This window comes from Halichoeres trimaculatus, unplaced genomic scaffold, assembly GCF_033239565.1.
Source record: "Halichoeres trimaculatus isolate MK-OKI-2021-1 unplaced genomic scaffold, fHalTri1.1 fHalTri1_scaffold_2, whole genome shotgun sequence".
Classification (NCBI taxonomy): Eukaryota; Metazoa; Chordata; class Actinopteri; order Labriformes; family Labridae; genus Halichoeres; species Halichoeres trimaculatus.
In genome coordinates, this window is record NW_027437180.1 from 15,227,617 (window position 1) to 15,342,250 (window position 114,634).

The 114,634-nt window shown below is 41.1% G+C and overlaps 1 protein-coding gene, 2 non-coding genes and 1 pseudogene across 4 annotated transcripts; 3 read left to right on the forward strand and 1 right to left on the reverse strand.

The window, feature by feature from the left end:
• Positions 1-10,652: 10,652 nt before the first annotated feature.
• On the reverse strand, positions 10,653-73,800 carry LOC141785797 (uncharacterized; annotated as a pseudogene).
• Positions 73,801-88,738: 14,938 nt separating this feature from the next.
• Positions 88,739-96,759, forward strand: pcdh18a (protocadherin 18a). 2 transcript variants are annotated; one of them, XM_074665202.1, is made up of 4 exons: positions 88,739-91,728; positions 92,399-92,487; positions 93,157-93,329; positions 95,107-96,759. In XM_074665202.1, exons 1-4 carry the CDS (start codon positions 89,239-89,241, stop codon positions 95,949-95,951), a joined length of 3,597 nt encoding a protein of 1,198 aa, XP_074521303.1. In that variant the 5' UTR covers positions 88,739-89,238; the 3' UTR covers positions 95,952-96,759. The 2 variants fall into 2 exon arrangements, with proteins under 2 accessions (XP_074521303.1, XP_074521309.1); XM_074665208.1 differs by having other exon boundaries at positions 88,740-91,728; positions 92,432-92,487.
• Positions 96,760-102,030: 5,271 nt separating this feature from the next.
• trnai-aau (transfer RNA isoleucine (anticodon AAU)) lies at positions 102,031-102,104 on the forward strand. The gene has a single exon. It is a non-coding gene; the product is annotated as a tRNA-Ile (tRNA).
• A 7,567-nt stretch (positions 102,105-109,671) lies between these two features.
• On the forward strand, positions 109,672-109,745 carry trnai-aau (transfer RNA isoleucine (anticodon AAU)). Its single transcript has one exon. It is a non-coding gene; the product is annotated as a tRNA-Ile (tRNA).
• The last annotated feature ends 4,889 nt before the right edge of the window (positions 109,746-114,634 follow it).

The following is a 114,634-nucleotide window of genomic DNA, read 5'->3' on the forward strand; positions in this document are numbered from 1 at the left end:
CCCCAGCAGACTCTTGGAGAACTGCAGTTTTTAACACTTCTGCTTGGGCTTCATTTCTCACCACTGGACATTGTCTGACTCTTGGTAGTGTCCTAATACCAATTCTTGACTGACTCATTGACTTACAGTAGTAGCAGAAATGGTATGACTTTTTTGAATACATTTTGGCCAAAATGCATCATGATGTCGCTGACCTAAACTAAGCAGGTCAACAGAAGATATGATGTAATAAAAATTGAACCCTCCTTATTGAAAGACAATGGCCAGTTCAAAACTAGATGCTCAAATTAGATAATGTCCACACCCTTAAGATGAGATGATTCATTTGAAATAAGAATAACCAAACCCAGCTCCTGCACTAGGGTCATTTTTTTATTGCAGTTAACATGGGCCTTGTAATATCTGCTGGTTGGATCTGGCGAGGGATAACCAAGTGGGCTTCATTTCTTGACTTCAAAAATCCCCTTAAATAAACCACACATCACTTTTGTGCAGTAAAATTTTCAGAAGTGAACAGTGCTCTTAAGTCATTTATAAAAATAAATCATTTGTTTCATCTTGAAGGGAAGCATTTATTCATGTATCTAAGACATGATATACTCTGAAGAAATCTTCAGAACTCATCTCGTCTGTTAAATGACTCCCTAATGTCACTCGATGTTAAATCTTCAATTTAATCTACAATAGTAGCATTGGCGTAATAATTACCTCCGTCAAGGAGGTTATGTTTTTGGGAGAGTCTGTCTGTCTGTCTGTCAGTCTATGAACGTAACTCAGAAACCAGATCACCGTCTGGATCCAGGATGTTTTTAAGGATTCTTTATCATTGTGAGATAGAGCTGTTTTCACCATATGTGTATATAACTCCATGATAAATAGTAGGATTGCTTTGCTAAACAATACAAGACACGGTCACCATAATTTCTGACAGATGTAAAAGTAGGACCCAGATCCTGGCAATATTCTGGATACTAAGATCTGGAATATGAAATATGTACTGGGTCATCATAGTTTTCAACACTGTCAGGTAACAACTTGTCGCACAAACCTGCATCTAACACCAAATTGTAGCAGACAGTCTGCTGAAAGGGAGTATAACATTAAAGTAGGACTAAAATGTTGCGTGACGATCACAATATGCTTGGTGGAGGTCTGCGCTCTCTGAGTGCTTTTCCAGTTTTTTGTATGTTTTCTTCTCTTCTGCAGCTTTATCATAGGGAACACACTGATTTTAGTACACAGCTCTGCGAAAGATTTTTTTAATTTATTTTATTTTTATTTATTAAGTCTTTTTTGTATATGAATAAATGGAACAAATTTTGTTGTTAGTAGTCTAATTAGATTAAATAAAAAAGCTTAATAAGATAAATATTTTTGCAGAAGGTGCACTGAGGCAGTGTTCCGAGAGACTGGTTTTGACTTCTCTTTGCTTTTCTTTGCTTGGAAAATATAGCCTTATTATCCATTAATGATGTAAACAGCTCACCGGTTGATGTTTTGTATATTAACATTATTCACTTGAATTTGAGCCACCCTGCCCTGCTTTACTTACCTGGATTTACCTAATAGCTGTCTGCACCCACAGGGCACACGCTGCAGGCAAGATTTCCTGAGGCATCTCATTCAGATTGCATGATCACTAACTTTCTGAAACACAGCTTGCTTTATACATTTAAATGAATGTGAAAACGTGCATGTACTTCTCAAAAGCCAGAGATGGATTTTGTCACTGAAGCGCTGGGGGTTAAAGCAGGGCGACAGCAGATGAAAAGCATGAGATGTAAGAAAGATGTTGGACTGCTGAGACGCAGAGAGGATTGGACAGAGATGGATGAAGCGGGCGAAAGAGATGTGCATTTCTATCTGTCTTCACTTGATATGTCTATGTGTATCTATATCACTTTGTCTATCTTTATCTGGACTCACACACTGCCCCTGACTTCTTCTTTACTTACTCTCGCTGATGAAATTTAGGGATGGAGTGAGACAGGCAGGCTTTACTGCTGCGACCCTCTCCTCCAGTGCGATGTACCCTGTCAGCATCACTTACCACTCGGCCTCTGCCAAACCACCCACACTCAGGAGTCAAAGATGGACACGGAGAGCCCATGCAATTCACACACACACAGGCGCGCGTGCACACACAGAGAGCTACTTCTTTAAAGGGCACATATGCAATGAATTGTTCCAGGAACACCTGCTGCACAGAAATGAGCTTTTCTCGCCTGGCCAAGTTTAGTAAAAGTTAAAAAAAAGGAGCAGAGGAATAAAAAGGATAGAGGAGAAAGGAGGTAAGAGGGTGCAGGCAGAGAATGCTTTTGTGCTGTCAGCAGAAACATTGTTTTATGGATGCAGTGTTTACAGTGGTGTTGCCATATTGTGTGAGTGTGTGTCCGTACGCTTGTGTGTGTCTGTTTGTTTTCTCTTTTGGATGTATCTGGCCTTACCTGTCCACTGGGATGAATTAAGCCTGTCAAAGTTTTGCGTGTGTGTATGTGTGTGAGATGTTCTGAGATGTATTATGCCTGTCTATGGACACGTTGACTGTTTGTTTTAAGCTTGCCTGCAGGGCTTATGCATTCTTCATGAGAGTACTGTGCTTTATGTGTCAAACCCATTTGTTTGCCCAAATGCTCAGTGAAAGCACAAACACTCGGCGGACCTTTTGTTTGCTTGGTGTTCACCCACATGCGAGCTTGTTACAGACTCAGACACACACACACACACACACACACACACACACACACATACACACACACACAAACAATATGGCAAACACAACAACATTTGATCACTCACACAAATTTAACACCCCACCTGACTCTCCAGCAAAGTCAAACTTTCAGCTCCAAGTGCTCATATGCATGTATGCAGCTCTCAAGGAAAAAGGAAAAATCAGAAACGAGCGGCTTTTCTCATTAATGAATCCCTTTGTTGTTTTCTCCTATGGCTCTCTGATCTGCCAGCACATGAGTTTGAAAGCGATGAAGTTAAACTCCAACTTGCAAACCAACATCTAGAGTTCCAACTTGGAAAAACAAAAATCACAGTTTCTTCAGAGGGCTTTGTAGGCTGTGAAAGAAGCACCATTATTGAGACTTTTTGAATAAATAAACACCAAACAAGCGACAGGGTTTGGCTTTTTGAATCAAATCGAGCATGTGACAGAAAATGAATGTGTAGACTCTGACTCCTACATTTCCTTGTAAAAATATTTAACTCGTCTCCATAAAATGATGCTTTTACAAAAAGATTTAGTGGTATCAGCTGAGGATAACTCCAGTTTGTAGATTCTGTATGCATAGACTCAGCAACATTTCCCTCCCCTGCATTCATCAAAAAAAGAAACTGACATTGGGATCTGTCCTGTGCATGATAGATGTCTGACTTTTCCTTTGATTTAAGAGTGCAGGTCATCATTCTTTCATCTATACGTCCTAACAGCTACATGACTAGACTTGAGGATGCTGAAGTCAGGCATCAGGACCTTGGATAAAGTGTTTGCATGCCACATTAGGACTGAATCCAAATGTCCATCCTCCTGGACTTTGATCATACGCCCCGTGATGTGCTGTTACATCAGGGGGGTTGCACCCTGCGGGCTGAAAATGTGCAGGGAGACTGGACTTCAGATCTTCTCATTTCCATGGGTTTTAAGTTCTTGTTGATCTTGTCCTGTTGGACACAGTAATTTGATTACTTTTTGGTCCTGAGGATTGCAATTTCAATCTCAGGAATAAAATTACAGTTTCTAAACCAAGAAAGGTCTTTAACTTTTACACTTTTGGGGCTGCTTGTTTGTTTTCTCACTTGGGGGTATCATTAGCTTTATTCCTGTGTGTGTTCACTGGACATACCACACAGAAATATACTTGTTGGTTTCAGTATAACAAGCTCACAAATTACTTTACTTAATAGGGGATTTGTAAAGAAGTGTGATGGCTTTTTGAAATATATATTTATAGACTTATTTGACTGTGTTTTTCAGCTGACAAACTACACATTTTCTGTAACTCATTTTAAATCTTTTGCATTCCTGTTCTGGTTCATTCTTACATGAGTAGTTGATATAAATAGTTTACAGTAAACATTACTAAGAGTTAATTATTACACTGTATATTTAAATGGGGATCCTAACATTAGGGTCAAGTCTTTTTATACCTAGATCAGAATCAGAATCAGAATTGTCTTTATTCGCCAAGTATCTCAAGAATCCAAGGAATTTGACTCCGGTCAACCACAGTCCCTTTGTATAATTATTAAAAGTACACACCAAATATTACAAAAAAAAAAGAAAAAAAAACAAACAATAAGCTTAAGTAGAAAGAATACTACTACTACTACTACTACTACTACTACTACTACTACTACTACTAATACTAATAATAATAATAATAATAATAATAATAATAATAAAGCTTTGTACAAAAAAGAATAAAAATATTAACATATAGGTAAAAAAAAAAAAAGAATCACAATATTGCACTGGAAGGATGTCAAAGAACTGGGCAATTTGCTAAAGAAAAAAAAATGAAACATGATTGTGCAAGAGAAGCAGACAGGCTGTAGTTATGCATGAGGTATATGAAGTATTGTTTTATGACAGGGTTAACTGTTCATCAGCGACAGCCTGGAGAAAGAAACTGTTTCTGATGATGACAACCATTATTCTCATAAATGATGGGCTTTAGGCTCTTTGAGGACTTTCGGGTTGGATACGGTAGCTGACATGTTTAACAGGCTCTTTATTCCAAGTACATACTGTATGTGCGGGGCTAAGGATTGAGCTTTTTGAGGTTAGTGAAGTAAGAAGTAAACATAACCTGATGCATATGATCATGATCAGGGTACAAGTGTGCAAATAAACACGCAATAAGGTCTCTGGGCTATTTAGCAGACACAATTTTATTCCTCAACTGCATCTGAGTTTTCTTTTTTCTTCCTTCCTTTTTTTTTTAAGCTGTGCACTGACAATTTAATCCCGTTCACGTTGGAAGGGTTTGAGTGGCAACTGAGATCTCAGAGGTAGACCTCTCAAAACCCCAGAATACAAAACCACAACTCCATGCATCGTGTAATAACAGTTGGTGTATGACCCATTTTTATATTTTATTTTGGTTAACTGATCCCTCAATCCTGACTCACTGAAACTGAAAATGTTGTTACACTTTCACTGCAGAACATCGGTTTCTGAAAAACATTCAAGTCTTACTCCTTTGGGAGGAACGTCACCTCTTCATTATGCGAAAAGTAAACGGTGTTTGGGAAACTGACTCACACACACTGGGAGGCAGCAGAAGGTGAATCTTTACACCCTGGTTCAGAAGTAAAAGGAAAAATAGAAAATCAGCACAGCCACCCTGTTTCTTAATGATAGTTTGATAAAGGGGGACACTGATAGACAACATATGTACAGTTTAAAGCTAAAGATGGGAACAAAATGGAGAATCAAAGAGAAATCAAAGGAACGATGGCTGTTGAGAACTTTTAAAATGTTGCTGGACAATGTGTGTAGGTGGACATCAAACACCCACATAAACAAATAAAAACTGCTCAGTGTTCTTTGTACATTTGGGATTTATGCCTCCACTTAAAACCATGTTCATGTCACGCTGGTTTGGTTGCTAATGACACTGTTCCAAGCTTCAAATGTTTTCACTGAGCCTTTGATAAAAGGATTTGGAAGTCTGCAGCGATGTCATGGGGGTGGCTGGGGCTTGGGCATGTGTGTCTGTACGAGGCAGCTCTTTCCGGGGCGAAACATTTTGTTATTCGTTTAGCATACATTCCCTTTTCATGTCCACTTCAGCCTTTGTATCCCAATGCTCGCTTCCCATGACGCCCCGTTGCTGTGACATGGCTTGCAGTGTGTGGAGGCTCAGAGCAACATGGACCTGGGATTGATTTCCAAAGCATCAAACAGTAGGCCTCTACATCCAAAAGGTCTTTCATCTGACTACTGAACACAAAGGCCAGAGCGGGGGAACGTTTCATTTTCTGATTATGTACCTTTCTGTTGGTCTGGTTGATGTGTGGGCAAACAACTTGTGCTCAGATATGTGTAACAAAGAAAGCTGCTATTGCTCTCCAATATCCTGCACTGCCTTTCAGGAGATAGCTTCTCATTTTTAACCCCATGAACAGTTTGGTCTTCAATATCTCTGTGTGCCTTGGAGTGCAACCCCTCCTGTTCTACATACTGTGCCTCCAAACCCCTTCTTACTTGCCCCAGGTCCCCCCACATGCTGCAGGTACAAAGCAAGACCAATGCCTGAGGACCTACTAAACCCAACCATCTGTCACCCACACACTGGCACCATGTGTGTCTTCACAGAGGGTTGTGTGTGTTCGAAGTTCAGATCTGGGCATCCTCCCTGTGGCCACTCAGCTGCTTGTCTAATCATCAGTGTGAGTGTGTGTGAGTGTGTGTGAGTGTGTGTCTTTGTTTCTTTCTCCCTCTTTGTGTGGGTATCAGATCTGTGTGTTCCTACTTGCGCATCTGCGTGACGTTGCCCCTGGAAGAGCAATGAGTCGTCCCCAGGAAAGCCTTTGGGAGCGGGTACGGGGAGGCTTGAGGGAATGTGTGTGCAAAGCTGTCAGATGGATTTGTGTCCATCACAGCTGCGATTGGCCCCAGGGCCGTGACAGAAGATCAGAACAGAGAGTTTCTACAAAGGAGCTGCAGATTCAGAGCTACAGAGCCTGACTAACCCACTTCTTAAGTAGAGCAGTGACAGAAATGTGGGAGGGCTGGGTTTTGGGAATAGTGTGGGACTTTGAAGACCTTCAGGTCCTGACACATTACAGCCTCCTCTTATGTTTGGGATTATTTTAGCTTTACCCTACAGTCTGCACATACCATAAGCTACAAAAAAGTATTTCCAATGGCTATGTCGTAAAACATCTTTTTTATACTCTAGGCTCGTGCATGTCAACTTAAATATTTCAAACATGTTCTTTTTATAAATTTGAGGATTATGGGTAACAACTTGAAAAAAGAAACATATCTTAAGTCATTAAAACATTTTTTTAGAGCATCAGTGAACTATGATTTGAAAAGAAAGAACACAATTTGTCCCCTAGTCAAGTTCATAACATATAATCACATCCCTAGGCTTACCTGACACATCATACAAAAACAGTCAACACCCTGCGTTATAGAAGCCAATGCTTTAAAAACTGGCTGTTTCAAAGAGCATCAATGGAAAATTAACCTATTGGGAAAGGTGCACACACATCAGGGATGTCCCGTTGGTGTTAACACCAGCCCACAGTGCTAAAGCCAGTACCTAATGGTAAAATGTTTGCCCAGCCAACCAGCCTGACCTGAACACCACAGCGACTCTGGAATATTTGGAGGAAAAAGAAAATCCTGATCCATGAACATAGAGTGCCACGGGCTGATCAAATCTACTGCACACCACTAGTCTGAAGAATCAAGGACATGATTCAATAAAGCATCCCATGTCTTTTTTGCTCTAAATGTGTACAAATAAGACAAAAAAGGAATTGTCTAATTCATTAAGATTAAAATGCTCCATAAACCTGGCTGCACAGCATGTTGCAGCACAGTTCACCAGTATTGTTCGCATATATTTAAACTAACCATTACGCATTCATATGGAGCAAAACAGGCCCTAATGAACACATCTGTGCACAAAGTGAGTTGGTATTGCAAAAATGCAGCAAATTACACAAAGCTGCAGAATTTATCACAGTTTTGTTCTTGATGACAGAACAGTTTTTCTGTCTTCCCCATCATAAGATGGAGCAGAAAGCTCTTTGGGTTATTATCAGCCAAAATTCCATGTTTATCTACTCTTGAATGTATAAATCAAGATACCTCACGGAAGACTTGAAATCTTCTGTATTTTTAAAACTTATTTCAGTTGATTCTATTCAAATTATTTAAGTTACCAGATTTCATTTTTAGGGTTTGAAGACAAAAAGTTATTTCTTCTTTAAAGGCGGCTGTGAGGAGTTTCTAAGTGGTCACGAAAAAGTCTCCTTTCTAGATTAATGCCTGATCATAATCCACCATTAAAGATGACATCATCTGCGCGTACAGAGGTCATTTTGAAATGCTACTTCGAAGCTTCCCAACCGTGTCGAGCAGGATTGGATTGATATATGGTGATGTCAAAGTCTCTATGACAACACCACGCCAGCTGACGAAGTTTAGAAGTGAGAAAAGAGATCTATGTTATTCTCTGCTTGGAAAAAAATTCCTAGACTGATTTTGTTATGATATTGGACACAGGAGTCTAACTGTCAGACAGAAAAAGGACAGAGGAGCAGAAAAAAGAAACAGGAATGGGAGAGTGATGGTGCACAGGATAAAGGTTAAAAGGGCTAAGTTGTTTGTGATAATGTCAAAGTTATGTTGTAGCACCAGGCTACCAGTAGCTAGTAGCATTTAGCAGGCTACTGCGGTACAGTACAAACTTATGTTTGCTTGTTGTCAAATTTCAAACAACAGCACTATGTAACCATTCTGATAAATGCCTTACCTCATCGCATTGTATCCAGTAAAAAATTGTCTTAAACAAAGAAAATTTGTTCAAAAAAATCCCCCAAACAAACAAAAAAACACAGGCCTTGTTAAAATTCACGCCTTCATGACAGTGTGTGTGAGACTCCGGGCCATAAGGTGGCGAGGCAGTCCAATTAAAACAGACCCTCCTCATAGCATCTTTAATGATATAGAAAAAATGTATTTTATTGACGAGCACCAGTAGATGTAAGATGTAAGAGCTGCTCCTGCTGTGAGGAAGAGCATTTCCATGCACCAGTGGTCCCATTAAAATGTGTTTAAATTGCTTCACTTAAGCCTCAAATAGTGCACTGAAGTTATTTACTGTTGATGATAAATGACTCAAAACCTCAGGGACAATGTGCTTTGACTGACCTCCATCCCAACTCTGCTCATTTTTTTATTTGTGATAATAGTGGAATACAACATTTGCAGGAAGACTTTAAGGGGACGGGTCACATATAAAAGGAAGCGTTGCTATAAAGGGACTATAGAGTTCAAAGCAATCTCTTGCCTCCTGAGATTCTTTGTGCTTTTGTAGTGTGTGTGTTTGTGTGTGTGTGTGTGTATGTGTGCATGTGTGCACATTTTTTTCTAAGTTAAAAAAATGCTATCTCCCTGAAATTCTTTCTCCCAGTTTCCCTGTTCTACTTTGACTGATCATTGAATTTAGCTCCCCTGTATTTGTTCGTGTTTGTCATTAAAATGAAAGGCATTAATGATGAAATGAACTTAGTATGATGTGAAAGAGAAAACAGAGCAGTGTGCTTGTAAACACTTGACACTATACTCCCACAGAAATGTCTTGTACATAATAAGTACTGTAGCATCTTTCTGTGTGTGTGTGTGTGTGTGTGTGTGTGTGTGTGTGTGTGTGTGTGTGTGTGTGTGTGTGTGTGTGTGTGTGTGTGTGTGTGTGTGTGTGTGTGTGTTTCCGAATGACATGAAGATGAGAGAAGACAGACACAACAGTTGCATCATGATTGTAACATCTGAGCCATTTATGATTTATTTATGCATCTTGTTTGTTACCAGGGTAGAGATGTTTTTGCTAACAGAGAGGAATGTATTGCTGGGGGGAATGCTGGCTGGGTGCCTGTTTGGATCCAAATGCAAAAAGCAAAAAAAAAAAAAAAAAAAAATCAATTAAAACATCAATTTGTCCGTTAGTCCAGGCAGCTGGACACCAAAACAGACACACCAACCCACTGATGTTGGGTGTTTGCTGGTTTCAGTTTGGCCTCTGAATAAACTTGATCGTTCCTCTTGGTTGAGCCATGGTTCAGCCTGACACAAACACTGACAGATGGAGGTGGTTGGTTCTCTTCTAGTGTGTGACGTGGTCAACACACCGCATCACACACAGATTTTATCCAGCAATTACTGTCAAAACTAATAAAATAATAACAGAACAGTAATAATAGCATGGTGGGTGACAGGCTAAACATTTGTACTTTACAATCTGGGAGTTTAATTTCCGTAGCAATTTTTGTTGAACTCCTCTCCTTGTCACTTAGTATGGGTATGTTTTACAAGACATATTGGAGAAAAAAACACTTGTATTGTTGCCACAAATCAATACCTTGGTTCTGTGTTTCTGATGTTCATCTAATTATATGTTTGAAGTCCTGCATTTGTTGGACTTCCCCCTCCAGTCAGCATTCTTCCTGATTAGCTATTGTTTTGTTCCAAGTGCCAGTCTACAGAGGGCTTGGTCGGCTGGCCTTGGTGTTCGACCCACATAACAGCACAATACAGAGAACAGCAAGATGCTTGGAAAACAATCTTTTGTTGCAGTCAGTCCTTCATGCCTCTTTGAGTAACACTGATCAAAGAGTTGCAATATATCCACAGATGCAAACCTTATAAAGTTTATCTAAACCCCTTGGAGGCAAATGGAGTCTTACATTCAGATGGGATGAGTCTTAGGCTGCGTCTTAATGGGATACGCTGTGCACACTCTGTACTTACAAGACCCGTGCACAAAATCTTACAGGGTAGTGTTGTCTCAAATCGAGCACTCCTGCTTTGCGCTTACTGAAAATGACGTCTTAGGTTTCAGTTAAATCAAACCCCAAAGCAGAAACTGACGCAGGTATACAATGCAAAAACAAACAGTTTAATGATCAAAAGAGCAGGCAGTGAAGGCTGGGAGCTGGCTGGCCAGGAAAGTAATCCTCAAGGTGACGCGGGAAACACAGGCGAAGTTACTGTCGAAACAGTGAGGCACACAGGAGTATCTGAACACAAGAAAAAGAGAGGTAAGAGCAAACTCTTCCAGAGCATAGTAATACACTGCAAAATAAGCAACTTAATCATTCACAGAAGAAAAAAGTCTTGGAGACAGAACTGAAAAAGACAGAATTATCTGGTAGAGTAGATGAGTGAAGATCAGGCTTTTATAGACAAGATGATTATCTGAGTGGAGCCAGGTGCCTCGTCTGCTGCTGAGTAGAGGAGCCAGCCACACCCCCACCACTCACATACCTGCAGGAGAAAGAAAAAGAAAGAGGAGGGGGGAAGGAGAACAAACGCAAAATACTCTGCAACAAAAACAAAAATGAACAGAATCATCACATGATGATAGCATTTTGCAACAGCTCACAGGTGTCCTTCTGTTATTCATTCATTTAAACCGTCATCCATGCTAAGATCTGTTCCTGCCCCTTCTACTTTTTGACTGTTCAGGGTGTTCCAGCTGAGAAATCAGAGTGCACTGCTTTTTTCTGGGTTTGATACACTTATGCTCTCAAAATTATGTGTAAATAGGAGTACAAGATTTAAGATTCAGTATGTTTTTATTTTTTTCCAGTTTTCAATTTTTGTACCAAACTAACGTTCTTAAGCCAAATCAGGTATGTCATTTTTTCCCCCAAGAGAGCCATATTTGTGACCACACAAAAAAAAAAAAAAAAAAAGCAAACAAAAAACTTGAATGATCTGATATCTATTTCTGATATGTAAATAAAAACAAAAAACAGTCATCAATTGCTGTCAAACATACTTGTCCTAGCATTATAGACTTATAAATAACACCTCACATGTCCTTCAGCTGTCTCTTGATAGATGATAAGTGATGTGTTTTTTATGCTGTGTTACTTGTTGCATGAACATCAGTGAACTCTGATTCTTCTCAAGAAAAATGTTCTACATTAGAGAGAAATATGGGAAAATATGTCATTATTATTATTTTTATGTTCGGATCAGAATCTGGGTTTCATCAGCATTATTTTAAAGACTATCTCAACCTGAAAATAACATTTTCAGACCCAAATATTTCTTAACCTGCATTTTGAATAATTTTGGGCAACAATCTTCTTCTTTTTCTGCATCATTTCATAACTTTAATTTCATCTTGTGTCCCCTAATGTGTTTTTTTTAGGTAATCTCTTATTTTTACATCATGATAAATATATTAATTTAAACACATCAGCTACAAGTTGTTGAGTTTCTGCAGAATGTTCAGAACTTCATACAAGTAGATTATGCACAGTCCAAATGTGGTTTAGTGAGATGTTAGTAGATATGCATTGGTTTTGGTTGTGCAAAAGATAGAAAATGTAAATGTACACACAAATTAATTACAAAATAATTAATTTTAGTGTCATAATCAATACAGTGAACCGCCTCAAATACCAGAAAAGTCTGCAGTCCGACTGTTCCATTACTTGTTGACTGTGTTTGTTCACTCGCACTGGTTGCATGCTCGGTCTGACAAGCTGCATGACAGACAGACAGCTGGAGTCACAGACTGAGAAGTCCCTGCGCTCCCCTCTTTCTTCATTCATGTTAGGCTGTAAAACCTCAAACCTGTTGACTCCTGGTCTGGCTTCACTCCATGTATGTTTACTGTCATAGTCAAGCTGAATACAAACTGATTTTTACACAGTTTGTTTTAATTTGAAAGATATTGGGTGTCAAGACTCCCTGTCCTGCTCAATCTTCCCTACACTGATACGTATGTGTGACAGCTCCACATCCGGGGAAAATAGGATGGCTGGGTATTACCTACGACATGACAGACCAGGGTCACAGATGGACACACTGCTATCTGATCCATTGCTGTGATAGAGTGGAGATGGACTGCAGATGCATCTGGTGTATTTCTGAGCTAAGTATTTAATGTGCAGATACTAAAGAAGTATTTTATTTCCGTGTGAAACTCTCCAAGATGATCCATGTAAGAATAAACAAAAAGTCACTTCACCCTTTTTGCCAGTATGATAAGAAATGAAATAGCTAACACATCAATATTATGTGATAATATGCAAATGACTGAACACAAACTTTAGTCACACAGTGACTCTTCCGAGCTGTACCTTCAGTGCCTCCAGTACCAAACCAAACACTGTATACTCTATTAACTGTGCCCTTTTCTCCGGAACTCACTAACACAGTAACAGCCAAGCCCTCTCTGCTTTCAGCTTTTAATTGCATGACTCAGAGAAGCACAGAGTGGGAGAATATGCACTGTGTAGTTCATTATTTTTCAAGAGGCATTGAAACAGCATTGTTTAGAACAGAAGTTATTAGGCTATAAAGACAATACTGTAGTTATGAGCCCTCTTGAAATGGTTCGTTCCCTGAAAGAGAAGTGATTACAGGTGACATATCAACCCTTTGGAAGTAAATGGTTGTTTTCATTGCAATTAGGCAAAGCCTCTCCGTAGCCTATCTGTATTGATATTTGAACTTTTCCAACATGCTCAGAGGATGACAAATGCTGACTCAAGTTTGTGCACACTTTGCTCCCTAATTAAACCATTGAAACTCTGAAATTGACTTTTTTGAAGAGGAATCAAATTCCATTTGAAGTTACAGCAAAGTAAAAAAGGGTTATTTATTGCTTTGTGGTAAATTCTTGCAGGTTTTGCCTTTGTCTAATGACTGCTATACCTCATTAAAAGAGACGCTTAAGGGAAATGATTATCTATTGTTAATTATCTCTATCCACCTCCTTCTCACCTCCCCTCCTCCTCTGTTGAGTCTGTCATTACTCAGGAATCATTACTAGCAATTATTACTCAGTATTCATCAGGCACCATTAAAGCTTGTTTTAAGTGTTTTTTTCTTTTTTTTTCTTTTCCTGTGAAAAAATGTGAGTGCTGACAAACCACAAGCAGTTCACAGCCTCAACATGTCTTCATTTATCTGAACATTACATGGTTTCAGAGGTGGCTTTGTTGTAAGCATCTCTGGAGGAGATTACTCATCTGGCTGTTGAAACACGGTCTTAGTCATTTAGACATACAGTTGAAGCCAGTCGGGCTTCATCTGGCTTCTTTGTAACATGACAGCACATCTGCAGAACATCCCAGTTGTTACGCTGAAATTAGCCCCTGGAGTGAGAAAGGGAAACAATAGTCATATTTAAAGGCGCTTTGAGGATTCAACATTTGGTGTTGATTGCAGTGACACCCGTGGCCAGGATTGGTAGTGTTTTTCTGTTTCTCATGAGCACTATCACCCGTCGTGTTAAAGATGTGCAGGTCAGAGCTGACCTGTGATGTGCTTAAGCCACCATCAATAATTTGTATCGAGCGTGTATTAGATTCATCTTCACAGGGTGCAATAAAAAATTGAAACTTGCTTTACCTGAAGCAAGTGAAGAAATTGAAGCCAAGAAGGAGGATTGCACATCACTGCATCTGTAGAGAGGTAGATGTCTTTTCAGGCGCCTTCAGAAAACATAACTGGCAGTAATTTGGCACCTCGCCAATAGCATTCAAAGGTTACACTGACATTTATGGATAATGTAATGAAATGAACCGCTTCAGTATTTATTGAAATTAACATAAATTGCACCGGATTGTCTCTCTCCCCCTCTGAGCTGCTGGTCAGAGACAAAGCATCAGTCCACTCACACAAACTCAAGCAAACAGAGTCAGAAAGCATAAACAATAAATATTTTTGGTAACATATCCACAAGCGTAGCAATCTACAGACAGAAACATGACAAAAAATTAATAAGATCCCTGATTTTTGTCAAGTGATTTACCTGTTTTATTGATGTTTTTAGTAGTTTGATTTAACATTAAAATCCAGGCCTAAAAGAGTTTCTTTTATCCAAATAGCCAGAAAAAATAATGCACCCTGTGATCTGGACTGAACCAGGAAGGTTGTGATCCACTGCACCTCTTGTTTACACTGTTACACTGAGCTATGGCAGCCTGCTGCACCACACAAGAGCCCAGGCTCTGAAAAACAAACCCCATTAGCTTTCCTGCAGAAGTCTCCTTCTTATCTACCTTACCAACATGAACAAACACACATCTTGTCCTGCCTCTCAGCTTGTTGAACAAGCCACCAAACAAACATTCACCTGGGAAAAGTGCCGCGCAAACGTCCCCTTGCAGGTAAGATGGCTAATTAGCTGCTCAGTGGCAGCACATTGAACAACGTGTTAACGTAGCTCCTGATGCCACTTGGGTCCAGTTAGACGCTATGTGGTCCTCACTCTACGATGCTGCTAACAACACGCTGTCTGCCCATGACATGTAGTTACATCCCAGGTTTGTTTACTCTATCTCTCATTCCCTTCGGTACTACTCCAGCACTCTGGCAGCCTACCATCTGCCGTCAATCAAACAGACACACCCCTCCGGCCAGCTGAGATGAAAAAGTCTGTTTCTAAAATGTGAAGGGATGACAAGACATCACTTCAGGTAAGTCAGCTCAACCATCCCTGCCTCTCAAAAGGAATCCCTGCTTCAGTGAGATGATCCATGGTACAGTAATCTCTATCTCTACTATGATGGATAACTATTTTTATAGGGTTTAACTTTTATCCAGTGTTTTGAAGAACGTTGAGGAGAGTGTTGCTGGATAACTCCCTTCAGATGTTCAATTAGAGATGAGATTTGATGATCAAAAAGATCACTGTGTATGAAAAACCCACATGCCCTGTAGATGACGGCATCTTTTAGAGCATTTTTTCCAACTAAAATAAGTGCTGTTAGCACTGTTATACAGAGCAGGAACACCATGGAATTGTTCTAACCCCACGGCGTACCAGGACTTGTAATAAATTGCCAGACTTGTCCTCTTCAAATATCAATACACTGTGTCACATGATGTAAGGCTCAATGAAACATCAAATTTCAGCTTCTGTGAGGAACTTAAGGTTTAAGCTAGTTTTAGCACCCCCTGTGGGCAAAAGAGTCTTTACTAATGTTACTGTGTTAATAAAAAAGCAGTTTCAAAGGCACTCTGAGATCTTTATGGGTGATCTTGAAATTGTCTCACTTTTATATAAATGCTTGTCCATAACCAAAAGTTTACCATGAGATTGAAGGCACCAAGATTGGTCATTTCACTGTTATTGTCTCTAGTAACATGTTATCCAAATTAGTTCTATTACTGTCCTTTTTTGTGAGGGAGGATGGTTGACAGACACATAAGTAATTGGGGAATGTCCCAATCTGATACACAGATTGGTATTAGCGCACAGTATGGCCATTTTTGGAGGATCAGATAGCAATGGATTTCATTATGTGATCAGGACTGATCCAGTTTTCACGTGTTGTCAGTACTGTCTTGCTCTATGACTGCTGTAAATCAAACCACATTGCAAACATGTCTGCTATGTGGGACTACTTCTCTTAAGAAAGCAATGATAGTAAAACAGCGTCTGAAACATTTGTAAAGTGAGTGTTCCTCGAGGAGGTACCACCAGGGCTCACTTTAATACAAGTATGATACATCATTTACAACGGAATCACCCAGCGGAGCACAGGATTTAACAGAGAAAGGTATCAGATTGGCAAACATATCATGAAAATAATCGGATCAGATCGGAGGTGAAAAAATCTGTATCAGGACATCCCTATAAGCAATGATTGGCTCAAGTACAGTTTCATGGTAAGTCAATCAGTGCCAGAGTTCTGGTAAGTTGATGTGGCTGTTACAAACCTCAACTCATTGCAGACAGCCACACAAGAGAACAAGATGCAACCAATGGTAAGTCAAGAGAAGTTTGTTGGGTTAAAACTAGTGTTTTCAGGAAGAGAGTACAGGCACTACTAGAACTTCATTGACATGAGTGCATATGTGACCTGTAAAGAGGGTAATGATAAAGCAAGGGCTACTAGGGCTAGGTTAGTTTTGTAGAATAAACAAACTTGAGTTCACAAAACTGTGTGTGTTCACATTTCAAACAATCGCCTTTCATAACTTTTGATAAATGCATTACCCTGTTTCTGGAAGTTTTATTCTGCAAAGAAAAGAAGTGCTGAAAGGGAGATCTGTTATTCGTTTACTTCCTGAACAAACATATGTCTTAGCCAATGTCATGCCCTTACCACAGGTCATTACCGTGGGTAATGAGGCTCATAGAAAATTGTGTCTTTATCCCAGAAAACACTTCTGATTCCCACAAAATATGTCTCTGCAATTAACACCACAAGGATTATCCTAAAAAGGCTTTTAACTAACATCAAATCTCCTTGTGCTTCTTTTACAGTCAAATATATCACTCACTAAGAATCCTTTCCTCTAAAAGTGTCAGCTACTCTTTATGGCACGTACCCCACCACAGTGGTAAGATATAAAGGCTTACTTTCAAACATCAAATCTTCTTACAGTTTGCTTTTTTATGTCACATAAATTACAATCTGTTTCATAAACAGCTAAAACCTTTTTCACAGGAGCTTTAAAGAAAATCTCTACAATGTTTGTTTAATTGGAAAAATCTGAGTATAATAAATATGACAGAAATTTTGGCCTGACTCCAAAGGCCACAAACCAAAGCTGGTCTGGATGATGACACAGGTCTGAATAAATGTCCATGTTGTGTGATTCCCTCTCTGAATTAATCACCACAGTTATTGCTAACTCCTTTTTTTCTGCCTTTCTCAAACACAAGTGCTGTCCTTTTCTCTCGATGTCTGTCTCTGACAGGTGAGAGTCAACTTGTTTTCATCGTTCTCTAGTCGAGTCCTTAAGTGAAGGCCCAGTTACTTCTTTGCACCACACATCAGGGCTTCTGTGTGTTGTTTATACGGCCTAATGGAAAATAGGAGGGGAGCCTGGTGAGTCAGAGATGCAGAGGTTCTTTGATTGTGTGACACACTGGAGTGGTTTGTTTTTTTCAATAAAGAGACAGAAAATTCTGCATCTGATTTTAGAATTTCTGTACTAAATGTTTTTTATTTACTGATACTTTATTAACTGTTGAAAGGTTTTTTTTCCTGTTGTATCAGAATTATTTTGTCACAATCAAATCCATTTCCCTTTATGCAGCCTTACCCTTTATGCAGCCTTAACCTCAAAGAACTTACAAATCCACCTGGTGCTGAACAATAAATTGGTTCCAGCATCAGACATCAGGGGTCTGTCAGAGAGTGAAATGAGTGAAATGGGGTGGACAAGGAGTGCAGTTACTCTTGGAAAATGTGAATCTGCTATCATGTGTGTGCCGGCGGATATGAGTGTGACATCACATGAGCCTGGTGATAGATGAGCATAATCTCCACTGTTGAAACAGGAGCGCCCGAATCAGACAGAGATTAATAGGGCTGTTGACCGGCTGAAGTGGCTTGTTACTGTAGTCACCAGTTTCCGCCTACCCTTGACTTTACTTGCTGGGTGCACTCATATAAACTCTGCCCACAAACTCCCATTAGGGTGGTGGGCAGAGTTTGTGCTCTTTGGAAAACAGGCACAGAGCTGCCACTCTAAATCAAAAGCAAAAAATATTGACTATGAAAAACACAGGAGCTACTCTGCAGGAGACAATCCATCAAAGTTCACAAAGTTTCTTCTTTTTTTCTGTCTTTTATGTGTTTGCTTTGTCTTTATTTTATAGGAAAGCTAACTCGGTAAAGGCAAGACATGTATATCCGTGATTGATGATCCTGCTTATACCAAAGTACACAAGGAAACTTCAAATGAGACATGAATTCTAAAAGTTGTAGATTAAGCACGGCAGTCTATATAACACTACACTCAGTACTGCATCTCCTCCCCATCTCTCTGCCAAGTTTGAGGGGGTTGTTTTGCTGCTGCAGCCAATTATGTGTGAACTCAATTACTGCAGCACAACACACTTAAGATGATCACTTCCTCTCCTAAACATCACCAAAGACTTTCTTACCTGAGGGTTTAAACAAGTCTGTGAGTCTAATCAATTCAACAGGGAATAGGCCAATCAACCAGTAGAGCTTATCAGCCAGTGCTCGGCACATTTTCCAGTGGGAAAACTCCCTGATCAGTTTATCATCCGGTGCAGTTCTCCACTGGAGAACAGCAAGCTGCATAACAGAGCCACTTCTTTGTAGCACGCTCCCTGCAAAGTTGAAATTATTTGCATGGTGGTAGAGATGTGATTTATAACTTGATTCTACAAGAGGATTGGCTGGAGAATGTCACTCAGAGATTAATATTTTTTTTGCTGTGTTGTCTGGATTTCATCATATCAAGTTAATACTGTGAAATAATGCTGGTTCATGGCCAAAGGATTATGTTACACCCCCTGAGTGGCTACAATGGGGCTCCATGCATAAGGTGTCTTTATTTAAAGCCTCGACACCTGCAGACACAGGCGGACAGGGAACAAAAAGTCAGTTACATTGCATCGTTTACATTTTATATTGCTCAATTTTACCGTGCAAGCTTGACACCTGGACCACCTTAGTATTCTGACACTTCCTCATTATCAAGTATACCGACCAGATTCAATGCACAGTATTATACAGCAGCACCAAAACAATGTGGGGAATTCCTCATTTCTGTAACTCTATTTGGAAATAAGCCAGATTCTGATCTGGAAGCCAGTGTGGTTTGGCTGCCTTCTGCTATGTCAACTGTATTATGCTTCGTGACCGGATGGGTGTCCTGCAACTCAGTAGACAATGATGACGTATCCAGTGTAACAACTCAATGTCAGCAAAATACTTCTGTTGTCAAAAACATCACATATCAAATACACATCTTGCATGTGAGCAATAATGTGAAAGGGTGGTATCGTGTTTTTCACTGTACCACCCTTTCTGAAACACCTTGTATAAGCTGCTGTCTTTTAAATGCTCCTCGCACGGAAAAAAAAGTGCATTCCTCAAGTACCATCCCCCAACACGCAGCCAGAGTAAGTTGACAGACCCAGTCAAGACGTAGTGCAACAGGATCGTACTTCAGAAGTATCTGGCGTATTTCAGGTTTGAGAAAACAATGTTGACAATGTTCAACAATAAGAGCATTGAATGCTAATGCAAACCATCATCTGTTACCAAGTCACCAAATAGCAAATGTGTTATTTGTGATCAAACACAGCGTTTATGATGCATTTAACCCTATTCCATGTCCCACACAGTCAGTTTGCATTTGTTGGCTTTTTTTGTTTTGTTTGTTTGTTTTTCTCAAGTATAAGCCATAACTGAAAGCATAGATTGTGTTTAACAGACCCTATTTGGAAATGAAGTTTTCAAAGAAATACTCAAACAGTAATTTGATCTCATATTGACCAACCCCTTCCAAAATATCTTGCATGATATCAACAGCATAATTTTTGGCTACATTGCAAGTTATTCAGCGTGCTCCTTATTTTGATTCTAGATGAAGAAGTTATGGTTGGATCATCTACCAAAGTAGTATAATGTTTGTCATACAGGAGTAAGTTCCCAGTTTGGGATCAATCAAGTAATTATATTCCATTGTATTATATTCTATTGCATTCTATTGTATTCTATTGTATTCTGTTCCATTCTGTTCTATGACTGGTGATCCCAAAACCATGCATGGATTGTCTTCTGAGAAAACTGGACTGCAGATTTATCAATGATACAAAATTTACAGAAATGGTCTACACTAAATGACTCTATGAACCCCAGAATGCTGTGCTTGCCCAAGTTATCTCCAGTGATTTCTGAAAGTGTGCCACGGACATTAAACTCAGAAAATGGAAGTACTACTCCTTTTGTTTCCAGTATTTTCAGGTCCCTTGCTAGAGGATCTTATATTTAACATGTCCCTAAGAGGTCAATAGCCTATTAAATTGAAGTTCTTCCTCAGGAGAGTTAGTCGCACCAAGTGTTTCTTAATTACATGAATAGATAATTATTTACATTTTCATACTGGTTTAAGAGGTAAAATATCACTCTTACCTGTCGCTCGACGAAGTCTCATCGAGCACTGGCTGTTTGCTGCAACACTCCCGTTATGAATGAACCCTAAAGAAGAGATGAATGACGCCCCCCAAAACACTTTGTGAAGTAATTTTTTTAACACACATAAATGAACTCCCTATCACAGGCTGGAGTCTAAATGTTTGAATACACTCCAGAAATTTAACTCTTTTACGATTCTCTGCTTTACTTCCTAGATTTGCTGTGTACCAGCTTCAGAATCAAAACAGCCTTTATTCGATAAGTATCTTCAAGGATAAAAGGACTTTGACTCTGGTTTAAACTGCACTACATCAACTTTGCAGACATGACACAGTGCGTCCTACTGGTCACGTTGAAGGCTGAAAAGAAGGGTACTTTTCTGCAGTTTGTCTGTAAAAGTACATGTTCACTTCTGCATTTTCTGTTTGAAAGCTACATTTTGGCAGTCCAAGCATGATTTCTGTTTTGATCTGAGAGAAATGGCGCCTTCGGTCTTCAGCATCATGACGCATGTAGTGTACACGCTCAACATCGTAGGTACATCAGAATAACACCAGTGTCCCTGTGCAACGCTTCACTATAAATATTAGTGGTCTGCAGAACATGTTGAGCAAAACCCGGATGACTGAAAGGAGGACATGTTTGGGCAAAACGGGATGTATGGTCACCCTATACGAAACATGCCTCCAGGTTTGGGTAATGTGTGGTCGCATTGTCCTCATGAGTTTTCATTCATTATTTCTAATTAATTTCTGACATTTGAGTTAGTGATGTTAATTATGTTAACCTTTTTTTTTTTTACATTGATAAATGTCAGAAGGTAGGTTTGATACGTTTTGATGGAGATTTTTAGAGCCTGGAAGATTTGAAAGACATTTCAAATAATACAACATGTGTACAAGACTCTTTTTTCTGTTATTTAATCAATCAAACCTTGAAAGGTCCAACAAGAAATAAATTGGATTTTGTACTTTGGTATTGGCAAAGGCTTCAAACTTCTGAAAAAAGGCTCAGTGTGGAAAGTACTTTGATAGAAACTATGAACGAGAGTCTAAGTTTACTTAATCTTTCAGAGCGCAGCTGTCAGTGTGGCTCCAACAGCACCACAGATAAAGTCATGGCACCTTTTTTAGTTTGATCTGAATTACAAAACCACTTCATCTCTCACCAATGTTTCCTTGTTCAGGAATTTAATGTGCTCCATGGCACTTCTGTTTAAAAAAAGAAAGATGTTGAAACCTAAGGTCTTCTTGAATAAAGGCTCTGTGGCTTCTCTGGCACCTTGTCCACAGAATGAATGAATTTCTTTATTTTGTTTTGTTTAAGCACAGGTGCTGAAAAATGGTCTCCTGTGGGTTCAACTCTTCATAAGCATTTCCTTTTGGACTCAAAATAACACCCCCTAAATATGGTATTCAGCTAAAATTGTCTTTCTAAATTAAGTCAAAAAATCCCACTGAAGTGTCAGATTTGCTGCCTTATTTCGAGTAGTAACAGTCTTTTGGTTGGTAGGTGGCAGCGGACCCAGATGGTCACTGGGAAATGAAATTTCATTCTCGGTATGTGTCGTTGCAAAATTTGTCCTTGGTAGAAATGTGTGTCCCTTTTGCTTCTTTCTGCCACCTCCATGTCATTCTTCCCAGTCTTACTAGTGCCTACCTAAATGACATGTCCTTTATGCGTGTGAATCACAGGGTAAAATTTCAGCACTGCAGGAAATGATTACTCTTACAACAGAGAAATATCCTGCTGCACTCGTCTTCAGTACACTTCATATACACTCAGCTTTTAAATTTAAAAAAGGTTTATGGATTTGTTGTTTGTCAAAGGCAGCAGAAACTCAGGTACTTAAAAACTAAATTTCCAAAAGATCTCATTTATGAGGTGAGCCTCACAACATAAATTTGAGAAAAAGCGATTTCCCAAGGCAGTAACTAAGAAGCAAATGTAATTATAGACACTTCAATGAGGCTTTCTTACTTTGGGTAATAGAATCTAGAGGTGCTCAGACTGTGCTGTAATTGCAGATTTTTACGTTGCTGACAGAAATTTGTAATGTAAAGTAATAGTTTGTTTTACAGGTGAAAATTGGTTATTTAAGGTTATTTAACTGTGTATTGTTTTGAAGCATATATGCAAAGAATTTCATTTAAGTCTGTTTTTCATGCAGATGATAAAAGCAGCTGTGCAGTTGGATGTAAACAAGAAGTGTGAGAGACATCATAAAGAAGTAGTTTTAAACATCCACTCCCTCATTAAAGATGAAGAAGACCATGCAGCATACACAGACCCCTTGAGTGCAGATATACATTGCTGATCGATAACTGGTGGATGGACAACACAGTGGCTAACAATGTTAAGCAGCTGTCTCAAATCATTAAACTGCAAGAGCATGTCCAGCTATTATTATTTATTGTTTTTTATTGAACACTCTGATACATTGCAACATATCCTTGTGATACAGATTTTCCTGTGAAACGACATCAAAATTTTCACTTCTCAACCGATTTCAACATCAAAAATAAGTTCAGTGAGAATATGAAAATAACCTGCGTGGAGCTTTTGGTTTCTTTAGTCTCTTTTTTTATGTGGTATTTATTTTCCAAGTCTGTTTGACACCATTGATGTTGCAGCTCTAAGGGAAATATAAAGTTATTATTCCATAAGAGTGCTGTACATCTAAAACACAGATCTTTTGCATGTGACTTCACACATAGAGCAGGAACCATCTCAGCTTACTTCACAAAGTTATTAACGATTAAATTGCATAACTCACAGGTTTAAATTTTGTAAGTTTGCGGCCCAGAATAATTAACTTGTTCAAAACCATTTCTCTCTTTTTTTTTTGTAAATGAGCTTCCCTGAGTTATTTTTCATGAACAGAACTTCCTCCTACCCATTCATCCTCAGATCCTCTCATTAGCACTGCCCACTCTTAATCAAAATGAATCCTTTTAAAATGCATCAGAACCACAGCATAGGTGTTCAATCACAACACGGGTGTGATTATAGCTGGTTCTGCTGTGTCCTAATGGTGAGCAGATATTTAAAGTTGAATAATTTAAACCATTCTCGCAGTTTGAGATTTTTCACCAACTGTCTCGTCTGCATTTGGCAGCAGCAGCAGCAATGTTCATTTTAGCTCTAATAATGTGTTAAACTTATTATCTTTTTGATTGTTTGGTTTGGACTGACTTTGTAAAATATGCTGCTTTTCTGGCAGTAGACCTGTCCATGTTTGTGAGTGATCATAAGACGCAAACGCAGTCTCTTTTGTGTTGACACGCTCATGGCTAGTTTGGAAAAACCTATCAGACTTACAGAGCTGATTACCCCTGAGGAATGACTTTTTTTTTGTATAATTACTGTTGTTAGTCTTCGTGAAGCCAGCCAAAAAATGTTCTGCATGTTGAACTTTCTTTGTAGTAGATGCCTCACAAGTTCCAGCTCCACTTTGGCTCAGAATTAGAGTTACTAAATTTAAGCCTAGTTTTTTATTTCAACTTTACAAACTCAGCACAGAGTCAAGCATCAATATATGGTGAAGAAATGTAGATGAATATGATTCTTTGCTTTAACTTACAATTAAAACTCACTATTTCAGTGACAGCAGAGCTGTCTACAGTCAATGATCTTTTCTGATAAAAGCAGGTTAATTAGTCTTGAGCAACACATGTTGAAGCTGTTGTAAGATGATGCCTGTGATAGAAAATAATACTCTGCAACAACACCTGAGCCAAACACCATCAGCTCTTTATTTGTGAATAAACTGAGGGAAGATCAGAAATTCTCTTACTGTGGTGCCAATATATCTGTAAGCTAAACAAATCATAAACCAAACAATAATCCAAACATATTAAACATGTCTTTTTAGCAACTGGGTCTTAAATTAAGTCTAATTATTTGGGTTACATAAATCCCTCTTGATGCCTGTTGATGCTGGAAGCACCACTTGAATAGGCTGATTTAATCTGGATGTTTTGTCAAATCTGTTCACAACTGGAGTAACTTGAAGCACTGTCTTGATTGTTGGTAATATCAGTAGAGGTCTTTAATTGCACAGCTGGGATGGACACACACACACATGCATAAAGCCTGAGATGTGCTCCCATGAGGTCATGTTTGTTTGATTAAAACCTGCTGGTGGGCAAGTCTGGTATTTGGATGTTTTTTCATGTAGGCCTTTACTGTGAATATCTTTTCTGGAGCATGAATTTCATGAGATGATCTCCTAAGTGCATGTGCATGATTTTTTCATCTTTCTGAGTGTGCGTGTCGTTGGTTTGGTCGTGAGCCAAGGCGCTCCCGGTCGTGCTGTTCATGTGCGGGAAAAGAAGCCCTTCAGGAGCAAGGTCCCATACAGACTCTGACAAAAGCTTGAGGTGACCAAACAAACATCATGCCTGTGAGACTATTAAGAATCAAACACCATACTTACACCTCGTGGTGGCTGTGAGTGTGTGTGTGTGTATCCATGTGGTTAGCCATATTAAGTGGCTTTAACCATAGCCACTGAGCATGCACATGCCCCAGAGAGCATAAAGAATAAAACTAGCATGACACCTCAGCTCTGGCATTATAGTATCCGTGTGTGAATTCTCTATGTGTGTGTGTGTGTGTGTGTGTGTGTGTGTGTGTGTGTAGGTGTGTGTAGGTGTGTGTGTGTGTGTGTGTGTGTGTGTGTGTGTGTGTGTGTGTGTGTGTGTGTGTGTGTGTGTGTGTGTGTGTGTGTGTGTGTCTTTTTAAATCACAGCTCCCTGGCACTGCTCTGGTTGAGCTTAAGCAACAGGAGATGAAACAAGGCACTGGTCTCTTTGAAATGGCGCTACGCCGAAACTCTCCAAGGACTGTCTCATACAAACCAACAAACCAGCCGGTCATCAATAATGTATTAAACCCATTCATCCAAGGCATTCTGTTTCCCAATACTTTAACGGTTCAGTAGGAGTACAGCAGTGCGGTGCACACAAAATGAAGGCTCTTCTGGGAAAAGTGATGCTGTTATTGGACATTTAAAGTTCAATACGGATAATGATGGTGCTTTGTTCTGGGAGCTCAGGTTCAGTCAACTCAAAATCACTGGATATGAGGTTGTTTCAGTTATCTGTGTTTATGACGAAACTTACATCTATTTCAAATGTAATCTTATCATTGAATGCACCCTTTTCTATGATAATCATATGATAAACTGCATCACATGAACAAGCTGGTTCTTACTGCTGTACCGGTATAATAAAATAATAACCTAAAGCTTAAGGTATATTAATTTGACTCTATTTGATAAAATAACATATCACCCTAAAATGGGGTATTGTGCTTATTTTAGTCCTTGTACAGTCCACCCATTACCTCGTGGCAGCTTTACATGATTTTGACTGAAAAAAAAATCCCAAATTCTCTCTCAGCGGTGTTTCAGAAAACCTTTATTTCAGCCTCTATTGGAAACATTTAGTTCCAGCTGGCGTCTTTTTAAGGCTCTCTGCTCTTACAAGCCCCCTACTCTCTGATTGAGCAGCCCAGGTGAGGCCTGTCATTGGTGGAGCTATTAGCAGTCCTTTGTGTTTGAGGCCTGTCCCTTCAACATGTTATAAACCAGTTGGGACCAGTGGCGTGGTGTGGGGATTTTTTTTTTTTTTAAGAAAGCCAAGTAAGACAAAGCCTCAAAATCTGAATGTTTTTTTAGGGAGTGGGGTACATAAAAGGCTATGTTGCAGCTTGTATATATTGCTGTTTTATGCAATGGAATGACCTATTAAGAGCGCCCAGAGAGCGCTCATTTTACTTATACACGCTTGTTATGTAACCGACACTTTGAACACAGACACATTCCCTTTCACTCTCTCACCCTCATTCACTCATTCACACACGTACATTGTCCTCTTGACTTAGCCTAAATATCTAATTTATTTACTTAACCGCCCACTCAAACACACAACCAGCCGCTTATGCACACTGCTAATGTGCTAATCTCCCTGATTTTGTTCAGTGGCTTGATGATGACGATACTGTGATTTGATATGTTTGAGCCCAAAGATGGGGTGGCTTCCCTTCACACAGTCTTGGCCAATTACAGGTGAGCAGTGTCATGACTGCAGCCTCATCTGATTGGTTAATCATTCTTGTTGTTTTCTTTGTTTTTGTTTTTTTTACCAAGGGACGCCAACTCTGCCTGGCCTCCTAGGAGACAACAGTGTGCAATATCGTATTTTCACCACTAAGGAAAGAAGAGATGACAGTGACGAAACACAGAAGAATTATTGAAAATGTTAAAAGGAGTATTTTCATTAAATCACAGCTACAGTCTGAAAAAAGAGAGGAAGCATAGCTTCCCTTAGCCTGGGAGAAAACGCCACTGGTTGGGACGTCTTATCAGCAAATCTTGAGAAGATCTTGTCTTGTGCTATTTCCAGGAAGGACGGTTTTGAGCAGTTCACACACAGATTGAATGATTTCTACAACATATAAATGTGTAGAGGTTTAAAAAACTGCAAACATTTATTAGGACATTCGGCATTGTTACTTTATATCCATGTTATGAAAGGGGGGGGGGGGGGGGGGGGGGGGGGGGGGGGGGGCACTAACCTCTCTTTTAATTAATCACCCTAGCACTTTTAAAGGTGGCTTGCATTTATCAAATATGTGTTTAGTTCGTTCTTTAAAAGTTAAACTCACAGTCCTACAATCTGATCACCAATTATCTCAGAAAGTAAGAAGAAATAATCTATATTCTTATCTTGTATATAGCAGGGACTCTCTTAAGAGCTAAATATTCAGCTCCTGGAGTTATTACAAGCAAATCTAGCTTTAGCAAACTCTTTGCAGCACAGGATCACACAAAGAGCCAGTGAATCAATCCAAAGAGTTATTAAGCCATAATAACCTGTTGTCAGCCTTTAATCAAACCTCAGCATAGAGCTTGGAAAAACTGTCAGCTGTCTATGAAACACTTTCCTTTTACCAGTCTCTGTTTATAAAACCAATTTGCAATACTTTCTTTTCATTTCTATCAATATGGTATGGCCTTCATTTATACATCAAGACTGCCATACTAGTCCTATGATCACTCAAAGGGCACAAGACTTCTGGTAACATTTCCTTTATTTCATATCTGAATACAGTGACTCCAAACCTGTCTTTTTCTGATCGCTCACTTTTTTACAGAACACAGTGAAAATAATGCTGGATGAGCCAGAGATTCAAACTGCTGATCCCCCAATCGGTAGACAAGTTCCTCCAGCTATGAGGCCACTGCTGCCCAAACAATCTAAGGCTCAGACAGTATTATTACAAAAACAAATCCTGAATTTCGAGCCTACCGGAGGGGTTACTTTTGTGAATTGTGCAATTTAAGAAATAACTATCCACTGTCATGATAATCTTACAAGCTTTCAGATATCTTGGTTTGTTTTTTTATCCCGCCTCGTGGCACCCACCATACCTCTTCCTCCTACATGAAATCTGTTAACATGAACAGAGCAACAGGCTGAGAGAAAGAAATGAAACAAAACAGATTTCCAGGTTCGTTAAGCAATAACAACAAAATAAATTTTAGTTACAACCATAAACTTTAATGGAAAACAATTACCACTTTGTCAGGGGATGAGAAACTCTGAAACCCCTGAAAATGTCTGATGAAAAGCCCAATTTAGCTGACTGGTGAGAGCATGGACCCATGTTATTCCCTTTTAAAGATGTCCTGTCTCTGCTGTGTTGTCCTGGAATTAAAAGGGAAACTTAGGGAAATAGTCCTCAAAAGAATGAGTGAAGATAGAAGGATAGAGTTAGATTAAAGTCTCTGTTTCTACCGCCGATGGTGAGAAAGCAGTTAGGTTACTGGACCTCACCCCATCACAGCACTGACATTTACACTAAAAGCAAGCCACAGATGCCTGAATATTACACCTGAGTCCATATAAGCATTCATCAACGATGAACAGCTGACTGACTAAAAGGAAGACAATCTGACACATACTTCATTCTGCAGCTCTATGTCTTCATTATATAAGAGTGACTTGCTATTTAGAATTATTTTAAAATTAACATTTGAATTCAAGTGCAAACATAAGCCTGCTTTACTTTTATAGATTACACCATACTTTTGTTTTTCACAACGGCTGAACTTTGACTTTTGAATCTAGATGGAGAAAAGTTCTTATCCTAGGCACAATACATCAAGAAATCAGGCAGTTTATATTTCACCCTGTTCTATCTCATTGTGCAATGAAGATTGTTTTTTCTTTTGTTTTCCTATAAAAGTTCAATCAAATGAAATCGTAACCCCCTTTTGTCTCCTTGCAATGTTTGTTTAAATCTTCCACCAGATTAGTGTGGTTGCAGTTGTTGCTGTTGGTTGGCATTATTGTGTGGCATGAAGGGGGGGTTCATACAGTGAGGTGGAATTTTACTGTACCAATGATTCTTTTAAGGCACATTTATTCAATAAAAGGTAAATTACCTGGATGCAAACGTAAAAACTAGGTGCCACCAAGTAAAGTTCAGGCTGTTCTGATAACACAGTCAAAATACAATGATCTCATCTGGAAAAAAGGTAAATTGATTAAATCACATTCATTTAATTTAATGTTTATTGGATTTTCAATGTCTTCTTCCCTGTAACACTGTACCAGTCCTGTTACACGGCTTAAACTCATATCATGCTGCTGTTTGTGTTTGTTTCATGTCTGTTTCCTTCAATTTGATCAACATCTCTTCAGCTTAGCCTAAATTCTGTTTTCCTCCATGTGTCTCCTTCTCTCTGCTCAGATTCAGATTCCTTTATTTGCCATTTGTGTGAACACTTAGGAATTTGTATCGGTAACAACGTGTGTATAAGAACAAAAACAAATAAACAAGAGAACAAGCACTACAAGTGCAAAAGGAGCGGCATAAATAAATATAGAGTGCAGTGCAGAGGACCAGTGTATGTTTATAAATATAAATATGACACCGGTGACAGAAGTGCCAGTGACATTTAAGGGCGGGGAGCCTTAAAGCTTTGAGTTTTCCAAATAAACTGAACATAGCATTAAAATATCTCCTGTGTTCTTTTCTGATACTGTTAGACATTTCTGCCACACTGTCAACAGGAGGAGGTGAAACCATGAACCCAAAATGAACTGGATGTGCGAATGGATCTGATATGACATGTGAGATCAGGTCGGCCCTGATGTTGTTCAGAATTAACAACTTTTGGTAAAAGGTTTTGACCAAGGAGAATCAGGTAAAAAGCACAGATCAGTTAACAACCGTAACATCTGCCTGTGTAGTTATCTTCCTACACAGAGAAAGACATCAGGTCATTGAGATACTGAGATAAGCCAGGAAACTTAAACTCTTTTCTGATTAAGGTTCAGCTCGTGATTAACAATGATTTAATTTTCTGGACTGATTGCGAGATTGGAAAAGAGCCGCTAGGCATTTCATCTCTCAATTTTTCCAAGTTTTAACAAATGCTTCTCAGTAGAAATTTGCTTGCACACTGACTATATCCAATGGATTGGATTGTGTGTCAGCTCCTTTTATGCTGAGAGCCGGAGTATTTTCACCGTGCCCTTTTCAGCAGCACTGAGTTGGAGATAGACTGTCGCCAGTGGCTAGTCTTACCAAGGTGCGCGAACTCAGATTTGCCCTTTTCCATTTCTGTTTCCGCTGTAGCAAGAGACTGATGCTGCATGCATCCTCTTTTATGGAGCACAGTCTTGGAGAAGTGCAGTCTCTACTTCTCTCATTCTGTGTCTCCTCTTTATTTTCATGCTTCTTCTTATTTATGGGTTTCTTATTTTGGGAAAAGCTATTGTTTGTTTGAGACAGAGTAAATTACTAATATACACACAGAGATGTGATATGTACGAGACTAAAAGTGTCTGCTCTTAAATCATGCAAGGACTGTTTTAACTGAGCCCTGGGTTTACATTCTTAATGAAAGATATGTCAATTTAAAACCTTCATCTCTTAATTATATCCTAATTCTGCTAAGCCCTTTCTTGATGTCTGCTCTGCTCTTCTTTCTCTCCCCCCCTTTTTTTTCATTCCACCAGCGTTCCTCATAATAATTTCCTTCCCTCATCATCCATCTCACTCTGCTCTGCTCTGCTCTCCCTTTCCTCTCCGTTCATCGCTGAGGCACATGAGAAATGACACTGGACAAGTCCTTGTTGCTTTATTAATCTTTCAAAGCTTCAAAGGGGAGGCTCAGATGCAACCACTCTCATTCAGTAACTCCCGATTGCTGTATCTGTGGACTGTTAAATTTGTTTCTTTTTGCACTCTTAAACTTACTCCTCGATGTACACAACCGTACGGCAGACAGTGTTGAATAGCCCTGGCTCCCTTTGGCTGGGGCTTTGCTAACCAGCCTGCCTCAGGAACAATTCATGGGCTGCTCAGTGAAACGGAACTCTAACCCATGGGCCTGTAGACCAGCCCAGGTCATAAACTATCTCACACACACACTAGCACGGCTATCCCCTCAACATACACTCTCACTCTCTGTCTTCAAGCAGACCATAAAATCATTGCGACAGATGAAGGCAGGGAACAGTGTTTTTGTGCTGTTTTGCCCGTCACTGATTTCCATTACAAAGTCTTGCCATGAGTCTGGGAGAGCGAGGGCCCATTGAAAAATGGACAGGCTACAAAATGCTGCTAGTCAGAGTCCATCAATGTAGCGTTTTCCCCACTGAATGGCTTGTCAGTGAAGGGTGGAGATGGGCTTTGTGTGAGAGGTAGGACTGGGCTGTGTTGGGCCAGACAATGGGTGGAGAGCTGATGTCAACTCCAGAGAGTGCATTCAAGGTTCATCATCTGGTGTGTTAGAAAGCTTCTGAAATGTTCTTCTTTTCATCTATTCCCAAGCTCTCCGCTCCCCCTTTCAGCTTTGTTCAGCATTTTCCCCCAATCAATTTTTTCTTCTTTTTTTTTAGGGTTGTGCTCCTTTTCTTTTCTTGCATATACGAGAAGAATTCAGAGCTGTTATGTGCATTGGTGTCATTCTGCGCACAGTGGATGCAAATGCAGTAACTGTGGCAGTTACATCTCTTGAATGGAAGGATTATTTAAAGGCTGCCTTAACAGTCGCTGATTTATCAGAGCGGCTGATGGAAGCCAAGCAAGCTTTGGAGAAAATAATCATATTCCTGAGTTTGAATGAAAACAAAATATCAGCAGAGCAGAGGGACAGCATGACAATATGAGTCTACTAAACCCCTGCCCGCCTTACACATTATGTGGTAGATTGCAGCAGCACATTCAGGGACACTGACTACTACAAAACAAATGATAACAGCAGTTTAGTGTTTGCTGAAAATCCCTGTTTGTTTACATGTTTTTGACTTTGTGGTCATGCAAATATTGAGAGCGTTCCTTGAAAAGCAAAAGACAAAATAGCATGGTGTTATTTGGAGTCAAGGAGGCATCTCAGTTAGTGGAGGTCAGTGTGCTGAAAAGGGCAGCGCTGATTGGGCATACATTAAGATACTGGAGGTGAGGTGGTAAATCTTGACGCACAAACGCTTTTCAGAGGGAAAATTCATGGAATTGTTGGACTAGCTCAGCCAAAGCAGCTGTAAACAACTCAGCAAACTACAAAACATTCAGCAAACATTTTGTCCTCCGTCTTCATAGTCGAAAGTCAACAGCAGAATTTGCTTACATGCATTTGAATGGTCTCCACTGTGGACTTCACGTTTGAGAGCATATTTGGTCAAGGCAAAGGTTTTGTCAGGTTAAACTTTTGCCCTCAATCAACTCTCCAAGGTTTCTTTCTTATTCAGTCATCACATCTCATTGAAACAAGGTCTGAACACATCCTAATGGGGTGGGTCAGGGCGGACTGTTAGAAAGTCAGATGCCTCAGGCTTTTTTTTAACTGGTTCATACTTATTTGACAACATGAATCTCAATGCAGGAATAAACAGATTTGTAGAGCTTATAAATATGTCCTGGATAAACACGTTTCACAATATTAGCTTTCATGGTACTCGTGCTTGAGCTGTGACTTCAGCTGCAAAAATCATTGCTTTGTTGTTTAGTCTATCAGGGGCGCCACCAGGGATGTTTGGCTCCATTGAAAGAAATATTGCTGGACCCCTGTACAGCCAGCCACAAGGCCAACAAAAAAAATGCTCTTAAAATTAAACAGTTCAGTTTAATTATATTTTTGACTATCGATTCCCATATTTGAGAAAAGAAATGCATGGCAGTTACTTGGTAGGGGAAGCACTGAACACTTTGAACACAGAAAAATGTAGATTCATTTATTTACTGAAACAGTGATTCTCTATAAGAAAAAAAAAGTCAAAGCCATCTCTTATCTAGCAGCTGCTGCTGCACTTGACGTGTCTGTTAAAACCTCCATCATTTTGATGGAGGGGGGCAATTGATTAAATATGGGCAGCTTGCTAAATGTGAATAGTAAAATGTAAAAACTCTGAGTTTTTTATGGTAATTTGATATGAGCTAGGAACTAAACCCACTTTGTTTGTGGAAAAACTAGGTGGTATATTGCAGTCCCTTTGCTTCTCTCTCAGGCCAGGTCTTTTTTTTTCTTCTTTTATTTGGCTCCTCTACTTGTGCGGCACTTTGCAGGGGGGAGCCGAGAAATGTTTCCCAAACAATTAAACGCAACGTTACCAGTACATTGTAATTAATAAAACATAGATTTTTGACTATAAACTCACAACATGGTGTCATATTTTTGTCAGTATTATATTTTTATCAGGGGCCTTTCTGGGCCCCAGTCATTGATGGGCCCCTAGACCCCCTCCACCCACCCACCCACTTCCACCACCACCACCACCCCACCACTTTTTGGCACCATGTGTCAAGAGGGGCTGTTTAGACCACTACAGTTTTAGGTTGAAATGCAAAAGTCTTGTCGCATTTCAGCCTCGCGTTTACACGAAAATGATGTTAAGCCGACCTTAAACGCATACTTCCAAAAGTGGCCTCCAAAGTGGATTTTTTCTGAAACGCTGCTGACACCGTTGCTGTGTAAACAGTAAGCCAGCATTTACAGTGGAAATGCTGACATCACACTTCACTTCGCGTCAGTGAATACAACAGGACAACAGTACCGTTGTTACGATCGCCGTGGACTACCATGTTGTGCTTGTGCTGCTCAATCTGCTAAATCTGCTGACTGTCTTTCAACAAACTGTGCACCTTTTGCTCCAATTATGCACTTAGAATTCACCAATACACCAGATGATCGGCTCAACTCTACTTCTGTGGAGAACTAGCAGAAGCAGCTTCTGGACAAGACAATCATAGCGCCACCCACAGCCCTGGGTGCTTATTACAGCGTGTTCAGTCCCTCAGCGTTCCTGTGTAAATGCAGATTTTTTTCACTGTGTTTTCACAGGGTTTTAGCGTTTGCTGATGTCGTGTTAACGGCGCCTAGTTGTGGGTTTGAAAATGAGGATTGAAATGCCCTGGGAGCTGGTATGACACTGATTAGGGGGTCAAAATGCTTTCCCAAATCAAAAAGAATTTAAAATAGCTATTTCATCCTTTATTATAAATATATGACCAAAAATGTTTGATCTGTTTCCACATTTCTTTATTGAAAACCCCTGAGGTGACTAAGCCAGGATACCAGCAGTATCAGTGGTGGCAGATTCAAGTAGGAAACATAACAATATGTGCACATCGTCTGCTTAATGACACATCTGAAGCGTGTTAGATTGTTTATTTTTGTCTGTTTTTGGATTGCTGTTGTTGAAGTGTTCCCATGTCAGTCACCAGTCTGCAGCACCGCTTTTTTAGGCAGACTGCAAATGTGGAAACCCCTCCTCAGTCAACCTGTTATTATTTGATTTTTTTTAGACTATTAATGTAAATTCCCCATGAACTGAATCAAACTCTTTTTGTTGCCACTGAGAAAAACCTCAGTGTGCCTGGCATCAGTCATTTTTAAATGATTGCAGGTCCATTTTCTTTTTATTTAGGTCTATCATGCCAGTTAGGTTGAGGACGTATTGCACTCGGTAGGAAAGAAAAATGGGATTTTACAGCAATTTGCAGCACATGAGGGCGCAGCCTTGAACAGCGTTCGGATGAACAAACATTCAGCAGAGTGTTCAGTTAATTTACAGAGCAAAGATACAGAGCTTTGTGTCGTTCAGAGTTACTTCTTCTCCCAGTTATAGTCTCAAAGACTGTAACAGTCCACGTGTCTCTGCCTCAGCATCAGTGCATATTGGGATAAATACCAGCCACCACTGATTAAATGCAGGGAAGGATTTTGAAATTAAAAGCATAATCTTAATAAAAAACGATGGATACATTAAAGTTAAGGCAAACACTGTAAAAAAAAAAAAAAAAAGTGTGTGTGTGTGTGTGTGTGTGTGTGTGTGTGTGTGTGGGGGGGGGGGGGGGTGCTCAGTATCTGTGATTACCATTAGACAATAAAAACCATGGAAATCAATTAACATCCCAAACGCTGGCATTTATTTGTCTCAATACACACACACACACACTTACACTGACACTCACATTCACACACACTTGTAAAGGATTTACACTCCCTCAGTTTGACATTTATTTGGCTGTTCATACCCACCACCTTGCTTCACTCTGTTGCTCTGTCTCATCCAAGTGAGAAATGAGCACCCAGCCTGTAATGGCACATTCATACAGCGGTGTTACATTCAAACGAGTCCCCCCTGTGTGAAATGACACAGCAGTCTGCACGGTGCCATAAATTTGCCTTGTTTAAACACTTATTCCTAACTCCTGTGGGAAGCAGTGCTCTTGTCCTTTATTTAAGGGAAATGAAGGTGAGAAAGCAAAGATGGAGGGACTAAAAGAGGTAATGGATGTGTTTGTATTTGATTCCCATGTGGGGTTTTTGAAATTTTGAGTGAATGAGTGGGCTTTTGTGTGTTTTGGTATGCTTGTGTGGCAGTCAGGACGCATATGGAGGCAATTATGATGTCGGCATACTAAGGACTACCAATTACTGTTCAATAAGAAGATTGTGCATTTTGTATATATGCCTTCAGATCTTATCAAAGTGACTTTCCCACCATTTCAGATTCATTGATTTTAACCTTTTACATAACAATTCCATGAACCTTTTAAACATAGATATCGCAGATAATGATATTCTATTTATGGTCAGTAATAGTGGAGCTGAGGGACAAAGTATTTGACTACACTGTAAACCCAAATGAGTTAAGTTGACTTGAAAAATGCTTGGAAACCGGTTCCTTCAAAGAAAAACTTAGCAATGAAATGGGAAACTTAAGTTAATTTAACTCAACGTCTTAAGTAGTTAGAATTATTATGGGAAATCATTCTACTGAATGTCTTAAATCAAATAAACCTGATGTGTATTTGTTACAAATTAAAATATTAAGTAATGTTAAAAAAAAGTTCCATATCACCGTAAAACATAATAAGTTGACCTTACTCAAAACTGAAAGATGTGATATCAATTAATTTCCCTAATGAGTTAAGTAAATGTAATAATAAAAGAAATTGAAGCAGATCTGAACAGCTAAATTAAATAACATTTTCAAGTACAGCTGGGTCTCATATCCACAGCGTTCCCTCCTCACTCATGGTTACAAATGCTGTCACAAAAAAAACATCAGCTCTAATTTCATAACTTTAGTAACCAGGAGGGACGGCAGTAGATATGAGACCCTGCTGTACATTGAAATATTGTTCTTCAAGGGGCACAGGTTGTCTGTGCACCACGGCACTGACTGGTGGTCTGTCCTCCATGGCACGGGCTCTTGTACCTCTTGACTTTTTTGTGCCTTATGCTTAATATATTTATTAATTATTCTTTTGACTGGACTATCATGCCGTTCAGGCCAATTTTGAAAATGTACAAAGATATATTTATTTATTTTTTACACTGTCAGTCCACACCATGTAGAGCACAGACAGCTGGTCCATGCTATGACGCACAAAGAGTCCAATTCATGTGGAGCACAGACAGCTGATCGATGCCACAAGGGGACACAGACAACCTGTGCCACTGCTGCACGTCTAGAAGTTTAGCTGGGTCTCTTATCCACTGTGTTCCCTCTTCACTCATAGTTACAAAACACAATCCCAGAAACTAATGATTTTAAGTTGTGCTTACTTAAACAGTAACAAAAGTTAAATCTACTCAGAAATAATCAGTTTCAGCACTGAAAATTCAGACATTTGAGTAAATTGAACTTAATAACAAATTTTAAGTTTTCATGGCTTAATCCAATTGAGTAATTTGAACTCTGGGGTTTACAGTGTAGGTTTTTTCTTCTGTCTAAATTCTTGCTTGTGTTGTGTATCACTTTGGACAAAAGCATCTGCTAAATAAAACTGTAGAACTGTAGTATTTTGAGAATCAAAAGTGTCTGGCTTGGGTGACTGTGACCTGGACTTAAAGGTTATACCGTAGTTAAGGGTATGTGTAGGAGGGTGAAAGAGGAGGAAGTACAGTGCGAGGCGATGGAATTAGAGGAACTGAAAGAGATGTTATAAGTGATGGATGACAGAGAGCTCAGGGGGGAGGCTGAAGAGAAGAGGAAGCCAGCAGAAGAAGTATGAAAATCAGAGCAGATAGGATAAGAGGTTGTGTGGATGTTCAAGAGAAACAAAATCTAGACACAGAAAAGCCTTAGCAGAAAAGCAAAATGTTATTTTTCTTTCTCTTTTTGAATGTTTTAACCTTTCCCGTGACTTCCATCTGCAGATTCAGCCTAATTCATTCTCGTGCCTTTTGAAGCAGCAGAAACAGTGGAAAAACACAAATGTGTGCTTCCACATTTGGGTTAATTCGAACAATATATTTCTGTCTGAGATATGGCTGAGTTGAAACTGAAGTTGGGGTTTGAAGACAAATAGCTTCAATTTACAGTAGCAAATTAAAAGTCTTATCTTGAGCAGTCAGAGCCAATTTCCATTTCCCTTTACATTAAAGAATTCCCTGAGAAGTTCTAGCAGGAATGGTGGAAGTGCGTCTTTGAAAAGTGCATGAATTTCTAATGGAGATTTGAATGAGGGGGAGCTCCCTTGTGTCTTTGTCATGCAGCTGCCCAGATGGGTTAGAGGGCTATCACGCACACCAGTTGGTGTGAGACAAGAAAAGAGACACACCTTTTAATCACTATGCTAAAAAGCTGCTGCTAAGTCCAGTTAAACTCATACCACACACACATTCCCTCACACACATCCCCTGACCCCTCTTCACTTGGATAAATTATTTATGTCTTCAGTTAAAGTGTCAGAGCAGGAGTTATCGCCTGCACTTATTTAATGTCGTCCACATCATTAAAAATGTCTCCCTCTTTCCTCCTCGGTCTCTGGAAGCAAACACGGGGATCTGGTTTCAAAATAAACGCGTGACTGTTAAACTTGGGTAGAGTGACATGAGCTGTGGGGATAACTTATCTGCTTTGACACGTTGTTCAGGAACATAAACATTATTTATAGGAGAGAAGAGGTTACACATGCCAGTGTTTTCTTTCTTTTGTTTTCATTAACTTTTCTAAAGGTCCCCTTTTGGAGCATTCAAATAAAAGGGGTAATTCATCTGAGCATGCATGCAAGCCTATGGATTTTGAGAGGCAACAGTCTTGCAGTAAATGTGAAGCTGTACAGCTGCTGCAAACAATCACACACTCAATCGTAGGAATGCTGTAAGATATTCATCCTACGAGACAGCTTTTATGGAGAAAACATCATTGATTGTGTTTTTATAGCAGCCTTACTCTGTTTTCTCTCTAAACTGAAGCACCAACCCCTCACCAACTGCTGAGAGGGAAGATTTGATGCTGGAGGTAGTCAAGATGGTTAGATGAAGAAATGAGGTGCTCGATACAGCCCGTGGAAGGCTAACTCGTTGTGACTGATAAAGACAGGGGTTAAGTGGTTAAGGTGAAAGGGAAAGTTGTAAGGAAAAAGCTAAACTCAAACTATCTTTTGTGCACATTTTGGTATTTCCTGGTGAGTGTTGTTTTGGGTTATCTTACAGAAATAGCATCTGCTTCATGCCTCTGGGAGGGTTTCCCTTGGAAGCAGTTGACTGACAGCAGTGCTCAGAGACAAGCTGACAACTTCAGGGGCGAACTGACTGGTTTAGTGGGGCCTATGATCGTTCACACAGAGCTGTCTCCCCTCCCCTTATGAAATCCTGGTTATTTGAGCAGCAATGAGTTGGAAACTGTTGACTTGGCTACTCAGAATTAGAGGTTAAGGCCAATGAGGCTGAATTGTCAGCATTGATACTGATTACAGTGTCACATAACTGTTCATATGGTTACTCCTTTTGGTGGTGGTGTTGTGTATGTGGTTTTTTGTCTTTCTGCAGCCGGCCTTGTTAGGGCGAGATATGTAACTATGACCAAAATGTAATTTGAAAAAAAAAAAAAAAAAAAACATTAATAAAACCAGAGAAGTAACATCTGTCCCAAAATGTATTAAAAGAAAATTGTAATTAAAGAAAATTCAAAACCTGATAACTGGCCCTTAATGTAACAATGCTCAAAACTCAATAACTTTTTGCCCAAAATGTAACAACCTATTACATTTTGGGTAGTTGTTACAAATCTTGCTGTAACAAGCTTCAAGATACTCAACGGCTCAGCAAATTACAGATCAGGCACTTCTGAATTGCCTCATATTTTTAAACCGGAGGTTGCTGCTTACTTCTAAATGTGATTTCTTAGTTTCCTTGTTCGGGTCAAGCAGGACTAGATTGATTTTCAGCATGTAGAAGTCCCTATGATGACACCACATGGGCTGAAAAAGTTTAGCAGTGAGAGGAGAGATCTGTTTTCTCTGCTTAAAAGGGTTTCCTGGGTTTATTTTGTAGTAATGGTGGATACTGAAGCTGAACTGGCAAAAAGAAAAAGGACAGAAGAGCAGAGGAAAGCTGATTGAGCACAGGTTAAAACATGGGTTAAGCTGTTTGTGATGATGTCCATTCCAACCCACAGTCAGCAGTTATTCTGCAGTGGTCTGTTCAAATTTGAGAGTCTATCAATAAAATGAAGAGTAAGGCTACGTTAGCTCTGCTTGAGGTTAGAGTTGGTAGATGAGCAGTGGTAGGACACAACCAGGATTCACAAACATTACAAGTTAGGAACAGGTCTCAGAGCACTGTGGCTGTGAGCATGGTCTGCTCACCTTCTGGACACTAAACTACGGTACAAACTGAGTTACAAAGTCTGCTTGTGATCACGTTTCAAACAGTAGCGCCAAAAGTCACATTCTTTTGATAGTGGGTGATAGTGAGAAACTGAGTGTTCATCCCAATAAAGCACTACATATTGTGGTCATAGGTTTCTCTGCTACAGGGTAGCACTTGGGATGACAGCAGTTTTCCTCCCATTTCAGAGATGCTAAATAAAATTTTGATAAATAACACGTGTTAATAAAAAAACATGGAAATTAGTTCTGATTTTAACGTGTATTCAGTGATGCATTTTCAAACTATATGTCTTATCTTTCATATCAACCTGAGATTGTCTTGATAGGTTTCATAGGATAATAACTTGCTAAGAAATTAGACTTTAGTCAGAGTTCACTCAGAACAATGGCCACACTGCCTCCATGTTAACCATCTTAATGCAATTACACACATAGATTTACTGTAAGAAACACACTTCTCTCATCAGAGGCTGGCCTGGTTAAATGCTTTCACACAGCAGCCCAGTCTTGCTCCTCAGGCAGTTTCCCCCTCTCTGTGCCAGGTCCAGCAGATACTGCAGGTGAGAGGAGAGTAATCAGATAACAGTTTACACCTGTGCTGTTCAGCTCTGGCTCTGCGTCCACAAACCCCTCCCTCTCATTGCTCCCCTGCTGCTCAGCCTACACCACCGCCCAGCTCCACAGATGCAAAAGGAGGCGAGCACTTAGAGGTGAAAGAAAGACTAACGAACGAAAATACATGCTGTAGTCGTCAGATTCCAACCTTCACTCAGCTTCAAAGATCACTAAATGGGCTCCCTGAAGGTAAAATGAAAATACAAAAACTGAAGATCGGACTCATTAATACATCACAAGCTGTTTCTCTCCTACAGGGTGAGTGTTGTCCATAGTTTGTCCTTTCATTGAGACAGAAACAAAGATTTGCTCTCAGCAGATCTCTGATAGACCTCCTCATGACCAAAAAGCCACAGTTTGGCCAAATGTGATTTATTATACACTGTGTGGTTTAACCCAGTGAAACTCCTGATGCCAAGTTTTCTCAACCTCCAACATCTCTCTCCAGCTTTTCCAACTCAACACGTCATGATTAACAAAAACACCTCATTAACCCGATGCACTCCTTCAGGGGGTAGTTTGGAAAATATACAGAATCAGCACTTCTGCTTATCCTGGGAGATGTGATGAATAGGAGCTACCTCCCTCTTGCCTCTGAACTCTCCGTTTCCTCACCTCTCCATGGATTACGCGTTAACTCCCTTAAACGGGAGAAATGTGTGACATTCCTTCACAGAAGCTCTGAATCCATGGGAATGTTTACTCACTCAGCTCTCCCTCGCTTCCTGCTTACACACACTGTCTGTCTTTGCAGTGCAGATAAATGGTCATCTCCTATGAGCTGAACTCCGACCTGAACAGGAAGTTCAAGCAGAAACAACTCCCCTCTGTGAAGAAAGAGAAAGTGTGTGTGTGTAAGAGTAAGAGGGTTTATTGTGCAAGGAGAATCAGGGAGGGGGGGCAACACGGGGAGCAGAGGGCTGCATTTTTTTGATCTTATTGAATAAGTCGTTGATTATGGCTGGAGCCAGTGGCTCGAGAGTGTGTGTGTGTTTTCTGCCCGTGGTAGTTAATGTAATTGAGTGCAGCTGTCGGGTTTTCTGCATGGAGCTTTGTGTCTGGGTAAAGTCCAGTGTTACTGCATGTTCAGCCAAGACATGCTCACAGAGAAAGAGTAAGAACAGGGCATCTGTGTTTAATGTGTGCACACTCATGGAAGCTGAGTACAACACATACACAAAGTAAACACACATACGCTTACCCACTGAGACTCCCCGGCTGGTGGGGGTTATACATGAATGAAGACGTGCTTGCCAGTTAGAACAGCAGTGAACAACTGGGTAGCAGCTGTGCTGGCGGAGCACTCTGTGAGAAAGAGTGTAAGGAATGCTTGAACAAAAGCATAAAAACCAAGCAACAATCTCCTCAGTGAAACAGCACTGTAACAATTTGCAACTCATTATATCAATTTGCAAGAGAGGAAAAGGAATCGAATGCGTGTTCTTCAAGCTCAGACAGTGTAGGAAATGCACTTGCTTTGTTTTAAGGTCAAGTATAATTTAATGCACAGTTAATCTGAAGCGTGCACGCTCCTATTGACTTTTGCTGCAGCACTGACCTACAAAACGAGAACGAATCAACTCTCTTGTATTAGGTTAGCAATTTGTGAAACCATGGACACATTTCCAATATCCTTCACTCCAATCAACCATCTTGATTGTCCTAGTTATTCATTTGATCCAGTAGGAGTGAGGGCAGAGTGAAGACAAAAGAGGAGAGATGGAATAAGAAGCAGAAGTCCTTCATTACAGGGAGTAATCTGGCTCCTGTTAGTTTTCCAATCAGCGTTTATTTTTAATAGGGCTCAGATGAGCAGGAAGCGTGGGTCAGAGGTTTAAGGGGGAGGGGGACAGAGGGTCACACATGTTCTGGGTTAGATATATGAGAGTGTGTGGACTCACAGTGAAGTGTGGTGTAGCTGATCCAGGCAGAGAGTGATAATAGAGGAACAGAAACATGATGGAGACAGGAGATAAAGCCGGGAACACGCAGATGGAGGGGGGGTAGCAATTAAGCTGATTCAGGAGAATGGAGGCGAGAGAATAAAAGGAGGATGGGGCTAAAAAAGAGCAGCGGAAAGGTCGTTAAAGTCTGTGTGCGGTGAGGCTGAAGTGCTCTGAAAGACAGTGGGGAAAAGGGTGACGAAAAAGGGAGATTGGGATGAGGATGAGGAGATTGAAGACAGCAGTGGTTGTGTTGGTTCGAGGTTGGAAATGATTCGTAGGAGACAGAGAAAGAGAGGGAGAGTAGTGGCGGATGTGAAGACGTGCAAAAGGATACAGGAGGTGTAAAACTACTTCTGGTTCCCATGAACTCTGAGTCAGATGAGAGCAAAGCGTGGGGGTGAACTCCGGGTACACTACTTCCTGTAGCTCTTTAAATAGACACTGATGGAAAATCCCACATAGGATGAACAAAAAAAAAAAAAAATAGAAAGACTTAACTGTTGCAAAATAAATCAGTGCAGACACAGTGATCAACAGAGTCTTTCCAACCTCGTCAGCATCACAAGGAGCTGTATTTAGCTGCTTGACTTCACATGGGGAAATGGAGAATCTCTCTTTTATCATATAGCTAATGGAGCTAATTTGTTCCACTGAGGGAACTTTTCCTTATCCACAAACACGGCACCGCAGGAGTGGTTCGATTAATGCAATGGACTGCTCAGCATTAAGTATAGTAGAGAGGTTGCTGAACTTGTGGAGAAAGCTGTTGGCGCTAATTAGCATAACCTTTACTGGGAGCAGTTCCTCCCGTATATATTCCAGATCAATCGGCTACACGACACGTACAGTAAATAAATGTAGTCTTTACAGCTTAATACATTCTAGCCTTCTGAAAAAAATTAAGCCTAATGTCTCCTAAAATCCATTCAGCCAAGTGGAAACGGTAAGACTAAGCCTGCTGAAAAACATTTGGTATCCTTAAATGCTTCCATAACACTGTGCTTAATTATTTCCCCCCCTGCCACTGTGTCTGAGTTACTTCTTGGAGGCAAAAAAACTGATTCAATAAAACAAGAAAAATGAGCTTTTTCCTCTCCACTTCTGGGTAGGGGAGTGATTGTCTTCCACAGTTATTATTCTCTCTCTTCTCTTCTGTAGTTATACTTTGAGAAAATGGCCATTTTCTAAAAATAGCAGCCATGCATCCTTTTTGGCAGAAGAAATGAAAAAGAAACTCTGAGCCATGTGTTTATTTCTCCTCAGGATATATTTTTGAAGAAGTAGTGCTGACAATGATTTGATAAATTTGTGTGTGTTCTGTGTGTGAGTGCGTCCTTGTGTGTGTGTTTGTGTGTTTGTGTGGTGGAAAGGGGTGGCTGTTTGAGACAGAGAAAGAATTTGCACAGGCGAGTGTTATTGTAAAAGGGTCATGAGACTTCCTGAATACAATGTATCACATGGAGAAATACACACACACACACACACACACACACACACACACACACACACACACACACACACACACACACACACACACACACACACACACACACACACAGCATCACTGTAGATGAAGAGGGGACTTTGCCTTTTCTTCCCCATTAAAGCAGCAGGATATGTGAGCCAGCTGGAGGATGATGTGATGCAGGTTTGTTTTGATGTATCTTGAACTCTATTACACATTGACAAGAAGGAAAAGAAGAAATAAAAACAACACGGTGCAAGATTTAAAAAATAAAACAAGTCTCACCCAGGCAGCTTGTATTTGACTTTCTAATGGGATAGCTAAGCTTTTCAGATGCATTTTTTTTCTCACAACTGTGTTGAAATAACAGTTGCCTGTGTGAGTGAAAATGACCAGTGGAGCAGTTATAAAAACCCACACAGTCTTTTCCACGAACACCGTCTAAATCAAGTGACAGTTTTATTGCTTGAAGATGGCTCTGAAAAGCAAACCCAGTAAGACTCTGTTACATTTACAAAACAGAGAAAACTCTATCTAGTCAATACTCGGGTAGTAAATCAAGGCTTTGCTCACGCCCTGCGCTCACCAATAATAGTAAACTCCACAAAAAACTCAATACCCTCCATTGGTGGTTATAGGTTCATACACCTCTGCATAATTTCCTCTCATTTAACCCAAAATACATCAAAATAAAATCCTCCCCCTGCTATTTCTGTCAATAAAACGCTCCAGTGCACCTGAATGTCCTCACAGCATCAGCCCATACGGCAACCAGACTTTGCGCCTTGAGGGCCTGGGGAAGACAAAAAGAGCCTGAATTCATTTGCATGCCATTGCTTTGGAAGCGTACACTCCCTCAGAGTGCATCTTTTCTTCCCACAGAGAGGCCACCCGAGTCAAGCCGCAGCCATTGTGCCCTGTTTTTATCACCTTCACTGCAGTGAAAGTTTACAAAGTGAAAGATGAGACATCAAGTGGCTCATCTGGTGATAAGTGCCTCACCTCCAACTTTTAAACCCTCGCTATCATCAAGTCGGCTGTTTGCAGTGCTTAAAGTGAATGAGTAGATCAGCAGTTAATCCTATGGGCTTGTGCTGCTAAGTAGCTCATCGCTGTCTGGGTGCTAAAGAGGGCTTGAATGCTGATGTTGTCAGATGCGGACAAGGAGGGGAGTAGATAAGCTATTGTTTTCCCAGGGAAAGCACAGAGGGCTCAATGTTGCACCGCAACACTGATGCAACCTCTAGAAAGAGTGGCCGCCTTTGGAGTTCTTCTGGAATGGAGATTTCACCATCCACACACACACACACATATGCACATACCGTGTATTTACATTCACAAATCAACAGGGGCATGCCTGCATGCTGTAACTGCCATCAATGTAGATGCAAGTACACAGCAGCAGCGGCTCCGCTTCAACTTGTCTCTGCAAGAGATTGTAACTAAGGAGGCTCTGTGTCAGAAGCATGTGCCACTGTTTCAGAACATCAATGAGCAACATTCAGCAACCTCTGTCCTCCACAGCTGTTTTGATTTGCTTCAAAATACAACTCATTCTGCATTCTTTTTAATATCAGCCGACCTCGAATGTGTTTTGGCTTCTTTTTCAGGAAGCATTTCACACTAAGGGTTCCACTCTTTGTGTTTTGGGGTGAAACATAGTCAACTTTCCAATGATCCACCACGAACTGTCCCTGCACCCACTATTATTCCCCTGCTATAAACAGATAAAACAACCTATCTGATTCTGGATCAGCTGGTGAGCTGTGGTAAGTGACCGTCACTGTCCTTGGACACCTCTTTTCCTATTTCCAGCGTTCTACCATAATATAATAAATAAATAAAACACTGGAACTGTTCAGATAATCGAGCACACCATTTTATCACAGTGACAGGAATCCAGCAGTGATACTCACACGAGAGTCCAGGTGTTTTATTATTTTCATGCCTTATTGAAGATGTTTTCTTTTTCATCACAGAGAGGTTTTTTTTTTCATGTGAAACTGCGAATTGCATTTGCTTTGAACCTTTTTTGTTGTGTTTTGTTCTTGTAAACTGTGTATTATGTAATATGATGCAACACTTGCTTAACAATGAACATCCTTGTAGATGTCAACGGGATAAGATATATTAGAAAAACAATCAAATTTTGTACTTAGTTCATTGGCTTGGTTAGATAAGGTCTCAAACTGATGCCGTTTATACAAAAGTGGAAAAGATACGAATGAACAAAACAAGTGCTTGTATTTCCCAACTCTAAGTAGACAAATGAAATACACACATTGTCTGAAAGCTTATGTTAAACTCATAAAAAGTCAATGTCCAGACAGAGTTATTGATTGCAAGTATGTGGGTTTGATTTAAATGCAATGTTGGTCAGAGGGAACTTTTTTATTTGGTACACTTCAGAGGAAGAGAACTTAATGTTTTCTGTGTGCTCTTCGTGAGCATGGCTTGGTCACATTATCAATTCACCCACTCAGATACAATGCTCATTATTTAAAGGCAAGAAAGACGTTTGAGGGCAGTTTTTAAAGAACTAAGAGTCCGAGCCAACAAAACACTCAGGAAGCAGCGCTAGTCTCAGCAGCACAGAAAATAAGAAGCAGGTCTGGCTTACTTTGATCGACCCTCGGTGCATCAAGATGACCAGTGCGAGATGACCTGATAGATCTGGGTAGTTCATCGCTTTTAAGCAGCTCTGACATGCATTGTGGAGTGAGGCCCTTTTAGTGCTTTACGGACAATCAGGAGACGCTTCAAATCAATTCTTGTGTTTACTGAAGGCTGAGCAGAGATGTGAGAGCAGACGGGATGCGCTTTCTACATTTTGTTCCTGTCAGAACTGTAACGGCCTCCACCCCACAGTTGGCAATATTTACTGCGACAGACACAGGTTTACCAACCTGCTTCTGCAACATTTAGTGAATCTTCTACAAAACAAAATTAAATATTAAAACTAAATCATTGACTAATTAGTGCACCTGTTAGAACAAAAGCGACTTTTCCTTGTCAATAATTTCTTTTTCTCTCGGAAAGCTGATGCAGGAGTTCACATTTCAGCATGTCTGGAATCCTTCATTCCCCTTCAAGCATCAAATCTGTTTTTTGTTTTTTTTTTCATGAGAAACCAAGTACAAGTTGTTCTTTTTCCTTATTGTTTTGCATGCTGTAACTTTGTTTATGATATAAGAGTATAGTCTGTTCCTTTTAATAAGTGTCTTGAGACATGTTTTTGTTATAAACTGGCTCCATGAATAAAGACTGACTCATCACTGTTGCTTTCAGTCTTGGGGTGTTTTTTGACCAGAAGCTAAGAAGCTTTTGGGTTTTCCTGTGGCTGATCGTTTGTCTTTGTTTTAACCATGGGATGGAAACCTCTGTAGCGTCTGTAAATCTGTTCACTGATGAATAAAGGAAAAAAAAAATGTTTTTCTAGCACACGCAGGACCAGGGGTCCCAAACTTACAGACTGCAGGCCAGCAAAACTATTTCATATGGCCTTCCTCTTTGTATAAATTTACAGTGAAATCCAGCCCACAATCATAGTCTAGTTTGCTGTTGGGACCGAGGAATAAATACCATGTTTCCCAGTTGACCCTGAATGCAGCATAGTCATCATGCAAACCCAAGTGATAAAAAAAAGAAAAAATCCCAAAACTCGGCGTGTTGCCATTGTCCTCAAAATGTTGTTAAACCAAGATGTCTTTTTCAAAGGCCAAAAGAAAGGTTGATGTCAACTTTAACCTTTTTTCTGGCCCAGGGTGGTTTACAGTGATTATTTCTGAATGAGAAAGATGGCGTTCTTCAGGAGCATAACTACACACAGCGTACTAAGCCATACTGAGGGTTTCAACTGCCACCTCCCTCAGAGAAAATGTGGCCCAGCTGTCTGAGAAGAAGCACTCTCAGGTGTCTGGCAGTAAGCATTCAGCATAAAAAAGCCAAATATGACAGTGAAATATGAAATAACAAACATTGAACGCTTCGTTTGGACCGCCTGTAGTGGCCCTCTGTGACAAGATTAGATGCTCAGCAGCCCTCAGGTAACTTGAGTTTGAGACCCCTGCTCTATACAATTAGATGGCATTAAGACAACGACAAAGACCACTCAGCAAAACAAAACAAAACAAAAATAAAATGACACCACAGCAGCAGAAAACAGGCCGGCAGCACTATGTGCAACACAGCAATTAGCCTGTTAGCATGGGGGGTACTCAGCCTTTGTTAGTTTGGATTGTGATTTGTGAAAGGATTTGTTCAATCATCACTTGATAAAAAAAAGAGCTCAGGTTTAGTTTTGTTGGTCAAAGCCATTACAAAAAGTCTCAAACAACCTCTACTAGTGTTACAATCGGACCACTCTGCAGTGTAAAGCATGAAGACGGCAAAGACTGACTCATGTTTTGTTTGACGACTTCCAGTCATGGAGGACTGGATGCATCCTTTTCAAATGGTTTTGGATCATCATCAAACACTATGAGGCTATGTAAAGTTAAACTAGAAAAGGGTTCTGAGGATTTCTCTCGTGTTTTCAACAGCTGCTGTAAACCTGTTATTCACAGATGTGTTCAGCTGAAGGTCTCAAGTTTACAGGGTCACTCTTTAAAATGTAAAACCGTGAGCTGACAGAGACACATTCAGACGCTATCACACTATCAGACTCAAATAAAATGATTATTTAGAAGTTATTGAACCAAGTCAGTCATTGCTGTATGGAGCCTGAACACTGACGGTGAGATTTGGTATTTAAAAAAGAAATTTGGCATTGTAGAGAAGGTGAAGTGAATCTGGAACAAGTATTGGCATTGTAAAATGTTAAATTGAAAAACAAAATACATTAAAAAAGACATTTTTTTTTAGTATTTAATGCCAATATTCAGATGCATTTTTACACTCTGTTTTTTTTTTAATAGTGTCACTGGTTTTCAGGTTCAATCCTCATTTTTTAAACGTTTGAACTTAATGGCAGGGTTTTGAACTGAAGGGGAGGGTTAGGGGGCGGGACTTGGAGTGCGAGAACAAGGTTCCAGGGTTTCAGGAGAGTAGAGTGGCCTCTGCCGGCTACCAGCAACTTCTTGCCTCATTTTGACGTTAATCTCCGCGCTACTCAGTCAAAAATGGCCCTGACCTGCTTCCATAGAAACTAGTGTCCCTGCCTGACCCTAAAAATGCCAACCAAGAGAAACAGACCTACTGGCGGTTTGGAAGTTCGAGGTGAACTTGCATTCATAACTGTCCAGTGTACGATCACAGCCGCAGGGGCAACATGTTGCTGGTAGCTGACAGAGGCTGCTCTCCTCTCCTGACAACCTGGAAACATGGTCTGGCGCTCCAAGCCCCACCCCCAACCCCCACCCCACCCCTCCATGTCCAGAGAAGAAACCAAAAACCAGTGATGCTCGAAGAAAAAAAAAACTGAATACTGACATTGAAAAACACTTCATGACATAAAAGACCTGTTTCTCAATGCCTGTATTTTGTTTTTCAATCCAACATTTTACAATGCCAATACATGTTTTTAGGTTCAATTCAGCTTTTTCTACAATGTCAAGTTACTTTCAGTGTTCTGGCTTTATATTGCCAAGTGGGATCCTACTATGGATGGAGGGGGATTTAAAAACACTGAGAGTGCTCCACCAATCAGAAACCTTTGTCTTGCAGTCCCCCCACCCCAGGGAGAAGTTCCCAATGGGCTGTTGATGATTTTTCAGAGAGTGACCACATTACATTTTTTGGAAAATCTTGTTTGTACTCAGGAAATTTAACTTTACCCTGACATCTCTCTGAAAATCATTCAATTGATGTAAGATAAAGGTGAGAGTGGAGGCAGAGCTATAACTGCTGCATTAGCTTCATCAGCAAAACCTCAAACACAAATGTGTGTTTTGACCACTATGACTGCTACTTCCCAAATGCACAACTGCCTCAATCAAGCATCAATCTTACTGATGAAGTATAAGTATGAGTCATCCTCTGTCTGTTCACCCATGCTGAGCATCACGTTTACTGCTAACAGCACAGATCCCCCACTGCTACATTTGTTTACCAAAGGATTTTTCCAGGGAAAGACGAAGCAGCTTAGGTGTTAAAAATAGAAACCAATGAGAGCAAACCACTGTGTTCACATTAAAGAGAGCGGGCTGCTGCAAAGAAGACGTTTACATCAACCAGTTGAAAAAAAGTGATTGATCCCTAACATGACACGTACACACAACATATTCACACACAAATGTAGTCTTATTATTCTTTTTAATGGCCACCTGTTTCCATGCCCCCCTCTTTCCCCTCTCCCCCTTCAGCTCTAGTTGACTGGCTCTCATGAAGCCTGTTGAACTGAGTGGTGATTCAGCTGAAGAGTTGTGCCAGCGTGCTTTTGGCTGGGGGTGAAACAGATCACTCTGTGCATGCATGAATATATTACTTTTGCTGCTGTTATTATCCCTGGCAAGGCTACGGCATTTGGGACCTGCGCCCTGTTGCCTTCCTGGCTTCTGTAATCCTATTGTCATTGCCGCACAACAGAGAGGGTCTGCATGCTAGTTTTTAGTGAGTTTCTGCAAAAATAAGATGCTTCTTCATCTACTGAGAATCAAAGGTGTATCTTTTAAGGGGGGGGGGGGGGGGGGGGGGGGGGGGTAAGGCTTTTCACAGCGAAACATTAGCGGAATTCAAATTGGCCAGATTTAGATTTCTAAATTAATAAAACTGTATTATCAAAGACACAGCTTGGATCCAGTGGCAACATTGCAGGGGTAGTGTGAGCTTATCATGTCTTTTCTGACATGCATCCCCTCTCTCAATGGATGCACTATACTGTGAAATCCCTTCTTAACAAGGCTGTGGCCGTTCCTGCATTCATGTGATCATCTGCATTTGGCCCTCTGGATTTAGGACAGTGCCCAGGGTGGCTTTGAAGACACCAAAACCTTGAAATGCACAAAGTCCCGCTCACAGACTCTCCCATCAGGCAAAGCCTCTGAGGAATCTTCAGTCTGTCAGCCTGTGTGTCACCCTTCTCTGTCATCATCATCACCCCTCCAACTACAAAAAAAAAAAAAAAAAAAGTGTGTGCTTTGCGCTCGAGTGATGATGATGTTTATGAGAACTCGTGCGCATGCATCAACCAGGGTGTCCTGCGTATGCTGCAACCCTCTTGACGACAGATGGAAACCTTAGGCACAACGCTGGGGGTCTCTCTTTTGAAGCACCCTTCCCCCTGACAAAAGCCCCCCCCCCCCCCCCCCCCCCCCCCCCCCCCCCCCCCCCCCCCCCCCCCCCATCTTATCATCCCTCCTTTTTCACCACCCCTCCCTCCTTTCCTCCCTTGCCCCTTTGCACTCACCAAGCAGAAAGAAAAGCTTCAATCTTACCCAGTCAGGCCCCAGGTCCTGGCTGCAGGCAGTGGAAGACATCTTCTGTTACTATGAAGAGACAAATCCAGCCTGCATTTGACACAATAACACAGAGTGAGAGGGGAAGGAAGTGCAGATGCAATATTCATATGAAAATTACAAGGCTGGCAGCGATGTAACATCGCACTGTGGCACTTAGGAATATGTTAGCATTTTGCATATATGAGCACTGGAAGGTATTTTGTCTCAGGCAGTGTGGTGTGTTTGTGAGTGCTCCCACTGCTGCTGGAATGTGATATTCATAAAGTCCATGTTGTAGCAATGCAGGTCTCAGTAAAAAAAGACTGTAGGCATAAATTTTCAAGTGGAATGAGGCAACATTTCTGGTTATTTGACTAAAGTTAAAAGGTAAGAATGCAAGACAGGAAGCTTTTCAACTACAGAGACTGTCTTACACAATCATCCCACTCTGTGAATGAAGAAACCATACGTGGCAATAACACTTCAAACTGACAGCCCAACAAAATGAAGAAAAGAAGAAAGGAAAATAAAATCTGTCCTTGGTTGATCATCACAGTCAGTGAGGAGTTCAGCTTTTTCTTGCAATATGGACGATTGAGATTTTTTGTGTCATTCCCCCCTTTTCTCTGCTTCCATAGTGGCTGATCTCAATTAATCAATAACAACTCACCCTCTGAAATGATCTGAACTTATATCAGAGAACAGTGACTGTCCTCTTGCTCACTCTGCCAACAAATCTGCTGTAGCGTTCAACCTGTCGTATAAAACAGCTGGGAGCTTTTGCAGTTGGATCAATGTTAATCCTCCTCAAAGTTTCCAGCGTTATAAAGTGGAAACAGAAATAAGAAACGCATTGATGTCCGTGGGGAATTCAGTTAAGTTACAAACCCAGTCACTTCAGCGCCTCAGAACTGAAATGCTGAACTGCACATTTATGATCATTCATACGAAGGAGATGATTGAATTGCCTTGATTTCTGAAGATCAAAAAGGACAAGAGGCAATTAAGGCACCTCAGTAAGGCGAGTAGATAATTGGTATTCTGAATCAAGTCTATGCCTATTTTAGAGACAGGAATAGGGGACAATTCATTAAAAAGAAAAAAAAAAGAATCAAGTATCTCTGTAAGGTCAGTCCAGCGTGACAGTGGAGTGTTTAATGAGTAAATATTGAGATGCATTCAGGAAACAAGCCCTGGAGCGCTTAAAGGAAAACTGCTGAATTCTCCTTATGAGCAAAGAGGTAGGCTTCAGGCTAAATACTCTCATCTGATATTATGAAACATTTCCTTATAAGTCGACATGCCCATCTCATTTTAGGTGAATCTGTCTGATACTGAAAGTTCTGTCTGTCCTAAAGCTTTTGGTTTCCATGTGAAGAGGAACAGGAAGGAAAAAAAATGGGGTCTAAAGAAAAACTGCAAGGAGAGTGAAGGCTTTGGTAAGACACTTTGCATGAGCATCAAATGTTTTCATTGGACGACAGATCTGACTATCGCAAGTGGTGGCAGAGTTGCTGTAATGACAGCAGCCGGAAAGAGCCAATGTTTGCCTAACATCTCTGATTGTTTTCTTTATTCACAGTTCATTCAGGACATGAAATTACACATAAAATGCTAGTAAATAATTAGCACGTCTGTCACTGTTGTGATACACGACACTAGCTGACCTACAGTTGAATACTTTTATTCTGCTGCGGCAAAAATATGCTGAATTAACCGGAAAAAAAAAAAAAAATAATAAACAAAATTTGGCCTTCATGCTTCATTCTTTAATGTATGTGAATAATGTCCCAGTCACTTATTTGATCCACAGCATGAATGCTTGAAGAGAGCTGTTTCACCCACGTCTCATGTTTTCATCTCTTAGTAGGATGTGCCACACTTAAGCCAGGATTTATTGTTATGTTTGTTTCCAATGATTTTGTTTTACAGATACACCCACTTGTATTGCTTAGTCATGGGGAAGACAGTTTTTGGTGTTTATTATTATTATTATAATGATTTGATAAATCAAATCCCAATAAAGCAAGAACCAAAGACAAGAACTTAAACAGAACTCAACCCCAAAGTCCCAAACAGAACATAGGAAAGGAAAACCAAGACAACTTGATTGATCCAGTGACAGGAACTGAGACCAAAAATGTCTGTAAGCTTAAGAAGATCGAGAGATGGAAAAGTGAAATTAGGGTGTGGTCACACTGGCCATCCAAACTGTGTTGTGCTCAAGCACGACTGCCACCCTGCAGCCCCATTCCCCTTCTGGAGACTACAGCCAGCGGTCACTATTTCACTACTCACTACTCCAATATGAACCAGACTTAAGCAGGTATCACACACGCCCATGAAGTATCTGTTTACATGAAGCGCGATCTCTTCAGAGTCAGCACAATGAGACACAGAGAATACTGCTACCACTTTAGAGACTTTTAGACTAATAGTAAGTTGTTTTGGTCCAACACAGCCCTGTAACACCCTGCTTTGTTTAAAATGATTGTTGAGAGGGGCAGTCAGGGTGATCATACATCATGGATCATACACACTGTCCACCCGCTTGCGCACGAAGTAAACTGTGCTGAAGCTCACCTCCTTGAAGCATGCCAAAGCAGAGAAGTGAATCAGACTTAAGCACAGCACACTTGTGGTCACACTGGCCAAACAAACTGGGCTTTAGGGTTGAAGCGTGCTTCAGCGCAGTACGGTTTGCCAGTGTGACCGAGTCCTTAGTTACTTAAAAAACAGAGAGAAGATCAAAATCAAAAAAGAGCTGTAAATGCATTATTATGTAAAAGCAATAAAATACACAGAGGCACTGAAGTCTGTTAAAGGTCAAGAGAAGAATAAAAAGATTAGAGCATTAAAAGCCGACTGCAAGTAAACAGGATATAAATAAATGAGAAAAACAAGAAGATAGAAATGATTAAGTACATAGAAAAATTAAAAACAGCATAAACAAAGGGCTTAAATAGTTAATTAACTAAATGCAATCAAATTATGAGCATCAGATAATAAAATGTGACAAGACAACATTATGTCTTTAAAATAGAGTTTCAAGAAGTGATTTGAAAGATGTCACCCTGATGGAAGGAAGCTGTCACCTTTAGTTTTAAACCTCGGCTTATTGTTTCTTGCGTTTAGGCTACAGTGGATTTGCCCTATCAAGACTCAAAAGTTTATGAAAGCATCTGCATTTAATGTGATTTTCACTCCACTTTCTGAGTTTTATTTAAGGCGACATGGGATGTGTTCAAGATTATCATTAGGATGATGAAACACCTGTCATCACAGGTGGTAACAGGTCACAGAATCCACAGCGGCAGGTCAGGACACTTCCAGTTGATTCACAGCGAAGCTCCCACAAACATCAGCCAGCCTGATCCCCAGTGCCTGGCCACCATCTGTGAATGTCCCCGTCTTTGTCTTCGCTTACAGCTCCATCGCTGCCGCAGCCTCACTTCCCCCTGTAAGAAAAGAGGAAACTGGGTCTCTGTCTCCAAGTTGGATCCCTGGAGCTGAGAGCTACTCTGAGTCACACATTTATCATCTCCAAGGTGGTGGTCAGTGCTTATGTGTGTGTGTGTGTGTGTGTGTGTGTGTGTGTGTGTGTGTGTGTGTGTGTGTGTGTGTGTGTGTGTGTGTGTGTGTGTGTCAGTCTTCCCCTTGGTAGAATCAGCCCTTCATATGGGGGACAAGTTTGTAATAGATAATCTAGTCCTGCCATGCCTCCCTGCATTTACACACACACACACACACACACACACACACACACACACACACACACACACACACACACACACACACAAAAGGGTAAAGCTTCATTACCATCTCCAGCTGGAGAGACACTTCACTTCATCCATCACACCAGTGCCGTCTGCAATAGAAGGACACACACACACACACACACACACACACACACACACACGCACTCATTTGGCATGATACACATGCGCTCACCCAAACACATGAACCTGGAGAATCAGCTCTGAGGTCAAGAGATCAGGGATGTTTTCCACCCTGCAGAAATGATACAGTGCAGTGATTAGGTCTGACACTGATCTAAAAATGAGGATGCAGCACCAGTTTGTATGAGAAGTCAATTCTTTTTTTTGTGTAGTGGGGTCATCCCTCTCTGCATCCATTGTAATCCCTCTGATATAATCTCAAGTTCCTGTAGGAAGAGTTTGCCATCAAAAGGTCAGAGTTATACCTTTTTCACTGAAGTTTCCAATGCATAGTTGGTTTAACTAGAGAGCTGTCTAAAGACCAGCTCGCCTCTCCACTGACAATGGGAAAATGGGACTGTACATTTTATGCCTTGTGTTTTATGTGTAAACATTCTTGTTGTACACACGTTAGAGACTTTTTTTCCTCCCTTCACCTAAACACAACATGCTGCATTTTGGCTGTTGGTCCTCTGAGAAGGACTTCAGTTCTACCAGGCTGTTTCTTCATCAAAAACAACACTTCTCCACTCTTTTCAAAATAATGAGAGAATAAGAATTAAAAAAAAGGTAATTCTCGTAATATGTGAGAATAAATCCACAGCAAATTAGAGTTGACATTACAGTCTTCCCCAAAATGATCAGGATCAAGAGTACTCCAAATATTTACATACACATCACTGTGTTTAAATGAGTTAAGTTACCCTGTGTCACACAAGCTGAATTGTTTAAAACACACAAAAACCATGAGCTTATTTTTTTTTTTTAGGAATCATTTGATTTTATTTCAATGTGTAATTTATTTTCATTTAGTCCTGTATTCTATCTCAGCAGGGGGGTGGTGCTACCCTGGAATTTTTACTTGTTGAGGGTTTAAAAACAAAGAACCTGTGCTAGATTGAGCACTGGCTTTGAAGAAGCACTGGAACTGTCTTGGTGGGAAAGGAGGTTAGTGTGACAGACATGAAATGCACCTAATTGGACCATGACCACAGTTAGTTTAATCCACTTGTACTGCAGTATTTCCAAGTTTTGGAAATATCCTCAGTCATCCTTGCAAAGTCCACTTGTGCTTGAAAATTGTTATACTAATAAAAACAACAACAAAGTGCAAATTAGATAATGTGTAACAGAAGGCGTATGGGATGTGAAATGCAGGATAATGTATTAAATCAGGGGCTTTACCCTATTAGTCAAAATGTTTTTGGACATACAGTGTGGAGATTACCTTCCAAATGGTCAATCACAAGTAATTGTGAAAGTGCAAGTTTTTAAATCATGCTTGAATGATCTTATACTCTCTAAAGATAAAGCTAGGGGTCTTATAGGGTTAAAAAGTAGAGTCAAATTTGATTGAATGGAGGAGGAATATTAGATCTGTAGACTGGAATGCTAGGGCCTTTATTTCCCATGATGCAAATCATTAGCATGTTGTTAATAAGCATCCCTGCACCTCTTGTGCTCACATGTCAAATCCCTTTGCTCATTTTAAGGCAACACTGATGACATCAGGTTGAATTGTTGAACTGCTGGGCTCACCTTTGATGGTTGTGACATATGGCAAGTTTTAACAACACTATTTCCACTGATTACAGGCAACATGGGAGGGACATGAACATTTCAGTAAACACTTAAAAAAAGAAACAAAACATATATATATATATATATATATATATATATATATATATATATATATATATATATATATATATATATATATATATATATATATATATATATATATATATGATTTTTCTCCACCATGAAAACACAGTTAGCTTGACAAAGACTGAAGGGGTTGGGTTGATTGTAATACATCTCACAAGTGTCACAAACATCAACTAACAAACTCCCCTTTACATTTTATTGATTTGCAGAACGGAGTGCTTTTTAGTGTTTCACATGAAATGTGTGTTTCATGTGTAATGTAATGTTGATGTGGAGTAAGTGGACTAATGACTTTTGTTGCAGCCTTTTAAGCCTGAGGATCAGGATGAGTTCCAAACATTGATTTCACTTTTGGGGAGCTGTAGTGTTGTCCATCTATGACTGTCTATATTTAAAAAATAAAACACCCACCACCTATGACTGTGTACTCAAACAGTGTGTTCAAGTACTGCACATAACTTGTAAGTTAGTATATTGTTTGCAGTATGCATCTTTGACAAGTCACATGACTTTTTAAATTATTACTGGCACCAGCTTTAATTGCTAAGCACTGTCCGCTGGAATATATCAGTATCTCAATGTATCAACACATTCATCATGTGTTGTTTATATATATATATATATATATATATATATATATATATATATATATATATATATATATATATATATATATATATATATATATATATATATATTTACATTCATGTCTTTTAAAATGTTATTAGAGTGTCCTGGCCAAAACAGGCAGCAGCACAGTTACTAAGTTACAACAGGGTTTAAGGTAAAGTCAGTCACAGAGAGAAAACAATTTCCAATAAGGAATGTTATTTTGTTTCAATAAAACTTTATGATGAGTATCACGTGGTCTCTGTTTTTGCTGCTCTTGTCTCATTAGTACTACTTACCTTAGCGTGTGTGACAATTTACTTTGAAGTAATGGAGCAGGTTGTAACAAATGAACTCCATGCATCTGACACCAACTCAAAAGGTCTATTACATTTATTAAAAAGGTTGTAATTGGATTTGTAGAGAACATGCCGGCAGCTGTGGCTCAGTGGTAGAGTCTGGTCTCTCAATCATACGGTCGGGGGTTTGATCCCAGCTCCTACAGTCACAATCAAAGTCTCCTTGGGCTTGACACTGAACTTCAAATGACTCCTGCTGTTGGTCAGCAGTGTGTGAATGAGTTCAGCTAATACTGATGGACCCTTACAGTGTGTAAATGTGGTGTGAAAGACTTGAAATGCTCTGGATAAGTACGACTGCATATATTTGCGTCCTCATTAAGACATGGAGTTGAACATTTTAGTGAGTTACAGCTCCTAATGCAAAAAATTTCAACTATACCCAGTCTTTCCAACTCAAGCAAAAATATAAAAACTTTAAATGAAAACACATCAGCTGTATGGTCAAGAAAGTGGTGATAATGCAACAAAAATGACATAAACGATGAACTATTTTTGTTGGGATTGATTTTTGGAGGCTTTTGTTTCGAAAATTTGTGGTTCTGACTGATTCCTTCCTCTCATTGTGTCACAGTCTTTCAGCCTATCAGCAAGAAGGCTCTGAGCTCCCTTTCAATAGTAAACTGACCCAATTCTGACAGTCTAACACAAGACATAGTGTCAGAAAACAAACCAAAGCTATGTTTTGGCACTTGCTCAGAGTTTCTCAAATTGTCTGGATCAGAGTGTGTTTTCTCTGCAGAGGGAAGAAAAGTAGAGCTGGAACAACATCTGGCCCTGGTGACAGAATCTCTCCAAACATGACTTTTTTTTTTTTTCTTTATTTCCCTTTTTTTCTCTCCTCAACCCGTGGCATGCCTCTGCTCCACAAATCTGTGTAATGTTTTGAGTAATGATATCATCATTACTCTGGCTGACATCTTACACTGCCAGACAAGCAAGCAATGCACAGGTGGTTGGAGAAATGGGTTTCACACCCGCACATACATCATTTTGATGAGGGCTCAGTATGAAAGCGAGACGGCGAAGGGCTGCTGCTAGATGAGAGCGGAGTTAACGGTAACGTTTAAGTTGACTGCTGAATTTTTGCGTTTAAATGTCTCTTCTCTTCTTCTCTTCCTCTTCTTTTCTCCTTCTTCAGTCCCAAGAGTTGAGTGTGACCTAAGGCTGAACTTGTAAATTACCACCATGCTTTTCTACACACCAGGAACTAATTAAAAAGATAGTGAGGGGAAAATAGATAGAAAGAGAACTCGTGAGAAGCTGTGGAGATGGTGTGTGTTTGGCAGAGGAAGGAGACATTGAATATTTTTGGTCTTTCTCACACACTGGACTTTACTTTAGAGGCATGGGATTCTGATGACAGTCAAAAAAAAAGCTTAGAAGCAGAAGAAAAAAGCAGTGGTGTGGCACAAAAGAGAAACAAAAACAGAAAAAACAGACATCTTAGTTGTATTCCCAGTTTCATTTGAGACGTGTTGTATTGTTTTGTCAGCACACTCTTGCTTTTCAGTACATGCTACTGTTGTCATTTTGGTGTCTGTTTCCTCTTTTGAAAAGGAACCATTCACATCTTTAAATTGTAAAAATTTTATTCTTGAAACAGAACTGTTCAAATTGGGGATGGCAGCAAGACCAGACACGAATCGAGTTTTCAAAAAAGGGGAGAAACTGAAGCGAGGCGAGGATGAGGGAGAGGCAGAGATGGCTGTGTCAAAACCTCCCCATCCTGAGTGCATATTTGTTCTTGGTGGTTTTTTAATTGCGTTGCCTTGACAACCAGAACAATGCTGAAAGGCTCTTTCGCTCCGATGCTGGCTGAAAATGATTTTCTCCATCATGCATTTAGCAAGCAATTAGTGAGACAGACAAGGAATTTAGTTTAATCCCGGTGTATCATTCCTGCTTTCAGAAAATGGTGGGGGTAGATGTAGGTGGGTGGGAGGGGGGGTGGAGGAGCTGACGCCGGAAAGGAATTTTAATGCACAATATAAAGCCGAGCAGAAAGAGGAAAGGGACGGAGGGAGAATGAGTCAGATAAAGTTGAGTGGCAGATAGTCAGTGACAAAACAAGGTAAAATGGAAAGGCATGACGATGTTTTGGACATTGCTTTCCTTTACACTTGATGTGTCTATGTCTGGATACCATACATGATTACATGGCTCTCTGGCTGTGTTACTCCTCATTCCAGCATCATATGTCTTTGTTAAAAGCACCAGGAGGAAAGCCAAACATGACATTGAAGTGAATACAGAATCAAAAAAATGCATGCCTTAAGGCATTGCGTGTGCAGGTGGAGGCAGATGCTGCTCCGTAGTTTGTAATAATCTGTGCAGTTTGAAGAGATGCTTCCATCATGAAACCACGATAATGTCAAATTGGCTCTCTCCGGGGAAATTGCAGCAGGGTCATTGCTGTGCTCTGCACACTGCTCTGAAAAAGGAGAGAAAAAAAGTAATTTCAAGTTTGGCTGAAGTAGTTTTCAATGTTTATTCAGTTGAGCGTTCTCGATTTGAAGAGTTGTTAAGAACTCTCTGTACAACTGAAATCATTTCATTTTTACAAATTGAATTGTTTGAGCAAGAAGTGGCACGCAGAGTGATGTAGCTGCTGATAAGAATATTTATGCTGCCATCTTATTGCAGACACTTTAGTGATAACAATCTTCATTATCAGGACGTATGTGTAACTTCTTTGAAAGCTACACTTTAATCTCATAACTGCTTCAAGTGTGCTCCAAATATTTTCATCAGAAATTTAACACTGTCAAAGCAACACCTCTCCTCCCTTGTTTTATCCATCTGTCTTCTTGATGCCCTGTTGGCACTGACTACAAATAAGCCCGCACCTCGTGGGATTGAAGGTTTTGCCAGCCATGTCTGTGTTTAGTGTGGCCCACTGCCCAGAATAAACATAGTCTCTGTTTCACTCATTCACTGACCAAATCCTACGGATTATCCCAATTGCAAATGGGTCTACATGCTGAGTAGCAGATGAGCTTTTCAAATGGGAACCCAAATTGGTTTCATTAATAATTACATGGCAACCAACTGATTCTTGACCCAGAATAAGATCGAAGATAACACAGGAAAAAGGAGTGGTTTCAATAATAAGCCAGATGTTACAGAGACAGTAGTTGGCTTATTTTTTTTTTTTTATGTGCTGGCTTTCATGTTGACCAGCATTTATCTCATTAACACATCCAGCGAAACAGTATCTGCATGTTAATCATGCTGCCTGAACCTTCTCCTACACAGATGGAATAAATATGCAAGACATGGTTTGGATTTGCATAACTGGAATTCAGCAGCAATCCCTCATAGAAGACATTTCTGTCTGTGACAGTTGAGTAAAATTAATATATAAAGAGGTAGAGAGAAACATTTTTACATTATGGTGAGTGCAAAGACACATAATAGGACGTGTTCAATATTGATTAGTCAAAACAAATAAAACCCACCTCTCACAGGGGAACTGAATACACAAAGAAAGAGAAAGGTCAAAAATATTGAGTCTGTCAGAGCAGTATATAACCTATTACGGGTAGATACCGTGTGATTTAAAATAACTCATTGACATGTTACAGAATTTGCAGGGGTAGGAAATATAATCTTATTTTAAAAAACTCAGCTGGCATCAACTATGTGTGTGTGTGCTGGCTGAGGGCATCACCTCGAGATTTCTTGGAGTAATAAATGGTGTGCCTCAGGGCTCTGCTTAGGGACCACAGTTATTCACATTTTTTATCGCCAGTATGGTTTTATTGTTCCTAAAGCAAATTTTCATTTATATGCTGGTGATAATGATGTTTACTGCTCCACTCTTACTCAGTAACCGTCTCTCTGTCAATTACAAAAACGCCTTTGAATGTCCCCAAGAAACCCTCCATCAGATAAAGTTTGTTCCTGGAAAAAAAAAAAAATTCTAATATTGACAAACTCAAAGATGAAACCACTGAACCTGCTATCTATTACTATGACTCAGTGATTGTTCATACTCCTAATTAATGGTTTCTTTTCTTTTAAGCTTCACATTCAGCAAATTGTAAAGAGGTTGGAGTTGTGGTTGGGTTTTATATTTCAGGAAAAAAAAAAAATCTCAGCGCCATTTTCTGGATACTGTTTGCCATGGAGCTCTGAGGTTTAGATGCTATAAGGAGGATCAGTTTTAATTGGACTGCCAAATATGTCATAAAGATGTGACCTTTAACTATGCGTGTGTTTCTTTTGGAAATAATTTTCTTTGTTCAAGACAACTTTTACCGGATACAATGTGACAAAGGTAAGGTATTTATCAGTGCAGTTACATAGCGCTGTTGTTTGAAGTGTGACAAGCAAACATTAAAAGTTCGTACTGTCTGTCAGTAGCTGGCTATATGCAGCGCTAATAGCAGCCCGGTGCTAAGACATCCATAGGCTAACATGACAACAAGGAAACTGTCAGTTCATACAGTAGCTTAATAGCCGTCCATATGTTGCGCCACAGAGAGCCAGGTGTCAGTAATGTGTAATGTTAGTGAATCCTGATTATGTCCTGCCAGTCATCTACCAAGCAGAGCTAACATAAACTCACTCTTCATTTTATTGATAGGCTCTCAGGTTTGAACAGAACACTGCAGAATAACTGCTGAATGTGGGTTGGAATGTTGTTACAAACAGATTAGCTCTTTTAGCCTTTAGCTTGGGCTGTATCACTCTCCTGTTAAGCTTTCTTCTGCTCTTCTGTCCTTTTTCTGTCTGACAGTTAGGCTTCTGTGCCCCCCATTACTACAAATTTAATCCAAGAAATTGTTCCCAAGCAGAGAAAAACACAGATCTCTCTCTTCTCACTTCTAAACTTTGTCAGCTAGCGTGGTGTTGTCATAGAGACTTAGACATGCCGTAAATCAGTCTGGCCTTGGGAGGCTACGAAGAGGCTAGTGGTAACATTTTGAAATAACCTACACTGGTGCTGATAATCTAATTTTAAAGTGTGGATTATGATCAGGCACATATCTAGGAGGGAGCTTTTTTCCAGATCATTTACAAATTCCTCACAGTCCCTTTAAGTCTCATCACTGCTCCCTGGATGCTCCAGCTGGCTGGCCTCACTGTCTACTTTTGGACGAAATTGTGTCCTTAAAGCATCTCCTTGTGTTTGAGGTGATTCTTAATTTGCTTCCCACTTATTTATGTAGATGAATTATTTTTAAAAATCTTGGAAGCTTTGCTTATGACCCAGTCAAAAATCTTGTTTTTGCTTTCTGTCGCTGGAGTCTGTCTTAAAGTGGAAGAGGAGTTTTATTTACTCTACTCCTACAGCCTAGAAGTGGCCACGGGATTGGGGTCTGAGTGAGCTGGTCTATGGACTTGTTTTTAAAGAAGACTGAAAGAGCTGGAAGAAGATGGCTCAGCCTGTAGATGCTTTGACTGATGACTCTGATCTGTGATCCAGGATGTGTTGATGTTTTTTTTTTTTTTTTTCAATCTTGTGTTGTTGTTTTTTGTACATTTGCTAGACAATGCGGCTGCTGCTCTTGGCCAGAACACGCTTTTAAAAGAGAATTAAGCATAGTGAGATTTTCCCTTTTTATAAATTTAAATAAATAAATAAACATGTTACCCCCAGCTTATGCTACTGTTACAACAACTAGTATTATAGTTACAGTGTTGATCTTCCAAGTCAGCTCATACCTTACCTGCCCACTAGATGTCCTCAGTGTGTCTTCTACACACCTGCTCTTTACCTCCTAATCCCTGTCTTGTTTTGTCTATGCTCAGCTGTATTAAAACACCTCATTAAGCATCATGTTTAGTGTAAATGCTACATTTACCTTTTAGTCTCTGCAGAGCTGTAATACCTCCTTAAAATGTCTCATTACCACGCTTGGTTTCTCTCTTGTTGCCTTGTTTACCTGTCAATTCTAATGACTACTGTTTCCTTAATTGTACCCTTGGTGGACAGCATGCTTGCTCAAACACCAAGTTGACAACAGTGAGCATTCATGTATATTGTATTAAAGAAACCACGGTGCTCTCTAACTGTAACTGGATTAATATCTTTCAGATTTCATTAAACATGATGGGGATCAGTAGATATATATTTTAAAGAAGAAACTCTTAATGGACCTAACAAGACAAGGACCATTAACTTCTATTGTGTGAATGCTTGAGCTAGGAGATAAGTGGACAAGCTTGGCATAACAGCTGGAGGCAGAAGGGGAAACAAAAGCTCTCAACAAAATATACTTTCATGAGACAAGTCATGTTAGGAATATAAAAGGTTTGAAATTTAGTGGATCGCTTCTGTAAACCTCAGCAATGGTTTTCAATTTTAACTTGACCACGGCAGGTTTTTTTTTCACTTAAAAACAAAAAAAAAATCTGACTGTTGAGTTGGGTTACCACATTTTATTTATTGTTCAGCATCCAAACATATATTTAGTAAGAGTGTCTCTCTGGGAAGCACTTCTTTCCTTTTTTGTTGGAAAGTCAAACTTGAGAGTCCATCTTTAGGGGGCAGCTATGGAATTGTAGATGGAGGTGGACTAGGTGCAATACAGGGATCTGTTTATTGGAAGACTACCTATGGACAGTGAACTTCACATGGGGCAGTGAATAAACATGCAGCAGTGCTGTGATATGTCCTTATTTACTTTATTTTATTTTATCGTTATTTTTATATTGATTTTTAATTATCACAATAAGTATGTATCAATCATATGAAAACTTTGGAGTTTTTCAATAAAATGAAGAGTGAGGTTATGTTAGCTCTGCTTGTTGTGGTTGGAGTTGTTAGCTGAGTACTGGTAGGACATAACCAGGATTCACTAACGTTACATGCTGCGGACACGTAGCAAGTTTGAGTGTTGTCATGTTCAAACAATTGCACTACAAATACATTACCTTGTTTCTTTGTATCCTGGGAAAAGTTGTATTGAACAGTAAGGAGTTAAGAAAAGATTCGCTCTCCATTCATTGGTAAAACAAATGCACATTTTGGCAAGAATTGTGTCTTAACGACAGTGGGTGATAGTGCCTATGGGAAATGAAGTCTTCATCCAAGAACCACACCACTAATTCAGCCACAGGTGTCGGTGCAATCAACGCCAAATGGATAAATCTCTCAGTGCCTCAGAGCATTTTAAGCAGTACTTTGACTCAGATGGAGCACTGAGCATTGTGTACGTGTGTTATTAGACAAATGGTCAGAGTGCTGCTGGATGGTGACAGTCACATCACCTTGTGTGTTTTAACCAACCTTGGAGGCTACAGTTCAGGTCTTTTGCCATTTCACTATATATGTAACAAGTAAATGTTATAATGTTTGAAAAACATTTTGTCCACCATGTGACACATTGGGCACAAGGTGGACATTTAAAACCTTGATGCCAGCTGGTAGCTTGTAGAGATAACTGATCTTTTATTTTGCTTTTTGTTCAAAGTCCATCTCGCAGAATGTAAGACTTTCAGACTAACGTATTCAAGGTTCCTCTGAATAAATCAATTGGAATGTGTGTGTGTGTGTGTGTGTGTGTGTGTGTGTGTTTTCTGTCATACCTTCAATCCATTTAAATTATAAAGTGAAGGGGTGTCTTGTTTTAATAGGTAGATAATTGGTCGCCCTTATTTGATTGTAGTACAGTTGCATAGCGTATAGTGCAACAAAGGTTTCCACTTTAATTGGCATCATATTAAGGCATATCCATGAGTGTATGGAGAAATTACAATGGAAAAGATGGTCCTAAAGGTGAGTAATCAGCTTTACTAAAAAAAAAAAAAAAAAAAAAAAAAAAAAAGATTAAAACATATTGACCTAACTTTGACTTCATTTTTCCCATAATAAGCTTTTTACCCACCAAAGAATCTAACATATTAATGTTATGGAGTATTTGTTATTAGAAAAAAAAAGAAAAGAAAAAGAAAACAAGCAAAGAGTGTGTCATGTAAAAATACATGTTATTATGTTATATATGAAAATAAATATTGTGGGGGACCAAACCGTCTTTACTCTATTTGTGTAATTAACAGACACACAGACACATGTTCGTTTACAACCAACTCAAACCAGAACCAAACCAGTACAGACAAATACAAGCATGGAAAGACAAAAGACCAACCAACTGTCCAGCTGTCTATTTAGCAGTGCTGGGTTTTGTTCACTGTAAAAGAAGCGATGGCTCGAGCCGGTCTGCTGGACAAAAGGCAACAGAAGTCAGGGAGGTGGGCAGTCAGAGAGTTGTGTTCTGCTAATAATGGGGAGGAGGGTGCTGGCATTCAACCTCATGGAGCAGGGCCATGGAAACAGATGTGAAGGAGGGAGCAGGGCTGGTGCTAGTTGTGCATAGGGGCAGAGAGCTGGGACTGAGAGTGATTCGGCGGCAGTAGTGAAAAGCACAGGAGATAAGAATTAAAGGCAATAGGACAGAAAATAGCTGATAGTAGAGCAGAGATATGGAAAGGTAATGCTCGACTGGGAAGGGAAATCGACAGTCACAGTGGCTCAGCAGACAAAAAAGGGAGGAAGAAGGGGAGAGCTACTGTTAGTTTACTGGGGGAAAAAAGGGAATGAATCAGCTAATTTATTAGGGTCGGGGAAAAATAACGGGAGCTTACACTGAGACGGAGGGAAGAAACTAGGCTAAGTGCGAAAGGCGAAGCAAAGAGGAGCCGAGGCTCTGAACGTGAAAGGGCTCTTTGTTTCCCATAGTGCTCTGTTATGACACCAGAGCTGAAACTATTCATTCTAAATGGCAACAGGGACGAGGCACTAAACATGCATCCACAGCGCAGATGACAGAGCACAATCACACCTCTCTCCCATTCTCCCTGCTCTCATCTCTCAGCTCATCGTGTACCACTTTAATACACACCCTCCCTGCTTCTGCCAATTCAGACACACACATAATCAGCAGATAGTTCTCCTGGTGGGGTGAATATGCCTCCTCGTAGCCTTATCTATCTTATGCAATGCCTTGTAATAGTGTGACCATTATGGGGTAACATTGGTGATGGCTGCACTGGGTTAGTAGGAGCAAAACTGGCAGCAATCCCTAATGTCTCCATCGCTTTAGCATGGCCTATTTTCTCTTCTTTGTACTCTTTGCTGTCTCACAGTCCTTTAGCCGCTTGCTGTCATTAAAGACAGAGGCACTTGCATGTATTCTCGTTATTACTGAAGTCAGAGCCACTTATCAGGGAAAGAGTTTTAGTTCTGGCTCTCATTTAAATAAGAGACACTTTGTAAGCAGCACTTTTGTAGACTTTTGCTTATCAGCACTTACATCTGCATAGGATTAGAGCGGTGGAAAATGCAAGATGAGAACAGCGTGGACTGTTGCAATCATTAGGAGTACACTTGTGAAATCTTATATAAATTTGACATGGGGTTAATACATTTTCAAGCACACACGAGCACACAAAAACATGTTCAGACATGAAAACTTCAGAAGCAATAAGGGGAGAGTTCATAACACTCCCTGACCTGCTACCTCACTGCATGCGCCCTGCTTTGGCTGTCAGATGCGGTTAATGAGAACCTCTCGACTTTCATAGACCGGTGCTCTTATAGAGAACAGCCTGCTGGGATGCACTCATTCTGCATACACACAGACACAGAAACACACACCGATTACACAGGACCCCGAGAGTCTTGTCATTGCACTGAGCGAGACCCGCTGGCCTATTGTAGACCCCTGTGGCACAGGGATCACCTCTTATCCCCTGCAAACACAGAGCACACAGTGGGTAACCCAGAGCCACTAACACACACATGCATAAGCTCCACACACAGTCCTAAGCCTTCCTGAGCATTCACTTTTGCTTGATTCTCACATGTGCTTTCTCCTCAGCTCTCGTTTTAATCACACTTCTGTCCCCCCCTTTTCTCCATCTACCCCCTGTCTCTTTCATTTTCTCTCCTCTTCCTAATCCCTCCTAACATCCATCTTGCTAATGCCTGCCCCATCAACCAAACACCAGCACCCCCTCCTCCCTCCGGAGACGACTTCTCCACGGCTTCTGCTCTCCCATTCAGCCTAGCTTGTCCTCATGTATTCATAGAGATCTCTGATGGAGTGGGGAGTCTTTGTCAGCAGGTCAGCCCTCAATAACCCCCCTCTGACCTCGCAGTCTACCCACACAAACACACAGTCATGCGTTAGCGCACACACCCACACATACAAGTCCTTCTCACTTGCCATATGGCATGGGCAATGAAGGGCCAACAAAAGAAGCTAAAGAGGTGTCAGGGAAGTTTGGATGGGTGTGTGTGTGCAGCATCAAAAGGAGGCTAAGCAGCCAGCCATGGGGCAGTGTCCAATAGATGAAATTGATTTCTGTTTTTTGGATGCAAAGAGGAGAGGGAGGGAACTTTCCACCTTTTCTTCTGCCGTCAGACTTATAGAGCTGAATGAAGAGTAATGAGAGGAGGCCCTGATTGGAGCACAATGAGGGCACACTTGATGGAGTGTTGAGCAATGCAGATCTGTCTTCATCACCAGGTTGGATTTGTTGTTATGACAACAATACCTTTACCATCCCCTCTCTGCTATTATTCAGTCATCAGAATCATTACAATTCTCGTATCAGGATGTCATCATCAAAACCATCATGTCCTTGTTTTTGGGTGTTATGATTGCACCCATCTTTTAATGCCTTTCAACACCACATTCCTCAAGACAAATGATGTTTTGTGGTTAAAAGTCTCGTTGTTTTGTTAGTCCTTCCAGTGTTTGGGGAGTCAGGTTTTAGGTAGTACCAAACCATTTGTTCAGAAAATGGGAAACATGACTGTCCAAAGAAACAGATGAAGGTACAGCGGTGCTCATCAAGCCTGCACCTCGAGAGTTAACGCCATTTGTTTCTCTGGCATCTCCCACTCTAATAAACCTGATTCCAATTAGTAACTCATTATCAAGTCCTGGCCAAGCATCAGCTGCTGTATCATGCACATCATTTGAACTGTATAGGTTAGAGCATTGAGATGACTAATGGATGCAAAGCACCAACACTCTGTGTGAGAGGTAGTTGACCCCTGACTGGGAAAATAAAAGCAGTCTTAAATAAATAAACAAATATAGATAATAGGGCTGCCGGGGCGTGACATTTTACCTCATGTCAGCCATGATAATGAATGTATTCTCATTAATGGAAGGAATTAATTTATAGAAAAGAAAAATGCTAATGGCAAGTAAAGAGTGAGACTGCATGTTACATTGAAAACATGTTATCACTGTTGTGCTTCCTCAGATGAAATGTATCCCAGATTTGCGCTTAACAAAGATAAATTGATTGTTCAGTTTACCCATAAACTGATCAACTGTTTACCCATTACTTAATTATGTTTTATCCATAAACTGTGTATTTCATGGACAGAGTCTCAGTGATGTCACTAATTTGTTTCTGGTAATAAGTTTTTAAGCCAATTGTCGACAGGGGCCATGTTGGAAAAGCTGAACTCAACCCAGTTTCATTCAAGTTAGAATGAGATCAAGTCCCTGCTTACACAACGATGTTTCATCTGAAAACACTAAAATTTACACGTTTACACAGAAATGCTGAGGGACTGAAAACGCTGTAGTAAGCATGCCAGGCCTGTAGTCTGCACTGTAACTGTCTTGTCCAGAAGCCGCTGGGGAGATCTCCACTGAAGTAGAGTTGGGCTGATCATCTGGTGTGTTGGTGAATACTAAGTGCATAAGTGGAGCAGCAGATGCACATTTTGTTGAAAGACAGTCAGCAGATTCAGCGGATTGAGCAGCACAAGCACAACACGGTAGTTTGCGACGATCGTAACAATGGTACCGTTGTCCTGTTGTATGCGCTCACACTAAACGGAGCGTGATGTCAGTGTTTCCACTGAAAACGCCGGCTTACTGTTTACAGGGCAATGGTGTCAGCAGCATTTCAGAAAAACCCCACTCTAGAGGCCGTTCTCAAAAGTTTGCGTTTAGGTCAGCTGAAACGCTGTTTCTGTGTAAACGCGAGGCTGAAAGGCAACAAAACTTTTGTATGAAAGACATGGGTCTCTTTGTGGACAGCTACAGGGTGCCCACCTGTTAGTCTGTTAACTTAAGAAATAAAAAGTTTCAAAAATAATAATCACCATAACCATTTTTTTTAACCAGGTTAATTTTGATGGAAGCAAATGCCAACTGTCACAGCCATATCAAAGATTCAGAAAATGTGTTTTGAAGTGTTCTTTTCCTCTTGAATAATGAGGTTTTCCCCTGTGTCATTGGTGCTTGAATAAGCAAACATTTTCTCACATCTCGCTGCCTTCGCCATTTCAAATTTTACACGTACGTAACATTAAGCTATCATAAAAATACATTACATTCAGGTGTTTCAGTTGTGTTTCCCTCTTACAGCCCATTTTGTCCATAGATGTATCTTACTGTTTAATGTTTGTGTTTACGAAAGTTGTGTTCTAGTCTAGACATGTCAGGCACTCTACCTGCTGATCACACTGTGAGCTTACAGTAATAAGATGAGGACCTTGTTGGTTTAAACTGATGTTTTTCATATTAGCAGGGACATAACCACAGTCAGAGCATTACTCCTGTTGCTGAGTGTTATCCTATGGATAACTGTTGCAGCCACCCAATCTGTTGTCACGAGGAGGCACAGCAGGATCTTGTGTTGTGTTGCTTTGAGCTACAGTCATCTGATGCAAGGGGAGAGGGAATGTGATTTGCATTGACACGGCTGAGCCATGCAGAAATGGGTTATAGATGGCTGAAATTGTTATGTGTTGAGGAAAGTAGATAAAATGTGTTTTTTCACAAGTCCTGAGAGAAAGGAATGTGGTGGAATTTAAAAAAATGTTATGATTAAAAATGAACATTTTCATTGAGCAGGGAAAGCTTTTAACCTTGCACAGACAACTTGTATGTGCTCCATCTCTCTTCAGATGGCTGCACAAAAGCATTTCCTTTATGTATTTATGTAGCCTGCATTGATTCTTTAAGAGCCTTTCCACAGACCACTGTCGAAAACATACTTGACCCTCTTCCCTTTGAACATCAACCAGTGTCTGTATTTCAGCCGCTCAACTGTCTGCTAGTGGATCTGTATCTTTGTGTGCCAAAGTATCAAAGGCAACGCTGCACTGTTGTCAGCATTTAGACCTTTTCTCACCTCCGAGCAGAAACGCCAAGGGCCAAAGAGACGAGGAGCTCACAATCTGACGTCTGATCATATCAGGCCTGACTGAAATAGGGCATGAGAATCACCCTGCTGTGGACATATACGCACAGACTCTCACACACACTTTTTTAGATTTCCCTGTAGGCAGGGGGCAGGCAGGTTTTTTTGGCTTTTGCAGGCAAACGTACTCCAAAGCAATGTAAGGTGAGCCATTAGCTGAAAGGTATGCCTGTATTCTTTTCAGTGAATTTTGCTGAAAATAAAAAGCTTCAAGCAAACACATGTGACTCCTTGATGTTTTCTCGGGTTGTTGAAGGTCCAGAAGATATTTGCATTGGTTTGCTTGCAGTGACAAGCCTTTCTGTTACAACTTCTGCAGTCATTATTTCTGACTGCTGTGCATCTGGAAAACTCAGGTGTTGGAAAGGATGACGGGTTACTATGACAACTAGTAACTATGAGCTGTCATCACCAGGCTAAGCTATTGTAAAAACATATTTACAGAAGTTTTGAAAACACCAGACTTAAGTTTACAGGGGGTTCCACTGGGAGTGTGAAAAAGTTGTATCAAGCCATTATTTATAGAGTGGAGGGAGCTTCTCTAATCTGATACCTGATTTGGTGTCACATGAGGGCATTAGCTTGATCATGAGTCCATAAATCTGTTAAAAATAAATATAATAAGACAGATAGGAAAGAAAGAAAAAGAAAACCTAGAAGTGGAGTCCCAAAGAACAGAGACGACACTTCTGTGGCCCCTCATTGCTGCTTGAGGCAAGCAGCTTCAGGCTACATTAGCAGCTTATAACAAAACAAACCCATAATCTCTGCGGAGCAGTGGAGTAGCAAAACACTGTTGTTATCTGTGTCTGACAAGAAAGAAGGATGCATAGTATGAAAATGGCAACTCTTGTGGATCTGTTTTCTTTTCTTTTCTTTTTTGAGTTTGACAAAAGAGGGGGTAAGCAGTGCAATGCTTGGACAAATACTGTCGAGTTGATAAAAAAAAAAAGAGTCTTGCATCTCAACATGGAATTTAGCGATTAAAACTTTATTTTTCTTGACGTCATAGGTGTCGAGGCTGAGAATCGAATCAATCCTTGCATACTAATGTTGCATACAGAAATAAAGGACCAGTGACAGAAAAAGTTAAACCCTCACCTGATCAATCCTTTTAACAAAACCAATCTATAACAACTGTTATTTGACAAGATAAGATCCAGAACCATCTTGCAGCAGCACCAAAAGTGACAGTTTGTGCATCATGAGCAGGGGGTTTAGATTAATGCTAATGGGCGGATCGAAAGACTTAACCTACTTAAATAATATATTTTTATAATTGTTAATTAATCCAGGCAGTAAGGGGTTAATGTATTCAACATAATGTTGATTACGTAGATAGGAATGAAAGTAGTCAGAGCCTACAGGTAGATTCTGAAAAAGTGGTGGGTCTGAAAATGTCAGCCCAGCACTGGTGAAGGGCAGCAGCTGCATTGACAAAGCAGGAACAGAAACCTGAAATACTGCAGGTTAAATAGAGCCCCTTATTGGATGATATCTTGTCAGGTGATTGGGAGATCGAGGCATGCCAGATGTGAAATTAATGCATCTCTAGCTGACCAAGTAATGACTGTAAAAAAAAAAAAAAAAAAAAGCCAATGTACAGCTTTTGAGCTTATACAGTAGTTTTAGTTGTAGGGACTTGACAGTATACATTTTTAATACATCAGAAAATGTGAGTCAGCCCTGCAAACTTGGCCTCTTGTTTGCTTTAAAAGACTTAGCTGATTACAGCAAACATCAGTTCTTTGAACTCATGTTTCTTAAAAAGTGCAGGACAAATCTTGGAAAATCAGGAAAATCCAAATCTTAAAAAATGCAGGAGAGCCAACTGTCTGATTTGTTATTTGTCACACTGTCTGTCCAAACTAACTCTGCTGCCTCAGTATAAGCCCGTTCAATCCTACTTTTTATTCAATTAATTAATTAATTTTTGGGGGAACTGTGTTAAAGGAAAAGCCCACAGTGACCTACATTACATCTGGAAAGCATTCACAGCACTTCGCTTTTCCCACATTTCGTCATGTTAAAGCCTCGATACAAAATGGAAGAAAACATTTTTTTTATCCCCAGAATTCAACAGACAACAATGCACAATGACAATTGCCTTCCTCTTGGCTGTGTGCTTTGGGTTATTGTCTGAAAGATGAACCGTCGCCCAAGTCTAAAGTCAAAGGTGCTCACAAGCAGGTTCTTACCCAGGATGTCTCTGTACATTGCTGCATTAATCTTTCCCTAAATCCTGATCAGTCTCCCAGTTCCTGCTGCTGAAAAACATCCCCACAGCATGAAGCTGACACCACCATGCTTCACTGTAGGGATGGTATTTTCCAGGTGATGAGCAGTACCTGGTTTTGTCTAAACCTGACACATGGCATTCACGCCAAAGAGGATTTTCTTTCTCATGGTCTGAGAGTCCCTCATGTGCCTTTTGGCAAACTCCAGGCAGGCTCCCATGTGCCTTTTACTGAGGAGTGGCTTCCATCTGGCCACTCTGCCATACAGGCCTGATTGGTGGATTAATGCAGAGATGGTTGTCCTTCTGGAAGGTTCTCCTCTCTGCACAGAAGATGGCTGGATCTCTTACAGACGGACCATTCGGTTCTTGGTCACCTCCCTGACTGCTGCCCTTGTCCCTCAATAGCTCAGTTTACGCGGGCAGTCAGCTCTAGGAAAAGTCCAGGTGGTTCTTAACTTCTCCCATTTACAGATTATGGAGGCCACTGTGCTCATTGGGACCTTCAAAGCAGCAGAAAGTTTTCCCCAGATTTGTGTCTTGAGAAAATCCTGTCTTGGAGATGTACAGACAGTTCCTTTGACTTCATGCTTGGTTTGTGCTTTGACATGCTCCATCACCTGTGGGATATAGACAGGTGTGTATCTTTCCAACTTGGTGTGAGTTAATAAAAGTTAAGATTTTAAATTAGTAAAATTTAAAAATATGAGTTAGGGGTTCCTTCCAGTTGAGAAAACACAAGTTAGAACTGTAAGTTCCACCAACCCAAAAGCAAAAATCAAAAGGTTTTGTTTCATTGCTTAACTCAAAATTTTGCTAAAGTTTGTTGCCTTAAAATTTTGAGTTCTCCCCCCTTTTTTTCCCCTCAGTGTAGGAACTTATATTTTAGTCTGGCAAATAAACACACTGAGGAGACCATAGAAAGAGGGAGGAAATAAGGAGATCTGAAGCTTTTCACTTGTCCTCTTGAGGACATTTGAGACTTAAACCTTTCCAAAGTTGTTTTCTCACTCATGTCCCTCAAGTTTTCCCTGTCAGACAGGTGCTGGTAGAAAAATTCTTTCTGAGTAGGGCCAGAGTGAAAAATGTGTTTGTTTACATTCACATAAGCAGCTCATGTTTAAAATTAAAGGAGATTTCCACAAGTTCACAAACAGCAAGGGAAGATCTATACAACACAGGTTGCTAAGTTCTGTTTTTGTACAATACAAATGTGTGTAAAACAGGTGTCATGGTAGACTCTTTGGGTACATTACTGTGTGTATGTAGTAAAACAGTGTTTCTGTTCAGCTTCTCACAAAGAAATACACAGTAGATTAGAAGTCTTGCCTGACTACTTCAAAGATTTCCCCCATGTCGTGCCTCTGGCTTTAAATTAAACACTTCATCTTAAAGCTTGGTGGTGAAAAGAAGATAATTGGTTGAATTAGAATTAAAACACAAAAGAAACACCTTAGCATGGCATAGGAAAACTCTTCCTGTTCATCAGATGTCTTCCTTAAAGAAATTCATTTTCATCCCAAGAATAAGTGTGACATCTATCACAAGTGCCAGATAATTGTTAACACTTTGAATTAAAATAGAGAGGCACTGTTTAGCATTTCGGCACTTAGGATATGACTTACACACAAGCAGTGTCGAGATGGAGTTGCACACTCATGCACGTAAGCACACACAAAGTCACAAATCACAGGTCTTATTTAGTTCTCTGTCTGTGTTTTAATTAGAGTCGAAGCGGGCTAATCACCTCCTTAGTAGACAGCATCACTAATGAGACAGAGAGGGAGGAGCTGAAAGGGGGGAGGGAGCAGAGAAGTACACATAATTGAGAGGAGCTAAAAAGAAGGAGCGTGGAGGAGAAAGTGGCTGAGAATAAAGAAATAAGACATGAGAGGTTGTTAGGAGTAAGAAGATTTGATGGAAAGAAGCGGGGAAGGGAGGGAGAGAGGGATGGATATCTGATACAAAGAGTGAAAAGGAATCAAAAACCAGAGAGAGGGAGAGGTGGGTGGATGAAATAAATAGGGACGGTGGTGAAAATGAAGCTTGAGTTGACAACAAACGGATCGACTCAAAGAGAGACGGGTCTGGAGAGACAGAGAGACGGAGAGAGAGTCCGACTTGAAGGAAGCAAACACAAAACAAGAAAAGCAAAGGAAACTTAGAGAGAGTAGAGGAACAGAGAGGGAGAGAGAAGCCTGAGAGAAATAATTTACCTCCCACAAAGCCAGCCATGTCTAGGCCTTCGCTCCCCCCACTGCTTACCCTTCCCCTTGCCACCCCCTCTGAGGCTGCTCCTTTCATGCTGTCACCCTGTGAGTGTCTGAATAGTCTTTTATTATTCAACAGTCTGGGCAGGTCGCGGGGTCATCACACAGCCCACCATGCTGCCACCAGCAAACATCCAAACATACACACACTCTCTCAGAAGTAACCCTGCGCGCTTTCTCGTGCATGCACAGAAAGAAAAGGAGCAATTTGATGGCCGCAAACAGTCACAGAACTGGGAACTAGAGGCTGGTCAGCACTAACTTCAGGCATGCTGAGTTGACAAAGAGTGACAGTCCCCGATGCATTCATTAAAACACTTGTCCACCCTTTGTTAGCTTACTTTATCTATCTGTCCAATGCATCTGTAGAGCTAGGAGCTGGTATCCCTGCATTCTCTGAGTGTGTGTGTGTGCTGGTGTGACTGTGCTCGTGCATGTGTGAAGGTATACGTCTGTTTGTGTGTGACAGGAGGAAAACAGAGATAACAGTAGCCTGGTGGTATCAGCTCCATCTTATCTCCTACACAGCCAGAAGCAGGTATACAAGCTAATTGGAAAGTGCTAGACACACAGCAGACTGGTGAAACACATGCTCACCTTTCCAGCGAGCGGAGCCAGACGAGAGAATTGGCAGCCAGAGAGGGAGGGAGCCGGGAAGAATAAGAGAAACGGAAGAATCAAGTGATGGAACACCCTGAAATGATAAGGCGAAAATAAGACAAAAGCAAGAAGTGGAGGGAGGAGTGACAGAACAAGAGGAGGAGATAGAGATGTGGATAGAAATAGGAGGAAAATTACAGGACCGACAGCAGAGCTCACAGATACAATATCAACAAGACAAACGGTAACTAAGGCACAGTTCACTTGTGAAGTATCACAGGAATTGTGCCGATTCTGTCTGCAACTGTAATGTCAGCACCGAGGATAGGGACAAGTGGAAAACAAATAGCTTCTTCTGTATTTCTCTACAGTATGCAGCCCTTTCCACTCCACTTGGTAATGAGTCACTCTGTCAAATCCTCTCTTCAAATGTCAGCTTGATTGTTTTTCTAATGTGACGTCTTGTCCGGTATACGCTCACATGTTTGTGAAAGACATCCAAAAAACAAAAAAGTACGTTCACATCCTGGAATAGCCTTGGCTAACGTGTGCTTAGGTGACCTTCAGACATAAAGGCCCAAAGCCCTCCTGAATCACAAGTATACCTTTACATTATGAGGTAAGTGTTGTTTTTAATTTTTTGTGCCCAGGTAGATTACAGGCGGCAAGGTGTTGGTAATTTGCTGTGACAGAAGATTCAGTTTAATCACTGATTTTTTTTCCCCATAACCCTTTGCTGTTTACAGAATTATACTGAAATTACCTTTTTTGAGTAAGCTACTGTTGATATTACAGTAATATACTGTTATGATCACAAAAATCAGTTACAGTGTGCCAGAGGATAGAGTCATCCCTCTGGTGCATGCCTCCCTCTGTCTTATGTAATAGGTGCAAAAATATGTAACCACAGCCAATGCATCACACATTTTCAGGCCCCTTACATCAAAGTATTTGTTCTATAGTTGATCATAAAGTGTAAAACAACAGTTAAAGCCAAAAAAAATCACTGGACTGATGAGATTGTTTTAAGTTCTCCCTGGTGTAGATCCCTTTGGCAGTTGGCCATGAAGTCTCATCCCAGCGGCTTATTATTCTGTTTACTTCCAGTCAGACTCAGAGATCAGTGTCCCACATTCTCTGTTGTATAAGCATTTATTTGGACAGCTTAAACAGCTCATTTTGTTCTACTTTTATTTGAACTAAGCTTTTTAGGGAAAACATGTTGGTTTTGGTGGTTTTTGTAGCAGAATAAAAAAAATTCTTGTGCCAACAACAGCAGGGATCTGCCTGCTCTGGTGGATGTTGTCCACTGTAATGTCTTATAGAGCCCGAATCTCAACCCTTGTCGATCAATGACTGACTGAAACAGTGTATCTGTCAATGTTTCTTTTTTTTTTTTTTTTTTTTTTTTTTCACATTTTCAGGGGAAGAAGTACATGAAAAGACAGACCAATGAAGAAAATACAGGAAAATAAAAAGATACAACAACGCAGGACAGGACACACTATTGGAGTGGAACATGTTTGTAACTCTGCAACTTACACCAAATTGTAGCAGACAGTCTGCTGAAAGGGAGTATAACATTAAAGTAGGATTAAAGTGTTGCGTGACAATCACAATGTGCTTGGTGGAGGTCTGCCCTCTGTAAGTGCTTTTCTAGTTAATGAACTTTGTTTCCGTGATGTCACCTATCTGTTTCTGACACAGAGTTTTGAAGCTTATCGCTAGTGGGAGCCATATTGGAAAAAGGCAGGCTTCGAGCCTCCTCGTTTACAGCTATAGGGCACCTGCCTGCCAGTCAGCTGAGCTCTGCCTCTGATTGGAAAAACTTGTCATCTTAATATTCAATTAACTGCCAAGTTGGAGAAAAATTCACTCCCTGTTCAGTGCACGCCATTAGCAAAATTAGCCAATCCGACTCGTCACTTTTTTTTTTTTTTTGACCAGGTTTTAAATATGTTTTTTTCTGTTGTGAAAATGGCTTCTTTTGGCCTGGTGTCGATGTAGTTTTTGTTACTTCTGGAGGCAGTCCCAAGTGGACACACAAGGAACTGCAGTTTTTAGCACTTCTACATTGCTTCATAGTTTTAGACCCGAGATTACTATCGATCATGACCCAGAATACAACAGACAATAACCTTCGCCCACGTGGACTCTGATCAAATAGTTTTAGGAAAGTGGCACAAGTCCCTTTCAAAGGATGCTGGCTTTTTACATCCATCCATCCATCTATCCATCCGTATGTGATGAGGATATCTTTTTGAGCAATAGCTTAAGGTGCAATAACTCATGCTTGTACTCTATAACGTGGTGTTGTCTTTATTCATCTCTTTCACACTTTCCCCTCAGTGAAACGTCTTCTCCTATATTTTCACTGTTCAATGTCATGAATGCATTCTGTAGTAACAACGGATTCACAACACGACCGTTATATTCAGCATTGTTGTCCATTCATTACAGTAAATGTAAACAGTGGACCTTCATCAGCAGGTGGCTCAGAGACAAAACAGTAGATGTGGGAACAGTGTTTTTATAAATAAATTGAGCCACTTTCCCTCAAAATGCCTGTCATGTCCCTGCCACACATTATCCCTCTAAAGAATATTTTCGTCGAGCTGTATTTCCATTCCTCAGGTCTTTCAATCATATGAGTCATTATGGAGCATCTCCTCGGAATAAATCATCCGACCCTGAGCAGCCGTCGCACAAGTCTAGGAGCAGGTGAGAAGTTGTGATAATGGTTATTGATTAGCGCACCAGCACACTGTGTCCTGTCTTGTTTTTATTACAGATGAAACCTACCATCCCTCGGAGGCTGTCTCCACTCCCGTGTGTGCACTGAGGAGGAATGAGTGGGAGAGAGATGTTAAATGTGAGGTAGCTATTGGTATGTATAAAAGCAATCAAGCGTGAACAAAAGCTGCTCTTGATAACAGCGTTGTGCACGTGGGGATTCATTTGGCTAATTATGACGGATTCTTGTTAAGTTGCTGTTTAAAGAAAGCGAATTTGGACTGGGTTGTAAACAGCAAGATGAGCTTGTATCGATTGTTTTCTTTTTTTTCCCTGGATTTATGTTGTTAGTGTGATTGAGTATAACCTTATTTGTGTTCCCCTGTGTTTGCCCATGCCAGCATCCTCAGATCTCTCCGTCCTCTCCTCTCCAGCCTTTGATGAGGCCCCTGGGAGTGACAGCTCACACTTCAGCAACATGTTTTGTTTTCTCTCCCTTGTATCAGGGATCGCTGAAAACTCGAACCATGAGAGAGCCTGGTTGCCATTAATGTTTATTCTGCTCAGGAAAAAACCTCTGATGTGAGTTAATTGCTTGTTAGCCGAGAAGAGCCAATAATTACAGCCTAGGAGTGATGAAGACTTGACAAGACTTGTGTGATGATTAGTAACCGTGATGAATGTTTCTTTTTGGACTATTCTGCTGAGAATGTTTTTAAGGCAGAATACAAATGAATCCTAATGACTCATTATGCATTGTTCTTTTCAATTTAATCTTTACTTTACAGATCGTTGAGTTTTCTGCTACTCCACAACAAAATTATATACTTCTAATATATATCATCAGCCTCGTCTTCTCTCTTTATAAAACCATCACAGCACCAAACTGATTGACAATAATTGCTGCCCAGGTTAATGAGCCTGCATAATCTAAGAGTTCAAGTCTGAAATCGGCATGACAAGAGGGATAATCTCCTCCACACCTCAGTACCTCAGTGTAGGTGATTGACAGTAATCGGGCAGTAATGTAATGTATGCACTCAGATGAATCTTCATGTGAGGAGGTGAGACCCATGCAATGACATTAAACACAGTAATATTCACTCTAATTGTCGAGAGAATGAGGAGTCAAATTGCCCGAAATTGGATACACCCCATAAAATGTCATCTGTCCATCCATCGCTCATCAGATCCATCCATCATCCCTCAGTCAACCTCATCGCATTTTGTCCATTTCATACTTCTTCTATGTCTCTCCAGTCATCCGTTGCAAGTGCCCCCTCCTCTTTTCGCTCTTTCTCTCCCTCTGCAACTCACTGCCTGCTGAGCTGATTGAACATTTGCTGTTCGCTGTTTGGATTCTGTCCCAAATCCCCTGCATAAACTTGAAACACCATGTTAAGCATTCCTCAATAGAGTCCAACAGCTTGTGAAATATGTGGCCAATTTGTTCATGTTTGTTACGATGCTGTTTCCTGCCTAAGACATGATTGTCTAAATCCACTTTATCTCCCTACTTTGTATAACCTTTCCCAAGGACTTTTTCTTCTATCTCCGATCCAAGGTGCAGCTTTTCTTGTGTATAACTAATGGATCCTCAAATTGCGCATGCTTTCTTTCTCTCTCTCTCTCACACACACACACACACACACACACACACACACACACACACACACACACACACACACACACACACACACACATGCAGAGGAATCAAGCTCTTTATCAAGCACACACACTAACACAGGCATATTCAAGCATCCCAGAACTCTCAAGGCTGTCACAAATCAATCCAGAGTTGTGTTTTTGTTAAGCAAAGGTGAGGATTGGAGTGTGTGAATGAGAACAGAAAGAGGTTTTAATCATGAACATCTGAGGGGTACGTTGGAGAAGTCGCCATTTCTTTTTTTTCCCCCTTCTTTCTCCACGCCTACACGTCTCCCTCCCACACATCCCTTCATTTCTTCTCTTGACGCCTTCAGTTCCTTCTTTGTTTCCCCCTGCGTCTAATTCCACGCTCCCTCCTAACCTCTTTTACCCCTCCACCTTTTCCCTCCACCCTCCCTTGGAGACGGCCACCTTCTACACATGCTCTCCCTGACCCTTCCTCCCTTTCCCTCCTCTGCATATTCCTCTCTTCATCCCTTCATCCAGACATTTATCGGGCTCTAACATATTTCAACTTTTGCCTCCACCTTTACATGCTCCTGTCACTTCATCATCCCTCTCCTGCTGCTTTTCCTTGCTCCTTCAGCCCTTTCCACTCCTCTTTATCATGGCCCCCAATCCATTCCCCATTCCACAGCTGCCAGCTCTCAGAACCTCAGGAACCGTAAATCTGGTGCAACCCCGGGAAGTGGGTCACCGGGGGACACTTAAACTTGTAACACACTAGCGAGGGCCTAACCTCTAGCATGAAAATCTCCATACATGTGGGGCCACTTGAGCACACACACACACTCACACAGGTTTTATGAATGTCTGGGCTTTAAACAGAGCAGTCTAAGTGTAGGTCTGTGTTATTGCAGCTTATGTTTTTACCTCTAATCAATCCAGGTTGTTAGGATTTGTTTGCAGGAGGAACAACGGGGGCTTTGTGTCATACAAACCAGGCAGGGCTTTCCTGAGCCTGGTTTCCTCCAGAAAGCCCACACCCATCAGAGTCTGGTATGTTCCAGCTCCTCTGGTTATGGTGTGTGCTTCATGTGTGTGTGTGTGTGTGCTCCTGGGATATCTGGTTCGAGTTAGGCTGATGCCCCTATTTGTTCTACTTCTCAAACACGCTGTTACTTCCAGTCTAACATTTCCTAATTTAAACATGATGGAAAAACCCACAAAAGTCTTTGATTTCTCAAATCTCACAGTAACACACACGTGACCTCGACCTCATTACAAGTTCTTAATGAAAACCACTTTGTGGAAAGAAAAAGTTCAGCTCTGCCATGCGTCCGTCAGAAGTGATTTGCTTATACTGATGCAAATGTTCAGATACTGTTCACACATGCTCAATGGCCAGTTTGAAAAAAGCAGCTGTCACTGCGGGTTTGAAACTGATATCCCAGGGATGATTGCTGCCTTCATGTGAAAAAAAGCTTGGCCTGTCCTCATTACCAGCCTGACACACACATTTTGTCAAAGAAGTGGCACCAAATGGGACCAATTCAGGTTGGATGTGGCGCGTCTCCGAAAGAGTTCCTTTTCTAAAACACTAATCTGTGGACCACAAATTAACTGTCAGTCATCAGCTGGAGACAGACATCGTATCGGGGAAAAGGCAGTCCCCAACAAATCAACAACATGTCAATCAAACACACAACACCAGCTCACAGCCATCGACACAAGAGGGAACACAGTCTTGGGCAGACACTTTTTATACACACACACACACACACACACACACACACACACACACACACACACACACACACACACACACACACAGACTGATGGGTAGGTGTGTCTTACATGTAATAGCACTTACTCCTAATAGGTCCTAACTCTGTTTTCACCATTAATTCAAGGTGACTCATGCAGAGCAGCGGAGAAGGGATATGAAGCCCTCCTAATTAATATACATTTTCAATTTATATTGCCTCATTGGATTACAATATAATATCATAAAGGCCCTTCTATCTTCAAAAAGGAGCCATTTATGGGCTGAGGAAATGTTTCTGAGCATCAATTTGACAGCCATGTCTGCAGATATGTGGAAGTGTCTTGATATGATGTGGAGTTTAATAGCCCAGAATCAACATCATACAAGGAGGAAAATAAAAAACACCAGAGGAGTCTGGACAACAAAGGCTGAATCCGAGGATTTAAAGATGTCAGCAGAGAAAATGTCAGATACACGTTTATATTTCTGCCTCTCAATTTTGGATTACCCGATCAATACAACTCTATTATACTTGTGTAGATCTGTATGTATGAGCGTTGGATAGTTAGCTTGGTTTAATATTGTAAAACCTCTGCAACAAGCTCATCTGAGACAAGAAGCAAAGGGATACAGCTAGCAGAGTTGTCTTACACATATCTAAAGCTCCTGTGTCTGCAAAACTTTCTCAAAAAGGGCGACATTTAATTTTGAATAACTGGCCGAGGACCAGCATCTCTTACCAACAGATGTTGGAATGCTCTTTTTGTCAACTATTTCTTTTAGACTGACTTTAACAATTAAACCTCACATTTCCCTCAGTTGTCTCTTGATACCAGAGGATAAGTGGACAGTTTTCTGCAGTGTTACATGCTGCTTGGACATCAGCAAACTCTGCTTCTTCTCAAGGAAAGTGTTTTCCAGTAGGGGGGGATATGGGAAAAATATGTCAGGATGTTTTTGAAACAGGATTAAGATTATATCACAATTGGTTTACAGGATGTTTTTTCCATATATGTTTATTATACAAAGTACATTTTTAGTATTTGTTCTTTTTACCAGTAAATGTGAATTACTGAATAAACAAACTGGTACAGAACCGTAAGAACAGAAAAGAGAGTGTCTGTATGTTTACAGTGGAAATATACAGGTAGCCCCTGCCTCCCCATTCCAGCTCAATGATGAAAAATAATGTACATAAATGGAACACAATGAAAATTAAAGACAGAGAAAAAAAAGAGTAAATTAAAAATATATATTACTTAATAATGGTTGGGCACCTCTTAATCTGGCAGAACTTGTAGGCTTATGAAATATGGTAAAAAAGGGATTCCATTTATGAAAGAACTTGTCTGTCTTACCCCTGAGTGTGTATTTGATTTTTTCAAGTTTCAGAAAGGAGATTGTGTGCTGTAGCCATTGTGCAACAGTTGGAGGATTGGGAGACTATGTAAAAGTATTCAGCATCTAGCTAGTAATGTGGTGAAGTCAATGATTTCCTTGTGCACAGGAGTAGTGACTTGACTCAACTGGAGTCCCAAAAACGGCTATGAGTGGACATGATTGCAGTTGTAAACCTGTGACAAGTGAGATGTTATGGAAATAACCAGACCAAAAGATTTGCACATGTGGACAAAGAACATGTGACTAAGGTGACAGGTGGAGCTCAACCACCTGTCACATGTATCCTCCACCTCTTCGTAAAACTCAGCTAGTCTTGATTTAGAGAAGTGGGCCCTATATACAACCTTAGAATGAATGTGGGTCAGATGTGCACAAGATGTAACAGTATGCATCCCTTTCGCAGCCTCCTCCCACCACTCTTCACTTATATCACACCCCAGCTCTGACTGCCTGTCTTTATTTTGAATGATCACAATGATCAAGAATGTGATTGTATATTGTTGACACCTTTCCTTTTATTCTATTAAACTGAAGAGTGAGACATTTCTCCAAGAAACATTGAGATGGGATGTTTTTTAAGACTATTTTGAGCTGTGAACAACATCTTTAGCCCCAGATATTAATTATTCTGGATTCTGAACATTTTTGATGCACCAATTTACAATTTTACCCCAGAATTGTGACCTTGAATGTATTTCTCAAATGTATGGACCCTAAATGTCCATGAAGCACTTTTCCATTGATAAATACATTGATTTAAATATGTCAGCAGTAAGAGTTGTTGAGTTTCTGCAGAACATACAGAGCTTTAGCTTAACACAAGTAGACTATGCACAGTCCGGTGTAAAGTGAGACATAACTGGGTTGGGTTTTGTTTGTGCAAATGACAGTAAATGTAATGTACATATGATTTAGAACATGATTCGTGTCAGTAACATTTTTAATACAGGCCTGATTTTGGACATGGCTGGTATACTATGTCTATTGTGTTTGATAATTTGGCTGACAACAACAGTTACACAGATTTGAAACTGGTATGAATCACCCCATCTTGTTCTCACTGAGAAAGTAAACAGGCATGTTTCCTCACATGTGGAGTTATTCATGTTGAGCACGATTCCAGTTTTACTGCAGCTTAGAAATTCACAGACCACTCTGAGAAAAAAAAAAATCAGCTCTGAGGCACTAAACCATCTACTCACTAGTATTCCAGATCTAGGATTACATAGAAATCATTAAGAAAAAAAGAGAAGAAAGAAACACAATCCAAAAGATGATCAATTAGGTTTCCCAACCCAAATCCTGCATAAATGCCAACTGTTGTTGTGTGTACAGCATCAGTTATTCCTCATTTCTGTAAAATGCTGAGAGAGAGGAGCACAGTACAGAGTGTTGTCGGGCTGATTTCTTGTGAAGCGTTTGTGTTTCTCTGTGCCATGTCTTGGTGGGACAAAGCACCTTCCTGTCAGTGCTGTTCAGTCAGATAAAGTGTGTGTGTGCTGGCATGTGTGTGTGTGTGTGTGTATATGTGTGCACGCCAGGCCAGCTAGGCATGAATCAGAGGGAGAGAATGAGGCCAAGCAAGAATGACTAAATGATTATGACATCATGAAATGATCAGAAACTAAACTGTTCTTTTATGTTTAGCAAATAAATGCATCAGCCAGTATCCCTAAAAAAAACACACAATGGAGAGGATTGAATGAAAAAGAACAGGAAAGGAGTTTTTTGAGTTTCTTTTGTGGCTTCACAACACAGGAAAAATGGCAGCTCTAATAGGGGGATTTAATGGGCAAACCTCAAAGCAAGCAGTTCACAAACTTCCAGTCACCACAGGCTTTGAGAGTAGAGTGGAAAAGAATACAAATGCATTGGTCAACCATACAGACCATCCAAGCCAAGGCAAAAATGACACTTTGTACTGGTCTTGCACAGGAAAGGTATGAATATTTCATCCACCTCTCCTACCATATAAGTCAGTGGAGTCTGTAAAGGAAAAAGCAATAACAGGCTGTTCTTCTTATGGGCTGCTGGCTGATGAGCTGGTGGAGCAGTGTGATGTGCCTAAAGGTGACCAGACACATTCAGTCTTTACCCCTTAGTTCTTCAGGGGCAATAACTTTGTCACCCAACTGTTGACATCGCTTGCAATATGCTGCACTCAGAATGTGATCACCACATGCACTGTGAGCAAGAACAAGGCAGGGCACCCTTTTTTCCTGCCCCTCCAGATGCACACGCACACACACACAATGGTGGCCAACGAGTCATAAAGTAATAAAGCTCTATGGACCCCTGATGAAAGCCACGAAGAGGGGGTTAGGGAAGAAGAGACTCGCATGAATAACAATCATTACAATGATGGGAGTGAAAGTGTGTGTGTGTGTGTGTGTGTGTGTGTGTGTGTGTGTGTGTGTGTGTGTGTGTGTGTGTGTGTGTGTGTGTGTGTGTGTGTGTGTGTGTGTGGAGGGGGAGGTATCAACTTCTCCCTCCTGCAGCAGTGAAAGCAAACTCCCATCCCCTCTGTGGTCCCACTCCTCCCCTCTGGAATGGCATCCACCAAATCGCTGCTAATTGAATAAGTGACAATGAGCGGGCAGAGGACGCGACAGATGCTCGCGTGCCTTTACAACCCAAAATTGCGAACACCAGTGTGTGCTTACGCGTGCACGCGCATGCGAACATTCCTCTTGTTCCCGATCAGAACTGGGTCGGGAGGTGGGTCTCCGTCACCGCTCCACCTGCTGAGCCATTGACTTGGGGAGGGTGGGTAGGGCTAGTGGCAAGCTTGCCATGAATGTTTGTGACAGACTTTTAATTCACACTACCACTTTACGGCTACAAGGCCGGGCACATAGAGGCAATAATGAGAGAGCTGCACCAAGCCTCTGGAGCTGTTTGTTTGTTTGTGCTGATCGCATGCATTTGAGGAGAGATGCAGATCGGGGCCTCAGAGCCGCCGGTGGATCAATAAAATTATCTTAGGGAGCTGCAAACGGGAGGAGTTAAAGAAAAAAACTTAGTAAATCCCAGAAACAGACCAATCTTTGCACCTGCTGCAGAGCACGAATATTTTTAGCTTAATTATTGCCATTCTTAAGAAGTTGGATCGCTCTGTCTACTCGGCTCCTCTGGTTATGTAGCGTGCCTAAATGTATTAAGTCTCCATCTGCTTTTTACTTAGATTATACCCCCTCTATACATTAATTGTTTTATTCTCCGCAGTGTTTAAGACCCCAGTTTACCCCCACCCTTCCAACTCTGTCTCTTTCTTTTGCTCCCTTCTTGCATAAACTCCGGAGCTGACTTTGTTCTCCAAATGTGATTAGCGTCTCTGGGACGCAGGGAGTAATTGCATTACTGCATTGTGCACATTTGGAGCTATGGAAATGCTGGGTGCCCGTATCGAACCTGTTTAAATAAGCGCACTATGGTGGAAGATGTGCAAAATGGAAGAGAATGCAAACATTTTGCAGACACGGCCCAGGCAATGAATAGACACTGAAAGGAAGAATAAAGGTTTTCCGCCAATTCAAGGCTTTGGGGTTTAAAAGGAGCTTCTGGTTGATGTCCATGCACGTTTGGAATATTTAATAAGTTTTTGTTTTCAGCCAAATGTGCAGAAAGCTTTAGAAGCTGTGCAGATGCGATGTGTTAAACCGTTTATCCCACACTGAATGACCTGGTTCAAACAGATAACATCTCCAAGCCTTGTGATGTTTTTATTTTACATTTCTGTTGGAGACAGCCAGTAGCAGATGGTAAATTATTCATCTGTTTAAAAAGTCTGTATCTATCTATATCTTAAGGGCAGCAATGGTCTTGGAAAATGAGTAAAAGTTAAGACTGAGAAATGACTCTCAGTGAGGGGTGATACGGGTTTTTGGCTGATACACAAGAAGCTTGTAGTTCTGCTCTGGATGGTTACCATCATATCTCTTATCACATCCATCACATCATCCTCATCGACTGCTATGTTATTTGGTTTAAATATTCGTGAGGCTTTCGGGAACTTGTTACTGAAGGAAAAAACAGCTCCTATTCTTTTTTTTCTTCTTTACTTTTTCTCTTTTTACGCACATGCGGCACACCTGAGCCTCATGCAGGCGCGCAAAATGTGAAAGTGGATCAATAAAAGCTGCAGGTCCTCTACAATCCCACATGACAACTTATTTCCTCACAGCTACATGAGGTTCGGTTCTCTGCTGGAACCTTGTTTGGTCGGTCGTAATCGCCAGTCCCGGTGCCAAACAAAGTGCGCCAGATGGTCTGCAGAAAGCACGGTCCCAGTTGTGCATGCAACCCTTAGATCTCTCTCAAACAGACGCGCGCGCGCATGCACGCATCTCCACCTCTCCTTTTTTCTGCCTTCCTGCCTGCGCTGGTGCGGGCACAGTGACACGAGTGAGAACATTTTTTTTTGTTTCTGTGGGAACAAGAAATGCCTGCCCAAATTGTTGAGCTGTGGATGTTCTCCTCACGTTCGAAAGCTCGTCCTGCGGGGAGTTGAAAGTGTTGTTGAATAGATTTGTGCACGAGTACGGAGCTGTTCCTCGGCGTGACCAACTCTTTAAAGGCATTCATTAGAGTCCGGCTCCCTTTCTGCGTGATTCGCCACACAGTTTAGCCGGCTTATACTCCCCTCCCATTGACAGCCACGGATGAAGCGCAAAAGGAAAAATTATATCGTACATCTGAAACGTTTACCCCTCGCTGTCTGCGAAAGGGGGAGAAATTATATACTTGCAGTGCGTCAGTTATAAACAAGTGGATGATTGAGACAGCTTGTTATTGCTGGGCTGAAGTATATATAAAAGTGTATTTTCAAAGTTCCAATGTGTTGGGTAAAGCTGATGAATAAGGGGGCCATATCTTAGTTCTGTCAAAGGAGAATTTAGACTCTGTTTCCTTCCAGTCTGGGGAGAACAGACCTGAAGCGAGGAACTCGTAAAGCTTTCTGTGGTTTTATGGGAGTGAAACACGACAGGGTAAGCTTAAATGAATGTTTTCTTCCAGGGTTTTATTTTCCCTCCTGTCCATTGTAGGGGTATAGTCGTTACTCTGAAAAGTAGGGAGAGTGAACCCCCACAGGGCGGGGTTTTTATCCCCCTTTTTTTCCCATTTTCCCTCCCCTCCTGCGCCTCCTTCTTTCTCCTCTGGACTTTGAGTGGCCACCAGCCAGCTTTTGATTTAAGAAGCGTTTGTCTTTCCCGGGATGTGAAAAGGAGGCCGGAGCTGATGTACAACTAGTTAGTTAGAGGCGGGTTATTTTGGGCAAGCCTGTGTGCGGAGGCACCTCAAACGGAGAGAGGGAGCGAAAGAGAGCGCACGGCGCACAGAGCAGACACAGTGAGTAGAGGGAGTAAGACGCACAGATTTCAGTTGCATAGCTGCTTCTCCCGCACACTGGATACGCGCAACAGCTCTACAGGACAAGCGAGGGCATTTATTGAGAAAACTAAATGTTTTCTGGAAGAGTTGCACCTTAAAGAGAGCCTTTATTTATCAAATGAATGTTTTTTTGTTTGTTTGTTTTTGTCTCTTTCTCGCTCCACTGAGAGAGCGATGCAGCTGCTGATTGACGGAGCACAGCTCGTTTTAAGTTAAAGCCAGGAGTGACCTGCACTGTTTTATTTTGGAGTTTTTTCTTTGGACCTGTTTGTTGACAACAACAAATGCAAGCAGGAAAAATGAAGGGACTATTTCTGACAAGAATGTGGAAAGTTTTGACTGTTCTCGCACTGGCAACACAACACGCCTCCGGTAAGACGTTAAAGTATCAGATATTTGAGGAGCAGAAGGTTGGCACGGTCATTGCCCGTTTGAGAGACGATGTCGCTGATGTTCTGGCTAAACTTCCAAGCTCGGTGTCGCTCCGCTTCAGAGCAATGCAAAGAGGGAGCTTGTCTTTTCTCGCGGTGCGCGAGCAGGATGGAGAAATCAGCATCAGGACCAAAATTGACCGTGAGAAACTCTGTGAAAAGAATCTGAATTGTTCTATTCAATTCGATGTACTGACACTTCCCACCGAGCACCTCCAGCTGTTTCACGTCGAGGTGGAAGTGTTGGACATTAACGATAACGCACCCCAGTTCGCCCGCGCTGTTATCCCCATTGAGATCTCAGAGAGCGCGGCTGTGGGAGCGCGCATTCCCCTGGACAGTGCCACAGACCCCGACGTAGGGGAGAACTCTCTCTACACATATGCCTTAGAGCCCAACAACTTCTTCAAGATCGACATTCAGTCCAGGACCGACGGTGCCAAATACGCAGAGCTTGTGGTGCTCAGGGAGCTGGACCGGGAGGTGCGCTCCAGTTATGAACTTCAGTACACAGCCTCTGACAGGGGCGTTCCCCCGAGAACGGGTTCGACCCTCCTCAAAATCAGCGTGTCTGACTCAAATGACAACAGCCCAATTTTTGACAAGTCGTCATATGTTATTAATCTGCCGGAAAATTCACCTGTTGGCACTCTGCTCATTGACTTGAACGCCACTGACGCGGATGAGGGGACCAATGCAAAAATAGTCTACTCATTCAGCAGTCACGTGTCCCCCAAAATAATGGAGACATTCAAGATCAACCCTGACAGCGGCCACCTGACCCTCATCAGACGTGTGGACTATGAGACTGTCAACTCATATGACATTGATGTTCAAGCACAGGACATGGGTCCTAACTCCATGCCAGCTCACTGCAAGATCCTGGTCAAAGTGGTGGATGTGAACGACAATAAACCAGACATAAGCATCAACCTCATGTCCTCGCAGGGGAATGGGGATGCAGCTTATATATCTGAGGCTTCTCCTCTGGACACATTTGTGGCTTTGGTGAGGGTGGAAGACTTGGACTCTGGATTAAATGGAGAGGTAGAATGCAAACTTCATGGACAAGGATATTTTAAACTGCAGAAGACGTATGAGAATAACTACATGATTCTAACAAATGTGTCTTTGGACCGAGAGAAGAGGTCAGAGTTTAGTCTGACAGTGGTGGCGGAGGACATGGGGACCCCGAGTCTCTCTACTGTCAAACATTTCACTGTGCATGTAACTGATGAAAATGACAACCCACCACGCTTTGAGAAGGGGCGATATGAGATCTTTAAATCAGAGAACAATGCCCCTGGAGCATATCTGACCTCTATCTTGGCCACTGACCCTGATTTGGATGCAAATGGACAGGTGAGCTACTCAATCCTGGAGAACTCAGTCCATGGGAGCTCTATCTCCACGTATGTCACCATCGACCCCTCTAATGGTGCCATATATGCACTGCGAACATTTGACCGTGAGGACGTGAGCCGTATCTCCTTTGTAGTGCAAGCCAAAGACGCAGGAAAACCGCCACTGCTAAGTAATGCCACAGTTATTCTTAACATTTTGGATGAAAATGACAATCCTCCTGTTATTGTGGTGCCCCAGCTTTGGAACTTCAGCGCTGATGTGCCTGTGTCAAAGTTTACAGAGGCCGGACAACTTGTAACCATGGTCAGGGCAACAGATCGTGACACAGGGGTCAACGCTGAGCTCATCTGCTCCATCGTCAGCGGCAATGAGGAAGGCTTCTTCCTCATTGACCCAAGAACATGTGAGATCCATGCCAATGCGAGCCTGGAGAACTTCCCCCATGAACATGCTGAGCTAACAGTCATGGTCCGGGATCAGGGTAGGGAGAGCCTTAGTGCCAGGGCAGTGCTAAAACTCACCCTCTATGAGAACATGGAGAATCACGTACAGGTGATGGACCAAGGGAAGCCTGCACTTGATATAGCCCGGATTGTCATCATCGCCCTGGCAGCCATCTGCGCCGTGCTCCTGGCCATCATGATGGTGTTCGCCACTCGTTGCAACCGTGAAAAGAAGGATTCAAGAAACTCGTACAACTGCAGAGTGACTGAATCAACCCACCTGCACCACCCCAAGAAGCCCTCACGCCCCATCCACAAGGGTGATATCACCTTAGTTCCCACGGTGAACGGCACCCTGCCAATTAGAGCTCACCACAGATCACCTTCAGCCACGCCCCCCATGGACCGGGCTCAGATCGGGAGCAGGCAAAACCACCACAGCCGCCAGTCTCTAAACAGCCTAGTGACCATCTCGTCCAATCACATTCCAGAGAGCTTCGCTTTGGAGCTGGCACATGCGACTCCCCCAGTGGAGGTAAGCAGACGTGCACACACACACACACACACACACACACACACACACACACACACACACACACACACACACACACACACACACACACAAATACTCTAAGAAATTCCAAATGTGAATCATCATCCTCTTTCCATAAAATTCTCTTGCACTCAGTTTCTTTAACTCACACACTCACACTCTTTCTCTCTCACACACACATACACACACACATACACACACATCAACCCTGTAATCTTCACACAGCTGTCTCCGTTTGAACAAATTAACTCATCTCCATGTGTGACAGTGACTCAATCAACACTGCCCTGTAGTTCAAAGTGACTCTCATTAAAACTGTTGATGATTATAGATGTGTCTTTGTCTTTACCTTGTTTACACCCTGTCATCATTACTACCGCTCACCCCTCAGTCATATGTCTCCATATTCATCTAGAACCTCTTTTTTGTTTGTAACATCATCCATTTTATGTCATCCATTTTTAGCAGCCTTTCCATCATCCATTTTGTGTTTACTCATCCATTATTTTGTCTTTTGTGTTGTCTCTCCCTCTCATTTTCTTTTTTTTTGTCCTCAATTTCCCATCTGTTATTCATCCCCCCTTTCTGTTTTTTTATTTTATTTTTTATTTTTATTTGTTTTTTTTCTTTGTTTTGTTATTTTTGGATGTAGCAAGTCTCACAGCTTCTGTCCATGCTCCATCAGGGCCAGTACCAGCCCAGACCCAGTTTCCGTGGCAACAAATACTCCCGCAGCTACAGGTAATTTACCCCTGTTCAGTCCCCCCCAAACCTCCCCTGTAAAGACTGCCTTTTGTTATTTTTTAAACCACGTGTTGTTCATTGTGTATTACATGTTGCAACAGCCTGTTGTGAACTGTTGCCTGTCGGTTGGTCAGCTATATGTAGATCATGGTTTGATGGCATGTGAATGTTTTAATTTGTTTCATATTATCATATCAAGTCACTCAGTTCAAAAGTATGCAGCTCATTTGTCTAAATGTCACAGAAATGTTCCTGATATTTCTCCCCCTAGAGACCAAACAAAAAAAAAAAAGGATATGAGCCGTACAGTGTGCATCTATCATGAGTGTTATCATGATATCACTTTATGATCTCTCAGATGAAAGATTCATTGATGCCCCTAGTGGTGGTTATGACAGATTTATTGGTGAGATCTACCTGCATGTTGAATTTATGAGCCGAGACTTGTCTCGAGACCTGACAGTGTCGAGAGGCAGCCTGAAGTTTTGTATGATGGATTAATTTGTCACAAATTGATATGAACAGCCTGCAAACCAGGATGCAGACAATTTTGCATTTCAAAGTTGAGAACTTGCCATGTTTTTGTTGGTGTTTTTTTCTACCAAAGGCAACTGATTGATAGGTATATGTTTATAATCTTTTTTTTTTCTTTTTTATCCTTCTTAGATATGCATTACAAGACATGGACAAGTTCAGCCTGAAGGACAGTGGCCGTGGGGACAGCGAGGCGGGGGACAGTGACTGTGACATGGGGAGAGATTCCCCCGTGGACAGGCTGCTGCTGGGGGAGGGCTTTTCTGATCTCATGCACCTTGAAATGCACCACAGACTCCACCCAGGTAAGCACTTGTTGACACTACACATGATCTAAAATAGCTATTTTTTTTCAACCTAATTATGCTCATAAAGAATGTTTCCTCATCCTTTTATCCCTCTGAAGACACAACTCATGACCCTCCATGACTTCAGTATAAGAACTCTGTCCCACCTCAGCTCAATCAAAAGAAACTTGAGAGTTTTAGGACACATCATCTCCAGATTCTGAGGGCACACTTAAATGTATTAGCAGTGATTTGCCCTGACGGGACCCAGCCCTCTAATGCACCTCCTGCCTGAAAAATTTCAGCACCATGGACAGCAGCAGGCCTAAGCCCATTATTTGTCCTTACACCTGTCTATACAGCCTCTCCATTCACCCTGTTGCAGACACAATCCCCATTGTGCTCTGCCCCATTCTTCCACACAGCCCTCATTTCCACGCTCGTTATCACACTGAGAGAGGTTACAGTGTGTCAGGCTGTTCGTGTAACTGTGTGTGGTTGTGCTTGTGTGTGTGTGTGTGTATGTGTGTGCGTGCGTTATCTGCCCCTAAGTTAAAGTCGTGTCTGTAAAATCCTCCCTGGAGCAGAGATGAGTCGCCTGTCACTCATCGGTATGCGTCTCAGTGTGCTGTTTTTTCCCCTTCCTCCTTTTTCTTTTCTTTCTCTTTTTTCCCCCTGGTGAGTGACAGTGGTGCACTTTCATGTCTGAACTGAGGAGAATTCATAGTAATTGCTTTTAGAATGATGTTATTCTCTCTCTCATGCACATACTCTGTCCCTCACTCTCACTCTCGTCTTCATGCCTGAGCTTTCTCGGCGTCTCCCTTTTTTTCGTACCTGTTAATGTATTCTCTATTTGTATTGAAGTGGATAAAGAGAGGGGTGGTGGTGGACATGGGCATTCTCACAGCGCACCCTTCGAGAAAGACTTGGAGGTGTTGCACCTCTCCATGCTCCCCCTCCCTTCCTGTATCTTTTATGCTAATATGAAAACAGGGGAGGGAAAAGGAGATAATGGGCCGAAAGGAGGGATTATCCCTGTTTCTCTTCAATAGATTTAATTTGTTTAGATTTTTCTATTTAGATGGGCAAATGTGGCTATTCACGCTGGCTATGATAGAACAAGCAAATCCCTGCCTCTGCTGTGTATTTGTGAGATATGGACATGCTTGGCAGAGCAACCAAATATTACATTAACATCTCTTTGTAATGCTATTTGAATTGGTTCTTGCAATTATTAAGTCATTATCTAGTCCCTGTGTCTGTATTCATACTGGGCTCTACCTGCAAATGAATGCTGTTAACTAAATGTCACCTGTCTGGTTACACTAGCAGGATTATGAAGAGATGTTGTGAAAGAAAAGAAGAACAAGCAGCTCGACTGAGATTTTGATATAAGTGAAAGACTACAGCCCAACCACACTTAATATTTTATATGTATTGTACATGGAGTATTCATATGCTAACTGAATAAGACATGGTTTGTCAGACTCATCCAAAAAAACATATATACCCTTGACCTCCAGCTGCACTGTCTCTTCAAACCACCTTCTCCCTCTAAAAAGAGAATATTCGTAGGTTTTATGGCTTGTATTATTCAAGTGTATTGACAGTGTTTGTACCATAACAACAAATATCTTTAAAAACCCCATTCTCCCCAAGGAGGTCTGAACATCTCTTTTGCAGGTTTTGCAGTCTATTTTTATTATTCTGTTTCATTCAGTGTGTGTCAGGATGTGTTTTCTCCAGCTTGACCCGCTCCTGACTCCTTTTCTCTCTCCTTTTTGGGCTTCAGCAATGAGACTGTGCACGGATGAATGTCGCGTCCTGGGACACTCTGACCAGTGCTGGATGCCCCCCCTCTCCTCGCCAGCTTCTTCCTCTGACTATCGCAACAACATGTACATCCCCGGGGAAGAGTCCTCCCAGCAGCCCCAGGTGACTGACGATGACCAGTCCTCCATTGATTCGGAGCGCCGCAAGAGCTTCTCCACTTTTGGAAAAGAGCCTGGGAGTGAGGAAGCAGGGGCCGGGGGAGTGGTCGCTGGAGGAAGTGATGCTTGTGCTGCTGGAGGAGGGGCTGGCTCTCTCCTCACAGAGATGAACTCTGTGTTCCAGCGCCTCCTCCCTCCTAACATGGACTCATACACAGAGTGCACTGAAACAGGCCCACCCTCATCCTCAGCAACCACTGAGAGAGGAAGCGGGCGCAGTGGAAACATTGCTGGTAACCATAGTAACAATGCTGTTCCCCAGGACAACCGAAGAGGTTTGTTGCCAGGTGGGAAAGGTCCTGCTTATCCCCCAGGTGTGGCTGCATGGGCAGCCAACACTCACTATTTAAATCCTGGAAATGGATCTGTGGCAGCCAATCATGTTCCCCCATCCTCCTCTTCCTCTTCTTCTTCATCATCATCCACCTCCACGACCGCCTCAGCCAACGGACAGCCGCCTCACCTTAAATGGCTGCCAGCCATGGAGGAAATTCCGGAGAATTATGAGGAAGACGACTTTGATGGTGTCTTCCATCAAGGTCACCAGGGAGCCAAACGCAGCGAGAGCCGCCATGACGCCAACATGGACGCTAATGAGCTGGTTCACGAAATCAATAAACTGCTGCAGGACGTCAGACAGAACTGAAGACGAAACCAGGTGTAGCATGGGTTCACATTTCACACCATCCTGGCAACTGCTTGTTCTTCGTGCCAACATATATAAACTCTCTGAAGACAGTTTCTTGTTCACTGTAATGCTTGTCTTGTATATTTTACCAAATATCCTCTTTTCTGCTCAGCGCTGAGAGACTCGCAGAAAGTTAAAACACCGCACTGAAGTTGTGATTGAGATGACTTAAACGCATCAAAGCGAGCGCTGGAAGAACAGATTGTTCAGTTGTTATTACGCTGTCTCTGAAAGTTGTTGAAATGAGTGATTTCAAAAAGGAAATCCACCAACAAAAGCTGTACTCCTTTTTTTTATTTGTAATGTTTACAGCAGCGTGAACAGACTCCACAGGGAGAAACTGACAGTTGTGTGATCTAATTCCCGCTTTTACAGTGTACAATATTGTACAGTGTGTGTGTGGAAAAAGGCAAACTCACTTGAATATTGTGCTCTGTCTCTTGTTTTGTTATAATGGAATGTAACTGTACAATTTGACCTTTGTATTTTAAAAATACACTCTTTTTTACTTCTATATATTTATATGTGTCCATGTATGTTTGTACAGAAAAGAAAAGAAATGTCTATTTTTTATAATTGTCACTGCATGTCTTAATATCACTTATTGTGTCTTTTTTCTCTCCCCTGTTAATTTTATAAAACAGCTGTATTTAATTTGTTATTAAATGTATATTGCGTATCAAAAATAATCACATTCCAATGGGTTTCCATGTTGGAAGTTGATTTTGTATGGTGACATTGTGACCATTGGGTGGTGAATAAAGTTGGAAGGATTCATAACCAAGTTTTGTTTGATACCTTTCATTGCTTTCATTTATTCATTTATGCATTTGCCCCTCTGTCTTTTAGCAACCCCTACTGTCCAGCACAGGAATTGCAACTCACTCTACATGCACAGCCTCACTCTGCTCTGCATTCAAGGCAAACTCACCTCTCCACCTTCTCCAGCCTCATTATGCCACAATTCACACACATGTCTCTGTGAATAAACACACCATTAGCCATGAGCTTATTCCTCAATGATCTCTCTCTGTAGAAACATAATTAGGCGTTAATTTACTTTTAGAGTGCGAACTCTCCCAGTGTCCATGAAAGCTGTACTGGTAAATACGATTGCCACATTAAGAGAATCCAATAATAGAAGCAAATGATGAGAAATCAAATGCATGTTTTTGGATTTTTGTTTTCCATCACAGCCACATGGACACGTAACATAATTAGAAGATACATCCTACTCCACTCACTGACTTACACACATCATCACACAGACTACACTGGATGATACACCCTTGGACAAGATCACGCTAACAAGGTAGGCCTGCCCACACCCAGTCAGAAAAAAAAAAATCCCTGCTACATTTTAAAGAGGTAGCATTCAACAACTAAGGCTAAATGAAGCAATTAACCTCATGAGGCAGAGCTTTAACAAGGTAAAGGTTAGAATTTGCATACACACACACACACACACACACACAAGCACTTAGCACACACAAACATTCAAAGGACCACACATCATTGCCTACTAGCTTAATCACGTGCACATGAACACACACACCCAAAGTCATGCTCACGCACACATGCAAACACTTAATAATGAGCTCATTTGTCTTCATCATTAAAGAGGCCAAGCCTCAATAAACAATAAGGATTGGCCATGTGTCAGAGAGTGAAACTACAGCATGCTAAGTTCAAAATTAGCCTCATCTTCTGTACACTACAAAAAAAAAAAAAAAGCTTTATAACTGTCTGAGCTGACTGGGCTCCTTGTAAAAATCTACAAGCTATCTGCCGCAACATGATACAAGCCCTGAAATGTTTTTACATTATGGGTATCATTCTGAAAGATTAACACTGATGTCTCTCACACAGTAAAAAAGAGCTATGGTATTAGGCTAGCAGAAAAGCTGGAAACAGCAAGATTGGCTGTGTTTTAAGGTAATAAAAATCCACCCTCAAAAACCTCTAAAGCTCCAAGTTAGCATGTCATATCTCGAATGCGGAGCAAGCTGTTTCCCCTGATTCCAGTCTTAATGCTGCATAAGCTAGCAGGCTGCTGACTGTTGCTTCAAATTCTGATAAAAAGTGTGATGTCAATCTCCACTTTCTAAACCCTCAGCAACCTAGATGCCAGACTAACTAATAAAATATCATCCCGCATGGCAGCAGAGGCCCAGATGAGTGTGTGTCATTTCAAACTCAGATTGACAATAGATGATGGATTATCTTTAGCAATGAGAAATGTATTTGGCATTGGGTAATGGTGTGTGTAATAGAAAGAAACACTGGGTGAGAGATCAGGCAGTGCTCATTTATTACAACTCAGATAATTAATTTTACACAAATGCAGCAGTGACACTGATATGATGTTGAAATATGAACTGCACATAATTATTGTCTTAGCAAATCCACCATTAAATTGTTTGTCAGTCTCACTTGCCTTTCACTCATTGTCATTCTTAAACCCCATGCAAATCCCGCTCCTTACCATCTCCTCTCTCCTCCTGTTTACCTCCACATATTGCTCTCATCTTCTAGCTATTTCTGGCTGTCCATCTGTCTGTTTTGAGACACACAAGAGCACACACATAAATATTCTCCTTCTCACACAAACATGGACACAAGTATTCAAATCCCCACTGCATTCTCAGCTCATATCACAGCCACAGATCCCCACAGACTTTAGAATATGCAAAGCTTATTTCTACTTCATTTCATCTTAGCTCATCTTTTTACTGACAGATTCCTTCCTAATCACTTAGCTAATTGTTGAGTTATTACATCTACTGCTGCCAAAGTTTCAGCTATGAAAGCCCTCATTAGTTTCTTAGCTTCTTGAAGTCAAAGTCTGTCTTTGCTCTATTTGTTGATAGTCATGATGACAGGAAATTAGAGAGGTGGTGCTTATGTTATGCCGGGCTTTTGGGTCTGCTGAAATGAACTCGCATTTAAAGCCAGGCACACCACAGTGACCCTCAGTGTACACACACTGTACACACTCTGCACTAGTGTCAGGAAAACAGGATATTGGCAAGTCTGTAATAATAACAGAGCTCAGGTTTTGTTCTCAGCACAACGCACTGTGATAAAACTGCTTTGATGGAATGCCTCATGGGCCTTTGCCTCATAGCAAACCTTTCAGAATTTCACACAGCTACTTTAGTAAGATAACTACACTGTTTAATAACTGGGTATACTCACTTCCTCTTTGCAGTCCTGTTGCTGGGCTGTCTTGTCTACCAGCTTGTCCATTCTTGTGACGCATGGTTTGTTGTGGAGAGCAGCCTGAAGGACTGTTTTTTGGCCAAAATGTCCCTGTAGAGTTCACTGCTAGCTTGACCTCAATACCAAAGTTTTCAACTGAGACCTGGAAAAGAAAAACAGATAAAACACCTGAGGTTTTAACCCTGGTGTAGCTGATATCTGCTTGAGGGGCAGAATCTGAATTTCTTTCTTTAATGACAAATATTCACATCCCAGGTTCATAAAATCAGTTTCTTCTCTGTAACCTGTTCTTGAAACACAGTTCTACCAACTTGCTTTTATGTGATGCGATCTTCTTCATATTGCCCTTTGACTACAGTCCTACCTCTTTATTTACATATGTATTGTTTACATGAGCTGTTTCATTCACCTGATTTTTATAACTTTGTTATAACTTATACTACTACTACTACTACTACTACTACTACTACTAATGATAATAATAATAATAATAATAATCATTATTATTATTATTATTTTATTATTATTATTATTATTATTATTATTATTATTATTATTATTACAGTGATGATAGTGCTTCATAGGTTTTTTTCTCCTAGTGTTCTGTTTTTGTGTACTTTTGGAGGTTATACCCTTTGAATAGAGTTTAATGTTGACTTACAGAATTATGTTTTCATTCTCTTTCTTTCTTTCTTTCTTTCTTTCTTTCTTTCTTTCTTTCTTTCTTTCTTTCTTTAATTATTAAGTTAAGATTATCATAAGTTGTTGTTGTTGTTGTTGTTGTTGTTGTTGTTGTTGTTGTTGTTATATTATTATTCTATTTATTTATTTATTTTCAACAAAGTCAGCAGTTTTGAATCTTCTTTCTGACTTTTCACACCAACATAAGCATGTGGCCTCACAGACAAGGACCAGACTTTAACCTAAATTTGAACTCTTCTCTCCACTTTCCTCATGTGAGTGATTTGTTAAGGCCTGAAGAAAACACGAACAAAGGAACTTGTTTTTAAGTTTAGAGGGGACAGGGTGGATGGGAAAAATAAAGTGAGAGTGGGAAGTGACATGTGGGAAAGAGACCACAAGTGGGATCAAAAACCCCAGCTCAAGGCTTACCTCATTGGGCAGATAACCTAAATTACCAGGGCATTTCAGCACCCCTGAGATTGATGAAGTCCAACTATCAGTGTTACATTTGATAGGTATAAATACACGTTTTAACAAGATACGTTTGTCCTCTTTTGATGTGTGAAAACTGCTTCCAGTTTATGTTCTGGTAACATTCAAATTATTATTTAAAATGTAAACTAATTAACATCCTAGCCATGTTTGCAATCCTAATCAGAGGAATCTTTGTGTGAACACATGTTGCATCTGAATAGTGATGATTTTTCATGGGTTTTGAACAATGCAAAGCACTGGAAAATGATTTGTCCAGCAGATGGCACTGTGGGACCTGCCTTATGAAAATGGGGGATTATTTCACAATAACAGACTCAGACTTCAAGATACTGCCACACCATCAAGGTCTGCTCAGGAGCAGTGGGGAGAGAGAGGACCAGTGCTAATGCTGAATTATTTTGTTATTCTAATTGCCTTTTTGTTTATGGATCCACGGGTTTTTGCCCCCACCTGATTTTATGCAGACAGAAATTGTGGGGTGTTGTGTTGTTTTATTCTATAATTTTGAGAGTGCACTTGCACTCATCACTGTGGCCATAAAAGGATATGTGTGAATGAGTGCCTGTTTGTGAGGCTTGTGGGAATGTAAGTTTGGATCTTTGCATGTGTGTGCTTGTGTTTGTTTGCCATACACTCTAATAGATATCCCCATTCGGTCTGCCATTTAGAAATGGAGAGCAGCCAGTTGTAGAACACCCCCTCCATCAGAATCCCTCTTTTACTCTCTGTCTCTTCCTTACCCCATCTCTCCCTCGTTTCTCTCTCTGCCTCTCTTTGGACAATTGGATTAGTGCAGAGTGATAGAGACTAAAGACAGAATCTCTCTGCTGCAGCCAGTACCTTGGCCTTACGCCACATTATATGCACACATGCACATAAATGCCACTCACAAAATACCACCAAACTGCTGCTGTCTCTCTTCCACAAGGCTAAGCTGGTTAGTTTGATATCCAGATGGATTAATTACTACACGTTTATTGACAGTCACACTTGTGGTTGTGCATGTGTGCCTTTGTCTTCTGTACTTGGACGAGGCTGCTTTGTTGTGGATTGTGACTTAATGCAAACCTGGAAATAAAATTATGCAAAAGCATAAATACATAAGAATGAAAGAATTATGAAGGTGAAGATGGAAGTTGATGCAGATTATAAATCTTCCTGTCTTCAAGCTTGGAGAATGCTCTCGTAGAAAACACAGAAGATTTTTTTTCTTCTTCTGTAAGTGTGTGTGTTATGTTAGTGTGTGTGTTGTCAGTTTTACTCTCATAATTAATTCAAAATTGGTGTCAAATGTAAAAATCAGTGTCAAGTCTCCCACAGAAGGTACTACCTTGTAATGATTGCAGTTTGTTTTATTTTTGGTTGTAGTCCTAGAAACCCTCTCTGTGTTTTCTTCAGATACAATCAAAATTCTTTTTGGAGTTAGAAAAAATATCTTTTGGAAGGAGAGAAGATTTCAATAACCATGAGGCCTAATAGACAAGGAGTTTGACTTCGGATCAAAGGATTGAGGGTTTGTGTCCCTTTGTGTTTCATTAATGGTGGTCAAAAGGCAAAACCAGCCCAGCTCACCCTTTATATGTGTGGCCATATGCAACTTGGTGGCCACTTAAGTGGTTGGTGTCAGGCTCTGTGTGTCCGGTTAGCTCAGATGGTCAGAGCGTGGTGCTAATAACGCCAAGGTCATGGGTTCAATCCCCATACTGGAAAAATTGACCAAGGAAAAAGACCATCCTCTAGAAAGGTCCATGCATGCAGATGAGCCCATGAAGCCTTCAAAGAGCTAGCTATTTTTGTCTTCAAAACCCTCTGTGTGGTCCTTTTACATCCCTTCATAATTACAAGTTTCTTTTGAATGGGCAGCAGATTTCCATGACCAAGTGGCATGGTGGACAAGGTGTCCAACTTAGGATCAAAAAATTGAGGGTTTGTGTCCCTTTGTGGTTAATTAATGGTTGTCAAAAGGCAAAACCAGCCCAGCTCACCCTTTATATGACCATAAGAAACCTTGTGGCCCCTTAAGTAGTTGGTCTTATTTGCTGTGTGTCTGATTAGCTCACATGGTCAGAGCGTGGTGCTAACAATGCCAATGTAATGGGTTCAATCCCCATACTGGTCAAGTTGCCCAAGGAAAAAGACTTAATTCTAGAAACATCCATGCACACAGATGAGCCCATGAAGCCTTCAAAGAGCTATGAGTTTTTGTCCTCAAAACCCTCTGTGTGCTCCTTTTACATCCTTTCATGATTCTCTTACAGAGGTAGAACAAGTTTATTTTGGATGGGCAGCAGATTTCCATGACCAAGTGACGTGACAGACAAGGTGTCTAACTTTGGATCCAAAAATTGAGGGTTTTTTCGTCCCTTTGTGTTTAATAAATAGTGGTCAAAAGGCAAAACCAGCCCAGCTGACCCTTTATATGTAAGACCATAAGAAACCTGGTGGCCCCTTAATTAGTTGGCACAAGCTGTGTGTCTGATTAGCTGACATGGTAAGAGCGTGGTGTTTATAACGTCAAGGTCATGGTTTCAAACCCCATACTGGACAAGGAAAAAGACTTAATTCTAGAAACATCCATGCACACAGATGAGCCCACGAAGCACTCAAAGAGCTATAACGTTTTATCCTCAAAACCCTCTTTGTGCTGCTTTTACATCCTTTCATGATTCTCTTTTGGAGGTAGTACAAGTTTCTTTTGAATGGGCAGCAGATTTCCATGACCAAGTGGCCTGGTGGACAAGGTGTCTAACTTTGGATCAAAAAATTGAGGGTTTGTGTCCCTTTGTGTTTAATAAATGGTGGTCAAAAGGCAAAACCAGCCCAGCTCACCCTTTATATGACCATAAGAAACCTGGTGGCCCCTTAAGTTGTATGAAGGAGCTGTGTGTCTGATTAGCTCACATGGTCAGAGCGGGATGCCAATGACGCCAAGGTCATGGGATCAATCCCCATACTGGACAAGTTGCCCAAGGAAAAAGACTTAATTCTAGAAACATCCATGCACACAGGTGAGCCCACGAAGCCTTCAAAGAGCAATGAGTTTTTGTCCTCAAAACTCTCTGTGTGTTACTTTCCCTTCATAATTTGTTTTGGAGGTAGTACAAGTTTCTTTTGAATGGGCAGCATATTTCCATGACCAAGTGGCGTAATGGACAAGGTGTCTAACTTTGGATCCAAAAATTGAGGGTTTGTGTGCCCTTTGTGTTTAATAAATGGTGGTCAAAAGGCAAAACAAGCCCAGCTCACCCTGTCTATGTATGACCATAAGAAACCTGGTGGCCCCTTAAGTTGTATGAAGGAGCTGTGTGTCTGATTAGCTCACATGGTCAGAGCAAGGTGCTAATAACGCCAAGGTCATGGGATCAATCCCCATACTGGACAAGATGCCCAAGGAAAAAGACTGTCTTCTGGAAACATCCATGCACACAGATGAGCCCATGAAGCCTTCAAAGAGCAATGAGTTTTTGTCCTCAAAACTCTCTGTGTTTTACTTTCACATCCCTTCATAATTCTGTTTTGGAGGTAGTACAAGTTTCTTTTGAATGGGCAGCATATTTCCATGACCACGTGGCGTAATGGACAAGGTGTCTAACTTTGGATCCAAAAATTGAGGGGTTTTTTTTGTCCCTTTGTGTTTAATAAATGGTGGTCAAAAGGCAAAACCAGCCCAGCTCACCCTTTATATGACCCTTTATATGACCATAAGAAACCTTGTGGCCCCTTAAGTTTTATGCAGGAGCTGTGTGTCTGATTAGCTCGCATGGTCAGAGCGTGGTGCAAATAATGCCAAGGTCATGGGATCAATCCCCATACTGGACAAGATGCCCAAGGAAAAAGACTGTCTTCTGGAAACATCCATGCACACAGGTGAGCCCATGAAGCCTTCAAAAAGCAATGAGTTTTTGTCCTCAAAACTCTCTGTGTGCTTCTTTTACATCTCTTCATAATTCTGTTTTGGAGGTAGTACAAGTTTCTTTTGAATGGGCAGCATATTTCCATGACCACGTCGCGTAATGGACAAGGTGTCTCACTTTGGATCTAAAAATTGAGGGTTTTTTCGTCCCTTTGTGGTTAATAAATGGTGGTCAAAAGGCAAACCAGACGAGCTGACCCTATGTATGAACATAAGAAACCTTGTGGCCCCTTAAGTTTTTTGCAGGAGCTGTGTGTCTGATTAGCTCACATAGTCAGACCGTGGGGCTAATAACGCCAAGGTCATGGGATCAATCCCCATACTGGACTAGTTGCCCAAGGAAAAAGACTGTCTTCTGGAAACATCCATGCACACAGATGAGCCCATGAAACCTTCAAAGAGCAATGAGTTTTTGTCCTCAAAACTCTCTGTGTTTTACTTTCACATCCCTTCATAATTCTGTTTTGGAGGTAGTACAAGTTTCTTTTGAATGGGCAGCTGTTTCCATGACCACGTGGCGTAATGGACAAGGTGTCTAACTTTGGATCCAAAAATTGAGGGTTTTTTTTGTCCCTTTGTGTTTAATAAATGGTGGTCAAAAGGCAAAACCAGCCCAGCTCACCTTTTATATGACCCTTTATATGACCATAAGAAACCTTTTGGCCCCTTAAGTTGCAGGCAGGAGCTGTGTGTCTGATTAGCTCACATGGTCAGAGCGTGGTGCTAATAACGCCAAGGTCATGGGATCAGTCCCCATATTGGACAAGTTGCCCAAGGAAAAAGACTGTCTTCTGGAAACATCAATGCACACAGATGAGCCCATGAAGCTTTCAAAGAGCTATGAGTTTTTGTCCTCAAAACTCTCTGTGTGTGTTACTTTCCCTTCATTATTCTGTTTTGGAGGTAGTACAAGTTTCTTTTGAATGGGCAGCATATTTCCATGACCACGTCGCGTAATGGACAAGGTGTCTCACTTTGGATCTAAAAATTGAGGGTTTTTTCGTCCCTTTGTGGTTAATAAATGGTGGTCAAAAGGCAAAACCAGCCCAGCTCACCTTTTCTATGTATGACAATAAGAAACCTTGTGGCCCCTTAAGTTGTAGGCAGGAGGTGTGTGTCTGATTAGCTCACATGGTCAGAGCGTGGGGCTAATAACGCCAAGGTCATGGGATCAATCCCCATACTGGACAAGTTGCCCAAGGAAAAAGACTGTCTTCTGGAAACATCCATGCACACAGATGAGCCCATGAAGCCTTCAAAGAGCAATGAGTTTTTGTCCTCAAAACTCTCTGTGTTTTACTTTCACATCCCTTCATAATTCTGTTTTGGAGGTAGTACAAGTTTCTTTTGAATGGGCAGCATATTTCCATGACCAAGTGCCGTAATGGACAAGGTGTCTAACTTTGGATCCAAAAATTGTGGGTTTGTGTGCCCTTTGTGTTTAATAAATGGTGGTCAAAAGGCAAAACCAGCCCAGCTGACCCTTTCTATGTATGACCATAAGAAACTTTGTGGCCCCTTAAGTTTTATGTAGGAGCTGTGTGTCTGATTAGCTCACATGGTCAGAGCGTGGGGCTAATAACGCCAAGGTCATGGGATCAATCCCCATACTGGACAAGTTGCCCAAGGAAAGAGACTGTCTTCTGGAAACATCTATGCACACAGATGAGCCAATGAAGCTTTCAAAGAGCAATGAGTTTTTGTCCTCAAAACTCTCTGTGTTTTACTTTCACATCCCTTCATAATTTGTTTTGGAGGTAGTACAAGTTTCTTTTGAATGGGCAGCATATTTCCATGACCGAGTGGCCTGGTGGACATGGTGTCTAACTTTGGATCCAAAAATTGAGGGTTTGTGTGCCCTTTGTGTTTTATAAATGGTAGTCAAAAGGCAAAACCAGCCCAGCTCACCCTTTATATGACCATAAAAAAACCTTGTGGCCCCTTAAGTTGTAGGCAGGAGCTGTGTGTCTGATTAGCTCACATGGTCAGAGCGGGGTGCTAATAATGCCAAAGTCATGGGATCAATCCCCATACTGGACAAGTTGCCCAAGGAAAAAGACTTAATTCAAGAAACATCCATGCACAGAGGTGAGCCCACGAAGCCTTCAAAGGGCAAGAGTTTTTGTCCTCAAAACTCTCTGTGTTTTAGTTTCACATCCCTTCATAATTCTGTTTTGGAGGTAGTACAAGTTTCTTTTGAATGGGCAGCATATTTCCATGACCAAGTGCCGTAATAGACAAGGTGTCTAACTTTGGATCCAAAAATTGTGGGTTTTTGTTCCCTTTGTGTTTAATAAATGGTGGTCAAAAGGCAAAACCAGCCCAGCTGACCCTTTCTATGTATGACCATAAGAAACCTTGTGGCCCCTTAAGTTTTATGCAGGAGCTGTGTGTCTGATTAGCTGACATGATCAGAGCGGGGTGATAGTAACGCCAAGGTCATGGGTTCAATCCCCATACTGGACAAGTTGCTCAAGGAAAAAGACTGTCTTCTGGAAACATCCATGCACACAGATGACCCCATGAAGCCTTCAAAGAGCAATGACTTTTTGTCCTCAAAACTCTCTGTGTTTTACTTTCACATCCCTTCATAATTCTGTTTTAGAGGTAGTACAAGTTTCTTTTGAATGGGCAGCTGTTTCCATGACCACGTGGCGTAATGGACAAGGTGTCTAACTTTGGATCCAAAAATTGAGGGGTTTTTTTGTCCCTTTGTGTTTAATAAATGGTGGTCAAAAGGCAAAACCAGCCCAGCTCACCCTTTATATGACCATAAGAAACCTTTTGGCCCCTTAAGTTGCAGGCAGGAGCTGTGTGTCTAATTAGCTCACATGGTCAGAGCGGGGTGCTAATAACGCCAAGGTCATTGGATCAGTCCCCATACTGGACAAGTTGCCTAGGGCAAAAGACTTAATTCTAGAAACATCCATGCACACAGGTGAGCCCACGAAGCCTTCAAAAAGCAATGAGTTTTTGTCCTCAAAACTCTCTGTGTGTTACTTTCACATCCCTTCATAATTCTGTTTTGGAGGTAGTACAAGTTTCTTTTGAATGGGCAGCATATTACCATGACCACGTGGCGTAATGGACAAGGTGTCTAACTTTGGATCCAAAAATTGAGGGTTTTTTTTGTCCCTTTGTGTTTAATAAATGGTGGTCAAAAGGCAAAACCAGCCCAGCTCACCCTTTATATGACCCTTTATATGACCATAAGAAACCTTTTGGCCCCTTAAGTTGTAGGCAGGAGCTGTGTGTCTGATTTGCTCACATGGTCAGAGCGGGGTGCTAATAACGCCAAGGTCATGGGATCAATCCCCATACTGGACAAGATGCCCAAGGAAAAAGACTGTCTTCTGGAAACATCCATGCACACAGATGAGCCCATGAAGCTTTCAAAGAGCTATGAGTTTTTGTCCTCAAAACTCTCTGTGTGTTTCTTTCCCTTCATTATTCTGTTTTGGAGGTAGTACAAGTTTCTTTTGAATGGGCAGCATATTTCCATGACCAAGTGGCCTGGTGGACAAGGTGTCTAACTTTGGATCAAAAAATTGAGGGTTTGTGTGCCCTTTGTGGTTAATTAATGGTGGTCAAAAGGCAAACCAGACGAGCTGACCCTATGTATGAACATAAGAAACCTTGTGGCCCCTTAAGTTTTATGCAGGAGCTGTGTGTCTGATTTGCTCACATGGTCAGAGCGTGGTGCCAATAACGCCAAGGTCATGGGATCAATCCCCATACTGGACAAGTTGCCCAAGGAAAAAGACTGTCTTCTGGAAACATCCATGCACACAGATGAGCCCATGAAGCCTTCAAAGAGCAATGAGTTTTTGTCCTCAAAAACCTCTGTGTGCTTCATTTACATCTCTTCATAATTCTGTTTTGGAGGTAGTACAAGTTTCTTTTGAATGGGCAGCATATTTCCATGACCACGTCGCGTAATGGACAAGGTGTCTCACTTTGGATCTAAAAATTGAGGGTTTTTTCGTCCCTTTGTGGTTAATTAATGGTAGTCAAAAGGCAAAACCAGCCCAGCTCACCCTTTCTATGACCATAAGAAACCTTGTAGCCCCTTAAGTTTTATGCAGGAATTGTGTTTCTGATTAGGTCAGATGGTCAGAGAGGGGTGCTAATAACGCCAAAGTCATGGGATCAATCCCCATACTGGACAAGTTGCCCAAGGAAAAAGACTTAATTCAAGAAACATCCATGCACACAGGTGAGCCCACGAAGCCTTCAAAGAGGAATGAGTTCTTGTCCTCAAAACCCTCTGTGTTTTACTTTCACATCCCTTCATAATTCTGTTTTGGAGGTAGTACAAGTTTCTTTTGAATGGGAAGCATATTTTCATGACCACGTCGCGTAATGGACCAGGTGTCTAACTTTGGATCCGAAAATTGAGGGTTTGTGTCCCTTTGTGGTTAATTAATGGTGGTCAAAAGGCAAAACCAGCCCAGCTCACCCTTTATATGACCATAAGAAACCTTGTAGCCCCTTAAGTTGTAGGCAGAAGCTGTGTGTCTGATTAGCTAACATGGTCAGAGCGTGGTGCTAATAACGCCAAGGTCATGGGATCAATCCCCATACTGGACAAGTTGCTCAAATAAAAAGACTTAATTCAAGAAACAACCATGCACACAGGTGAGCCCACGAAGCCTTCAAAGAGCAGTGAGTTTTTGTCCTCAAAACCATCTGTGTGCTTCTTTTACATCTCTTCATAATTCTGTTTTGGAGGTAGTACAAGTTTCTTTTGAATGGGCAGCATATTTCCATGACCACGTGGCGTAATGGACAAGGTGTCTCACTTTGGATCAAAAAATTTAGGTTTTTTTTTGTCCCTTTGTGTTAAATAAATGGTGGTCAAAAGGCAAAACCAGCCCAGCTGACCCTTTATATGACCATAAGAAACCTTGTGGCCGCTTAAGTTTTATGCAGGAGCTGTGTGTCTAATTAGCTCACATGGTCAGAGCGGGGTGCTAATAACGCCAAGGTCATGGGATCAATCCCCATACTGGACAAGTTGCCCAAGGAAAAAGACTGTCTTCTGGAAACATCCATGCACACAGATGAGCCCATGAAGCCTTCAAAGAGCAATGACTTTTTGTCCTCAAAACTCTCTGTGTTTTACTTTCACATCCCTTCATAATTCTGTTTTGGAGGTAGTACAAGTTTTTTTTGAATGGGCAGCATATTTCCATGACCACGTCGCGTAATGGACAAGGTGTCTCACTTTGGATCTAAAAATTGAGGGTTTGTGTGCCCTTTGTGTTTAATAAATGGTGGTCAAAAGGCAAAACCAGCCCAGCTCACCCTTTCTATGACCATAAGAAACCTTGTGGCCCCTTAAGTTTTATGCAGGAGCTGTGTGTCTGATTAGCTCACATGGTCAGAGCGTGGTGCTAATAACGCCAAGGTCATGGGTTCGATCCCCATACTGGACAAGTTGCCCAAGGAAAAAGACTGTCTTCTGGAAACATCTTTGCACACAGGTGAGCCCACGAAGCCTTCAAAGAGCATTGAGTTTTTGTCCTCAAAACGCTCTCTGGGTTACTTTCACATCCCTTCATAATTCTGTTTTGGAGGTAGTACAAGTTTCTTTTTAATGGGCAGCTGTTTCCATGACCACGTGGCGTAATGGACAAGGTGTCTAACTTTGGATCCAAAAATTGAGGGTTTGTGTGCCCTTTGTGTTTTATAAATGGTGGTCAAAAGGCAAAACCAGCCCAGCTCACCCTTTATGTGACCCTTTATATGACCATAAGAAACCTTTTGGCCCCTAAAGTTGCAGGCAGGAGCTGTGTGTCTAATTAGCTCACATGGTCAGAGCGTGGTGCCAATAATGCCAAGGTCATGGGTTCAATCCCCATACTGGACAAGTTGCCCAAGGAAAAAGACTGTCTTCTGGAAACATCCATGCACACAGGTGAGCCCACGAAGCCTTCAAAGAGCAATGAGTTTTTGTCCTCAAAACCCTCTGTGTGCTTCTTTTACATCTCTTCATAATTCTGTTTTGGAGGTAGTACAAGTTTCTTTTAAATGGGCAGCATATTTCCATGACCACGTCGCGTAATGGAAAAGGTGTCTCACTTTGGATCTAAAAATTGAGGGTTTTTTGGTCCCTTTGTGCTTAATAAATGGTGGTCAAAAGGCAAAACCAGCCCAGCTCACCTTTTATATGACCATAAGAAACCTTGTGGCCCCTAAAGTTGTAGGCAGGAGCTGTGTGTCTGATTAGCTCACATGATCAGAGCGGGGTGCTAATAATGCCAAAGTCATGGGATCAATCCCCATACTGGACAAGTTGCCCAAGGAAAAAGACTTTATTCAAGAAACATCCATGCACACAGGTGAGCCCACGAAGCCTTCAAAGAGCAATGAGTTCTTGTCCTCAAAACCCTCTGTGTGCTTTTTTTACATCCTTTCATGATTCTCTTTTGGAGATAGTACAAGTTTATTTTGAATGGGAAGCAAATTTCCATGACCAAGTGGCCTGGTGGACAAGGTGTCTAACTTTGGATCCAAAAATTGAGGGTTTTCATCCCTTTGTGTTTAATAAATGGTGGTCAAAAGGCAAAACCAGCCCAGCTGACCCTTTATATGAATGACCATAAGAAACCTTGTGGCCCCTTAAGTTGTAGGTTGGAGCTGTGTGTCTGATTAGCTCACATGGTCAGAGCGTGCCAATGACGCCAAGGTCATGGGATCAATCCCCATACTGGACAAGTTGCCCAGGGAAAAAGACTGTCTTCTGAAAACATCCATGCACACAGGTGAGCCAACGAAGCCTTCAAAGAGCAATGAGTTTTTGTCCTCAAAACCCTCTGTGTGTTACTTTCACATCCCTTCATAATTTGTTTTGGAGTGGGTACAAGTTTCTTTTGAATGGGCAGCATATTTCCATGACCAAGTGGCGTAATGGACAAGGTGTCTAACTTTGGATCCAAAAATTGAGGGGTTTTTTTGTCCCTTTGTGTTTAATAAATGGTGGTCAAAAGGAAAAACCAGCCCTGCTCACCCTTTATATGACCCTTTATATGACCATAAGAAACCTTTTGGCCCCTAAAGTTGCAGGCAGGAGCTGTGTGTCTAATTAGCTCACATGGTCAGAGCGTGGTGCTAATAACGCCAAGGTCATGGGATCAGTCCCCATACTGGACAAGTTGCCCAAGGAAAAAGACTGTCTTCTGGAAACATCCATGCACACAGGTGAGCCCACGAAGCCTTCAAAGAGCAATGAGTTTTTGTCCTCAAAACTCTCTGTGTTTTACTTTCACATCCCTTCATAATTCTGTTTTGGAGGTAGTACAAGTTTCTTTTGAATGGGCAGCATATTTCCATGACCACGTCGCGTAATGTACAAGGTGTCTCACTTTGGATCTAAAAATTGAGGGTTTTTTCGTCCCTTTGTGCTTAATAAATGGTGGTCAAAAGGCAAAACCAGCCCAGCTCACCCTTTATATGACCATAAGAAACCTTGTAGCCCCTGAAGTTGTAGGCAGGAGCTGTGTGTCTGATTAGCTCAAATGATCAGAGCGGGGTGCTAATAATGCCAAAGTCATGGGATCAATCCCCATACTGGACAAGTTGCCCAAGGAAAAAGACTTTATTCAAGAAACATCCATGCACACAGGTGAGCCCATGAAGCCTTCAAAGAGCAATGAGTTCTTGTCCTCAAAACCCTCTGTGTGCTTTTTTTACATCCTTTCATGATTCTCTTTTGGAGATAGTACAAGTTTATTTTGAATGGGAAGCAGATTTCCATGACCAAGTGGCCTGGTGGACAAGGTGTCTAACTTTGGATCCAAAAATTGAGGGTTTGTGTGCCCTTTGTGGTTAATTAATGGTGGTCAAAAGGGCAAAACCAGCCCAGCTCACCCTTTCTATGTATGACCATAAGAAACCTTGTGGCCCCTTAAGTTGTAGGTTGGAGCTGTGTGTCTGATTAGCTCACATGGTCAGAGCGTGCCAATGACGCCAAGGTCATGGGATCAATCCCCATACTGGACAAGTTGCCCAGGGAAAAAGACTGTCTTCTGAAAACATCCATGCACACAGGTGAGCCAACGAAGCCTTCAAAGAGCAATGAGTTTTTGTCCTCAAAACCCTCTGTGTGTTACTTTCACATCCCTTCATAATTTGTTTTGGAGTGGGTACAAGTTTCTTTTGAATGGGCAGCATATTTCCATGACCAAGTGGCGTAATGGACAAGGTGTCTAACTTTGGATCCAAAAATTGAGGGTTTTTTTTGTCCCTTTGTGTTTAATAAATGGTGGTCAAAAGGAAAAACCAGCCCTGCTCACCCTTTATATGACCCTTTATGTGACCATAAGAAACCTTTTGGCCCCTAAAGTTGCAGGTTGGAGCTGTGTGTCTGATTAGCTCACATGGTCAGAGCGTGGTGCTAATAACGCCAAGGTCATGGGATCAGTCCCCATACTGGACAAGTTGCCCAGGGAAAAAGACTGTCTTCTGGAAACATCCATGCACACAGGTGAGCCCACGAAGCCTTCAAAGAGCAATGAGTTTTTGTCCTCAAAACTCTCTGTGTTTTACTTTCACATCCCTTCATAATTCTGTTTTGGAGGTAGTACAAGTTTCTTTTGAATGGGCAGCATATTTCCATGACCACGTGGCGTAATGGACAAGGTGTCTAACTTTGGATCCAAAAATTGAGGGTTTTTTTTGTCCCTTTGTGTTTAATAAATGGTGGTCAAAAGGCAAAACCAGCCCAGCTCACCCTTTATATGACCCTTTATATGACCATAAGAAACCTTTTGGCCCCTTAAGTTGTAGGCAGGAGCTGTGTGTCTGATTTGCTCACATGGTCAGAGCGGGGTGCTAATAACGCCAAGGTCATGGGATCAATCCCCATACTGGACAAGATGCCCAAGGAAAAAGACTGTCTTCTGGAAACATCCATGCACACAGGTGAGCCCACGAAGCCTTCAAAGAGCAATGAGTTTTTGTCCTCAAAACCCTCTGTGTGCTTCTTTTACATCTCTTCATAATTCTGTTTTGGAGGTAGTACAAGTTTCTTTTGAATGGGCAGCATATTTCCATGACCACGTCGCGTAATGGAAAAGGTGTCTCACTTTGGATCTAAAAATTGAGGGTTTTTTCGTCCCTTTGTGCTTAATAAATGGTGGTCAAAAGGCAAAACCAGCCCAGCTCACCTTTTATATGACCATAAGAAACCTTGTGGCCCCTAAAGTTGTAGGCAGGAGCTGTGTGTCTGATTAGCTCACATGATCAGAGCGGGGTGCTAATAATGCCAAAGTCATGGGATCAATCCCCATACTGGACAAGTTGCCCAAGGAAAAAGACTTTATTCAAGAAACATCCATGCACACAGGTGAGCCCACGAAGCCTTCAAAGAGCAATGAGTTCTTGTCCTCAAAACCCTCTGTGTGCTTTTTTTACATCCTTTCATGATTCTCTTTTGGAGATAGTACAAGTTTATTTTGAATGGGAAGCAAATTTCCATGACCAAGTGGCCTGGTGGACAAGGTGTCTAACTTTGGATCCAAAAATTGAGGGTTTTCATCCCTTTGTGTTTAATAAATGGTGGTCAAAAGGCAAAACCAGCCCAGCTGACCCTTTATATGAATGACCATAAGAAACCTTGTGGCCCCTTAAGTTGTAGGTTGGAGCTGTGTGTCTGATTAGCTCACATGGTCAGAGCGTGCCAATGACGCCAAGGTCATGGGATCAATCCCCATACTGGACAAGTTGCCCAGGGAAAAAGACTGTCTTCTGAAAACATCCATGCACACAGGTGAGCCAACGAAGCCTTCAAAGAGCAATGAGTTTTTGTCCTCAAAACCCTCTGTGTGTTACTTTCACATCCCTTCATAATTTGTTTTGGAGTGGGTACAAGTTTCTTTTGAATGGGCAGCATATTTCCATGACCAAGTGGCGTAATGGACAAGGTGTCTAACTTTGGATCCAAAAATTGAGGGTTTTTTTTGTCCCTTTGTGTTTAATAAATGGTGGTCAAAAGGAAAAACCAGCCCTGCTCACCCTTTATATGACCCTTTATATGACCATAAGAAACCTTTTGGCCCCTAAAGTTGCAGGCAGGAGCTGTGTGTCTAATTAGCTCACATGGTCAGAGCGTGGTGCTAATAACGCCAAGGTCATGGGATCAGTCCCCATACTGGACAAGTTGCCCAAGGAAAAAGACTGTCTTCTGGAAACATCCATGCACACAGGTGAGCCCACGAAGCCTTCAAAGAGCAATGAGTTTTTGTCCTCAAAACTCTCTGTGTTTTACTTTCACATCCCTTCATAATTCTGTTTTGGAGGTAGTACAAGTTTCTTTTGAATGGGC

Coding starts and splice junctions, on each gene's coding strand:
- pcdh18a (XM_074665202.1), top strand. CDS start 89,239: ATGCAAGCAGGAAAAATGAAGGGACTATTTCTGACAAGAATGTGGAAA. Junction 91,729..92,398: donor ATGCGACTCCCCCAGTGGAG/GTAAGCAGACGT, acceptor TTTTGGATGTAG/CAAGTCTCACAGCTTCTGTC. Junction 93,330..95,106: donor GCACCACAGACTCCACCCAG/GTAAGCACTTGT, acceptor TTTGGGCTTCAG/CAATGAGACTGTGCACGGAT.